Below are 140,527 nucleotides of genomic sequence, written 5' to 3' on the forward strand. Positions count from 1 at the left end.
TTAATTCACTACCTACTCTCCTTGCACCTAACACTCTTAAGAGAAGCGATTATTTACTTAATACTCCCTCCGTCACAAAAAACGTAAGCTAGTAAGGAATAAAATAATCTAGTACAACGAATATATGGATAATTGTACTAGATTATCCTATTTCATACAAGGTTGAGTATATTTTATAGAGGAAGTAAAAAAAATATTGTCATTGTCGTTGGACTACACTTATTTTCCCATTTCTATCTCCTCGAGTCTTATCACCTGAACCATTTTGTGATTTGTTGCTGCAAGCCTCATTATCGTTCGATAAGTTGTTTCACCATGGCAGAATGCGAACGACGGGGAAAAATATTTTCACTTACGCTTGGTTAAATATACATCGCCGAAAAAAAATCAATATATGGATGTATCAAATCTTTTGGTCCAAAGTAATGATATACAACAATCTGTGTATCTAAAAGTGTTACCTTACGACTTACGAAATAAACGTACTTGTAAACGCAACTCAACTGGTTAGCTTTCTCGTGGTAGAACGAAGTCCCCTTGATTCAAATCCTATACTTGACATGAGCATTTGCATTTACGGGTAATTATTATTTTAGCGATGAGTGATATATATAGGGATCAATGTGTACGTATCATGAGCGCTTAGCATTTATACTACGTTTTCACAGTGCATTTAGTGGAGGATGGAGCGTACCTGTCACCGTCTCATGTGTAATAGGCTAACAGCGACCAGAGGCCCTACTGACCTGTGGGCATTCGTCACTCGAGCCCACTTAACATTAACGAGCCACGCTTACGTTTCTTGGAGTATTTGCCTTTTTTGGGCCAACGCGAAAAAACACCGCAGAGCCAATCCCAGTGGCCGCTTCGCCTTCGGGCCCGACGTCGAGCAGAAGCAAACGAAAGTGTAGGAAGAATGGTCTCCTCCACTTCCGGAGGAGGAGCAGGCCTCCTCTCGCCGCCGGCGGTAGTGCTGGCGGTGGCAGTTGTGCTGTCGGCGGCGGCGGCGGCGGCACAGGCGCTGGCGGCGCCGTGCTACCTGCGCGTGTTCAGCTTCGGGGACTCGCTGGCGGACACGGGCAACGTCGCTTTCCTCTCCGGCAACGACCTCGCAGCTGTGGCCACCCTACGGCGAGACCTTCTTCCACCGCGCCACCGGCCGGTGCTCCGACGGCCGCCTCATCATCGACTTCATCGGTACGCCTCATCATCCATCCATCCTGCAGGCCTCGTCTGCATCGATTGATCGCTCGATCCGTTTGCTAATATGAGACGTGTAATTCGCGCGCGCGCGTGTGGGTACGCCGCGCCGCAGCTGAAGCAATGGGGCTGCCGTTCCTGCGGCCGTACTGGGGAGGGCAGACCGCGGAGGACTTCGCCAGCGGGGCCAACTTCGCGGTGGGCGGCGCCACGGCGCTCGGCCCGGACTTCTTCCGGGAGAGAGGGGTGCCCACGGACGACGGTGTCGTGCACCTCGAGATGGAGATGGGGTGGTTCCGCGATCTGCTCGACATGCTCTGCGCCGGCGACATGGACGGTATGTTTGAATCAACCAACACCTTTCGGCTTTCGGCTTTCGGCTTTCGCCTTGCACCACCAACCTTTGAGGCTTCGACAATGACGTTTGGAACGAGATCGTGGCAGTTCTCATTTTCTAAGCACTAGTCATAGCAGTTTGCTATTAGTTGGTGGGGCTTTATTGTCTAGAAAGGTGCGTGTCTAGAGATACCACAATCATTAACAATATCTATCTATCTATCTATCTATCTATCTATCTATTATCTATCTACCTATTATATTATTAAAGGATTAGAAAAAGGAGCCTCCACGTTCGCTCTCATGGCTTAGAAATTCTCGCATTAATCGGAGAAAAAGAAAAAAACAAAGTCCATATAGAAATACAATTTAGAAATAGTTGAAATTCGGAATTAAAAAATAAGGAATATTAGAAGAGGAGACTAGAGTACATATAGAAATACAATTAGAAAATAACTGAAATTCTGAATTAAAAATAAGGAATATTAGAAGTAGAGTATAGAGTCCATATAGAAATACAATTAGGAAATAATAGAAATTCAGAATTAAAAATAAGGAATATTAGAAGTAGAGTATAGAGTCCATATGGAAAATCAGAGTCCATATTAGAAATACAATTTAGAAATAGTTGAAATTCGAAATTAAAAAATAAAGAATATTAGAAGAGGAGACTAGAGTCCATATAGAAATACAATTAGAAAATAACTGAAATTCGGAATAAAAAAAAGGAATATTAGAAGTAGAGTATAGAGTACATATAGAAATACAATTAGGAAATAATAGAAATTCGGAATTAAAAATAAGGAATATTAGAAGTAGAGTATAGAGTCCATATAGAAATACAATTAAGAAAAAAAATTCAGAATTAAAAAATAAGGAATGTTAGAAGTAGAGAATAGAGTCCATATAGGAATTTAAAACTAACTAAAATTCAGAATAAACATAATAAAATTAAAAGTAGAGTTTAGAGTCCGTATAAAAATACAATTTCTAAATAACTAAAATTCAAAATTAAGAAAAATATGGGAAGAAGAGTTTAAATTAATATAGGAATACAATTTAGAAGTAACTGAAATTTGAAATTAAAATTAAAGAATACTGAAAGATGAATTTATATAGAAATACAATTTAGAAATAGCTGAAATTCGGAATTAAAAAATAAGGAATAATAGAAGAGGAGACTAGAGTCCATATAGAAATACAATTTAGAAATAGTTGAAATTCGGAATTAAAAAAATAAGGAATATTAGAAGAGTAGACTAGAATCCATATAAAAATACAATTAGGAAATAACTGAAATTTGGAATTAAAAATAAGGAATATTAGAAGTAGAGTATAGAGTCCATACGGAAATACAATTAGAAAATAATAGAAACTTGGAATTAAAAAATAAGGAATATTAGAAGTAGAGTATAGAGTCCATATAGAAATACAATTAAGAAAAAAAAAATAGAAATTAGGAATTAAAAATAAGGAATATTAGAAGTAGAGTATAGAGTCCATATAGGAATTTAAAACTAACTAAAATTTAGAATAAACATAATAAAATGAAAAGTAGTGTGTAGAGTCCGTATAAAAATACAATTTACAAATAACTAAAATTAGAAATTAAGAAAAACATGGGAAGAAGAGTTTAAAGTCAATATAGGAATACAATTTAGAAGTAACTGAAATTTGAAATTAAAAATTAAAGAATTTTGAAAGATGAATTTAGAATCCACATAGAAATACAATTAAAAATAATAAAAGTTCAGAATTAAAAAAATATATTAAAAGACAAGTCCAGAGTCCATATAGGAATATATATAATTTACAAATAACTAAAGTTTGATATTAAAAATAATTAATAACTAACACGTATATAAAATACAATATAAATATTACGCATGAGTAGTTTCGTAAAGTTATTGTAAAATTTAAAATTATATTGTCATTGTAATATATTTTAATAATATAGTGAGAAAATATATATGCTATTATATAAGAGAAAATATAATGGTACTAGCCGCGTAATCTGCGCGAGCCACCATGCTAGTTTGGAGTATACTACTACTGCTACTATACAATAATGCACACCATGCCACTGCCAAATATTTGGTCAACATGATATGATTTCCACGTGAATAATTGCTTAACCCTTGAATTGGTTGCATAGAATAAAATAAAAAAAATAAATATGCCAGGTCAATGATTGTGGGTTTGCTACAAATCTGTCTAGTTTATAATAGGATAATAAACGAACATGCTAGAAGTAGTAGGTGAAGATAGTTTAGTTTAACTACCATATAAAGCAGCAATTTTGATAGTTAAAGTTCCCTTTCAGCTATTACTAAACGATGTTTATGGCACAGGTTGCAAGGGCATGATGAATCAATCTCTCTTTTTGGTCGGAGAAATCGGAGGCAATGATTACAACTATCCTCTTATGAGCGGCGTGCCCATTGAAAAGATTCGCAGCTTCACTCCTAGTGTTATTGCCAAAATTTCTTCTACAATCACCGTGAGTAATGTGCCTGCATCTTTTTATATACCTTGAGCTCCTGTTTCACGAAGCAATATAATATTATATAGCTTGTAATGCAATAAAGTTGAGTTCGCAGGAATTGATCGGACTTGGAGCCAAGACACTAGTTGTTCCTGGTAACCTCCCAATTGGATGTATTCCAACATACCTCATGCAATTTGAGAGTGATAAGAAGGAAGATTATGAGCCAGAGATAGGTTGTCTTAGGTGGATGAATGAGTTCTCGCAATACCACAACAAACTTCTTATAGATGAATTGGAAAACTTGCGCAAGCTTCACCCCGATGTGGCCATCATCTATACTGATTACTATGGAGCTGCCATGGAAATTTTTCTTTCCCCTGAACAATTTGGTGAGTGCAGCTAGTTCATTACTGTTTGTAAGCTTTATACTATTAATTAATTCTAGTTTGTAGGTTACTACAAGAAATAAAATACTAGCTTTCTGTTGACCTGTTAAATTCGACTTCCATAGCATTTCTTGAACAAAGGAAATCTTTCTGTAAATATGCTTGTACCACAATCATAACATCTAATTAGGGTTTCTCTCCCTCCATATATTTACCAGGTTGGCTATTCTATTTTCATCATGTCATGGAATGCACTCCTCAACTACTTTCTACATTGATAAAGAACATTTTTTCTTGTTGGTAGCTTGTTTAACACTCCCAAACTGCGATTCAGGAATTGAGGATCCTTTGGTCGCTTGCTGTGGTGGAGGAGGACCTTATGGTGTATCTGCATCTGCAGGCTGTGGATATGGTGAATACAAAGTGTGTGATGACCCATCAAAGTATGCATCGTGGGATGGCTTTCATCCATCAGAAGCTGCATACAAGGGCATTGCAATTGGCCTGCTACAGGGCCCATACACTCAACCTCCAATCGCTAGCATCACCGATTCTTGTCTACAGATCATTGGCCTCGGTTCTTCTGCTGAACGCAAGGTCATCTATGACATGTAGTTCTGTAATTATATTTTGTTATTATTATACACAATATATGCAATTAAAATATGTAAGGACTGTGGTATTGTTCTCATTATAGAACTGTAGTACTATTATACACATCATGACTGTTACCAAGTGACCTGCTGGCTTTGTCATTTTTCTTCCTCTTTTTTTTTTGTCATGAGGTTTTTTTCATTGTTCTTTTTCTTCTTCTTAAACTTTTGAGATTTCTTTTTTCTTTGTTTCTTATACGCTTGTGGCGTAATGTTCTAACTTATTGTAGCACAAGGCTTAGTGGTTACTAGGAGATATGTACATTAATTCTTTGTTCACCTTGTCTGGATGGCTGGTGTCGTCGTTATGTCGCCTATTCCTTTTGCCTTTCTCGAGAATGTTTCATGCATACTCCCTCCGTCCCATAAAAAACCTAATTCTGAATTTGAATCTGTACTTATTCCCGTAAAAAATAAATCTGAATTAGATTTTGTATAGGACAGATGGAGTACTTCTGGGTTCTGGATCGTATGATCTCTACACTACTACAGAAAGCGTTTTTGCATACGGGCGGAATCGATCTTCACATGCGGTTGGCCGGCCCGCATGCGCGAAATGGTCTGCAAAGATCACCATTTGCGCATGCGGCCGTCGCAGCCGCATGCGAAGATTGATCTTCGCATGCGGTCACTTAAGACGGCCGCATGCGAAAATAGATCTTCGCATGCGGTCCATATAAGAAGCCGCATGCGAAGATATATTTTCCCATGCGGTCGACCTAAGAAGACCGCATGCGAAGATCTATTTTCGCATGCGGGCGTCTTAAGTAGACCGCATGCGAAATTCAATTTCCGAATAGCTAAAATAATATTTATTCTAGCATTTTGGTGATTCGTAATTAATATGAAATTATTGAGAGATTTATTATCGTATTTCGGAGTAGTAAGCATATAAGATAAGACAAGTGCCGCAGTAACAAACATGTAATACATAACCATTAATTCAATCGTAATTTACATACAAATATATAATACAAGTGGCACAGTTTTTTCATCATATGTATAAGTAGTGTACATGTTATTGCATATGTTCTTTCTCCCACTCTCTGAGAGGTTTAAATTTGTCGTCCATTGCGAGTTCACTCTGGTTGTCGTAGAAGAGACCTCTTGCGTTGCAGACATCGCGACGGATGAATCGGCAGAGGTCAGCGGCCACGTTCAAGATAGTAGTGTGGTTGAATCGTTGTGCAATATATGGGATTTCGGGGATCTGCACACAGAAAGGAAAATAAAACGGTACTCAGTGAGAAGTGTGTGCGAGATGGGTTTCTTTGTAGAGAAGAGTTCGATGACCTACTCGGTTACTGGTTGTTTTGTACCTCCCATTTACTCTGAGCATCTCGCACACGTAATAACCACACAAGTTGGTTCCTGGTGGTTGTTTGTAGCACTGCGATATAATTATGGGGACCGATCTCAGTAGATATATTTAGTATATATGTACTATTCGATAATTAGTTGTATTGGTATAAATTTGATAGTACCGGCCAGCCAGTCCTGACGGATAACTTCTTCTGGGATGGAATATGTACTGGTCCACCTCTTTTGCGGTAGTACTTGTGTGCTCTGTTTGAAGGAAACAATTGTTTTATTAGTAGTTAGAAGACTGGTGATCGACCTAAACAATTTATAGTAATGAAATGTTTATCACTTACAAATTCAAAATAGTGAGGAATTCCATAAATGTCTCCTTGTCATAGTGTGCGGGGTCCAATGATATGATCAATTGGTCTTTCGGATATACAAGGAATAATATGTAGTGGTCTCTACATATAAGATAGGCTTATTGGAGACAGAAAATTCCGAAGAAGATAAATTAATTAAACAAAAAGAAGAGAGAGCTTACGTGAACTGGTAGGGGACCATTAAGACATCTTTGTCGGCGTGCGCCAACATTGCTATTGCCAAGTATGTTGCTACTTCTAGCTTCTTCCTCTTGTGCAATGTCTTCACATATTCTTCCTTTTCTTCCGGGGTCTTGCCAACCAATTGCTCGCAGTCCTGTCTCAGCTCTACGGTGTGTTGTGTTTTGCATATTCTTGTTGGATCGACGTATCCAACCTTTGCTCCAGTTCTATCAGCTTCGTGGAATTGCATACTGTACAATGAATAAAGAAGAAATGAGATTTGGTTTATTTGTTTCGAATGAAACGTGCAACATGTAATAAAGAGTTTAGACTTACAGACAGAAAGCCGCAACGAGATTAACGTCCATTTTATCTAGCTTGTAGAGGGCGTAAAGGTCTTGGAAAGAGATAAAAAATATCCCATTAGGACCACTCATGAAAGTGCCTTCCGGGACGGCGACGCTTATGAAACCGAGACCTTTCCTAGATGCCTTCATATACCATTCGTGCATTACCCTCATTTCCCATGGTAGCTTGTTCATAAGATAAGTTGGCAAGAATGGCTTGCCATACTCATAAGTTTCAGGCACATCGGCAGATAACCAGGATTGCACTTCATCTTGGGCCGCTAGTACTGACTTCTGGGAGTCTGACAAGACGTGAGCAAGTTCTTTTCTCTTCTCAGAATTCCTGAAAGCTGAAAACATGAACTTCTCCTTGTCCTTGTCAATCTCCTTTGGGTCGTATGTCGATATCAACTTTGGAATTATACGACGAGGTTCCAAAGTATTAGACTTTGGTTCGGATGTAGTACCATCTGGTATGTGCACTTCTTCTACCAGAGCAGATTGGGGTGTAGGTGGAGAGGTTTGAACTGAGGGCGGAGCCGGGGGAGCATGCTGTTTAGTTGGGGAGGTGGGAGAGGCTTGAACTGGTTGCGGGGTCGGGAGAGGCGGTTGTTGAGAAGGGGAGGGTGGTGGTGTAGGTTGGCGAGGCGGTGACCTAAGCGGTGGTGGTGACGGCGGATGTCGAGGTGACGGTGGTTCAGGAGGCGACGGTGGTGCAGGAGCGGCAGCAGTCATTGCCTGCGATGAGGATGGGGTTGAAGATCCTGCTGCAAGAACGGCCGCGCTCAGGATTATGTCTCTGCGGTGCCACAAGATAAACTGATTCACTGCATCACCGAGAAGTTCAATCCCCTCAGGTGCAGGTATGTCTAGTTCCAAGGAAACGTGGTCGCTATGGACCTTGGCGACCTGTACCCTTGCGTAATCCTCAGGGATTGCCGTGTTGTGGAATTGACGTCCGGGTATCGCTAAACCCGTTGCAACCTCCTTAGTCTTTCCAGCGCGGCCGATTGGTACGACGAGACTGCACGGAGTTGGTCCAGTTATACTATCCACAGGGAAGGTACTTGTCTGCACTGAGCCTACACTGCTGGGTACATTAGTTGTTTGCTGTGCGGATTGTGTGGGTTGCTGGCTATCAGGGAATAACCTTGGAAATGCTGTCGGGTTTTCAGCTGCCAACGAGTAGAAGTGTTCCTTCACTTGCGCATAGATCTTGTCCGATAGTTGTTCTTTGTATTTGTCTCTCTTCTTATAACTTGGTGCGTCTTGTGGAAACCCGACCTTCCAACTTGTCTTTGAGGACAAACCCCTTACACGTCCAGAGTGTTCAGCCGTCCCCAACGCCGCAGTAAGCTGATCTCTCTCCCTCCGTGGGACGAACTGTCCTGATCTTTCTTTCTCGACTATCTGCTGCAAATTAGTAGTCACTTCTTCTATGTCTGGAGTCTCGAATAGTATGTCTCCCTCATCCGAGACTTGACCTGTGCTGCGCGCCCAAACCCAGTTCTTGCTACGTTCAACCATGGGGTCTACCAGCAGGGGCTTACCGGCCGCGGCAAATCTTTGCTCGATCTCCCGCCATTGATCGACGTGACCAGCGTATCCGCTCGACCCCAATCTATGGGGATATTTGTTCTTCTTCGCGAGCTCGGACATTTTTTTCCTCAAAGCCAATGCTTCAGCTGTTGTACGATCCGCAACAAACGTGTCCCAGTCAGCCTGCGATATATGTCCATAATCCGTAAACGGTGGGAGATTCTTCTGAACATAATCCCGATTTAGATCGGACTTCCACTGTCGCCATCGATCTCCCATCTTTTTAAGTGCGTAATCTCTCCCCCTGACCTCTGATCCAGGAGGGAACACAAAATACTTCTGCAACTCATTCCAGAGAAGTGTCTTGATGTTGTCGTCCACTGTTTCCCACAACTTGACATTAATGGGACAACGCGTCCTGACTAGAGTGCCACAGGCGTTGCTGAACTTGGACCGCACTATCGGTGGCTCGATGGGCTTCCCATCCTGATCGAGAGCAATCACGTTGTAAGTTTCCTTGGGTAATTTATTCTTGCTTCTCTCACCACGTCTTTTTTTCCCACTCCCGCCTGCACTTGTAGATGTCTCCGTACGTTCAGGTGCAGACGTAGCGGTGTCCATCTCAACTTCTTGCTCTGTCCTGTTCCTCCCGGCTTTACGTTTTGAGCGGCGTCGGACTACCATCTGCACAGAATAGGTAACTCTATACACCATTAGGTTCATGTCACATCATAGTTAGGGAATAATACATGGCTAACGATTTTCATCACTTACGGCCTGTTCGATAGGTATGTAGTCCGGATCATCATCGCGGGGGGCGACTTGTGTTATTTCCATTGGAAACGGGTCACTTGGTGTGCGCCACGTTTCTTCACTAGAAGCGCCTGGATGCTTATTGCTACCGGAATTTTGAGGAGCGTTACCTTCTTGAGGCGCTATTGGTGCGTTCGATGGAACCTTTTCGTTCGACATCTTCCAACTTGACGTAAAAAAATTTGACATAAGTCCCAATTTTACGTAAGTCCCAATTTAACGCAATTTCACATAAGTCTCAATTTGACATAAGTCCCAATTTAACATAAGTCCGAATTATACATAAATCTCAATTTAACATAAGTCCCAATTATACATAAATCTCAAATTAACATAGGTCCCAATTTAGCATAAGTCACAATTAAACAGAAATCTCCATTTGACATAGGTGCCAATTTAACATAAGTCACAATTATACATAAATCTCAGTTTAACAAAAATCACAATTATACATAAATCCCAATATAACATAAGTCTCAACTTAAACATAAGTCACATTTTAACATAGCTGCCAATTTAACAAAAGTCCCAATTATACATAAATCTCAATTTAACAAAGTCCCAATTATACATAAATCCCAATTTAACATAAGTCCCAATTTAAACATAAGTCCCAATTTAAACATAAATCTCCATTTAACAATCCACAATTAAACATTCTCAAAATTAAACAATCCACAATTGCACATATCACAATCCACGATGCACAATTAAACAATCCACAATCCACAATTGCACATTTCACATTTCTTTTTTTAAAAGTAAATGTTACCGAGCGACGGCGGGGACGACCTGGCGGCGGCGATGACCTGGCGGCGGCGATGGCAACGGCGAGGGGGGAGAGGTCCGTGCGGCGGCGACGGCGACCTGGCGGCGGCGACGGCGACGGCGAGGGGGGAGAGGTCCTGGCAGTGGCGTCAGCGACGGCGAGGGGCGGGGCGACTTCGGGGAGGAGCCGGCGGTAGCGGGGACGACTTGGCGGCGGGGACGACCTGGCGGCGGCGATGGCAACGGCGAGGGGGGAGAGTTCCGTGCGGTGGCGACGGCGACCTGCCGGCGGCGACGGCGACGGCGAGGGGGGAGAGGTCCTGGCGGCAGCGACGGCAACGGCGAGGGGGGAGAGGTCCTGGCGGCGGCGACGGCAACGGCGAGGGGGGAGAGGTCCTGACGGCGGCGGCGGCGGCGGCGTGGGGCGGGGCGACTTTGGGGAGGAGCCGGCGGTGGCGGGGACGACGGCGATGGCGACTTGGGAAATTTTGGCAGCCTGGCGGCTAGGGTTTCGCGGGAGCCGGGACTTAGAAAATTTTGGCTCCCCGCGCTCCCTATATATAGGCGCAGATCATCGCATGCGGGCGGCTTAAGGGACCGCATGGAAAAATATCTTTCCATGCGGTCGACATAATCCGGCCGCATGCGAAAAAGATCTTTCCATGCGGGCTGTTAAGCCGGCCGCATGCGAAAAAGATCTTTCCATGCGGGCTGTTAAGCCGGCCGCATGCGAAAAAGATCTTTCCATGCGGGCTGTTAAGCCAGCCGCATAGAAAGATCTTTTTACCAAAAAAACTCATATTTTTTTTCCTCTATAAGTAAACTGTCCATATATATTTTTTTCCCAATATTTCGCCACAATTATACATTCCAAATGTTTTTGGCACTAAGAAAACTCATGAAAATTGCTCAAAACTCGTAATCAAATGTTACATGCTAATGATTACAACATAAGGGGGACCTAAATTCATGCACGTACATTTGCTAATGATTACAACATAAGGGGGACCTAAATTCATGCACGTACATTTGGAATACAATGAGAACTAAAGGTTACGAAATAACTATGACTTAATAACCTTGGCAACACCATCTGCTCGAACGTACGACATATTTGCTTCATCGATTGTTCTCTCAACCTTCTTAATTCGCATAGGAAGATCAGTAAACAATGGTACATCGTCGAACTGGTTGTAATCATTGGGGTCTTCGATGTTGTCGATGCCGACGATCTGTTGCTTTCCGGATATGACAATAGTTTTTCTTTCATCTGAAGGGTCCTTCACATAAAACACCTGAGCCACACGTTCTGCTAAAACCCATGGATCATCCTTGTGGCCTGTTTTACTGTGATCGACTATCGTTAGCCCGTAGTCATCAACGGAAACCCCTATTGTGTCTTTAACCCATTCACAACGGAGCACAGGGATCTGGATGTTTAGGCCATAGTCCAGTTCCCATATTTCTTGAATGGTCCCATAATACGACCTCTTTTCTCCACTCGTGTCAATCGCTTCGACACGGATCCCACTGTTTTGTGAGGTGCTTTTCATGTCCTTCGTAGTCGTACTCAAGGTAAATCCATTGATGTCGTAACCTTGCCATGAATTGACAATACTTGAAGGCCCACATGCCAATCTTTGTAAAGTAAGTTCCTCCACAGAATCACCAACTGGCAGGTTTAGATCTTTCAACCACAGAGGAAAGCGACGCTTGTGCTCTCTTGATATCCAATCATTGGACCGCCCTGGGAAGCAGGCTTTGATTTCTTCTAGGTGTCGCTCAATGAATGGCTCAACGATAGCGAGCTGTTGAAGAACGCTGTTGTGTGCCGCGGACACCTTTTTGTAATCATTATCGAAGAACTGCTTCCTACCAACAGTACCCCTTCCAGACAATCTACCTTCATGTCGATGAACAGGAATGCCAATGGCATTAGCATCCTTTATGTAGTCCATACAACACTCGACTGCCTCTTCAGTTGTGTATCCCTCTATCATTGATCCTTCCGGGTGAGCGCGATTGCGTACATAGCCTTTGAGGATCGACATGTAACGCTCATAGGCCCACATCTGATGTAAGTATAATGGACCAAGTTCAATAATCTGAGGGACGATGTGAACGATCAAATGCTCCATCATATCTAAAAATGATGGTGGGAAATACATCTCAAGCTGGCATACAGTCTCGACGGCAAATGTCTGAAGCGGACCTAATTCCAAAGGATCAAATACTTTTTGCGAAATTCGATTGAAAAAGTAGCACAACTTTGTTATAACCACCTTTGTATGGACTGGTTTGACTGCCCTTATAGCAATTGGTAGGAACACTGTTAGCAACCTATGACAGTCATGCGCATTGTATCCCGAAATGGACAAATCCTTTATTGATACTAGCTTCCTGATGTTCGATGCGAAACCAGTAGGCACTCTAACCCCTTGTAAACATTTACAGAAGGCTTTTTTCTCATCAAGTGTCAACGAGTAACAAGCAGGAGGAATCTCGGTCTTCCCATTTGGCAGCAGTACTGGGTGAAGGTCATGCCGTATGGACAAATCTACAAGGTCGTTACGTGACTTCAATCCATCCTTCGTTTTACTCGGGATGTCCAGCAATGTGCCAACGGTGCTATCAAACACGTTCTTCTCGAGGTGCATAACATCAATTGCATGTCGAATCTCTAGGTCCTTCCAGTAATCTAAGTATTTAAAGAAAATTGAGTGCTTCTTGAAAGGCGACGCAGTACCGTTCTCACCATCAGCTTTCTTCCTCTTTACTGTCTTCTTCTTTCCCTTTCCATATACAACCTTAATCTTCTTTGTTATCTCATACACGTATGTACCACCTCTTGCTACTGGGGCAGTGTCATTCTCCACTGTATTATCGAACAATCTAGCCATCTTACGGTACCTATGTCTTTGTGGTAGGAACCGTCGATGTCGCATGTACACTGTCTTCAAAGACGACGTCAGGTATTTGTATGAAGTTTTCTCCAGACATATCAGACATCCAGTCTTCCCTTTAATCTGCCCAGATAATGAAAAGTTTGCAGGTAGGTCATTGATGGTAACGAATATGATTGCACGTAGATTGAAGTGCTCCCGCTTAAACTCATCCCATAGTCGTAACCCCTCTTTCCAAAGCTCCTCCATGTCCTCCATCAAAGGCTCAAGGAAAACATCTATGTCGATTCCAGGTTGGTTTGGACCTTGTATGAGGATAGTGAGTAGAATGTACTTTCGTTTCTGACATATCCATGTTGGAAGATTATACATTGTGAGAAGGACTGGCCATGTGCTGTGCGAGCTGCTTAAGTCACCAAACGGGTTCATTCCATCAGTGCTCAACGCAAACCTTACATTCCTAGGATCCTTAGCAAATTCTGGGTGTTTTGCATCAAATGTCTTCCACTGGCGAGCGTCGGCGGGATGTCGAATCATACCATCTATTTTCCGGCTCTCTTGATGCCATCTCATCAACTCAGCATCAGTCGGGTTTGAGTACAGACGCTTCAGGCGGTCCTTAATTGGTAGGTACCACATCACCATTGAAGGAATCTTCCCGCGCTTACCCTTATCAGAATCTGGATCGGTACACTCTGAATCTACGGGCCCATTTCCCGTTTTATACCGACTTGTGCCACACGTTGGGCAACATTCCAATTCCGCATATTCTTTACGGTATAATATGCAGTGATTCTTACAAGCATGAATCTTTTCTACACCAAGAGATAAAGGACATATGAGTTTCTTCGCTTGATACGTGTTCGATGGTACAAAGTTAGGCTTAGGAAGCAACACACGCAACAAACTCATCAGATCATTAAAACTTGTGTCCGACCATCCATGTTTAGCCTTCAATCTCAGAAGTTCAAGCACTGAACGCAAGACTGTGAAATCCTTATCATATCCCTTCGTTTCATCGTAAAGAAGATCCTTCGATGCCTTCTCTAATGCTTGCCAATTCTCCAATCCTCGTGACCTGCCCGCTAGCACCTCTGGTTCAACATGGCGTAGCATATCCTCTAAATCAAAACCACCATCGAAATCATCACTATCGGTGGAAACATCGACAATCATTCTTTCACGCGACATGTCTTCGATTATAAAATTCTCTGCCTCATTCATCTCGAAACTTAACTCTTCATCGTCATCTTCCGGATTGGCGAATTCCCCGTGATAGGTCCAAACCTTGTAGTTGGCGGTGAATCCGTACTCCATTATGTGACCCAATATTTCACCAGGATCTACCAACAATTTCTGATTCTTGCAATGACGGCACGGACAAAAGATCTTTGTCATATTCTCCCTCAAAGCATGCTCCTTAGCCTGATCAATAAATTTAGATGCTTCCTTAATAAATATCGGCTGCGTTCTCCGCATCTCATACATCCATGACGACCGATCCATCTAATTATATAAAGGCAAAAAAGTTACAGATAAAAAAATAGACCGCAGGTATTTCATACAAAAGTTTAAATGCATTTGTCTCCCAAAAAAAATACAACAATACATGTAACTAGTATGTACAATTGATTACATGCAAAATTTGCCCATCAAAACATATATTTTGAAGCTAGATTTTGCAAAAAATAGTTGGAACAAACCTTGTCAAAATATTAAAAAAACTCCACTTTCCACCAACGAAATATAACAAAAATGGAGCCAAATGAAGCAAGATAGAGAGTTCTTCACCTTTCGTATAGAGTTCAAGTAAAAATTTCGAGTTGAAAACCTCCCCCCCTAATTGGTGCTTGCTTTAGGAGAGAGAAAGCTTCGTTTTCAAATGGTCAAGCTCGGGCCTGGAGGAGCATATATGGCCGATCATCGCATGCGGTCCCTTAAGCCAGCCGCATGCGAAGATCCATTATCGCATGCGGCTGCTTAGGACAGCCGCATGCGATAATGGGCCTATTTTCGCATGCGGCTGTCTTAAGGAGCCGCATGCCCTAATACATGCGGCCCCTTAAGACGGCCGCATGCGAAAATAGACCTATTATCGCATGCGGCTGTCTTAACCAGCCGCATGCGATAATGGATCTTCGCATGCGGCTAATCAACCCGCCCCGGGGGGGCGGTTTTTGCAGGCGCCGCCACAAGCGGCCCGCATGGAACCTACCGACCCCCTCGTACAGAAAAACGATTTTTGTAGTAGTGCTAGTTATTGTTATAGGTTACACTATTTTGTATTTTTAATGGTACATTGAGAACCCACACCACACGCAAACATCACAACTCACAATTTGATCCTAAGGTAATGAATAACCAATTACACCAAACGGCAAACGCTAGAGCATGTTTTGCTAACTTGCATGCAGATAACTATTTAATCATGCACGCATGCAAATAACTAACTTCTATTTCTACTCTTATTTCTGCAACGTGCAATTGCCCCCGTACTATCGCAGTCATCCTAATTACGCCCCTAAACCATAAAACTGGACATCATTCACCCTCAACTTTCAACACCGGACAAATCACCCCCCTCGATCTAATGCAGAACTGTTTTGGTCTACGTGGCGTACACGTGGCAGTCCAGTCAGCATTCTATCTTAAAAAAATTGTGAGACCCACATGTCATACACTTCTTCCCATCTTCCCCTCTCTCTCTCCTCTCTCTCTCGGCAATTGGCATGACAGGGCGGACGACGCACACGGCGGTGCGACTGACGGTGGGCGGGGGCGGTCGGCGCGGATGGCGCGGACAGGCGGGCGGTGGCGGACGAGGCGGAGAGGCAGGCGGGCTGCGGCCGAGGCGCGGACGAGGCGAGCGGTGGCGGAGAGGCGGGAGGCGGCGGAGAGGCGGACGAGGCGGGCGAGGCGAGCAGCGGCGGACAGGCGGACGATGGTGGACGAGGCGGAGAGGCGGACGAGGCGGGCGAGGCGAGCGGCGGCAGAGAGGCGGGCGGCGGTGGAGAGGCGGACGAGGCGGGCGAGGCGAGCGCCGGCGGAGAGGCGGGCAACAGCGGACAGGCGGACGAGGCGGGCGAGGCAACCGCCTCTGCATCCCGTGCAGCTGCTGCTCCCTCCCGGAGGAGGAGTTCGTCGGCTCGCTCGCCACCGCCAGCTTCTTACTGGCTCGATCCGCATCGCCGGCGTCATCTTCGTAGCCCCGATTCACATCAAGGATGAGGATGCCTCTGCGTCCCGCACGATCGCCGCCTCCGTGTCCCTAACCGCCGCTGCTCCCTCCCGGACCTCCCCCGCACCCGCCCACATGCGCCGCGCCCGCAGCCGCCCCCGCCCCTATGCGCCGCGCCCGCAACCACCGCCGCAGTCGCCTCCGCTCGGCCGTCGCCGCAACGCCGCCGTCCGCCGCCCGCCGCCCGCCCCCGTGCGCCGCCGTCCGCCGTCCGCCGCCTGCCCCTCCGTGTCTCCCGTCGCTGCCGATCCGTGAGAGAGACAGATGAAGAGTGAGATAGAGTGAGAGAGGGGAAAGTGGAAGAGTATGACAGGCGGGTCCCACAATTTTTTATTAAAAAACACTGACTGGGATGCCACGTAGACCAAAACCACCGCGGATTGGGTCGAGGGGAGTAATTCGTCCGGTTTACATAGTTGGGGGTGAAGAATGTCCGGTTTTGTGGTTCAAGGGGGTAATTCGGACGACCGCGATAGTTCGGGGGGGTAATTCGTACTTTTTCCTATTATCTATGATGTGATGTATTTTGTTTTTAGAATTTATGATGTATTTGATCTGTGATGTGAATCTGTATTTGTGATGCTTTTTTTTAGTATTTGTGATGCTTTTTTTTTAGATTTTGCAACTCAATTAGGGAAAATCAATACGCAAGCGGCAAAAAAACAATGAAAAAAACTTTTTAGTTTGGGTTGGTGTTACTACCTGAAACAAAATATCCAAGATGGATCATTAGTCCCGATTCGGGTCCCAGTTTGCAATCCGATAGTAAGGAGAGTTGCAAACATAGACTAAAATTGAGTTCCAGCGGTGCTATAGGGTATGTATACTATTATTATAATTTAGCTCCATTGTTTTTCTTCCGTGTATAGTGAAAGGGTTAGGGGTTACAAGGAGACAACTATATTGTTTGGCCACATTGGCTGCGTGGCTGATGCGCCCGTGATGTCGTTCTCGTAGAGGCATTTCTTATCAGCGATATTGTATAAAGATCATGCAAATATGCAATCCAGGCGCTTTCTCTAATTTTGGGTGAGTTCCATGACTCTTATTTGTATCCACAATCATCACAAGTGCCATATAGCTTACATAAAAAAACCTGTCACACTGGTGGAGAAGTGATTTTTACTCCCAGTTCGTAACCCTATATAGTCCCGATTTTCCAACCGGGGCTACGAATCCGGAACTAAAGATCGCTATCTTTAGTCCCGGGTGAGATAACCGGGAGTAAAAATCGATTTTTAGTCCCGGTTGGTAACCGGGACTAAAGAGGCAGATCCAGTTGCTTTTTTATTATTTTCTTCTCTTTATTATTTTTAATATATTGATTTCACCCTAACCCTATCCCGTCCCCAAAATCCCAAAACAATCATCCTTAAATTGCCTTCAAATCCACAAATCGATCATCTCAAATACATCAAAAAATCTTAAAAAAATACATCATAACTTCTACAAAATTCAATCACATATTCACATCACACACAAATAAAATACATCACACAACAATCTCAGCTCAGATTCTCAAAAAAAAAAAAAAGAAAGAAAAAAAACTGCTAGGCGCCGCCTCGCCACGCCGGCCGGCCGGCCATCCGCGCCCTGCCGCCGCAGGCTGCCGCCTCAAAGGCCGCCGCCGGCGGCCACCGCCTCGCCGCGCGCTGCGTGCCGCGCCGCCCTCGCGCCGGCAGCCGCCGCCTCGCCGGGCGCCGTGCCGCCCTCCGCGCCCCACCGCCCTCGTGCCGGCCTGGCATCTCCTCGCCCCACCGCTGCTGTGTAGAGAGGAGAAGGAGAGGAATAGATAAGGTTGAGGAGAGAGTTAAAAGGAGAGGAGGAGATAAGGTTGAGGAGAGGAGGAGGGAGGAGTTAAAGGAGAGGAGGAGATACCTCGATTCGATCGCGTAGGCGTCTCCGATCTCCACGTCGATCTTTTTTCCTGGTTGGTGTTATCAACCGGGACTACAAATAGATCTTTAGTCCCGGTTGGTAACACCAACTGGTACTAAAGATTGGAAAGTACCCCTAGAGCTTTAAAACCGGGACTAAAAATGTTTTTAGTCTCGGTTTTTAATACAACCGGGATTATTGTGAAATTTGGTCGACCGACCAAAGATGGTTTCTCCACCAGTGTCAGTGTCAAACATTTACGGGATATTGTTTGAAGAAATTGAAATATCGAAAACACTTCAAGGGACTCATATTTTCGCTTATGCTTGTGCCAGCCAAATTTTGAATTTTCAATTTTAAATTTGGAGCTGATTTTGAGGTTTTTTTATCGAAGTTTATTTTTCAGCCTTTGATTTTAGATCGCTAAGAATACATATATAAAAGTTTTATTAACAAATTACTTTTCGTTTGCAAATATGCCATTTCGCTTATTCCACAAATAAACAATGGCTCCGCAAATATTAGATAATAAATAGCACAACCACCAGTATATATCAATCAGGTCAATTTAATTTGTTGCAACATCATTAATTCAGTACCTACTCTCCTTGCACCTAACATTCTAAGAGAAACGAAAATTTACGTAGTACAAAAATACTGTCATTGTCGTTGAACTACACTTATTTCCCGTTTATATCTCCTCGAGTCTTCATCGCCGGAATCATTTTGTGATTTGTTGCTGCAAGCCTCATTATATATCGTTCAATGAGCTGTTTCACCGTGGCAGAAAGCCAGAAACAGGAACGACGGGCAAAATTATTTTCACTTATGCATGGTTCAGTATACATCGCCGGAAAAAAAAATTCAGTATACGGAAGTATCAAATCATTGGGTCCAAAATAATGATCGACAATAATCTGTTTACAAATGGTGTGCTACCTTGCGAAGTGAGCTTAACTCAACTGGTTAGGTTTCTTATCATCACTGATGGAGAAAGGGGTTTTAGTCTTGGTTGGGAACCCCCTATACTCCCGGCTATACAACTGGTACCATGAATCGGGAGTAAAAATCTATTTTTAGTCCCGGTTTGTGTTATTAACTGGGACTAAAAGTGGAGCCAGGCTAGGTCCTAGGTCTGGTTGCTTTTTTTATTATTATTTTTCATTGTTTTTAACATTGAATATTGATTTCACTCCATCCCCAAATCGTGAAATCCCAAATCAATCATCACATCACAGAGCAAAAGGATATTTTCCAAATCCTCAAATCGATCATCTCCAAATACATCACAAATTCTTAAAAAAAATTACATCACAAGTTCTAAAAAATTCATCACAAATACATCATATATTCACGTCACACACAAATCAAATACATCTTAGATCCGAATCACAAATTCTCAAAAAAAAAAAACAATCTCAGAGGCGCTGCCCGCCTGCCGCGCCCGCCCGCCGCCGCACCCGCAGCTGCCGCGTCCGCCCGTCACTCCGCCCTCCACGCCCGCCTGCTGCCACGCCGGCCGGCCACCGCCCTCCACCCGCTCGCTCTCGTGCTGTCCGCCGACCTCAGCTCGCTCACTCTCACGCTCAATTGGGAATACGAAGGAGAGGATAAGGATAAGAGGAGGAATAGGAAAGAGAGGATAGGGATAAGAGAGAGGAATAGGAAGATGAGGAGTTCGGGGGATAAGTCATAGGGATTATATACTGTATATTGATTTTTAGTCAATTTTTATTCCCGGTTGGTGTGACCGTGTGACCAACCGAAACTAAAAATGCCTGGTCCTCTGACAGCCTCGGACAGAAAATGGTCCCGGTTGCTAATACCAACAGGGACTAAACATCACCTAGGGCCGATAAAATTTGAAACCGGGATAAAAAAATCATCTTTAACTATTGTGGTTTTTGCTCAACCCAATAAAGATGGTTTCTTCAGCAGTGGATGAAATAAATTCACTCGAGTTTAAACCCTATTTTTGATATAGGTGCTTGTATTTACGACTAATTATTATCTCAATGGAGAATGATGTATATGTTTAGAGGGACGAGTGTGTAAGTATCGTGAACGTCTACCGTCTACGTTAATTTATACTGCGTTTCACAGTGCATTTAGTGGAGGATGGAGCATACACCTGTCACCGTTCATTCATGTGTAACAGGCTAACAGCGACCAGAGGTCCACTGACCTGTGGGCACTCGTCATTCGAGCCCACTAACATTAACGAGCCACGTTTATTAGAGTATTTGCATTTTTTTTGGGCTTTTAACTATTTGCCACTTTTAGATTTGGCAAATAACTATTTGTCATCCCTATCTCAATGACATGTGAGTCTAAATATATCTATTACATATGGGTCCAGTGGTAAAAAATTAATTGCTACATCTAAATGTGGCAAATGGTTAAATATCTCGCATTTTTTGAGTATAAAACGTTAGGCCAACGCGAAAAACCACCGCAGAGCCAATCCCAGTGGCGGCTTCGCCTTCGTGCCCGACGACCACCTCGAGCAGAAGGAAACGAAAGTGTAGGAAGGATGGTCTCCTCTACTTCCGGAGGACTCTCGCCGCCGGCGGTTGTGCTGGCCGTGGCGGTTGTGCTGTCGGCGGCGGCGTCACGGGCGCTGGCGGCGCCGTGCTACCCGCGCGTGTTCTGCTTCGGGGACTCGCTTACAGACACCGGCAACATCGCTTTCCTCTACGGCAACGACTCCCGCCGGCCCTCGCTGTGGCCACCCTACGGCGAGACCTTCTTCCACCGCGCCACCGGCCGCTCCTCCAACGGCCGCCTCATCATCGACTTCATCGGTACGCCTCGTCATCCATCCAGGCCTCGTCTGCATATCGATTGATCGCTCGATCCATTGCTAATATGAGATGTGGAATAATTCGCGCGCGCGTGGTGTGCATGGGTACGCCTCGTCGCGCCGCGCCGCAGCTGAAGCGATGGGGCTGCCGTTCGTGCGGCCGTACTGGGGCGGGCAGACCGCGGGGAACTTCGCCAGCGGGGCCAACTTCGCGGTGGGCGGCGCCACGGCGCTCAGCCCGGACTTCTTCCGGGAGAGAGGGGTGCCCATGGACGACGACACCGTGCACCTCGACATGGAGATGGAGTGGTTCCGTGATCTGCTCGGCATGCTCTGCACCGGCGGCGACATGGACGGTATGTTTGAATCAAAAAACACCTCTCGCCTTGCACCCACCTTTGACAATGACGTTTTGAACGAGAGATCGTGGCAGTTCTCCTTTTCTAAGCACAAATCGTAGCGGTTGCTATTTAGTAGGTGGGGCTTTATTGTCTAGAAAGGTGCGTGCCTGGAGATATACCACAATCATTAACAATATTTTGAGTATACTAGTATATGATAATACACACCATGCCACTGCCAAATATTTGGTAAACATTATATGATTTCCACGTGATCAATTGTTTTACCCTTGAGTTGGTTGCATAGAACAAAATTGAAAAAAAAAACAAATATGTCAGGTCAATGATTCATGATTGTGTTGCTACAAATGAACAAAATCTGTCTAGTTTATAATAGGATAATAAACGGACATGCTGGAAGTAGTAGGTGAAGATAGTTTCTCTACCATATAAAGCAACAATTTTGATAGTTAAAGGTCCCTTTCAACTATTATTATCCATACATACGGATTCTAAACGATGTTTATCGCACAGGTTGCAAGGGCATGATGAATCAATCTCTTTTCTTGGTTGGAGAAATCGGAGGCAATGATTACAACCTTCCTCTTATGAGCGGCATGTCCATTGAAAAGATTCGCAACTTCACTCCTAGTGTCATTGCCAAAATTTCTTCCATAATCACCGTGAGTAATATGCCTATGTTGCATCATTTTATATACCTTCAGTTCCTGTTTCACAAAACAATACAATATTACAAAGCTTGTAATGAAACAAAGCTGAGTTCGTAGGAATTGATTGGACTTGGGGCCAAGACACTAGTTGTTCCCGGTAACATCCCAATTGGATGTATTCCAATGTACCTCATGCAATTTGAGAGTGATAAGAAGGAAGATTATGAGCCAAAGATAGGTTGCCTTAGGTGGATGAATGAGTTCTCGCAATACCACAACAAACTTCTTGTAGATGAATTGGAAAACTTGCGCAAGCTTCATCTTGATGTGACCATCATCTATGCCGATTACTATGGAGCTGCCATGGAAGTTTTCCTTTCCCCTGAACGATTTGGTCAGTGAAGCTATTTCATTACTGTTTGTAAGCTTTATACTATTAATTATAGTTTGTAGGTAACTACAAGAAAAAAAAAACTTTCTGTTGGCCTCTTAAATTTGACTTCTATGGCAATCTCGAACAAATGAAATCTTTTTGTAAATATGCTTGTACCACAATCACAACATCTAAATTGGGTTTCTCTCACTCCATATATTTACCAGGTTGGCTATTTTATTTTCATCATGTTATGGAATGCACTCCTGCACTACTTTCTATATTGATAAAGAACAACTTTTCTTGTCGGTAGCTTGTTTAACACTTCCTAATAAACTGCGGTTCAGGAATTGAGGATCCTTTGGTCGCTTGCTGTGGTGGAAGAGGACCTTATGGTGTATCTGCATCTGTACGCTGTGGATATGGCGAATACAAAGTGTGTGATGACCCAGCAAAATATGCATCGTGGGATGGCTTCCATCCATCAGAAGCTGCATACAAGGGCATTGCAATTGGCCTGCTACAGGGTTCATACACTCAACCTCCAATTGTTAGCATCACTAATTCTTGTCCGCAGATAATTGGCCTTGGTTCCTCTGTTGAACACAAGGCCATGTACGACTTGTAATTCTGTAATTATATTTTGTTATTATTATACACAATATGTGATTAAAATATGTAAAGGAATATTGTGGTATTGTTGTCTCATTATAGAACCACAGTACTGTTCTACATCACAACTGTTACTAAATGACATGTTGACTTTTTCATTTTTCTTCTCTCTTTTTTTTTTGTCATGAGGTTTTATTTATAGTTCTTTTTCGTCTTCCTAAACTTTTGAGATTTCTTTTTTCTTTGTTTCTTATAAGTATGTGGCGTAATGTTCTAACTTATATATTGTAGCACAAGGCTTAGTGGTTACTAGAAGATATGTAAATTAGTTCTTTGTTCACCTTGTCTAGATGGCTGTTGCCGCCGTGATGTCGCCTCTTCCTTCCTTTTGCCTTTCTCGGGAATGTTTCATGCATACTTCTGGGTTTTGGTTCGTGTGTTCTCTAGTTATTGTCATAGGCTACACTATTTTGCATTTCTAATGGTACATTTAGAACACAACTCACTATTCTCACTATTGATTTGTTGTCGATTTCAAAATTATTAAATGGTGAAAAACAATATAATTAAGACTCTCTCTTGATACTTAGTAATTCATAATTTCTAAATTAAATTAATAAAAAACTCCAAAAAATTATAATAAGGCTTTGGTGTGAATTAAAATTAGAATACAAAGAAAAACGTTATACTTACAAAATTAGTAACAATTTGCACGGGTTGTCGGCTAGTATTTGTTAATTTCGAATAGAGATTTTATAACAGAACATTTTTTTCTCCTTCAGCGTGAGTGGCTATAATTAGTACTGTCTTAGATCAGTTGTAGGATTTTTAGTTTGCTTTATGTTGAGTGAACCAAGTAATAAGTAGATGTAGTTTTTTTAAGCAAAGATCAGAATTTATTTCATCAATTGAAAAAACACCAATCATGTTGTGACAGCATTTTTGAAAACAAGAAATTGCTCACTACTCGCATACACAAATTTAGGCATCGGCCGGTTACTATACTTGTGTGGAAGCGATAATCGGAAGAGGTAACCGGCAGATGGCCACCGGTAAATAGAGTGCTGCATATTACATTCAAATCTTTACTTTAAAAACTGACCAAATCTTTCGTGTGCAAAAATATTAAGTTCCACGTTGTAGCGCCCGTTCCGTCGTGGCGCCTAGCGGGAAAACTATCTCTTAAAAAACCTATTTGCGAAATCTGTTTCTTTGCTTGTTGTCTAGTGTCCGTGCCATCTCAGATCTCAAATCCCCGATCTATCGTCGAGTTCAATCCCAAATCCAAATCCTTCCCAAATCAATTCCTCCGCAAAAGTCTATTTTGCCTCCCCCGGGTTCGATGGGCCGAATCTCTCTCGGCCCATCTCCCCCTCCCTCCCTGGCACTCTCTCTCTCTCTCTCTCCCTCCCTACCTCCGCTCTGCCCGCGCGCCGCGCGCGCGTGCGCGAGAGCCGCGCCGAGCGCCCCTCCCTCGCTCTGCCCGCGCGTGCGCGAGAGCCGCGTGGTCGCCGCCCGTGCCGCGCCTGCGCCGTCTGCGCCGCCCGGCCCCGCTGCCCTGCCGCGCAGCCGCTCGGCCCCGCGAGCCTGCCGCGCCTGCCCGAGCCGCGCCGCTCAAACCGCCGCGCCGCCCGTTGCTTCCCGCGCGCGCGTGCCGTGGTGGCCGACCGCCTGGTCGCTGCCGCCGTCAGCCTCTGCCGCGCCTGCCCGCGCCTGCCACCCGTGTTGTCGCGCCGCTCCAAACCGCCCCGCCATCATCGCCGTCGTCATCGCCTCGGCCCCGCCACTCCGCGCGCTAGCCTCCAAGGGGCGGAGGCAGAGCTCCTCCTCCCTCTGCCGCGTCGCCCCCGCTCCTTCCTCCTTTTCCCAAAGAGGCAAGGGACAAGCCCCCTTTTCTCTCCCTCTTTTCCCCTTTTTCCTCCCGCCGGCGTCATCCTCCTCCCTCCTCCCTGTCGCCGCTTTGGCCGCGACCGCCGAGCGCTAGCCCTCTCCTTTGACCGCCTTAGGTCGGTTCCCAAACCGACATTGCCATCCTATAAACCCAAGCTTCCCCCTTTCCTTTCCTCTCCCATTCGCCTCCACGCCATTGCCGCCGCCTCCCGTGCTCTGTTCGCCGTCGCCGTTCGTCGTTGCGCGTGTCGGAGGAGCCGGCACGAGCAAGGACGCGGAAGGGGACTCTGGGCGCGCCCTCTCCTTCCTCTTCCCCGGCCCGAGGCCGGAGAGATTACTCCCGCGCCGTCGGCCTCTCGTCACTGCGCCCACCCGCACGGTAGTGCATCTCCCCGTTCTCCCTCCTCGCTCCATCTCCTCCCCTTAGACTCGGGTAGTAGCACGAGTAGCCTCCCCGTAGCTAGCCGGCGCCGCCCCAACCGTTGCCGCCGCTCGCCGTGTGCTCGCCGCCATCGCCGCCCGAGCTCGGAAGCGCCGCTCGTCGCCGGCCTCGCTCGGCGCAGCTCCGCCCAATCCAACGCTAGCATCGGATTCCCATAGCCGCGTAGATGCTCTCGCCGCCGGGAATCGGCCCCTCGTGACCTCGTCGCCGTTTCCCCCTTCTCCCGCCGCCGGTTGCCGCCGCCGCAATTCGCCGCCGTCAAGCTCCCTCCGGCGAATCCGAGCCGTTGGCTCGTCTCCCCTCGTCCTGTGCAACCACTCGGTGTGCTCGCTTTCGCCTGTATCGCTGTGGTTCGCTCCGCCGCTCGCCGCTGTCGTCCGCCGTCCGTTCCGGCCGGCGTCGTCGTCTACCTCCCGCCGGCCCGCGTGGCAGCCACGTAGGCGCCACGTCGGCGCCAGCTCGGCCAAGACCGGGTTGAGCCGACCCCAGTCAGCCCCTCCCCGTGCGTGCGTTCCACCGCGAGCCGTGAGGCTGCGCGTGGGCCCGCCGCATCCACGTCCACCGCGAACCGCGCGCGTGCACCGCGTCCCTCCCCCGCCCGCGCGCGTGCGCCGCGTGCTCGCTCCGCACGGTGAACCGTGTCACCGACAAGCGGGTCCCACCAAGGACCACGCAAGGTGAGCCCGGTCCACCGGCTCTCTCTCTCCTTGCCTCCCGCGCGCGTGTGCCTTGGACCGCCTTGGGCCGGCTGGCCCATTTAGCTCGACCGAGCCGCCCCTTTTCTCTCGGGCCGCGCCCTAGCCGCCCGAGGAAAGTCTATTTTCCCTCCCTCTTTTCTTTTCTTTTTTTTTCTTTTCCAAAAAGGATTTAATTAAATCCTTTTCCTTTAGACCAAAAATCCAATAATCTTAGAAATTCAATATCTTCCCAACCATAAATCCGTTTGACTCCGTTCAACTTCCAAAATTCCTCAAATCTCGAGATCTATCTAATGGCACGCTTAGAGGTCATTAATAGGGCTTTATTTTCGCCGTTTGTTGAGTTTTCCCGTTTCGCGTGTAGTTTCGGAGCCCGAAGACCCGCAGTGCGAGGATTTCGAGGATCAAGCTCAAGATCTCGAGCAAGGCAAGCCACCTTTGAACATCTTGAGCCTATATTTGAACTTAATTATGTTGCTTGAAAAATATTATGCATTGATAGGATCGCACTTAATCTGTTTGTCCCGTCTGCAAGGCAGATTGGCGGACCTACCTAGTTTGTTGCATCTGATCCTTCCTTTGTTAATTGTTATACCATGTTCCCTTGTAACCATCTAGTTGCGCCTCGATATTCGTGCACTCTGTGCGAGTACCGACGGTCGCCTTCAAACTTAAAATCTGAGTAACTTCTTGGGTAAAACTTGGGTTTTACAAAAGACTTGGAAAACCCGACACCTGGGTCGGTGCTTGCGAACTAAATGAATTTCCAAAACCGCGGACCGGGGAATGTACTGGGTGTACGGTTTCCCGCTCTTGTACCTAAGGACCGTTTCCTTGGAATTTCATCCGAACATAAGACAAGTACGACCACATGGGTGGAATGGGACACCCCTGGCTGAGTAACTAGCTTATCAGGGGAGCCTTGATGCCGAGAGACATGTGGATTCGTCGGGGTGGTGTCGGGGAGGACCCCTGGGCTTCCTGGCACAGTATGGTCTGGGACCTAACCTGTTGTCGGTCTGGGACCCCTCTCGTCGGCATATGGTAAACCTGTGTCGGCTTTGGAAATGCCTTGTCATGAAAGCTTGGAGGTCTCCCGACGTGGCTGATCCCCACGGGCTGGGTGATCCGGGTTAGTAATGTCGTGTGGGTAAAGTGTACCCCCTCTGTAGAGGTTAACAAACTGTTCGAACAGCCGTGCCCACGGTCATGGGCGGATGTGAGGTGATTCCTAGCGTAGTTTTGTTTGACTACTGCTTGTGAAATTGCTGTTGTGGAAAGGGGTTCGATGTTTGAAAAATCTGCAGCTGATGGGATCAGCAGGCCCGGGTGGCCGTTTGAAAGTTGTTGGCCCGGGTGGCCGTTTGAAAGCTATTGGCCGGGTGCCAACCTTGAATCAATTCAAAAAGACTGATACATTGCACATACTCCGACCGGACGAGACGCACTGTCTCATCCGTGTCGTTTGAGAAGCACTCACTTAATTGTTTACAGAAAAGAGTTCAAATAAAATCACTTGCAAAAAAAAACAACAGCCCTTTTCTTTGAAGCCTGCGTTAAACACTTATTTCCCATGGCTTGCTGAGTACTTCCGTACTCACCCTTGCTCTATATAAATAATCTCCCCAGTTGCTGAAGAAGATGAAGCGGATCCTGCTGATGAGGAGTTCTTCCAGGAGCAAGCCGGCTACGATGAGTTTTAGGGTTTCGGCCTAGTTCCCAAGTCGCGCCTGTGTTGTTTGGTCCAAGTCCTGGCTTCCGCTTCCCTTTTGTAATGCAGTTGTGAGCTCGGGATCTGTCCGCAGCCCAACATGGCTGTACCTCTACTCTATAATAAAGAGACCTCTGTTGCTGTGATAATCTGTCTTCCTGTGATACCAGCACTGTTTCCTGGGACTGGTATCGATTAACAGGTTAATTTGGAGCGTCACGGGCTAGTTCCGATCGGTACTAGTTCGGGGCGTGACACACGTGTACTTCAAAATTCAAAGCGCGTGTTTCTTCGAAAAAAAGAAAACTTCAAAGAGTGTGTGTCTCAGGGTTTACGATTCCGACAGGCCCTTCCGTTTCGGGTACTGGCGGAATTTGGAATTTCGCGAAATCCGGTGGAAAACCAGTAAATTCCGAACAAATTTCATAAACCAAAATTTGAATACAAAATCCCTAAGTTGCCAACAAGTTCTCGAAAACCGGTCGGTTTTAGCGAAATTCCGATCGAAATCATCGAAATTTTGATCAGTAATTTGTAATAGAGGTAATTTGCTGAAATTCTTTTTTTTCATGATGTAAGTTTTAGTAGATACACACAATACATCATTTTTTTGAAAATTTATATCCTAATAAGTTCTATGGATATCATAATATTTGTAAGATTTTATTTTATTTTTTCTTTTTTTATCAATTTAAATTTAAATCTGAATAAAATTTCTCAAAATTTACTTTCGAGTCTGATCGGAACGTCGAAATTTTACGAAATCCGACCGGAATCATGAGCCCTGGTGTCTCTCTCAGCTTGTCCAGATACTTCCCCGCTTGTCCAGTGGAGGATGGAGGGTAGCTGTGCCTGTGACAACTGACAACTGACAACCAACAACCACAGGCCCCAGTGCCCCACTGCTCCTTGTACTCGGCCCCAGTTGACAGTGCCGCAGTGACAAGCCAAACAGCGACGAAAAAACAACTCCCCGAGCCGCTTGACCGACGCTTCGCCTTTATTTGCTGCTCCATCTCGAATTCTGGACTGGAGCAGAGAGAAAGAATGGCTTCCTCTACCTCCGGGAGAAGAGGAGAGCTGCGGCGGTGGTGCTGGCGGCCGTGGCTGTGCTGCTCTCGGCGTCACAGGCACTGGCGGCGCCGTGCTATCCGCGCGTGTTCAGCTTCGGGGACTCGCTTACAGACACCGGCAACATCGCTTTCCTCTACGGCAACGACTCCCGCCGGCCCACGCTGTGGCCACCCTACGGCGAGACCTTCTTCCACCGCGCCACCGGCCGCGCCTCCAACGGCCGCCTCATCATCGACTTCATTGGTACGCTACTCGCAACCAATCCAGCCCCTCCTCCCTGTATTTGCTTGATCCAACACAGGAGTACTACTAATTACTTGAGATTTGGAAATCGCGCGCGTTGCGCTGGCCGCAGCTGACGCGCTGGGGCTGCCATTCGTGCGGCCGTACTGGAGCGGGCGGACCGCGGGGGACTTCGCCCACGGGGCCAACTTCGCGGTGGGCGGCGCCACGGCGCTCAGCCCGGATTTCTACCGGGAGAGAGGCGTGCACGTGCGCGACACCGTGCACCTCGACATGGAGATGAACTGGTTCCGCGATCTGCTCGGCCTGCTCTGCCCAGACGATCTTGCCGGTATATATGTTCGTCTATTGAACTCTTTCTCCTTCCACGCACCTTGCCACCTCTGACGATGACGCTCCAAAGTAACAGTTTGGTAGGAGGTGAGGGTAGCTAGCAGTCGCGGTCTCCCGTATCCAAATCTTCTGTTGTACTATAGTGGCATCGATTCTATACACGGTAGTAATTCCAGTGAGGCTGTGAGGGTAAACGGTGACCTTACTTACTGTAGCAGCTGTTACTGCAGAAGAAGATCGCGATGTTTTGCTTTCGATCCAACGGTTAATGGAATGATGGATGCCTCTAATGCAAACACACTACACTTTGTAGGTTATCCGCATTTTATCCTCCACTGCCGATGATCCGTTTCCAGCAGCCGCCAGTAGGTGAGGCTTTAATGCCATGAAGGTGGTGGGAGAGACCAGAGACTATATTTTGGACTTTTTTTTTTGTTTAGGCCTTGTTTAGTTCCTAAATTTTTTTTCTCAAAAACATCACATCAAATATTTGTACACATACATGGTGTATTAAATATAGATAAAAATAAAAAACTAATTGCACAGTTTGCATGGAAATCACGAGATGAATCTTTTAAGACTAATTAGTCCATGATTAGCCATAAGTGCTATAGTACCCACATGTGCTAATGACGGATTAATTGGGCTTAATAAATTTGTCTCGCGGTTTCCAGGCGAGTTATGAAATTAGTTTTTTCATTTGTGTCCGAAAACCCCTTCCGATATCCGTTCAAACGTCCGATGTGACACCCAAAAATTTTCTTTTCGCGAACTAAAGCAGGTGTTAGGGGTTGGATGGTGGTGATATTGGGCACACTTCCAAGCTTAAGATTTCGCTCAGAGGTAAGTTTGAGCTAACTACTGCTATAAGCCCATATAAAAATAATGTTGAAGTAAATATATTTGCAGATATTAGTTATAAGGTTGTCTATACTTCTCTTCTTCTCTCTATCTATCCATTGCTAATGCTGGGTGGATCTTGCTCTATTTATGCCCATCGCCACCGGATCCTGCTGCACGTCACTAATTCTATGCACCTATTACTGACTAGATCCCACCGTCCATCACCAACACTATGGCAACACACTCTAGCTAGGAAGCAGATAGCGGCCAGAGGGGTGTGCATTCTGATGGTACGCCGCCTATTGTCCGCTCTAGCCCAGTCGTGTGGTTGCTGGTTGTGCGCCTCTCCCATCACACCTCCATCCGGGAAGCATAGTAAAAAAAAAACCCAGACCGGTGATCAACCCAGTGACCTCGTCGGTTCACTGGTTCACCGGTCGGACCGCCGGGTCAGCCGGTTCAGGTGCTGAACCGGATGTATATAGTTACTATATCTTTTTATTAGACAAGATGAGCTAGCTAGTAAAATGGTAAGGCTGACAAGTTCTCAACCCACATGTCATGGGTTCAAGTCACTTCCCAGTTTCCCACATATGTTTTATTTTGCATAAAATGTAAATGGGCCATAGAGTAAGATGATGGGCCTTACAAGGCCAGCTGAACTGACAATGAACCACTAGTTCTTACTAGCCCGGTTCACCGGTTTTCACCAAAACCTGCCCGGTTCACAGGGTTCTTACCGGTCAAATGCATGAGCGGTCTTTCTACTAGACCAAACCGGTGAGAGGCATGGTTCCGGTTTTTTATACTAAGCCGAGAAGTGAATGCCACTATACTGGATTGGTTATTCTATTCGTAAAAATAGGAAAGAGATAGGTTGGCGAACGCATGGGCAAAGGAGGCTTGTGCACCCCTTACGGCTGCATGACACATTTAACCACTGGCTAGTGCATCGGTTTGATAGATTGTGATGACTTACTGTTAATGGTACGGTGGTCTTGGGCTCATGTGTGCTTGAGCAAACAAATTCACTAATCCAAGGCAAGCGCGGAGCAGCCCCATGGCGTCATGTGTGTGTACGCTGCGGCCAACTAGTCCCAGGCAAGCAACACGGCAAAAAGCATATAACATTAAAGATAAAGTTGCATCAAAATATTTTTCATGATAATATATTGATACAGTCCCTACATTTCTTTACTTGTTAGGGTATTTACATTGTATCAGCATGTTGTATCACTATCTCTTATCATACGAAACATTAAATATATATATAGTTGCATCAAAATATTTTCCATGAAAATATAATAATGTCATTTTAACATATCAAATCTTAATATGTTTATATATATTAGTGACTTAAGATTTGATGGTTTGTACTGCACTCATTCTAGGACATAATCTATTTGAGAATGAAGAGAATTTCATAAATCCTAATAGAACAATTCATGGCACTAGATCATCCAGTGAGAGTTGTGGTTAAACCATCATCTACTATTAGTTCAAAAGTTCGGCATCAGTGCCGTGGATGGTAGAAACATTGTACCTCACTTTTTTTAGTTTACCTTCCTTAACTTTCCATGTTCATTTTCTGTTTAAGAAGTGGGAATATTGGATTGTCTGGAATAAAGTCGGAAAGATAAACTCTTATGTGTTGTGGTTACTTAGTCAAATGTGGTTACTTAGTTTATGGCACAACAATAAATTGTGCTTCCAAAGAGGAGAACTGCACCAACAAAAATATGGAAAGCAATTCATCATTACCAAGAAATAGTGGAATTTATTTATGGATTGAAGATTGGTGGCTTCTGGTTGTACTAAGGAATACTGTCCATTCCAACATCCGGGGGGATATTCGATGAGAACCCGTGAGAAAACTGGATGTAAACATTTTCTAAATTCATGAAGAAATGTTAATCTAAAATTTGTCTTTTTGTTAAGCATGAATACGTTCCCACCAAATCTACTTTTAATCGAAAATTTGTCTTTTTGTTCTCAAGAACTTGAGTTTGAACTTGAATATATTTCATGTATATACCTATCACTAGTATTTTTTTTCATTAATTTAGAAAACCTTTAGGTTCGGTTTTCACGGGTTTTTACTTATTTGATGGTTTTCATTGGATATTCCCCCCCAACATCCATACCATGACATATCAATTAATCATCGAGATACACAATAATTGATAGTGTATTTTCTTAAAATTAAATTCAATAAAGAGACATTTTCAGACATTTTGCTTATCTCCTCATTTTGCACTACAAATCTGAATGCATTGGTTTCTAAATAGACATACTCATGGGATGAAATCATAAATTATTAAGAGTATTTCATAAACGCACACCATGCCACTGCTAAATATATGGTTGGCATGATGTGATTGTCAAGTGAGAAATGGTTACACTCCTCAAAGGCCTACAAAAAAAAATCTGAAATCAATTAATATGCTAGTGGAAAGATTATGTTGCTACAAATCTGGTTTGTAACATGCTAAAAAAATGAATATGCAGATAGTGATGAACGTTTAACTACCATATAAAGCATCAATTTTGATACTTAAAGGCCCTTTTCAACAATACTACATATTTACATGCTAATTCTAACCATGTTTATATCACAGATTGCAACGACATGATGAATCAATCTCTGTTCTTAGTCGGAGAAATTGGTGGCAACGATTACAACCATCCTCTTATCTGTGGGGTATCCATTAGAAAGATTCGCAGCTTCACTCCGAGTGTCATTGCCGAAATTTCTTCCACAATCACTGTAAGTAATATGCCTATGGACATACATACATACATATATATAAGGTGCCTGGGCCTCAAGGTTTGAAATACACTAATTGGCTCAATTTTGTTGAATGTTTTCAACTTATGGTTTTTATATACCTAGATGCAAGAATTTGATTCATACCCATTACTAGCAATAACACAACTCAATTCAAGGATGGGAGACAACCTTTTTTTTTACATGGGAAAAAAACATCTTGTTATTTATACTTTATTGATGTCTTATTCTATATTTTATGGAATTCCTCTTTTGTAGCTGTGACACAACTTCTTATTTACTCCCTCCATCCCAAAAAAAGCCAACCTAGGAGGGGTTGTGACCCCTCGTAGTACAAGGAGTCTAGACAACCCTCTGTTCAGATTCTTTGTACTAGGAGGGGTTGGTTTTTTCCGGGACGGAGGGAGTATGTGTGAGAACTATAAATGTCTTGATCATATTTGTTGTAATATTTGTAAATGGATCAGAATGGTCCAAAGATAAGACTTTTTGGATTGTTAGAGATGGACTCACTTCACTCGTTTGTATAACTAGTCCTTTTTCACCATAACAAGCTAATGTATCACAACACGGAACAAGTGTATATGGCTATAATGCAATAGAGTTGAGTTTGTAGGAATTGATCAGGCTTGGAGCCAAGACGTTAGTTGTTCCTGGTAATCTCCCAATTGGATGTATTCCATACTATCTCATGATATTCAAGAGTGGTAAGAAGGAAGATTATGAGCCAGAGACAGGTTGCCTCAGGTGGATGAACGGGTTCTCGCAATACCACAACAAACTTCTTATGGATGAACTGGAAAATTTACGGAAGCTTCATCCTGATGTGGCCATCATCTATGCCGATTACTATGGAGCTGCTATGGGAATCTTCTTTTCCCCTGAACAATTTGGTGAGTTCTGTTAATTCATTACTGTATCTACACTGGTGGAGAAGTGCTTTTTGGTCCCGGTTTATAACCCCCCTTTAGTCCCGGTTGTCCAACCGGGACTACGAATCCGGGACTAAAGATCACTATCTTTAGTCCCGGGTGAAATAACCGGGACTAAAGATCGATCCTTAGTCTCGGTTGGTAACACCAACCGGGACTAAAGAGGGAATAACAGCAGTACAGGTGGTCCTCTTTCCTTTTTTTTTTCTTTTTTATTTTCTCTCAAATCAAGTGGGATGCATATCCCCAAATCCCAAATCAAAGTAACATCCCAAATCTACATCACAAATCTTTAAGTTACTTATACACATAAATCAAATACATCGCAAATCCTAAAAAAAATTACACAAATCAAATTACATCACAAGTTCTACAAAATTCATCGCAAATACATCACAAGTTCACATCGCACATAAATCAAATACATCACAGAATCATGCAATAAATCACAAATTCTAAAAAAAAAACCACAGAGGTGCCGCTCGGCCGGCCGCTGCCGCCTCCTATCCGCGCCAGCTAGCCACCGCCGCGCGGCGTTGCCTGCCGCCGCGCCGCCCTACGCGCTGCCGCCCGCTGCCGCGCTGGCCGCCGCACCGGCCGCCGCCCCACCGCACGGCCCTGCGCGCCGCCGCACCGGTCGCCGCCACGTCGGCCACGCCGCCCGCCGCCCGGCGCCCGGCCGGCCCTCGATCTCGCTCGATCCACAAAAAAAAGAGAGGAAGGAAGAAAGAGATAAGGCATGAGTTAGAGAGGAAGAAAGAAAGAGATAGAGTTTGTTGTGTGGACGAGAGAAGAGGATAAGTAATAGGGATTATATAGTACGCGTTGATTTTTATTCCCGGTTAGTAACAACAACTGGGACTAAAGTTAGATCTTTAGTCCCGGTTGGTGTTACAAACCGGGACTAAAGATCCTAGGCGCCTGACACGGTCTGACATATTACCAACTGGGACTAAAGATGATTTTTAGTCCCAGTTGGTAACACAAACCGGGAATAAAGATCATCTAGTCATGTTCTTCTTATAAACCGGGACAAAAAATCGTTTTTAGTCCCGGTTTTTAATAGAACCGGGACTATTGTAGATTTGGGTTGACCGATCAAAGATGGTTTCTCCACCAGTGCTACTCTGATTTCTTTTGTAAAGCTTAACACTATTAATTTTAGTATTTATTTTACACAAAAATACTCTATATATGTGTTCGCTTAAATTCGATTTCCTTACGGCTTCTCAAACAAATCGAAGCAAATCTTTTTGTATGCTCGTTTCATAGTCACAATAGCTAAATACGATTTCTCCCCCTTCATTTATTTGCCAGGTCCACTAGTTTATTTTCATCATGTCATGTAAGGTACCCCTACTCTACTTTCTATGTTGATAATGAATCGCTTGATGACAAATACTATATTTGTTCTTGCTTCAACTATTCGTAGTAGACAGCAAAGTGTCTAGAGGAGATGAGCTGAAAAGCAATAGGAAAAGATGTCATGATATTCAAGAGCTGAAAAGCAATAGGCATCTAAATTTGATTTCCCTAGTGCTTCTCAAACCAAAGCAAATCTTTATCTATGCTTTTATCTTAGCCACAACAGCTAAATAGGATTTCTGCTCCACAAATTTATTATCAAGTTGGCTACTTTATTTTTCAGCACCCATGTCATGCACTCCCATGCTAATTTCTGCATTGACAAATCACGGTTTTTGTTGTCGTTGATAGCTTAAATAAAAATTTTCTGATTGTGTTTCAGGAATTGAGAATCCTTTGGCAGCTTGCTGTGGTGGAGGAGGACCTTATGGTGTATCTGAAACTGCAAGATGTGGACATGGTGAATACAAGGTGTGCGATGACCCTCAACTGTATGGGTCATGGGATGACTATCATCCATCAGAAGCTGTGTTTAAGGCCATTGCAATTGGCCTGCTACGGGGTTCATACACACAAGCTCCACTCGCGTGCCCACAAATTACAGAGCTCGGTTCTTCTGTTGAATACAAGGTCCTCTATGATTTGTAGTTGTGACTATATTTTTGTTATTTTCATAGAGTGTATGTGTGGATAAAAGGTTCACGTGAAATTGTCAAAATAAGCTGGTATTGTGCTGAAATCGAGTTAAACTTAGGCCATCGATCTTGTAAAGGATTAGGTCTATGACTTCCACCTCAAGTGTGCCACCTCCATGAATCAAAGCACTTCATTTTTTTATATTTTCCATCGTAAGTTGTGTTTTATTTAGTTAATAATTTGACATGTACGGTTCATCTTGTCTTTAGTTCTCAATGGCTTAGTTGAAGACTAATCATTCATATATCCCAATAGTTTGTTTGTTTGATTATCTGGGTTGATGTAATCTAAATATATTCGACCATGTACCCATTCTCTATTCAACAATTTATCTTGTGTTTAATTCCCCATTCATAATATTTAGATTGCATTTATCTTGTTCTTGTAGTACTCGTTTGTTCAGGAATCCTAATCCATGCACGCGTGGCGGGGGGCGGGGGGGGGGGGGGGAGCGCGTGCAGTTTCCGACCGCGTGACAACAAGCTCGGGATAGGGTTAGGGTTTGGGATTCGGGATGGGTGAGGGAAGGTGGCACTGGGAGGGGGAAATTGGGATTAGCTTAGAGGGATTGCCTGGGAGGTGGCTAACCGGTGGTGGGTGGTGGACAAGGGAGGGCGGTGAGGTGGCGGCAGCATTGTCGAAACCGCGGAGTGGGCAGAAGGTGATGGGCCGGTGTTTGTGATGAGGACAAAGCTAGGTGAAGGAGAGGGGTAGGCCGACCAGGCAAGTCCACACCGGCGAGGCCGGGCGGCGCCGGTGGACGCAAAAGAGGAGAGGCACCGACGCAAAAGAGGAGAGGGATTGGAGCTGACCTGGCTATGGCATCGTCGGAAGAGGGTAGAAGGATTCCGCCGGAGGGATTGAGCGAGGCGCTTTGTTTCTTGCTGCACCGCTGCATGCTCAGGTTCTTCCATCGGAGGAGCTCGACAAAGGGCCATTGCTTGCTCGCTCACCGTTGGTGTCCGGTGTTGGTGGAGAGAGAACAAGGGGAGGGCAATGAGAGAGGAAGGGGGAAGCTAGCAGGGGCGCCGCACGCTTCAGGGGGCGCATGTGCGAATTAGGAGCTCCTCGTTTGTTTCCATTGGAAGAACATGTCAATCTACCATGCTTTTGATATAGCTTAATGTATTCCGCTCCACTACTAGCTAAAATAAGCAAAGTATAATTGCAATAATTAATGGTAGTTCTGTATTCCAAGTGTTGCTTCATCAGAACCAGGTGCATAAGCATCGATTTTCATATCTATTTTCATGTTTTTTCTTTGGGAAAATTGCAAAAAAAACACCCCAAAATACCCCCTTCTAATTCACCTAGGTTTTGATTTCACCCCCCTATAAGACGGTTTATTGCAAATACCCCCCTTTAATTCACCTAGGTTGTTCACATATTTTTTTTCTCTTTCTGCATGTGTTATACAACTTAGCGTATCTCCTCATCTACATGTTCGCAAACGCATATTCTATCTCAGTGACATGGTGTCACACCGAGCACACATCTTCTTTCTCAGCGACAGAGTGTTGCACCGAGCTCATCGTTCTCATCTTAAATCTACTGAATAAAAACCAGCCTGCACCGAACCTCAGGAGCCAAGTGCGAAGATTTGTGACTGCCATTGTCCAATGACATGCTTGGAGCCATCACTAGGAATGTCATTGTCATATCATATAGAGCATGACCAACATGAGTGACCACCACGGCTCCTCACTTGCTTGTATTCATGTGATGAGTGCATATGGGGTTTGTGGGCACAAGAATGGGCAGGCAACGACTATTGGGGGGATTTTCAAACAAAGGTGAATTATGAGAGAGGTATTTGCAACAAACCGTATTATAGGGGGAATCTCAAATTCATAGTGATATTTAAGGTGGTTTTGCAATTTGCCCTTTTTCTTTTGACATTTTGTAAACTATAGAACTAAGGATATGCATGTAGTGGTTAGTACTTTGAGTATTTTGATGAAAATATGTACATGTCATTATCATCAAGCTAATATACATATATACAAGTGTCAGAGTTTGGTACCCCGACAACGGTAAAGTGAACACTCCCTCTTTTGAAGATGATTCGGCTAGAGGGTGAGTTGAGCCCGAGCTCCTCTTAACAAGGAGATGAACACGATGGTTTATATAGGTATAGGCCGCACAGATGCGTAAAACCCTACTCCTGTGTTTGGGACTATGTGGTTTGTATGTGATTTCTTGCTTAGAGTGATGTGAACTAGGTTCTACTCCAGCTTTTTTCTTCCAACCCCTTTCTAAGTGGCACGGGTCCTCCTTTTATATCTATGGGGAGTCCATAGTGGCCGCTCTTTCCTAGGGAAGGAAGGTACTATGCTTAGTCTTGTCCTTGTCCCCCTATCACATTAGCCAAAATGTAATGATTACTGTCACTCGGACTCGTATGTGTGCCTCGAAGATGCTGAGCAGAGGGCCCGGGATAGCTAGAGAGTGCTTCTTGCGCCCAGAATTGCTAATTAGCGCGTACGTGCCATCAACTTAAGTCGCGCATTTTGGCCCATTGCTCCGCATGCGGCCCACGCCCTCACGCGCAGCCCATCAGTTTACTTTTTCCTTTTTTTTTTAGCCTCTAACCTCGCACGTGGCAATGGTCTTCCTTTTTCTTTTTCGTGTCACAAAGCTGCCGCACGTGCACAAGAACCGGGATAAAAACGTGATTAGCAGAACTGTTAGGTAATTAGATCTGATAATTACGGTCAATCAAGTTATACTTTCTTTTTTCACATAACATTGTTTTCCTTTTTTACTAAAGATTTGAAACCTATCAACTTGAATTTTAAAAACTTTCAACTACAATTTAAATTTTTATGTCAATTTGAAAACATTCAAGTCAGATTTTGAAAACTTCCAAGTCAGATTTTGAAAAGTTTTTAACTCAAATTTGAAAAATTTCAACTCGAAATTTGAATTTTTTTTGAAGTCAAATTTTGAAAAATTTCAACTTTTCATCTCAAATTTGAAAAACTTTAATCCCAAATTTGAAACTTTCAACCCAAATTTGAAAATTTTCAACCTAGATTTGAAAACTTTCAACTCAAATTTAAAAACTTTCAACTCAAAATTTTAAAACTTTCAACACAAAATTTGAAAACTTTCAAGTCAAGATTTAAAAACTTCAAGTCAAAATTAAAAACTTTCAATTCTACATTTGTCAAGAGGTATGCGAAATATTGAAAAAAAATCGGAAAGAAACGGCAAAAAAAAAGTGAAACGTGCCCAGAGGAGCCAAAATCCAAAAAAAAAAAGTGCGAACAAAAAAAAAATTCTGCGTCCGACCAATGGTGTCAAATCTGCATTGACGCGAACCGTGTCGACAAACACACGAAGGCCTAGGAGATCTGCTTAATTCCAGTGCAGGTACAAAATATTGATGAGATGTGGGCATGCTAGTCAGTTGGATCCTGCAACTAACAAGATATATAAATTGAACATCAAAGAGCCGATCGGCCAGCAAGCCAATATAGTAATTCCAGTCAATGTCGATACTAACCGATGTCGATAGGGTTTCGAGAAATCGGCTATATATCCAATATAGACTCTAATACTTGAGTAAATAATGATATAAACACAATCGACTGATAATACTATATAAAAAAATATAATCCAATAGAAACCAATCGGCCAATAACGATACGATAAAATAACTATTGATTAAAGCATACATCAGCTGGAGATACGATGTTCATAAATCCAAATGATTAGATAATCAATGAAACATTTATTGCGATTAGCTAAAACTAACTTATATGTAAAGCCGATGCAACGTCCAGATAACTTATCGGCTGAAACCACGATGAAACACTTATTGGCAATCAAAGATAGGTTAGCTTTTATGATTCTAAGCACGACTTAGTAGGTCAAACCCAATTGATGCAGAACTAATTATGAAAAGAAGCATAAATTCTAAACACCAACCATTTGACTAATTTTTAGGTGATAGATACCTTAGCCAATCTAGATCGACAAAACAATTTAGTCGATACCGGCTAAACCCTGAAAAAATTCGGCCGATACAGATAAATTGAATCATCGACATAGATTAACTAAGATATATAAAAAATAGGTATGCAAATATATCAACCGAACAAGAGAGATCCAAGAGGTCGAAGCGATACAGCCTTGAACAACACCCCTTCGTAGGAGATCAAAAGCCGATGCAGCCCCGCATCAGGTGCCAAGTTCTGCCGGTTGATAAGTAAAACCTCGAACAAGAGGGTGGCAATGTGCCAAAAGTAGTTGTATTGATTTGTGGAGATGGTTTATAAGGACTCCGGTGTATATATTTATACCCATGGGTAGATACTAGTCCTTATCCTTATTGGACACGATACAAACTTTCCTAAAGAAATAAAAGGAAAAACATTAAGTCCTTATTGAACAGATTCCTAATTAATAGATAAACTGCCAAGCCACATCCTCCTCGAACTCGGTCTCTTCTGGATAAGCTTCTTTTAAGTAATTAATTTCCCTAGCTGAACCCATCAAGAATCCGGCTACTGGCAACTGATAATGCCCATCGGCCGGTCCTGAACTCTGATGCCGATACTGACTCTAGGCCGATGATGACTTCGGGGCTTACCAAATTTTGACATTAACATCATCCTTGTGTTCTGGGAGCTTTGGTGTGAGCAAAATGTCAGAATCTTTAGGCACATAGCTACCATACCGGCTACAATTATCGCTAAGATCAAAAGGAGGCGTGAGCGTGGATCAAGGCGGTAGCCACACGAATCACAGAGATCATTCACCCTGGAGAATAGCTCTCTTGTGATAGACCCTGTATGTATTTCCGCGTTATGAATGTACTCCTCTCTATTAATACAAAAGTGAGAAAGCTTTTGCCTTTTTCCAAAAAGCAGTAAGAACAACAATGGTAAATAATCTTTGCATTTACGCCTGAGTATATTGGGCTATTATCATTATTCGGAAACAAAATTGAATCACTTTAAAACGTCATCTTTAACGTAATCGGCTACTCCTATCCTTGGAAGGGCTTGAAATACGAATTACTGCCGTTACCTTACCAGATTTAATGTTTCCTTTAAAAAAGCGTTGGTAAGTTAGAACCTAATTGGCACAACTTTGTCACTTCAATTATGCATGTTCATTCAAATGATGAAATGGCATATTTAGATAGAATCTTTATTAAAGTGGTCAATTTTCGGTTCATCCTATGTACTTAGCTCTAATCACTAATTGGCATGTTGAGAGTAACAAGATTATATAAAAACTAAAAATGCCCCTTAAAATTATTTTTTTAGGGATTAAAATTATGATTTTATATGGAATGGATTCAAAGGAGTAATTCTAACTAAGCATAATTTAGTATGAATGAATTAGAATGGTGACAATAAATCCATTTCTTTAAGAAAGAACGGGACTATTCATCATTTATTCTGTAAGTATCATTATGCTAAATTTCTTTAGAGAGTAGTACATATGTACACTCATGCCATAACCTGAGTCGATAATCATGCATATCTATCTATACCAATACTAATTGGCCATTTTTCAGGAGCTCTCACATTAATCAAAAAGTTCGGCATGTACTCTCTCCGTCCCAAAAAAAATTAACCTTGTACTAGGATGTGACACATCTCTCAAATTCATTGTAATAGGATGTGTCACATCCTATAACTAGGTTGTCTTTTTTTTTGACAGAGGGGGTACTGCTCAAGTCCAACTCCTAATTGAGTGCTGATTGTGAAATCCATGGATGATACACCCGGAGAAGTCGCAAGTCACGTTAATAATTATCTTTTCTTTTTTTTTAATTTTCTTTAAATATAGACCATGCATGCACCGGCACCGGGGGAATTATCTTTTTTTTTTCTTGCACAGATTTCTTCAGATCGATCTAATAATCCGGTCAACGTCAATTAGGCTACCTAATCTTATCTCCAATCGCCACACTTATTGATCGTCTATCTAATCCTAGGGTAGAGAGTACTCCGTATTAATTAACCAGACCAGACAATTGACATATGGGAATATCAGGCCAGAAGCGGAACAAGATGGACTCCACCATCTGCAACTCACTTGAACTATTTTTCGTTGATCAACATTGATTTTCGGTCAGAGACGACACCGATCAGAATATGCATATACAAACTACTATAAAACATCAAATAGATATCGGCACGATAGGTTCCAAAAATACTAAAACCGGCACCTATAGACCATTTTCCCACCTCCGTGGGTTGAAATCACAAAAAACCGACACCTTTATTTCTAAATAGGTGCTGGTTTTATTTCTAAAACCTGTGTCAGAGAAAGGTATCGGTTCATAGTAAAAAAACCAGCACCTTTAATTTATAATAGATATCAGTTTTTAAAAAACCGACATCGAAAAAAATCGAGCCGAGCTGACCGCTTATCCCGACGACTGCGTCGCCCTTATCCACCCGTGCTTCTCTCTCTCCCTCCCCCCACCCGCGAGCCCTGCCCACCCGCAAGCTCTGGCGGCGGTGCCCTCCCCACCTCTCTCTCTCTCTCTCAGCGGCCCGGCGGAGGTGGCGGCGGGGGCCTGGTGGCGCACCCTTCCCTCCACCAGATCCAGCGGGAGGGGAGACGGCGGCAGCCCGACGACACAGCGGCAACGCCCTCCCCACCTCTCTCTCTCTCTCACTTTCTCAGCGGCCCGACGGAGGTGGTGGCGGCCCAGTGGTGGCAGTGACGGCCCGGTGGCACGCCCTCCCCTCCACCAGATCTGACGACGGGAAGGGCGGTGGCGGCAGCCTAGCGACCCGGTGGCGACGTCCTCCCTCTGCCATTTCTAAAGGGAGGTAAAGGCGGCGGTGGTGCTGAAGGCAGCGACGCCCTCCTCCTTGTTAACATCCGACGACATTGGCGGTGGTGGAGAAGGCCGGCGCGGAGGGTGATGTGACCGCCTGCGACGCGAAGTGTTCTGTGTTGTTAATGTGTTCTTAGATGTGTTCTGTGATGTGTTCATGATGTTCTTGACATGTTCTTGAAGTTCTTGATGTGTTCGGCTTCATTCGAGCTGAGCCAGCTTTTTTTTTTCTCATTCATCTTTATAGGTGCCGGTTCTAAACCGCTGGCACCTATGTGGTTTCACATCTATACCACCTCCGTAGTGACAGTTGGAAAATCCGGCACCTATACCGGGTTCTCAACCGGCAACAATATCCTCTTCTTTAGTAGTGACACCATCATCACATCCTTGAGGGGTTGACATGATGATTGACAAGAAATGTTGCACATTTAATGTATCGTCTCATCTACAAATACACGTATATATGTAGCTTTTTTTTATATGCTGATCTCACTTTGCATAACTTACTGCTAATTTTACTGATTTAAGGATCCTGTTTTTACCATCGTTAATTCTGTAGGATCGAACACAAGCAATCAAGCCTACCAGAGGAGGGTGAATGGTAGGGAAAACCAAAAACCCAAAAACTTTTAGCGGAAATAAAAGTTACCCTCAAATCGATGGAAATCTCGACGTAGTCCTGTTGCTGCCGGTCGGATTGCTCACACGCTGCCAGTTGAACCACCTTGCTGCCGCCTGAACCCGACGAAACACAAATCAAAGAACGCTCAAAGTAGATGACAACTTTATTGCTTCTCTCTGTGTTTACAAAGTGCAACTACAGCATTCCTTACAAAAAATCTCGACTAAACTCGAAACCCTAACTAAACTATCAACTCAATTGCTCTCAAAGCGATACCGGAAAACCTCACGCTCCCTCTCTATTTATACCAAAAAACCCCCTACTCAAAGTAGGTGTAAAACTCCTATTCACAATAGGACTCAATCTCTCAATTTCCAAACCTTTTACAATTTACCAAAACTCGCACAGCCGCAGCCAACCGCATCGGACTCGATCTCCTGCGCTTGCTCCTGCTTGGGCCTATCGCATGTGGGCTGACGTGCTGCTGCTCCTGGACCGGCTCGGCCTCCAGCCAGCTGCCACCGAAGCCCACCGAGCCATCACACATGCATGGCACAACATGCATGCATCAATCACCATACATACATGCATATGCTACGACCAGCATACACACATATATGCATACACGACTGCTACAGTAACTCGAAGCACTGTAGCACCATATACTTCTCTCTAATTTCTTCCAATCTCCTTCGCGAACCCTGGCACTTGCACGCACACCTCGTGAAACCCGTTGCGAAGATCTCTCCCACACGGTGTCCATCCACCATGTGCCATCTCGTATCCAACTTCGTCACCCGGTATCCTTAACCGTCTGAACCTCAACTCCTCTATGAGTTTAGTCCCGATCCCCACCGTTGACCGAAGTTGACCTCTAAGAATCCGGACTCTAGTCACCTTCTCACATGGTATCCCGACCGCACTAGACCTTTGTTCCTCCCTGAATATAGTCCCGGCCCTCACCATTGACCAAGGCTGACCTCAAGTCACCTGCACACAATCAGACAAAACAACCGTTTCTGGACACAGATATCACAAGCTAACCCACATTAGTCACACGCACTCACACCAACATTTACATAAACTCTCAAACCAATTCTTTAATTAAATCATTTGTATAGCCAATTATTCATCACAAATATTAATCATGACAATGATTTTATAAATTCCATGTTCTCAATGAGAACGTACCATCATCCCTGTTTGTGTAGATAAGCAGAACTTAATGACAAGGTGATTATGGATTCATGGAAGGGTCAATGCATTGAGGTTAGCAAATCAAGTTTGATCACATCTCTATCCAGTAGTATTTTAATATATTTTTATTTGATTATATACACACCTACGCTTTTAATAAAATTTTAGTTATGTCAGAAATTAAGACTCTTTAGCGCCTCTTTGGCACAGCTTTAACTTCAGCTCCATCTCTTTTGGAGCTGGAGCTCAGCCAAACAGTTTCAGCTCCACCTAAAATAGAGGTGGAGTTGGGTTTAGGCAGCTCCACAACTCCACTCCAAACCAACTCCTGTAGCTGAATTTAGGAATTGGAGCTCTACTAAACATGCCCTTAATCATGAGTTAGGGCACACCTTGAATGTGTAAGTGTTGTGTGCGTGACTGCGTTTGTGCATTTGCATGTTCTATGTGATGAAAAAGTATATAGATATTAAAAAAAATTATATGAACATATATTGATAACACATGCAAATATGTGCCCAAAGCCATCAATAAGAAATTTTTATCGTCGATTTTATTTATTAGATTATATAAAAAGCTATAATTACTTGTGACTCCATGCCAATTATCAAACACAACTCACTATTCTCACTACTGATTTGTTGTTGAATTCAAAATTATTAAATGGTAGGAGACGTACCCGTCGACAGCGATGCACCTATGGTGACTTCGTCAATCTTCAGGATAGATTGCCGGCCCAGTCTTCAAAGATGCTTATAGGGGTAGGGTTTACGTGCGTACTTTCATAGGGGTGAGTGTGCGTGCATTGTGAGTATCTGTGTTGTACCGTGTAATTCTCAAAAAAAATATTAAATGGTGAAACAAAATATAGTTAAGACTCTCTGTTGATACTTAGTAATTCATAATTTCTAAATTAAATTAATAAAAAAAACTCCAAAAAGTACTATAATAAGGCTTTGGCGTGAATTAGAATTAGAATAAAAGAAAAACATAATACTTGTAAAATTAGTAACAATAGCCCATGCAACGCATGGGTTGTTGGCTAGTATTTGTTAATTTCGAATAGAGATTTTATAACAGACTTGAATAAACGTGTTTTCTCCTTAAGCGTGGGGTGGCTATAATTAGTAATGTCGCTATCCGCTCCATCGCATCCCCCACCCTTGACCGCCTCACTCCACCACGTGCACCTTCACTCCCTCCTCCAGTCCTCCGCTCTCTCCTCCCTCCCCTCCCCTTCCCTCCCATTCCATCCCCACCCCACCACTGGCCCCTACAACATCGTTGCAAGAATGGTAATGGGGCATAAGGTTGAGCTGCGGTGGCGGATTTGAGAGGCACGAGCGGTGACGGAAGCGTCGGGCGGCGAGCGGCGCCAAGCGGCCTGAGCGGTGATGGCACCGGTTGCAGATCGAGGGCGGCGCCAGCTGCGGATCGAGGACGGCACCGCCGCTCCTATCTCCCCGTCGGCTGCCTCACCGCTCTCCCCTCTCTCCTTCCAGATCTGGCATGCTTCTCCCTCTCCACCCTCACTCCATGGCTACACCCTCCCTCTCAACCATCCGTTGTAAAAAAAATAAAAAACGGGCTAGCGACGATGATGATGGAGGGGAGGTCGCGGCGGAGGAGAGGTCGCGGAACTCCGGATGGGGGTGGGGAGCGCGGTTGTTGTGATATAACGTGAGGAGAGAGATATGCTATATTTACCCTTTCTCTCTCCCGTTTTAGCGCATGCGCTAGTTTTGGATGACTGGATGGCGCATCCACTAGAAGTGGTTTTTTTCGCTCCTATGCGCCAAATTAGGGATGGAGGACCAGATAGAGGAGCTGTTGGGATGCTCTTAGTATCCTTGGTTGTTGGATTTTTAGTTTGCTTTATGTTGAGCGAACCAAGTAATAAGTAGCTGTAGTTTTTTAAGCAAAGATCAGGATTTATTTCATCAATTGAAAAAACACCAATCATGTTGTGACAGCATCTTTGAAAACAAGAAATTGCTCACTACTCGCATACACAAATTTAGGCATCAACCGGTTACTTGTGTGGAAGCGATATCGAAAGTGGTAACCGGCTGATTGCCACCGGTAAATAGAGTGCCGCATAATACCCAAATCTTTACTTTAAGAACTGACCAAATCTTTTGTGTGCAAAAATGTTAAATTCCACGTGTAGTTCAAAAATTCAAAGTGTGGGTTTCTTCGGAAAAAGAAAAAAGGAAAACTTCAAAGGGTGTGTGAGCCTCTCACCGTTCATTGTCCCGTGTCCACTTGTCCAGTGGATATGGACAGCAACTGTTCACAATGTGATGCTAATTTTATATTTATTAGGACCATAGAATGCAATAAAATATTAGTCAAAGTATGTTTTTAAAAACAGTGTACTACACAGCGACGCAACGGACCACTTGTCCACTGGAAATGGACAGCAACTGTTCACAATCTCGGCAAGTTATCATTTACTCCCTCCGTCCCAAAATATAATAAGTTTTAGCCCTCAGGATTTGTTCCAAAATATAACAACTTCTCTACCAATATTCTTTTCCCAACCGATCATAATCCTCCACCATTCACTTTTCCCATATACCTCCACTACTTATCCAATCACAATCTTTCACCACTCACTTCTACCTATTTTTTTAATAATTGTGTCCAATTCTAAAGTTTCTTATATTCTACGGATGGAGTATCAAAAAAGAGAAAAAAAAAGGCCTCTAGTAACACAACGACGCAACACCTTCCCTAGCCGCTTAAGTGCTTAACTGACGCTTCGCATTAATTATCGACTCGACTCACTCGAGAATGCGAGAATCTCGACTCGAGCAGACAGGAAGAATGGCTTCCTCCACCTCCGGGAGAAGAGGACGAGGACGACTCCTCTCGCCTGCGGCGGTTGTGCTGGCGGCCGTGGCTGTGCTGCTGTCGGCGTCACAGGCACTGGCGGCGCCGTGCTACCCGCGCGTGTTCAGCTTCGGGGACTCGCTAGCTGACACGGGCAACGGCCCTTTCCTCTACGGCAACGAGTCCCGCCGGCCACCGCTGTGGCCACCCTACGGCGAGACCTTCTTCCACCGCGCCACCGGCCGGGCCTCCAACGGCCGCCTCATCATCGACTTCATCGGTACGCTACTCGCAACCAATCCAGCCCCTCCACCTGTATTTGCTTAACCCAACATAGTACTAATCACTTGAGATTTGGAAATCGCGCGCGTGGCGCCGGCCTCAGCTGACGCGCTGGGGCTGCCGTTCCTGCGGCCGTACTGGGGCGGGCGGACCACGGGGGACTTCGCCAGCGGGGCCAACTTCGCGGTGGGCGGCGCCACGGCGCTCAGCCCGGACTTCTTCTGGGAGAGAGGCGTGCACGTGCGCGACACCGTGCACCTCGACATGGAGATGAACTGGTTCCGCGATCTGCTCGGCCTGCTCTGCCCAGACGATCTTGCCGGTATGTTCGTCTATTTGTTAGACTTAATCTTGTTATTTACTTTAGGGTGAATAGCTAATATGGTCCCTGAAGTTTCTCTTTAGGCTCAGTTTAGTTCTTGAAGTTTCAAATCGTCCAAACAAGTCCTCCAAATTAATTATTTGGGTTAATATAGTTCTTGGATCCAAAAAAGTGCCACGTGAGCATGCCAAGTCATCCTCACATGCAGCGGTATGAATGAAATGACCATTCTACCCTTATATACCACCTAGAAAAGAAAGAAAAAAAAGAAGATAAATGTTTTCACACGTGTATGTTCGTTTTAGAATTGTCACTTACGATTGTTGCTGGCCTGTTATTTTTTTCTGTTTGTGTTTTTTCTTTCTTTTTTATATGGTATATAAAGGTAGAATGGTCATTTCATTCATACCGCTACATGCGAGGATGACTTGGCATGCTTACGTGGCACTTTTTGTGGGTCTAAGGACTATATTAACCCAAATGATTAATTTGGATGACTTGTTTGGTCGATTTAAACTGAGCCCGAAGCGAAACTTCAAATACCATATTAGCTATTCACCTTTACTTTAGTGTGAGTTGTGATTAGTGTGTGCATGAGTTAGCTTGATCAAGAAAGTCCATGACCTGCATGAAGGTGCTTGCATGTCAAGTAGCTGCAGTAGTGGCGTGGATAGTGGATCAGTTAGCTCTGTTGCATGTGTGTGTTAGTGCTCTACACGCAAGGAGATATGACCTGCATGCATAGAGACGTGATTAGTGGGTGATTAAGTCACGGAGTGACTGACCGAGTGGTGCGGCCAGACGTGGCTAACCTGTGCGTTTGTGGTCTACTAGTAATTGTGCATGCACGTGCAACGCACGTCTCCACCAATTAATATATAATCCCAACACACACTATTTGTAATACAACAATGACAATTGTATGTGAATGAAATTTTCATCACATGAAACAAAAACAAAGGAACTATACATACATTTCAAACCCATGTATCATGCAAATAAGAACACAAAATCTCTATTGAAATAGTGGCAGCTCATTTATTTTATATTATCTAAGATAAACACAGCAATTTAAACAAAGCTTCTCCTACAAGTGACAGCTCATCTATTGTTTGTCAAGACAAAACCAAGTGCGGAATCCCGAATCTGCATCAATACACTATAGGCTGTGTTTGAGAAAGGGGAGATAGAGAAGATTGGGAAGATACGCAAAACGAGGTGAGCTATTAGTGCATAATTAATTGAGTATTAATTATTTTAAATTTCAAAAATGAACTAATATGATTTTTTAAAGCATCTTTCCTATAGAATTTTTTTTGCAAAAAACGCACCGTTTAATAGTTTGGAAAACATGCACGCGGAAAACGATGTGCAATCTATCTCCAATCTCCCCGAACGAACACTGCCTATGTATCCTACAAAGATCATTGAACATATATAGTCTAGCAATCTTATAGACCATCTAAACAAAATACGATAGTCTGGTCATGCTCCCTGGTCATCGAGCAAATAGGCAAGGTAAGCCTCTACATTAAATGGAGATAGAAGAATTTGAATACGACACTCTTCAAGCTAGCAAGCAAATTGCAATGATCATCTTAATGACTCCATCAAAAAAGAAGTTTTAGTAAACTCAATTGATGATACAGAGTCACTGTGGTATGTCAAATAAACTAATAATGAACTTTTATAAGCCTACTTCAGTTCACAATGGGAAGGCTATTTCATAAAACAACCTAGTAGATAACAGGTCATAAATAAAGGCTTACAATTTTCTATGTTTTATAACAACTGAACTGATGGAAAAAGAGCTAAAACATTGCAGTGGTATGAAAATTTTCAATCAACAGGATGTACAACATCAGTGCCAATAAAGGTTTTTGTATGTCTCCAGTCTTCACAAACTCTATTCCTCACGTTGATTGCTTAGATATATTCCTACGCAAGAAGTGCAAAAAATAGTAATAAGTAAATATATTTTTTTTTCTGTTCCAAAATAATCTTGTACCCAAATAAGAGGGTGGCACTGGAGAGTCTGATCATGTAAAACTCTGTTCACAAGAAATGGTGTTTCTCAATTTAAAAAAAGCACGTGCCCATTTGTTCCTACATACCTGGACATTGGCTGAATTTCCCTTTACCTTTTTTATAGTGGAAGAAGTGTTTTCTTGTTGTCATGATTGTTCACACTTCACACACATGTAACAAGGCACTTGTATTCCAGCATTTTTTTACTGCTGCTACAACAAATACATGTACCAACATTCCAGCATCTTGAAATAGAAGGCAATTACCTGGTTATACATTGCCCTGAACAACATGCAGTGCACTTGCATAAGATGAAATTATAGTACTGTATTTTAGTCCAAATTAAGAACATTCTAAAGGAAATAACACATACGGAAACACCTCAAACCTCCTCATAGCAGCAAGCTAGAAATAAATCAGGAGATGGCTTGCCAGTCTTCAGGTCTGGATCATCCCCCATGATAACATGGTACATCAGTGTAAACATCTCCTTGTGGTTCTGTGTCTTTAAGGAAAAATGATTCATAGATATAAAGAAATAATTAGACATGATTCTAGTTTGAAAAGTACATGGTTTACTGTGAAAAGATAGTACACAGGATTGAGGGCAAATATATTGTTTATTGAATAAATTACCCTGTTGCAACAGCCATTGGTACTCCATCCATTTCATCGCAAATAAATTTTAAGAAGAATAAATCTGACACATTCAGGTCCATTTCGTCAACCAAAGTAAGGAATAAGGGAAGCAAAATAAATGATTGGGGGTAGGTTTGACTTAATTTTAATCAGCGCGCATTATATCAACATATACATAACTAAAGAGTAAAACATTCATGTTAGCCAGGATAGGGAACTGCTGAATTGGTGCTGGATCACAATCACAACCAGGGAATTACTTTATAGCTTTGACCCAAATGAGGAGCAGCTTTCTTTGTGTTTTACCTGAAACTGAATGTATATTATTTCTTCATAGATAATATGCATTGATTGGAATGTAGGACAAAATGAGTCAAATTAAGGGAAGATTGATTTGTCGGAAGTTACCACCAAATCGGCAACATGTACGTTTGGCCTAATGCTGTTACATTAGTATAACCTTCTAAAATTATTACATGCAATGGAAGGAGATAATATAAAATTTGGATCGGGGACCAAGCATTCATGCATGTCAAGCTACCACTACTGTACTACTTAGCTGTGAATTCAATCAATGGACCAAGCATTCATGCATGTCAAGCTACCACTACTGTACTACTTAGCTGTGTAAATCTCTTATGCACTGGATGACCTAATTTACCTAAGCTAAATTGCTTCACTCTTTCCTCGATGTCACATTACATGGCATTCTCTAAATCAAACTTCCAGATGTTCAAGATTGAACCCAGCTTCACTCTTGCCTGATAGAACAAATATATTTTAACCTAAATTAAAATTAAGATTTACAGCACGCACAAGCTCACATAGATACATTCATACATTCCATGGAGTGCTGATGATGGAGATGGTCGTCAGGCAGACATGGATGGGCCTGGGGCAACGGCCTCGGCCGTGGGGCAGATAACGGCCTCTTGGTGGAACTGGCCAGATCTGCTTCACAGCGAAGGGCTCGGCGGTAGAGCGGCCAGCGAGCACCGTGATAGTGGTGTAGTGGAGGCCACGATGTGGGTATGTGGCCGAGTTCCATGGATTCCCCTCGCAAGACCGGACCAGCGCCGGCGTCGGTGGTGGCAAGGGAAGAGCGAGCGCGGTGGACGCAGTGGTGGTGTTGACGGGAGCTCAACAGTGTTGGAAGACCAGAAGAGCGAGCATGGCGTTGGGGAAGACCATGGCTCCGTCTTCGGCGGGGGCAGCGGTGGAATGTGGCGGCGGCGGCGGATGGGGACGACCTCGGCTCCAGCCGCAGTCGATGGGGAAGACCGGCTGGGGACGACCTCGGTGGCCAGCGGTGGAGTGCGCGGTGGCGGCGGTGGCGGCGGAAGGGGTTGTCCTCGGCTCCGGCCGCTGAGGAGCGGCAGATGGGGAAGAAGTAGGATCCGGCAGCGGCTGGAGAAGTCGGCTCCGGCGAGGATGCGGCGGTGCGGCGCGGTGCCAATACATGCGGGGAGGAGCGAGGAGGAGTAGCGAGCATACATGGCGAAAAGGCCCGAGGCCCGACGGCCCGGCCCACGACACAGTATTTTGGCTCGGCCCAAGCACGGCCTGGCCCGACGGGGGTCGAGCTCGTGCTGGCCCGGCCCGACAATCGTGTCGTGCCTAGGCCCCTCCACCGGCACGTTGGGCCGGCTCGGCACGGCACGGCACGATGGGCCGTAGGCTAGGCCCGATACATAAGCAATAGGGAGTAAAAATAAACATATTATATGCCACGGTCGAAAGCATAGGGACGTAAAATAGACTATTTTAGCTATATATAGGTCACATCCCAAAGAGAGGGAGGGACAATAGACTTATTTTAGCTATATATAGGTCACAACCCAAAGAAGAGGGAGGGAAAATAGACTTATTTAAAAAAAAGACACGATGGGCCACCCGTACCTTCGGCCAGCCCGGCATGGCCCGACTACTTGTGGGCCGTGCCTGGGCAGGAGGCGCAGCCCATGGGCTGGCACGGTCCGGCACGAAGTGCCGATTGGGCCGTGCCGGCCCGATGGCTGGTGGGCCGTGCCTGGGCCGGGCCGGGCCGGGTGGGCCTTTTGGCCATCTATAGTAGTGAGTCGCGTGGAGGTGGAGAGTAGCGTGTTGCGCGGAGATGCGTAGTCCTCACGCTTAGAGAGTAGTCTTCACGTGGTGACGTGGAGAAATCATGTGGTGGAGATATACCTAATTTGCGAATGGACGATAGGGTTTAACCTGATGATTTGGCATGTAGGATTGGAGAGGTGCTAACTTCTCCTTTTTATATTAGTATAGATTTAACCAATGTAATCAGCATTTGATTGGTGTGCCAAGGGTGAAATATAAGTGCATGTGTGGTGGTTCGCTGGTGTGCAGTGACAAAAATTTTCTAGTGTCTCTTCAGTGCATCTTCTTTGTGTGTGTCTTTCATCAAGTGAGAAAGAGAGAGGTGTGTGTGCAAGTGAGTGTTTGGGCCAACACTATTGACTCTTGAGCAGGTATAATAGAGGCCTATAAGCTGGCAATACAAGCATCCACGTCATACAAATCATAGGTATGTAACATCTGTTGGTACCATCTATCACTGACGTATACAAATTTGCAACCCATCAACGGACGATACTATTAAACTTGCTCTAATTCACAGCGCGGTGTGCTGTTATTTGGCCCGCGCCCTCCATGTATACGAGTAGGAGAGATTCGATTTGGTGCCACGTTTTTGGGTGGGCCCACAAAACTAAAGTCCGCATGACCCAAGTTAGGCCATTCACAGTGCTCCTGCATGGAGTGTGGACTCATCTAGCCATGTAGAACACTAGCTGTCGTGGAAGAAAAAGTAGGTGGGGCCCATAGTTTTAGTTTGCTTCTCATGTCTTACTTTTGCTACGAGAGCCTTGCCTGCAAGCATCTGCCGCATGGCCCACAGAGCTATGTGGAGGGAAGAAGGGGAAGCGGCGGCGCTGCGCGTCGTGATCATCGTCGCTGAGGGCCGTCGGGTTGTCGTTGTGGTCTTCATCGCCGAGGGCCGCCGGGGTCGCTGTCGCTGAAGGCCGTCGGGCCGCCAGCAGATCAGCCGCCAATTCCGCCACCCAAGTAGATCCAACGGTGATACTGCTTCTACAAGTAGATTGGCTGGCGAGAGGACGAAGCGGCCATTTGTTAACGCCAAAATTTAGTAAGATTCTTTAGTGGATTCAGTTAAGGAAAGAAGTCGATCAGCTGATGGGAACCTATGCAAAAGAAACCAAGTTCAAGGAGGAATAGTGAAGACCATGGCATGACAGTTTAATTCTATCTATTAATTAGGCAAGATTTAATAACTTCCCTTTTATCTTTAGGAAAGTGTGTTTAGTGTTTGATCAGGACTTGTCATTTTCCTTTTATTTTTAGGAAAGTGTGTTTAGTGTTCGATCAGGACTGTTAACAGCCTATAGGTATAAATATGTACACCCAAGGTCCCTATAAATTATCTCTCGATCAATACAACTTCGGCGCATCGCCACCCTTTTTATTTTTCATCTTTCTCGACGAGCTCTTGTTTCGAGTTGGGCTGCTTCAGCTTCGATCACCGATGAGGGGTAAGGCTTGTTATGGCTATTTGTATCGGCGAGGCTAGGGTCTCGACACTCTAATCTTGTCGTTGTAATACATATTTATCATATATCTCAGTTAATCAAAGTCGTTGTCTAGGCCATACCATTTCTAGGGTTTTGTTGGTATCAGTTAAATTGCTTCATCGATCTAGATTAGCTAAGGTATCTACCACCCTGAAAATCAGACAAAGGCTTGATTGTTTAGACTTTATGCTTCTTTTCATATTTAGTGTTGCATCAATGGGTTTGACCTACTAAGCTGTGCTTATAATCATAAAACTAACCTGCCTTTGATTGCCATTAAGGGTTTCATCGGGGTTTTAGCCGATAAGTTATTTAGACGTTGCATCGGCTTACAAGGATTACATACAAGTTGGTTTTAGCCGATTACAACAAAGGTTTCATTGATTATTTAATCTTGTGAATTTAACCTTCGTATCAAGCAATTATTCTATCATATCATTATTGACTGATTGGTTTCTATTGGATTATATTATTGTTCTATTACATTATCATCAGCTGATTATCTTTATATCATTATTTACTCAAGTGTCATGATTATCTTTATATTATTATTTACTCAAGTGTCAGAATCTACATTGGACATATAGCTGATTGCTCAAAACCCTATCGACATTTGCTGGTATCGTGTAACACCCTAAAAATTCGACGACAAAATCTAAACTCTAAAAATACGGATCTTCAAAAACTTTTTAAATAAAGTTGCATCATGCCAATTTTGTTCGATTATTTTATTGAATTTTGATTTCAGAGTTTATAAATCGCGAATAATGGATAATTAGTTAGGAATAAACCCTAAAAAGTAAATTGACTAAGTAAATAATTAAAGTACAATTTAAAATAATATTTAGTGAGTATAGAAATGAGTAAAATATTATTACGACTATATTTGTATCAATTAAATTGAAAAGTGTCGGAATAAGAATTAACTCTAATTAAATTCAAGGAAATTATATAAAAATAAAATATGGGTAAAATTAATCAAGGGTGGACCCATTGGTTGGAATAACACAAATATTGAGTGAACTTCATTGGTACAAAAATTAAGGTTTATAGAATCAATTTTAAATAAATAAATAGGCTTAAATCGGGTAAATGGAAAACGGCACTATTCATCGGCCGCCAGGTGTTCGACGAGGTCCCCTAGCCTAACCCTGCCCCGCTGCCGCGCCGTCGCCGCTCGCCCGTCACGTCGCCTTGCGCCCCACGCCATGTCACGCCCCAAACTAGTCCCGACCGGAACTAGCCCGTGACGCTCCAAATTAACCTGTTAATCGATACCAGTCCCAGGAAACAGTGCTGGTATCACAGGGAGATAGAATATCACAGCAACAGAGGTCTCTTTATTATAGAGTAGATGTACAGTCATGTTGGGCTGCGGACAGATCCCGAGCTCACAACTGCATTACAAAAGGAAAGCGGAAGCCAGGACTTGGACCAATCAACACAGGCGCGACTTGGGAACTAGGCCGAAACCCTAAAACTCATCGTAGCCGGCTTGCTCTTGGAAGAACTCCTCATCACCAGGATTCGCTTCATCTTCTTCAGCAACTGGGGGGGATTATTTATATAGAGCAAGGGTGAGTACGGGAGTACTCAGCAAGCCATGGGAAGTAAGTGTTTAATGCAGGCTTCAAGGAAAGGCTGGTGTTTTTGCAATTAATTTTATTTGAACTCTTTTCTGAAACAACTAAGTGAGTGCTTCTCAAACGACACGGATGAGACAGTGCGTCTCGTCTGGTCGGAGTATGTGCAATGTATCAGTCTTTAGAATTTAAACAAGGTTGGCACCCGGCCAACAGCTTTTTCAACGGCCACCCGGGCCAACAACTTTTCAAACGGCCACCCGGGCCAACAACTTTTCAAACGGCCATCCGGGCCTAGCTGATCCCATCAGCTGCAGATTTTTCAAACACCGAACCCCCTTTTCACACAGCAATTTCACAAGCAGTAGTCAAACTAAACTACGCTAGGAATCACCTCACATCCGCCCATGACCGTGGGCACGGCTGTTCGAACAGTTTGTTAACCTCTGCAGAGGGGGTACACTTTACCCACATGACATTACTAACCCGGATCACCCAGCCCGTGGGGATCAGCCACGTCGGGAGACCTCCAAGCTTTCATGACAAGGCATTTCCAAAGCCGACACAGGTTTACCATATGCCGACGAGAGGGGTCCCAGACCAACAACAGGTTAGGTCCCAGACCATACTGTGCCAGGAAGCCCAGGGGTCCTCCCCGACACCACCCCGGCGAATCCACATGTCTCTCGGCATCAAGGCTCCCCTGATAAGCTAGTTACTCAGCCAGGGGTGTCCCATTCCACCCATGTGGTCGTACTTGACTTATGTTTGGATGAAATTCCAAGGAATCGGTCCTTAAGTGCGAGAGCGGGAAACCGTACACCCGGTACGTTTCCCGGTCCGCGGTTTTGGAAATTCATTTAGTTCGCAAGCACCGACCCAGGTGTCGGGTTTTCCAAGTCTTTTGTAAAACTCCAGTTTTACCCAAGTTGTTACTCAGATTTTAAGTTTGAAGGCGACCGTCGATACTAGCACAGGGTGCACGAATATCGAGGCGCAACTGGATGGTTACAAGGGGACATGGTATAGCAATTAACAATGGAAGGATCAAATGCAACAAGTTAGGTAGGTCTGCCAATCTGCCTTGCAGACGGAACAACAGATTAAGTGCAATCCTATCAATGCATAATATTTTGCAAGCAATATAATTAGATTTCAAATATAGGCTCAAGATGTTCAAAGGTGGCTTGCCTTGCTCGAGATCTGGAGCTTGATCCTCGAAATCCTCGCACTGCGGGTCTTCGGACTCCGAAACTACACGCAAAACGGGACAACTCAACAAACGGTGAAAATAAAGCCCTATTAATGACCTCTAAGCGTGCCATTAGATAGATCTCGAGATTTGAGAAATTTTGGAATTTGAACGGAGTCAAACGGATTTACGGTTGGGAAGATATTGAATTTCTAAGATTATTGGATTTTTGGTCTAAAGGAAAAGGATTTAATTAAATCCTTTTTGGAAAAGAAAAGAAAAGAAAAAGGGAGAGGGAGGGAATATAGACTTCCCTCGGGCGGCTAGGGCGCGGCCCGAGAGAAAGGGCGGCTCGGCCGAGCTTAACGGGCCGGCCGGCCCAAGAAGGTGGCCCAAGGCGGCCCAAGACGCGCGCGCGCTGGAGGGAGGAGAGAGAGAGCCGGTGGACCGGGCTCACCATGCGCGGTCCCGGGTGGGACCCGCTTGTCAGCAGCTCGGCTCACCGTGCGGAGGGAGTACGCGGCTCATGCGCGCGGGCGGGGGAGGGACGAGGTGCGCGCGCGGTTCGCGGTGGACGCGGATGCGGCGGGCCCACGCGCAGCCTCACGGCTCGCGGTGGAACGCGCGCACGGGGAGGGACTGGCTGGGGTCGGCTCGACCCGGTCTAGGCTGAGCGGGCGCCGACGTGGCGCCTACGTGGCTGCCATGCGGGCCGGCGGGAGGTAGACGACGACCCGGCCGCGAATGGACGGCGGGCGGCGGCGGCGAGCGGCGGAGCGAACCACGGCGATACGGGCAAAAGCTAGCACACCGGGCGGTTGTTCGTGATGAGGGGAGACGAGCCAACGGCTCGGATTCGCCAGAGGGAGTTCGACGGCGGCGAATCGCGGCGGCGACAACCGGCGGGGAGGGAAGAGGGAAACGTCGACGAGGTCATGAGGGACCGATTCCCGGCGGTGAGAGCATCCACGCGACCACGGGAATCCGATGCTAGCGTCGGATTGGACGGAGCTACGCCGAGCGAGGCTGGCGACGTGCGGGTGCTACGGAGCTCGAGCGGCGACGGCGGCGAGCACGCGGCGAGCGACGGCAACGGTCGGGGCGGCGCCGGCTAGCTACGGGGAGTCTACTCGAGCTACTACCGAAAGCTAGGGGGGAGGAGATGGGGCGAGGAGGAAGAACGGAGGGAGGCATCACCGAGATGAGGAGGGGCGCTGTGACGAGAGGCCGACGGCGCGGGAGTAATCTCTCCGGTCTCGGGCCGGGGAAGAGGAAGGAGAGGGCGCGGCCGAAGTCCCCTTCCGCGTCCTTGCTCGTGCCGACTCCTTCGACGCGCGCAACAACGAACGGCGACGGCGAACAGAGCACGGGGACGGCAGCTATGGCGAGGAGGCGAAAACGAGGGAGATTGGAGGGGAAGGAGCTGGGGTTTAAAGGGGGCGGCAATGTCGGTTTGGGAACCGACTTAGGGCGGTCAGGGCGCGAGCTGGCGCTCGGCGGTCGCGGCCAAAGCGGCGACAGGGAGGATGACGCCGGCGGGGGAAAAAGGGGAAAAAGGAGGGGGAGAAAGGGGCTTGCCCTTTTGCCGATTCGGGAAAAAGGAGGAGGGGAGCGGGGGCGGCGCGGCAGAGGGAGGAGGGGCGCTGCCTCCGTCCCTTGGCGGCTTGCGCGCGGAGTGGCGGGGGCCGGGCGGTGACGACGGCGATGACGGCGGGCGGTTTAGAGCGGCGCGACGACACGGGCGACAGACGCGTGCAGAGGCTGATGGCGGCGGCGACCAGGCGGTCGGCCACTCGGCACGCGCGCGCGGCTTGCAACGGGCGGCGTCCGCGCGGGCGCGCGCACGCGAACACGGCGTGCGGGAAGCGGCAGCGAGGGAGCGAAGAGGGAGGACTTGGCTCAGCGCGGGCGGCTTACGCAGGCGCGGCAGAGCGAGGAGAAGGGAAGGGGGCGCTCGGCGCGGCTCTCGCGCACGCGCGCGCGGCGCGCGGGCGAGGCGGAGCGGAGCTGAGCGGGGGGAAAAGCGGAGCGCGCCGGGGAGGGGAGAGGGCGAGAGAGAGAGAGAGAAAGAGGGAGCGCCCGGGAGAGGGAGAGAGGGAGATGGGCCGAGCGAGATTCGGCCATCGACCCGGGGGAGGCAAAATAGACTTTTGCGGAGGAATTTGATTTGGAAGGATTTGGATTCGGATTTGAACTCGACGATAGATCGGGGATTGAGATCTTGAGATGGCACGGACACTAGACAATAAGCAAAGAAACAAATTTCGCAATTAGGGTTTTTAATAGATAATTTTTCCCGCTAAGCGCCACGACGGAACGGGCGCTACACGCCACCTGTAACATCCCGGCCTAGGGCTTAATAAGATTAATAGAATACTCATATCAACAAGTTGTAACTTCTTTTTCGGAAGCCAATCTCCAAAGAACTTCAGAGTTAAGCGTGCTTGGCCTGGAGCAATTTGGGATGGGTGACCGACCGGGAAGAATTCCCGGGTGCACACGAGTGAGGACAAAGTGTGCAGAAATAACATGTGTTGGTCTGTGAGGGCAGTCTATGACCTATGAAAGCTGCCAGATGTAAGTGGGCCCGGCCTGGGGGAGGCGGGACGTTACACCATCGCTGCCGCCCTGTCACCACCCGTCCCGTCGCGCGCGCGTCCCATCGCCCGCCGCTGCGCCGCGCACCGTCGCCGTCGCGCCGCGCGCGTCCCGTCGCCACGCGCGTCTTATCGCCGCCTCGCGCCCCGCGCTGCCGCGCCGCCGTCGCCTCACCCCCCTTCACCGCCCCCTCTCTCTCCTCTCTCACACCCTATAAAACCCCCAGCCCTTCTCTTCTCCCCCACACCCATTCCCCTCCATCACCTCCCTTTTTACCCCGCCGTAGTGCCGCCGCACCGCCGCCTTCGTGCTGCCGCGCCGCCATTCCCGTGCCGCCGCGCCGCCGTTCCCGTGCCCCCGCACCGCCGTTCTCGTGCGCCGTGCCGCCACTCCCGCGCCGCCGTGCGCCACCATCGCTGCCGCCGTCGTCGCCGCTGCCGCCGCCGGTGAGCCGCCCTCCGTTCCCCTCGCGTCCACCGCCGCCACCGCTCGGGTGGGAGAGAGAGCCGAGAGAGAGAGGGAGAGGAAAAGAGAGGCCGGCAGAGAGAGAGAAAAAGAAAGAGAGGAAAATAAAAAGAAAAAAAAAGAAAAGAAAAAGAAAGGGAGAAAAAGAAAAAGGAAATAAATAGGAAATTAGAGGGAGATTAGGGAAGTTTAGAAAATTTAAAATAATTGGAATTTTATAGGTTAATTATAGTCATAGAATTGCAAAATTTAATATAAATTATGGATTATTCTTGGCAATTTCTATAAGAAATCAATTCGCGGTAATAATTTAGATGTAGTTAATAACTAAACAAATAGATGAATTCTTATGGATTATTATAGATTATTTTTTTGGGTAATCCCTATAAGTAATCAATTCACGGTAGAAATTCGGATTTAATTCCTAGGGATTTTAGCCGTGTATTATATTTAATCATCTAGTCATAGACTAAATTAAATCATATAATATTTCTAGGATTTCGTCCGATATTTAGCTCGCGATAGAAATCTCTAACCTATTATATGGATATAATGCTCGGGTAGATTAAATTAAAAACTTATGACAACAAAACATTTATACCCGCAAAATAGTTTGAATCGAAATTGGGTTTGCCTTAGTTCGCGAATAATAAAGTTAAAATAAAGGAATCGACTTTCGCATTCGACTTTCATTTGGATTTATTTGGATTTTGTTTGAATTCTAATCGAATTCAAATTGTTCTTTCGCACATAATTATAGAGACCGAGGGAGCCACGGATCCGGGTGAAGGCCAAGACCCGCAAGACCTTGAGCAAGGCAAGTCATCACTATTCCTTGAACATGTTGATCCCAATTGCGAAATTGTTTTGTTTACAAATAAAATTGCATGCAATTATGAACATCCTACTTGTAATTATGCCATGCCTTGATTATTGTTTACTCCTTATTCCTTCGGAACCATGTTTACGTATGAGTCTCTAGTCAATTATGACAATTGCTTAGAAATGCTATTCTAGAATCATGCATACTCATATTTATCAAATGCTATATGCTTGGGCAATTACCTTTGGGAAGGTAGTTGAGATGCGGCATGTGGAGACATGAGCGCCACATTGCCATGATATTGATGACATGATTTGTGAAAGGAAAATAAAGTTAAACAACTGTTTTCGACTGGGGCGGCTGGAGGATTTGGGTGGTGTCCGGAAAAGGCTAGTGCCATCCCTGGTCAATTAAGGACCGAGCCATGAAGTTAAGCATGAAACGACCCCCCGTACAACCGCACTTCTCGTATGGGTATAGACCTAGCGGAGTAGATAGCTGAGCGGAGGCAGTATCCATGCGTAGTGGTCTTCTTTTAGGTGTGTGATGTGGCAAGCAGTCTGCTGGCGGATGCCCGGTTCGGATGACCAGGTGAATGGCGGATGCCCGTTCCGGATGGTCAGAGGCTGGCTTGGCAATACTACATGAGGATACCCATAAGAGAACAATCATGATGGACTGGGTTCAACGACAAGAAGCAACGTAGGAGTGTGTGTTTTTCCCTTCCCGGGAGCGCCAGAACTCCTCTCACTGCTAGAAACGTATGACGCCTAGAGTGCATGAGGATGTAAAGTTCATGGAGCGGGTACTGCCAATGCAAGGTTATCGAAAAGCTTTGCCGTGACGCGTCTCATGTGTTGGGATGAGGCTCATGTGTTGGGCAGTCGCGGAGTGCGGGTAAAGTGTACATCCACTGCAGTGTGAGTAAACTAAATCTATTCGAATAGCCGTGCTCGCGGTTAATGAGCACCGGGACATGTATTACACTTGGCTAGACTCTAAATTCTTTAACTTGAGTGGGATGGAATATTGCATGATAATTTTTATGCTGATGGAGCCACTTCCTGAGAGGCGGAAACGTGGACGTCCTCAGAAAATCATAACGACTCAATGGCGGGAAGCTATCCTTGGGATCATAATGGATGGTGGACAGAACCGTCATTGTTTAATATGAACAATGGTATTAAAACTTGATTAGTCTTTGCTAGGTCTTAGGCTTGTGAAAAGAATTACAAAACTTGCTTTGCGCAAATGAACCATAGCCATCCTTTGAAATCCTCTGTCATGTGCATCATTGCTGTGGTGGCTTGCTGAGTACGGTTGGTACTCACCCTTGCAAATATAAAATTTATCAGAAGCGGGAGATGAAGCTTCGGAGGATCCCTATGCCTACTACCAGGAGGGAGATGAAGACGAAGGCGCCCAGTAGGTCTTAGTACGGTCGTTGCCTGTGGCAATGGCATGCCGCTGCTTAAATTCTGCTGCCTTACCTATTTCTGCTTTTGGATGTATTCCGGACCGCTCGGTCCGATGATTTAAGACTATGCCTGCAGGCTTATGATGTAATAATTCGTACTAGACATTCGTGTATGTGTATTTGGTATTTCAGCTATGAATTCGTGTGTACCAGACTACTTGATCCAGGGAAATGGTACTGTTTACACGATTGATTCCTGTTATAAAAACGGGGGTCCACATATCGGCATCGGCTAGCATTGCTATATCGGCTTATTGGTCGATTGGCTCTTTGATCTTATATTTATACATCTTGTCAGTTACAAGATCAAACTGACTGTATGCTTGGATCTTATCAATATTTTGGACCTACACTAGAGCTAAGTAGATCTTCCAGGCCATTGTGTTCGTCGACTTAGTTCATGCCAACATAGATCTGGCACCATCGGCCGAGCGCGGATTTTTCGTCAACACCGTCCTCGTGGAGCACAAGGCACCATGAGCAGCCGCACTGTCCACGTTGTGGCTACAGACGAAGATATGGAACTCAAGCTCGATCTGCCGGTGCCCGCGCCATTGGAGCTCGATCCATGGCTTCCGAGCTCGATTTGCACCACCGGGGCTCGATCCACCGCCGCCGAAGCTCGATTCGCAGAAAGGAAGATGGCCTTGCCACCTTCGTCTCGGCCTGCCCTTTCTGTCTTCGTCTACTGGGCCGCCGGCGGGGAGGGGAGAGGGAAACAATGGTAGTGGAGAGGAGAGAAGCCAGCGAAGGGGAGAAGTGCCAGTGGAGTGTGGAGGAGAAGCGACGGTGGTGGAGAGGAGAGATGTTGTCACAGGGGAGAAGCGGTGGTGGACTGAGGAGGAGGAGCGGCGGTGGTGGATAAGGGAGGCGGCCACGGAGGGGAGAAGAGACGACGCCCGTGGAGCGAGGAGAAATGGCGACGCCCGTGGAGAAGGGGATCGGGTGAGAGAGAGGGGAGGAAGGGAGGAGAAAAAGGTATAGGGAGGTGCTGACATGTGGGTCCTGCAGTAGGTTAAGGGTATATATGTAATCCTTTTTATTGTTACAGGGTGTAAAATATAAAAGTTCTAATTGATTACTATTATAGGGACTGACATAAAAATAACTAGGGTCTAAAATAAAAAAACACCATTGTGACATCCATTGTGGGTGTGTGGCCTAAATAAGTGTTTTGCTTATGTGGCATCTAGGGCTCCTCAAATGAGGAAACCGCACTGTGAATGGCCTTAGGCACCCGGACTTCGGCGGGATCGAGGCTCGGTGGCGTGGGGAGAGAAGGTCACCGGCGCATTGCGGAGGCCGTGGCTTCGCTAGCTGCGCCGTTCCTCCCGGCGCGATTTCTCCCTCTATCCCCAAATCATCCTCGTGGTCGCCCTCACGAGCACGATACTCCCCCCTTCCCGCGATTGCCCTCGTCCTTCTGAGTCCGTGCCGCTACTTTTTTTGCCTCCCGCGCTCGGTTTCCATCGCTTTGTCTCACTCACGATGGCATCAAGTCCAGAACAGGTGTTGGGAGCAACAACAGGCACATCTGTGGCTCTCGCCATCATTGTGGACTGAGGTAAGTTGCGTCAAACCCTAACCCTAGCAATGTCACCTCACCCTCTCTGCGGAGATAGTAGCCCATGGCCAAGTCCTTTCGTACATGAAGCCACTAAGGAGCTGCATCATTGGCACTCTTGTCGGCGAAGTCCGCAGTCACACGGAGAGCACGAGAGGAGGATAGGAAGGGGATGAGTCGCGGGAGGAGGGATGGAGGCGAGGAATCGCGGAGAGATGGGGGTGACGAGTCGTGGGATAGAGGCGAGAAAATCCTAAGCAAAGGGTAGGACTGCCATTTCACTCCACCTGCAGTATTGGGCTACGAGGCCACGACGTGGGCTGAGTAGCATCCATGTGGTTCTCCAGATTTTATGGATCCAGTTTGAGGCCACATTGCACTGTGGATCATGTGTCCTTTGAAGTTCCTCAGCCTATTTGGTAGCCCTAGAAATAGCAAATTCAAGGATGTATTGCTAATCCCTAAAACCTCTCCTTTCACGCACCTTGCCACCTTTGATCATGACGCTATGAAGTAACAGTTTGTAGGAGGTGAGGGTAGCTAGCAGTCGCAGTCTCCCGGATCCAAATTTCTGTTGTACAGCGGCATCGATTCTACACGGTAGTAATTCCAGTGAGAGCAAGTTTAATAGTAGGCTATGAACCAACTATAAACTTACTTGGATGAGAGAGAATTTTAAAAATGAAGAGGTTTGACTCACATGAAAGAGCTAGCTATTCACATACTTCACAATTGATACATTAAATGCACAGGTGAGAGACAAAGAATAAAAACAAATAGAGATAACCTTATAGCTCATCTGCTATACATGTTAACTCTAATATGAGCTATAAGCTTATAGTTGGCTCTACTATTAAACTTGCACTGAGGCTGTGAGAGTAAACAGTGACCTTACTGTAGCGGTTGTTACTGCATAAGACGATCCCAGGGTTTTGATTTTGATTCAACAGTTAATGCAAACACACTACACACTGTAGCTTATCTGCATTCTGTCCTCGAGAGTGGATTTTAAACTCTCGAGGGGACATCCCCTCGTTGTTTGTATGTCACTTATATAGTCATGAAAAAAATTGAGAAGATGTATTAACATGTGATATATCACTCCACAAACATACAAGTTAAAATTCAACTTCTACATATCACAACAAAAATACAAATTTGACTATGAATATACGTTAGCTAGCTGTAGTTTATTTTTTTGGTTGCGAGATGTAGAAGTTGATTGAACTTGTATGTTTGTGGAGTGATATATCACATATTAATACATCTTTTTAATGTTTTTCATAACCATTTAAGTGACATACAAATAACGAGGGGACATCCCCTCGGGAGTTTAGAATAGTTTCCCTTTTATCCTCCACTGCCGACGATCCGTTTCCAGCAGCCGCCAATAGGTGAGGTTTTAATGCCATGAAGGTGGGAGAGACCACAGACTATTTTGGCCTTTTGTTTGGTTTAGGGGTTGGATGGTGATGATATTGGGCACACTTCCAAATTTAAGATTTCGCTCAGAGGAGTTTGAGCTAACTACTACTAGCTATAAACCCATATAATAATAATGTTGAAGTTAACATGTTTACATAGATTAGTTATAAGGTTGTCTCCACTTCTCTTCTCTCTCTCTCTCCCTCTTTCTCTCATTTATATATTTAATGCATTTATGCGTGTTTTGTTTGAGTTGGTTTTCGGATCTAGTTTAGAGAAGAGGACTTACCTAAGCACCTACCCGAGGGTAGTTTAGACTGGAGCGAGATTGTCCAGGCCATAAAGTAGAGATAAAAGGATTACCATAGGCTCATTCATCGAAAATTATATATACAGGAAAACAAAAACGAATTTCTACTTGAAGCATGTGTAAAGCTATTTCTTGCATTAGAGCTAATCCTTATTATTTTTCTTTGTCTCTTTCCTCTATATATATGCTTATAGCTGACTATAGTCTCCTATTAAATTTGCTCTTAGTAACTTTCTTCATCAGTATATTATCTTAAAATGCTTTTTCTAAACGTTTTTTTAACTTTGTAAACATTTAACTCATTTGTATGTGTCCTTGAATAATGGTGATAAATTTTAAATAAATGTCATAAACACTAAATTGTCCATCAAATTTATAACATTTAACTTCATATGGGCAATTGAGCACTTATTCAATTCTATCTATCCATGGCCCATGCTGGGTGGATCTTGCTTTCAGCATCAGTACGCACGTCTTTAGCATGGAGCCCATGCTGGCCTGTGGTAAGTACGATTATATCTTCCAGGGATTCCCGAGAACCGGTCCTTAATTGTCATGGGCACGACTTCCAAAATCATGCATGTATCCACAACCCACCATTAAAGCATATTTTAGTTTAATTAAACCATAACCATGGTGGTACATCATAATATAATTAAGGACTAAATTATAATGAATCCCATTGTGAGCTAATTGATCTAAGCATGGCTAAGCATCCCTAAACCAATCATCCAGTCAATTATAACCCAAGTTATCAATGGCATAAGGTATTCAACAGGCTGAGCATGATAGGCATCCATCCCACATGACATTCTAAAACAATGCAATTTAATGGAAAGCAGGGGATTTTATAAAACAAGTTCAACATGATTAATGTTGTATGTATGACTTGCCTTGCTCTTGAGCTGACGGAACCTCGCAACCACTACGAAATAAACTGGATCACCAGAACTGATGGAATCTAAATGACAAACAAAGCACACAAGAAATACAAGCACTAAGGCTACTGAAACAGCAAAAGAAACCAATTTTAGTGGATTCTATACATTTTAACAAATTCACTGCAACTTGAATAGGTTAAAACGGAGCTCGGATTATTTAGTTATGAATTTTACAATATGAGCTACGTTATTACTAATAACCGAAAAAACTTAATCATTTGTTACATATTATTGCCCGTATATAAAATAGATCAATGGAAATATATCTCCGGTAAGCAAGCCTCACGAATTAACAACTGAACGAGCCAATACTTCGTGACACGGGACCATCCAAACGGTCAACCGATCCGGCGAACGGAACCGGCGGCAAGTGGCTGCGGCTCGCGGCAGCAGCGCAGCAGCGGCGGCAGTAGCCGGCAAGCGGTAGCGGCGGGGACGGCTAGGGCGGCGGCGCTGGTGGCGGCTAGGGCTTAGGAAAATAAAATTGAATAGGAGAATAGGGGGGTGTTACAACTTATATAGGGGAGTGAAAATAGAGAGAGGTGGGGCCGGCTAGGAGGCGGCAACAGGGGGAGAGGGGGGAAACCGACTCGGGCAAGGGGAGGGGCGCGCGTGGCCGAGAGGGAGAGGAGGGGCACGGCCGAGAGGGAGAGGGGGAGGAAAAATAGGAATATGATTAGGACAATGACTTTCCCAAATAGGAAAAGAAATCCGGTGCCGTTTTAGGAAAAGAACGGAAACAGAACCGCGAACGGATTCGGACTCGGCTCGTTATGCAAAACTAAACCGTGGACGAAGAGGGGAGTGAATCAGGCACAATTCATGACCAAATGCGGGAGAGAAAATTTATTATTAATTCAAATCCTGTCAATTGAAATTAACAACATTAATTCCAGTGCTCTGAATATTCCGCTTTAAATCCTGTTAATGATTTTAGAGCAAAGAGAATTCGAAAAAAATTCTGCCTGACATTTTCGATTATTGAATACATTGTTAATTAAGATTTTCTCCTGGTTAGCCAAAGTAATTTCTATAGACAATTTATTGGTGAATTAGAAACTACGGAAAAGGGAAAACGCTAGGTGTGACATCTAGGCACCTATCATTGACTAGATCCCACTGCCCGTCACCAACACTGTGGAAGAACACTCTAGCTAGGAAGCAGATGTTAGCTTTGGCCCAAGAAAATCACAAACTCACGTAAGCAACAAACTCACGGGAGAACACACACGAGCAGCAAATTGGGTGGACACACACACAACAGATTCCGTCGGCGACACACGCCTTTGCTGACTTCTCTGATATTGCTGATCTACTAAAACTAACTGATGATTACACGGCTTATATAACCTCCCGTACATGCACATAGCTAACAGCCCGGCCGGGTCGCACGCACGACTACAAGCCACTCACTCATACAACGATCTGCGCATCTTACGCCAAGATTCGCTCCTCCGAGCTGACCGCGAGCCACGCCACAACGTGCTCCACTAATCCTGCATGCTCCTAACTAACTTGCCGCTAATCTTGTTATTCACCTAACCTGTTTAGTTGCTAGTTGTGCTGCAACACACGCAGCTGCCACTCACTAGCACTGACTGATTCTACATGCAAATATGGACTAACCACTACCTACGTGATGCACACATACACATCACTTACAAGATACATGAACATATCACGTTCCTCTCTACATGCAACTAATGCAAAACCCAAAGACATATGCAAGTCATGATTAGTTCCAACAGCAGATAGCAGCCAGAGGGGTGCGCATTCTGGCTGCATACCACCCATTGTTCTAGATCCGTCGTGTGGTTGCCGGCTGTGCGCGGTACGCCTCTCCCATCACAACTCCATCTGGGAAATGAATGCCAGATGGGAGAGGCTGGCGAACGGAATAGGGGCAGAGGAGGCTTGTGCAGCCCCTACGGCTGCATGACACATTTAACCCTTGGCTAGCGCAACGGTGCATCGCTCGATAGATTGTGATGCGTCATGGGTGTGTACGTTGTGGCCACCTAGTCCAAGGCAAGCAACGCGACAGAAAGCATACAAAACATTAAATAAATAGTCGCATCAAAATATTTTCCATGATAATATATTGATATACTCCATCCATTTCTTTACTTGTTAGGGTATTGACATGGTATCAGCATGTTGTATCACTATCTCTGATCATATGAAACATTAAATATATAGTTGCATCAAAATATTTTCCATGACAATATAATAATGTCATTTTCACATATCAAATTTTAATATGTTTATATATATTAATGAGCTAAGATTTGTAGGTTTGACTACACGCATTCTATCCTAATAGAACAATTCATGGCACTAGGTCATTCAGTGAGGGTTGTGTGGATATGGATAGTAGCAACATTCTATCTCACTTTTTTAGTTTACCTTCCTTAACTTTCCATGTTCATTGTCTGTTTGAGAAATGGGAATATTGGATTGTCTAGAATAAAGTCGGAGATCTAAACTCTTATGAATTGTGGTTACTTAGTTTATGGCACAACAATAAATTGTGCTTCCAAAGAGGAGAACTGCACCAACAAAAATATGGAAAGCAATTTATCATTACCAAGAAATAGTGGAATTTATTTATGAATTGATGATTGGTGGCTTCTGATTGCACTAAGGAAGACTGTCCATTTCAACATCCAGGGGGAATATTCGAAGATAACCCGTGAAAACTGGACATAAGCATTTTTTAATAGAGATAAGTATAAGCATGAAATACATTCCCACCAAATCTACTGTTTAATGTAAAATTTGTCTTTTGGTTCCCCCACATGAAGTTGAGTTTGGACATGAATATATTTCATGTTTATACATATCTCTAGTATTTTTTTCATTAATTTAGAAAACTTATAGGTTCGGTTTTCACGGGTTTTCATTTATTTGATGGTTTTCATTGGATATCCCCCCCCCCCCCAAAATCCCCCACACCCAAACATCCATACCATGATATATCAATTAATCATCATGATACACGATAACTGATAGTGTATTTTGTTAAAATTAAATTCAATAAAGAAACATTTTCAGACATTTTGCTTATCTCTTCATTTTGCACTACAAATCCGAATGCATTAGTTTATAAATAGACATACTCATGGGATGAAATCAGAAATTATTAAAATTATTTGATAAGCACACATCATGCCACTGCTAAATATTTGGTCAGCATGATGTGATTGTCATGCGAGAAATGGTTACACTCCTCGAAGGCCTACAAAAAAAATCTGAAAACAATTAATATGCGAGTGGAAAGATTATGTTGCTACAAATCTGGTTTGTAATATGCTTAAAAAATGAATATGCAGATATTGATGAATGTTTAACTACCATATAAAGCATCAATTTTGATACTTAAAGGCCCTTTTCAACAATACTACATATTTACATGCTAATTCTAACCATGTTTATTTCACAGATTGCAACGACATGATGAATCAATCTCTCTTCTTAGTCGGAGAAATTGGTGGCAATGATTACAACCATCCTCTTATGGGCGGGGTATCCATTAGAAAGATTCGCAGCTTCACTCCGAGTATCATTGCCAAAATTTCTTCCACAATCACTGTGAGTAATATGCCTATGGACATACATACATATATATAAGGTGTCTGGGCTTCAAGGTTTGAAATACACGAATTGGCTCCAATTTTTGAAAATTTTCAACTTCTTGTTTTTATATACCTAGATGCAAGAATTTGATTCAACCCATAATTAGCAGTAAAACAACTCAAATTCATGGATGGGAGAGAACCTTTTTAATTTTGACATGGGGAAAACATCTTGTTAGTCTATAATTTATTGATGTCTTATTCTATATTTTATGGAATTCCTTCTTTGTAGCTGTGACACATCTTCTTATTTATGTGAGAGCTATAAATGTCTTGATCATATTTGCTGTAATATTTGTAAATGGCTCAGAATGGTCTAAAGATAAGAATTTTTGGATTGTTAGAGATGGACTCACTTCACTCGTTTGTATAACTAGTCCTTTTTCACCATCACAAGCTCATGTATCACAACATGGAACAAGTGTATATGGCTAGTAATGCAATAGAGTTGAGTTTGTAGGAATTGATCGGGCTCGGAGCCAAGACGTTAGTTGTTCCTGGTAATCTCCCAATTGGATGTATTCCACATTATCTCATGATATTCAAGAGTGGTAAGAAGGAAGATTATGAGCCAGAGACAGGTTGCCTCAGGTGGATGAACTAGTTCTCGCAATACCACAACAGACTTCTTATGGATGAACTAGAAAATTTACGGAAGCTTCATCCTGATGTGGCCATCATCTATGCCGATTACTATGGAGCTGCTATGGAAATCTTCCTTTCCCCTGAACAATTTGGTGATTTTCGTTAATTCATTACTGTATCTACTCTGATTTCTTTTGTAAAGCTTAACATATTAATTTTAGTTTTTAGTTTACAAGAAAAATACTCTATATGTGTGTTCTCTTAAATTTGATTTCCTTATGTTGACAATGAATCGCTTGATGACAAACACTCTATATTTGTTCTTGCTTCAACTATTTGTAGTAGACAACAAAGTATCTAGAGGAGAGGAGCTGAAAAGCAATATATAGGCATCTAAATTTGATTTCCTTAGCACTTCTCAAACCAAAGCAAATCTTTATCTATATATGCCTGTATCTTAGTCACAGCAGCTAAATAGGATTTCTGCTCCACAAATTTATTACCAAGTTGGCTAGTTTATTTTTCAGCACCTCATGGCATGCGCTCCTATGCTAATTTTTGCATTGACAAATCACAGTTTTTTATTCTCGTTGATAGCTTGAATAAAAATTCTCTGATTGTGTTTCAGGAATTGAGAATCCTTTGGTAGCTTGCTGTGGTGGAGGAGGACCTTATGGTGTATCTGAAACTGCAAGATGTGGAAATGGTGAATACAAGGTGTGCGATGACCCACAACTGTATGGGTCATGGGATGGCTTTCATCCATCAGAAGCAGTCTATAAGGCCATTGCAACTGGCCTGATATGGGGTTCATACACACAACCTCCAATCGCTACCACCACCATTTCGTGCCTGCAAATTACAGAGCTCAGTTCTTCTGTTGAATACAAGGTCCTCTATGATTTGTAATTGTGTGACTATATTTTGTTATTTTCATAGAATGTATGTGCGGATAAAAGGTTCATGTGGAATCGTCGAAATAAGCTGGTATTGTGCTGAAATCGAGTTAAACTTATGCCATCGGGTCTTCTAACGGATTAGTTCTATGACTTCCATCTCAAGTGTGCCACCTCCCACCTCCATGAATCAAAGCACTTAATTTTTTTTCTATTTTCCTTCATAAGTTGTGTTTTGTTTAGTTAAATTTTTTCCATGTACTGTTCATCTTGTCTTTAGTTCTTGATGGCTTAGTCAAAGACTAATCATTTATATATCTCAGTAGTTCATTTGTTTGATTATCTAGGTTGATATAATCTAAATATATTCGACCATGTATCCATTATGTATTTAACAATTTCTTGTGTTTAATTCCCCATTCATAATATTTAGTTTGCATTTATCTTGTTCTCGTAGTATTCATTTGTTCAGGAATCCTAATCCGTGCATGCGCGGCAGGGGGAAGCGTGCGCGTTTTCTGACCATGCAACAATAAGCTCGGGGTAGGGTTAGGGTTAGGGATTCAGGGGGGTGGGTGAGGGAAGGTGGCACTGGGAGGGGGAAGTGGGGGATCGGCTTAGAGGGATGGCCTAGGAGGTGGTGAACCGGCGGTGGGTGGTGGACAAGGGTGGGCAATGAGGCGGCGGAGGTGTCGTCGAGACCGCGGAGTCAACTGCATGCGGTGGGCCGGTGTTTATGATGAGGGCAACGGGAGGTGAAGAGGAGGGATAGGCCGACAAGGGCGGGGCCACACCGGTGAGGCTGGGCAGCGGTGGGGGAAGCAAAAGAGGTGAGGGCTTGGAGCTGACCTGGATCTTGTGTCATCATAAGAGGACGAAAGGAATCCGTCGGAGGGACTAAGTGAGGCGCTTTGTTTCTTGCTGCACCGCTGCATGCTCCGTTTCTTCCATCGGAGGAGTTCACCAGAGTGCCATTGCTCGCTCGCTCTCTATTGGTGTCTGGTGTTGGTGGAGAGAAAGAACAAGGGGATGGGGAAGAAAGGGGACGGGGGAAGCAAGCGGGGGTGTTGGTGGAGAGAAAGAACAAGGGGGCACATTGCGAATTAGGAGCCCCTCGCTTGTTTCCATTGCAAGAAGATGTCAATCTAGTATGCTTGTGTTGACGTGAAAAAACACAAAGGCTTAGGAGATCTGCTTAGCTATAGTGCAGGTCCTAAATATTTATGAGATTCGAGGCGTGCTAGTCAGTTTGATCCTGCAACTGACAAGATGGATAAATTGATGATCAAAGAGTTGATCAGCCAATAAGCCGATTTAGCGGTACTAACCGATGTCGATAGGGTTTTGAACAATTGGTTATATATCCGATGTAGATTCTGACACTTGGATAAAGACAATGGAAGAACTTGAACTGACAATTCAATCAGCCGTTGATAATATGATGAAGTAGATGCCCAATAAACCAATCGGCTGATATTGATACATAATATTAAATGTAGACTCGATGGTTAATGCATACATCGGCTGAAAGTCTGATGCAAAGATAACTTATCTGCTAGCACTCCGATAAAACAATGCAAAGATCGGACCTAACCGAGATAGTTCTAGATTGCATCTGATCAATAAGCTAGATAAGCCCATAGACTATGCTAACATGATGGATATAACAAATCTATTTAAAACAACATTGTGATTGTAGAGATATATCGACGAAGACATAATATCAGACCTAATCGAGACAGTCCCAGCTAAACTAATTTGTCTATAAATACAATTTTGCAATTAAAGATAGAATTGAAATATCAGGTAGGCAAGTATACCAACTGAACCATAACAATCCAAGAGATCGAAACGATGTAGCCTTGAACAATGCCAATATAGCCGATACAATTGCCACTGCCAGGGTTGGTAGAACTTAGGACTTACCCTTTCGCGGGAGATCGAAGTGATGCAGCCCTGCACCAGGTGCCAAGTTCCTCTGGCCATAAAACCTCGAAAAAGAGGGTGGTGATGCGCCAAAAGTTGTATTGATCGAGAGATAGATTACAAGGGCCCCGGGTGTACATTTTTATACCCACGGATTGATACTAGTCCTGATCGGACTCGATACAAGTTTCCTAAAGATAAAAGGAAAATTACAAAATCTTGTCGAGTTAATATATAGAATTAAACTGCTATGCCGTGGTCTTCACGATTCCTCTTTGAACTCGGTCATTTCTAGATAAACTTCCATTGGTTGATCGACATCTTTTCTTAACTGAATCCACTAAATAACCTTACCAAAATTTGACTTTAAAAGCTTGTGATATAGCTCAATGTATTCCACTCCACTACTGGCTAAAATAAGAAAGTATAATTGCAATAATTAATGGTAGTTCTATATTCTGAGTGTTGCTTCATCACAATTTTGGTGCATAAGCATCAATTTTCATATCTATTTTCATGTTTTTCTTAGAGAAAATCGCAAAAGATACCTCAAATGCCAATCTGAGTTTGAGATTCTTCCCTATAAGACGGTTTGTTGCAAATACCCCCTTCTAATTCACCTAGGTTTGATATCCCCCCCACCTCACCCCAGTTGTCATTGCTCACGTGTTTTTTTTCTCTTTCTACATGTGTTATACAACTAAGCGTATATCCTCATGTACATGTCCCAAAACACATATTCTTTCTCAGTGGTAGGGTGTCTCACCAAGCACACATCTTCGTTCTCAACGACAGAGTGTTGCACCGAGCTCAACATTCTCATCTTAAATCTACTACATAAAAACCAACCTCCACCAAACCTCAGGAAGTAAGCGCGACAGCTCATCCTCTAGTGACCAAGATATCCAAGAGCGAAGATTTTGTAGGATCGTAAAGGGCCTTTCCTCCCCAAAAGCTAGCCATTGAGGTGAGGGGTTCCCCCACTTATATCTTAGGTCCTTTGCCCTTCCACAACTAATGTGGGACTATTCAACAATTTCCCCCTTCACACATTGGTGTCCCTCAACCCTTCACCGCCCCTTCACCGTTTCACCACGGTCCCTCAGGTATACGGGCCCCATAGGCACCCATGGTCTATCAGGCCTTCACACACTGTCCATCGGGCCAGAGATGTTAAACTAGCCAGGCTCTAATACCAATTATATAGGATCGTAAGGGGCCTTTCCCACCCCAAAAGCTAGCCATTGAGGTGAGGGGCTCCCCCACTTATATCTTAGGTCATTTGCCCTTCCACAACCAATGTGAGACTATTCAACAGATTTGTGATCGCCATTGTCCAATGACATGCTCAGTACCATCACTAGGAACGTCACAGTCATATCATATAGAGTCTGACCGACATGACTGACCACCACAGCTCCTCTCTTGCTAGAATTCACATGAGCACATGTGTGGTTTGTTGGAACAAGAATAGGCAAGTAACGGCTATTCGGGGGAATTTCATACAAAGGTGAATTAGGAGAGGGGGTATTTGTAACAAATCATCTTATAGGGGGAATCTCCAACTCAGATTGGCATTTAAGGTGCTTTTGCAATTTTCCCTTTTTCTTTTGACATTTTGTAAACTAGAACTAAGTGTGCATGTAGTTGTTAGTACTTTTAGTTTTTTATGAAAATATGTACATGTCATTAGCATCAAGCTAATATATTTATATACATGCAACAATGTATATATATTTGAGACACGTTATAAAAATAAATACGATTTTTGTCCTTCAATACAGAGATTTAATTAGTCTAACGCATAGAACTCCTCAATGATCAAACGGATGACATCACCTAGAAATTGACTCAGACACTACAAGGAAACAGACCATTAGTTACCAAGGTGGTTGGTGACAATAAGCTACAAGCTGGTTGCTATTGAGTTTTCGCTACCAATGAACCTTGGTCGCATCTTGGTGGCTACAACCCGGTTGCTAAATGTATTTTGTAACCAACGTGTGATCTCCTCGGTTGCTAAACATAATATAATTACTTACCAACCATAGTTGGTAACAATATGTAAAAGCAATAGTCACCAAGAAAATGTTGGTAACTATATATTTTTTAGAACCAAGTGGTACTTGGTAACTAAAAATATCTAATAACCAAGGTTGCTTGGTGACTATTTATAATTTGCCACCAAGTAATTGGCAACTAAAAGTATGTTGTGTCCAACCCTCCTTGGTAAGTACATACATCCTGCCACCTAGAACATTAATTACCTTGGTGACTAAAGGTTTGTTCACCCACTGCATAATTCAATTCAGACAGAGCAATTAATAGAAACTACAGTACTATGGCAATTTGATGTGCAATTCATATATGAATCAACTAGGTTACCATAGCATCAACTGCAGAATAGTGCTACAATAAACTCATCTCAAGCTTCACCTTAGAGTACATGCTTGACACGGTAACACATTAAAACTGATGTGCAGTCTTACAAGGAAATCATTATACCCAAAAGTCAACTTCTAAATGAGTAATCTATTTGAAGAAAAATATGAATCACTTCTATCTGAACAGAACTACGAATCACTATACCACAAAGTAAACAAAATTTCTGTAGTACTATGGTTGAGTTTATACAAGTCTCTTGGAGCATCGCAACCTGATGCTTGTTTTGAAACACCATGATGAGTATTGTCAAGATGATGTAATAGCCTAGGAGATTACGTTGCGGTGTTCCTGAAAAAAAGCTAATCTCAGGGAAATTAGAAAATGTCATGGACTGGATCACATATATAAAATGTTCGTATTCACTACTATGCTGATCTGGTCGATCCTCTAATCCTGTCTTCTTCAAAATTGTTAATGATGAACTTATTTCATAGGAACGAAGTTTCAATTTAGTTGCAACTTTAAGATGCATGGAGTATGGGAAATATTGCTAAAATTTAATTGAAAAAAATTCAAAACAGTGCTATGACTACAGTGGAGTTTTAATAGAAACAGGACATAAAAAGTCGATTGGAAAATTTATAGAATTCTAGCGTATACATTAGAGATTCAATTCAAACATGAATTTATAGAAGCAGTACTACATGCATGCTCAAGTTTCCATATGGTTTGGGCAATCAATTTCTAGTAGTAATACCTCCTAATCAAAGATCTTCAAAATCATGATCTCCTTGACATTCCATCCGAAACCAGTGAACCTATCAAATAAATTTAACAAAAGTTAATTGTCATTTCTATGTATTATAACACTATATTCTTCTTTTCTTTTAGAAGAAAAAAAAATGTTGCATACCGGATCCATCAATTGAAGTTGTGGTTGTGTGGGATGGTCCTGAGGCATCATTATCATCCATAGCAGGAGGTGGAATACCAGCAAGTTTGGACACGACACTGCGCAACCAATCAAGTTGCTTTTGTTGAGATTCAAGCTGATTTTGTTATACTGCAAGCTGGTTTTGTTGAACTGCCACAGTTTGTTCTGTAGAAGCCAATTCTTCTTCCATTTGTTGATAGGTGTTTGCTGAAGTTGATGAAGCTCTTCTATTAGGTTTCGGACCATGACCTCTCCCTCTAATATATCCATATGCCTTCCCAAGCACCTTCTCACAAATTTGTTGCTCTGTCAGCTGGATTGCACCTTCTTGCTCATTTTCATGCTGCATCTGTAACATTGTTTCCTTTATATAGAAAAAAATCAAAAGTTTTTGTTAGCACAAGAAGACACTTAACTATAGTGAAAATGACTCGTTAGAATGATACTTACATAGTTCTGTCTAGCATCTCTTGACGCCCATCCTTTGTCACTACAATAGCATTCCTTGTACAATGAGATTTGATCACAACTCTGCCAAGACATAATATTTACTTAAACAGATGCTTACGAAAAATAAATCATAAGGAAAATAGATGAAATTTAGCTTACTAATTCATGCTGAAGTGCCACAAATGGTTTGGTTCCCTTTTTATGAACATATGCCAGTTTCATCCGATTAGCTTTCCCTATAACTGATTTTTTCTGCATATGGCAAGAATAGCCAAAGGAACACATAGAAAATGCCTTAGTTAATATGAAGAAGAAATAAATTTAGCTAGTTGTTAAGAGGCATGCATTCAGATATAAGATAAAGCATGCAAAGAATCATATACCTGAAATTCTTCTGTTTCGAAATGATCACAAAGCCAAGTCCAATAACCAGGTCTGTCACGAAGGGGTTCATATGGACTGTTACGAGCACTGTCCCCACCACCAGACTTGAGATAATGAGTATAGCATCTATGGTGAAATGTTTTATAGCTTGACGAAAATAGTAGCTCCAGACAGCCTTTAACATGAGGTTCAGATAGATCTAAGTTGAATTTCATCTGCAAAAGATAGAATTCAGATGTTAGTATTTGCAAGATCACTCCAGAGAAGTCAAAGATATTACATAAAGGAATAAAAATAATAATATTATATACCTTCAGAAGCTCATACAAAGGTTCTTTGTCAGCCTCACTAAAATTGTTCCAACCAATGCGTTTGATAGGTGCATGGTACCTAGTAACAATCCCAATCTCCCTTGAAAGTAGTTCATGATTTTCTCCAATTGGCCTCCTCTCTACTGAAATATTCAAGTTCAGTGGGTGACCAGCTTTTTTGATCAGGCGCTCCAAACCTTTTGATTTATTCTTTCCGCGCACTTTCTTGGAGTTGGAAGTAGAAACATGCTGAGTTTGTGGGCAATTAGATGGTTGTGAGTTTCTTGGAGGCCGAACTTTCTGTCCAGGTGCCATATGCAGCTAACAATAAATAAATAAGTGAGCATAATCAAGTAATGGAGTAACAAATAAATAAATAAAAACAAACAAACTGCACAAACAATTGATAAGAGTAAGAAGTTTTGACAGCATTATTAGTTCATATATACCTAGAGCAATAATTAAAATATGTAACATAAGTTATATGAAGGAAAACATTCATTAATTTACTTACATACTTACTGATGTATAATAGAATCATAAGAAATCTAATTCTCAGTTTCTTCTTCACATTCACTTCGAGAAACAGGACCCTCCTTTAAAGATGCTATCTCTTTTGAATCACTAACAATTTCTAGAATCACATCATCGCGACTCAATGTATTAGCTTCAAAAGTATCATCCAGAACAATATCACCACCCTCTTCTTCTTGAAAGGCAATATCTTCATTAGCACCGATGTCTAAAGCACTTTCACTCCCAGCACTCCAAACCTCTGGATCAAATAGGTGCCGATGGTTAACCTTTTGCACTACTTGCCAATTCCCCTTCAATTTAGTATCAGGTACATAAAAGACCTGCTTAACTTGACTAGCCAATACATAATTGTCATCTGTGTACCACCTTTTGCTTATATTAATACTAACAAAGTCATTGTCAATGATCACTGGTTTGTTTCTCTCCAGATTGTACCAATCACACATAAACAATGCAACTTGCCGATCATTAGGATAATCCAAGACATATATGTCTGTGAGAGTACCATAGTATGTTATGATTTTCCCTTTATGTGGACCCTCAACGCATACTCCACTGTTTTGAGTTTTTCGACCTTCCTCCCGCTCCTTTGTTAAAAATCTAACTCCACCAATAATACATCCAGAGTATTTATGTACTTTTTTGTGTGGTCCAATTGCAAGGGCATATAAACAATCAGATACTTGGGATGAACCATCCTTGCGCAAATCTATAACCTAATTGCCAAAAATAATGCATGTTAGCTAATGCAAACAATGGACATATAGTTTATGTGAAGCCAAGTGTGAGCTTACTCTTTGGCGCAGCCATGTAGCAAACTCTTGTTGCAGTCTATTTGCTATATTTCCCACGCCTTGTGCCTCTAAAACGTCCTCATGCTCACTAAAATGTTGTTGCGACATGTGATATATTAGTACAAGTAACTATGTAACTATTTGTAACTATTACTGAAATATCATTTTATTTTACTTACTATAGGAACCCTTGCAGTTCTTCACAATTATTGAGCACGTACCAACACAGGGAATTATATTGATCTTGTGTTAGGATTACGTCATCCTTGTGACCAAAAGCACAGAATCTAGATAAAAATATTGAGTAGCGATCAGCGAATTGCCTCTCTCCATCATAGTTTCTCTCTTCCCTATTGAACCTTGTCTCAATTCCATTGAGATACATAGAGCAAAATGTTGAGCACTCCTTCATAATATAGGCTTCCGCGATTGAACCCTCTGGATGTGCCCTATTGCTCACCATGCCTTTCAAAGTACCAAGGAACCTACATACCAATAATATACACTTACTACAGTACAACGACAAAATTATAGAACAAAGAGAAGGATCCTAATCAACACATACCTTTCAATAAAAAACATCCATCTATACTGTACAGGTCCACCAAGTCTTGCTTGTTGTGGTAAATGGACTGCTAAGTGTACCACAATATCAAAAAATGCAGGTGGAAAAATCATTTCCAATTTTCACAACACAAATATTATTTGTTCTTCTAACTTTTCCAGCACATCAAGCTTCAATGACTTAGAGCATAGTTGACGAAAAAAGCTACCTAACTGTAATAGTGCATCACAAATGTCATTCTGCAAATACCCTCGAATTCCAATTGGAAGTATTCGCTGCAAAAGCAGATGGAAGTCATGTGTCTTCAACCCAGTTATTTTCCCCTCTTTATAGCTTAGACCTTTTGATATATTTGCACCAAAACCATCAGGAAAGCGGACAGATTCTATAAATTGAAAAAAATCTTGTCTCTCCTCTTGGGATAGTGTATAACAAGCAGGAGGCTTTATGACATTGCTGCCCCTTTGTTGCAAGTGTAGCTCTTTCCGGATGTTTATGTCTTGCAAGTCCATGCGAGCCTTAAGTGTGTCTTTAGTCTTACCATTTATGTTCAAAAGAGTTCCAAGCACGCTCTCACAAATATTTTTCTCAATATGCATGACATCTAGGTTGTGTGGCAACTTGAGTTCCTTCCAGTACGGCAACTCATACAAAATGCTGATCTTAGTAAAATTCTTTCCTGGGATGTCCCTTTCTGAGGTCTTTCTTTTCTTATTTCCATCATGCTTTCCATACTTGAAGCCTTGTAGATGATCTAATTTTTGTAGCATTGCAAAATTTTCATCTCCTGATAGCTGTCTTGGCCTCAATGATGTTTCATTCTTGCCATTAAAGTTCTTACTTCTTCGCCATCTATACTGAATAGGCAAGTATCTTCTATGACCCAAAAAACCAATCTTGCTTCTTAGCGAACACGAATCAGTCCAATCTAAACATATCGGGCAAGCCTTATAGCCCATTGCCACATACCCAGATAGTGAATCTAATGCACGAAGGTCACTAATAGTGCCTAGCACTACTGCTCGTAGATTGAAAGTATCTCCTACAAAGGCATCATATGTACTGACTCCAGTGTTAAAGAGTAGATTCAATTCTTCAATCAAGGGCCTCATGTACACATCAATATCCCTTCCAGGTGCTTTCTTCCCTGGAATCAGCAAGGGCATTAATATGAAGGGTTCCTTCATGCACTTCCATGGTGGCAGGTTGTATACAACTAATATAATAGGCCACACACTATAAGAGCTACTCAAAGTTCCAAATGGGTTGAACCCATCTGTAGCAAGTCCAAAGCGCAAATGGCGAGGATCGTGCGCAAGCCATTGGTATTTTCCATCCAAATCCTTCCAAGCTTCGCCATCAGCTGGATGTCTCAAGACATTTTCCTCAATTACACGCTTATCACGATGATATCTTAAGTCTGAGGCTATGTCCTTGTTCATAAATAGTCTCTGTAACCTAGGGATCAAAGGAAAATATCGCAAAACTTTGTGAGGTACACGTTTCTTTCCCTTGTGAATTTTCCATCTTGATTCATTACAAACAGGGCACTTATCATAGTCTTCAAGTTCCTTCCAGAACAATACACAATCATTGATGCATGCATGTATGCTTTCATAGCCCAGCCCTAGATCTCTTAACATCTTTTTTGCTTCATAATATGAGGCTGGAAGTGTGTCACCTGTTGGCAAAGCTTCTTTCAATAATTTGAGTAGCATCTCAAATGATTTGTTAGTCCAATGGTTTAAATCTTTTAAGTGGACTAACTTCAACAAGAAGGATAACAGTGAATGACCTCTGCATCCTGGGTACAACTCTCTTTGTGCATTTCTTAGCAAGTTATCAAAACGGACTGCCTCTTGATTAGATTAGAGGACATTATCTCCATTATTACCACTTTGGTTCTCCTGCTCTGCAACCCCAATTGTGGCCCTATGGATATCACCTAATAGATCTTGAATAGTATCAAATCCATCAAACTCATCCCCATTATCTTCATCCTCTAAAAGTTCATCGTCCTGATCATAATTGTTGGCCACTTCTCCATGGAATACCCATTTTGTATATGATAATTGTATACCATACAACACCAAATGTGTTCGAGCATCATTGGCACCCATCTGACTTATATTCAAACACCTTTCGCATGGGAAAAATATAAAACTGTTCTCTCCATTGTGTTCACAAGCAAATTCAATAAATGCGTTTACCCCAGCAATATACTCCCTAGAGAACCTATCGGGCAATCTCATCCAACTCTTGTCCATATTCTAATCCTCTGCATAAATGCAAGTTTCCTTAGAATTAATCACCAATGTGGTAATGCAAGTATTACAGATTATTTAATCTAAAACTATTTAATCTCCTCACAAATGGCAATAAAACTTCTAAAGCCATGGCACTCACAAACCAACATGCTAACCCAATGTCATGGAAATCAATTCATTTCTAAAACCCTAAAATTCGAAATACTGTGTGCTAATCAAATTAGTGCAGTCAACCAGATTTGTAAGTCACACTCATGTTATACTCATGTTATAGCAGATCAAATCTCACACAAAAACCATTGAATAATAGTGCATACAAACATTCATTTGGGTTATAGATCAGGTTCAAGGCACATCCAGTTAAACAAATTGTTTGTGTGCAAACATAGAATATCAGGAGAATTTAACCACTTACCTTGAATCAAAGTGGAGACTCCTCCTGCTGCCTGCAATGAATCAACTGCTTGCCCCGACGACGTTGTAGCTAAACCACCAGCGATCCCTCGGGCGCTGCCATCGCAGAGACCACCGATTCCTGGGCGCTAGCACAGGGGCCGCGAAGGACTCCTCCACCGAGCGCCGGCGGCGGCGGCGGCGTCGTCGCCGCAAAACTCCGTCGACGGTGCCGCCGCCGGCCGCAGATCTCGCCTCGCCGCCGCCGCCGCCGCCGCAGGAGACCTTTCCCTTGCCTCTCGATTTGTTTCTGGATGGGGATCGGGAGGAAGTGTGTTTTGCACTCCAGTACTCCACATATTCAAATATCAGGTACATGCCTTGGTTGCTATATGTTGTCACGTGACTAGTGACCAAGTACTGGCCAGTAACTTGGTAACTGTAGAGGTAATTGGTATTGTTTAACTCAAGTAACGTGCTGACAGCTACAGAAACCAAGGTATTAGCATGTTGGTTACTATTGATTAATATCTAGGCACCAAACTTCTTGGTAACTAAATATACGGTAGCTAATTGTATGTTTTCTTGTAGTGAGAACGGTGTCTACTCAACCAAATTAGCATACATTACAATTCATTGGGGCAGCGGGCTCGATCTTCAACCAGACAATCTCAAAATGTTGGGTGCCACTAAGTGCGCGCAAGTTCTTTTCTTGGCTCATAATCCAAAACAGAGTCTGGATAATAGACAGGCTCCAAAAGAGAGACAGGACAAACCAACACAATTGCCCAATGTGCCGAGCTTCTACAGAATCGGTCCTACACCTCCTAGCCAACTGCAGACTGTCGAGAAGGATATGGACAAAACTTCAAAGATGGATAAATATCGACCTCCAAATAAATGAGTGGGCAAACTGCGCCAATGTAGAAGAATGGTGGTACAAACTGTCACGTATACCCCATGTGCCGAGAAAGACACTAAAATTGGTGATCATCCTTGTGGCCTCGAAGCTTTGGTGCGAGCGAAATACCAGGATCTTTATACACATAGCTACCACAATGGCTACAATTATCACCAAGATCAAAGAGAATGCGCGAGCGTGGATCAAGGCGGGAGGCACATGAATCATAGAGATCATCCCCTCGAAGAATAGCCCTATTCTAGTTCTTTTGCGGGTCTATTGTTTGTGATAGACCCTGTATATATTTCCGTGCTGTGAATTTACTCCTCTATAATCTATTACTAGTACAAAAGTGAGAAAAGCTTTTGCCTTTTTCAAAAAGAAAAAAACAGATATTAGTTCTTATGATTTGTGAACAATATGTACAAATGCAGTAAGAACAGGGACGGTAAATAATCTTTGCATTTATGAGTATATTGGGCTATTATCATTATTCGGAAACAAAATTGAATCACTTTAAAACGTTCCATATTTAACGTGCTACTTCTATCCTTGGAAGGGCTTGAAATATGAATTGCTGCCGTTACCTTACCAGGAGATTTAATTTGGTGCCACAATCGGGTTCCGACGCCACCAGGCCGATCTTGGAAAGCATTGACACATTTTGATCCGCGTTCGATCACACGGAGGTTTATAAAAGGGGGTCTGCATATGCAAGCAATGCAGAACGATCGCGACAAGTATATATCTCTCTCTAGCAATCATCTCGATCTGTACATTCTTGGCGATGGAGAGCTTGATCAGGCGCCATGGGGGGCGCCGTGCCGTTTCCCCGTCATCGTCGGCGGCGGCGGCATCGTTCATCCTCCTCCTCTGCGCCGTCGTCCTTCTCAACACTCACGTGGCGCTGTGCGGCTGCTACAAGCGCATCTTCAGCTTCGGTGACTCCATCATCGACACCGGCAACTTCGTGTACCTTACCGGCAACGGCCCGTCCCAGTTCAAGGAGCTCCCCTATGGCATGACCTACTTCAACCGCCCCTCCGGCCGCATCTGCGACGGCCGCGTCCTCGTCGACTTCTACGGTGAGTTGCATCTGCAGATGTAGCATGTATATAATTTTATATACACGTGCCATTTCTTGATTTCGCGCGTGGCAATCTATATTTGCTCGTGTGTGTGTTTCAGCGCAAGCGCTCAACCTGTCGCTGCTACCACCGAGCATACCGGAGGAGGGGTCAGGGCAGTTCGAGAACGGCGCCAACTTCGCCGTGCTGGCGTCGACGGCGCTGGGGCCGGACTACTTCAAGACCAAGTACAACTTCAGCCTGCCCGTGCCTTACTGCCTCGACAACCAGCTCGCCTCGTTCAAGAAAGTGCTCGGTCGGATAGCTCCTGGAGTCGGTAAACAATCAATCACGCGAACACGTTGTTAATTTGATCGATTAACGTGCATGCGTGCAGTGCATGGAAGAGCGTGTTCAGATCATGTCGGATATATATATAAATCTTTGTCTCTGTTTCAGATGCCACCAAGAGCCTGCTAGGCGAGTCGCTGATCGTGATGGGCGAGATCGGCGGCAACGACTACAACTTCTGGTTCACCGCGCGGCAGCCACGCGAGACGGCGAGGCAGTACCTCCCCGACGTCATCGGCCGCATCGGCGCCGCCGTCCAGGAGGTGATCAACCTCGGCGCGAAGACCGTGCTGGTCCCGGGCAACTTCCCGTTCGGGTGCGCCCCGGAGTACCTCCAGGGCTTCCAGAGCAGCAACACCTCCGACTACGACGCCACCGGGTGCATCGCGTGGTTCAACGACTTCTCAAGGCAGCACAACCAGGCGCTGGTGCAGGAGGTCGCCCGCCTCAGGTCGCAGAACCCCGGCGTGAGGCTCATCTACGCCGACTACTACGGCGCCGCCTTGGAGTTCTTCAAGAACCCCAAGAACTACGGTGAGCACGCCATAAATCCTATATATTGTGTTCGATATATATGATGCTTCATTGCTTTGTTTGACTAATAATGTTTTATCGATCCGTTCTTGGTTTTGGAAGGTATCGGTGACCCTCTGCTGGAGTGCTGCGGCGGCGACGGCCCGTACCACACCGGCATGACGTGCAACAAGACAGCCAAGGTTTGGGGGTCCCCGGCCAACTTCGCCAGCTGGGACGGCGTCCACATGACGGAGAAGGCCTACAGCATCATCGCCGACGGGGTGTTGAGCAAGCGTTACGCCGACGCTCCGTTGCTCTGCTAGAGGATTTAGCTGGAATTCGTGCGTGGCTTTAATTCTGGGATAGAGATTCTTGGGAACTCTTACGCATATATATTTGTATCAACCAGTGAACTAGTAATGCAAATAACAATAATCTGATTACGCAACGCACGCATTCCTTCCTCCGGAGTCCGGAGTATAACATTTGGTAAGCGTAAACCCGTAGCAAGATATACTGCTTATGTAAGATATGACCACACATTTATTTTTCTAAATGTCGTCTATCTCATTCGGTTTGGTCTTTGACCCAAATAGTTTCAAACCTACATCCATCCTATAGTGTTTCACATATGTTCGGGACGGGAGTTTGGCTTTTGTGTTTATCTAAAGTTTTGAGACCTTTACTCCTAATATGAGCTGTTGCTATATGTTGATCGGTATGGTTATGTAGGAATGGTGTAGCTTTTAAAGATTGATTCTCCTTTGCAGGTTAATCTGGCTTCGTTTTTGGGCTACTTCATAAGCCAAGTTTACGGAATTTAATTGCTTTTACTACATGTTAGCAATTGGAAAGTGGCCAAGAAGTTTTTTACCTACGAGCGTGGGTGGCGACCTAATCTACGAATTGATAACCCTTAATTCTTCATGTTTAATTCTTTCAAAACAAGTGTGGGTATGGTGTGCGTTTAGGTTATGTGCTGAGTATCTGTTTAGGCTATGTGCATTTTAGGTATGTAGAGGCTACGAATGTTTTTAGCATGGTTGTATCATCTTGAATAAAAACTTATGTTATCTAAAAGAAAAATCATTAATATTTTAATTGATCAAGTCAAGGAGAGTAGGACCGACGAGTAATGTAGATGAGGCTAGCTATCGAGCTCTTGAGTTTGTGAGTGACAAAATGCTCGGTTCCTTACATGGTAGACCGGGGCCCATATAAGAATACCTACTTGTTGAATTTCCCGCGCAATTGCATGGGACTAATCGAATTTTCCCCATAATTGCAGGAGGGATATTGAAATAGAATTATATTTGCTAAATAAATCTTCTCATTTTCCGAGTTAACGCTTAATATTTAGGTCTTAGCTAGGAGAGTGTTAAGAATTAGGGTAACCAATAGTTTCAAAGGTACCAACCCTATGATGGAAAATTTTCTTCTTTTGGTAGAACTCTAAGGCCCCCTTTGAATCACAGGAATGAAAAAACGGGGGAATGGGAAAAACATAGGATTCTGATAGGAATACAAGTGTAAAACAGAGGATTGCAAAACACAGGAAAAACATAGAAATGACCGTTTGATTGAGCCGCAGGAAAAACACAGGAATTTGAGGAGAGAGAAAGACTCGAAGGATTCTTAACATGAGGTAGAACCTCATGTTAAATTTCCTTCAAAATTTGCATGGGAAGAGGCATTCCATAGGAATTTTATAGGATTCCATAGGATTCATTCCTTTGATTCAAAGGGCTATATAGGAAAAATTCCTATAGAAATTAAATCCTTTAAAATTCCTATGAATTTCCTTTGAATCAAAGGGGGCCTAAAAAGAATAAAGATTTTTAAACACACGGGCATAGGAAAAAAATGTAGGATTCAAACGCCTCGACATCTCAAATCCTATGGATTGGGAAGCACAGAAAAACTAAATGAATGATTATTTGGATAAAACGTAGGAAAAACACAGGAATTAAAACAGAGATATAGACATACAAAGGTTTTTTTTTCCAGGAGATTGATCCTCATGTAGGAAATCCTCCAAAATTTCCATGATTGAGACAATCCTAAGGAATTTCAAAAGATTTGAAAGAGCCATTCCCTTGTTCTAAATGACCATATAGGATAGATGTCTTTCCATAGGAATTCAATCCTTGAAAATTCCTCCAGAATTGCTTTGATTTAAAGGCCCAAATTTAGATATGGTTTTATACAATTATATTTGTAAAACTAGAAGAAAGAGTTGTATCTCAAATACAATTATGAGAAAAGAAAATTATCTTGAATCAACATTTATACGATCCATTGATGCTACAGCTACAATGTGGCGTCACTATGGGTATACACATATCTTTAGAATACTATATCTACACGGCTTCCCATCAATCTGCATTTGACCACAGGGAAGGAACTGTCCAAAATACTTTAAGAAGCACTTTAATAGTATTCGGATGTATTGCATATGTTGTGATATGGTACCATAATAATACCATAATTGGACTACATCTCCATTTATAACAGGGGATTCGAATGAGCCATTTAAAATGCAGGCGATAAATTGAAGCCAACAACATTGTGTCCATTGTCTTCGATCCCTCTGTCGATCTCTGCTGTTCCAGCCTAGAGGCAGAGCAGCAGCAGCCGTTGTCAGATATGGGAAGTTTCAGTCACCAGAAACATTCCATTTCCGTATACCTCGTCCTCGTGTCCGCCGTCCTGCTGCTGAACTCAACCCTGGGTTTGTGTGGCTGCTACAAGCGCATCTTTAGCTTCGGCGACTCCATCATCGACAGCGGCAACTTCGTCCACATCGCCGGCGACCATCCGTGTCCGTTCAAGGAACCACCGTTTGGCATGACCTACTTCAAGCACCCCAGCGGCCGCATCTCTGATGGCCGTGTCGTTATTGATTTCTACGGTGAGTTCATAGGCCCATCAACTCCTCCCTGACTGTTCCAAAATTTATTTTCCCATGTATGGTCAAAATTGATTTTTCTTTTGTTTACAGTCAGGGCGGATCACACAGCTAGGATAGCCAATATTTTCGTAATTCAACAACATTGAAAATCATTTGTCCATGTTTTTGTCCAGGTTTTTGAAAATTTCTAGATCCGTTATTGTTTACATAGATAGTACCCTCTTTAATCATGAAAATATATCATTTTGATTTTTTTTAATTATCAAACCTACATGCATAATTTGTATATTTTCAATAAAAGATTATTTGATGGAAAAAATTAAAAGCTTGACTTTATGTTTAGTAACTGAAGAGAATATACAGTAGAGCACCATTAATTCGAGTAGTAGTGCACATACCCAATACAGTAGTACATTTTTTAGATGATGATACTGTGTGTAGTACATGTTTTTTTTTTTTTTGACATGCCCACCATGTGCTTGCGTATATATGTTGCAGCGCAAGCACTCCAGCTTCCGTTTGTACCACCGAGTTTGCCCGAGAAGGACAGGGGGCAGTTCCCGCACGGCGCCAACTTCGCCGTGTTGGCCTCCACGGCGCTGCCGCCGGAGTACTTCAGAAGGCGGAACCACACCGTGCCGATGCCCTTCTCCCTCGCCACGCAGCTGGAGTGGTTCAAGCAAACGCTGCAGCGGATCGCTCCCGGGGACGGTAAGTAGTACGTGGTACTTGTAAAATTAACAACCAAAAAAAAAAAAAACCGTGTGCACGGGCAACAGTGCACACTGCACATACACAGCTGATCAATTTGTCCGTTTCAAGTTTCTAAAATGTTGCTCCTGAGTCCTGATTTTAAATTTCAGCTGCTAGGAGAGCACTGCTCGGTGAGTCTCTTATCTTGATGGGTGAGATCGGCGGCAACGACTACAACTTTTGGTTCTTAGATCATAAACCTCGCGAGGTTGCTTACCAGTTCATCCCGGATGTCGTCGCCAGCATCAGCTCCACTGTCCAGGTCGGCACAAACCATCATATCCTGATCGAACCATTGCATATGTACATGAAAAACATGAACCATCCCACTGACGTAGCATGCACCATGTACATATACAATCGCATACACGCAGGAGCTCATCGGTCTGGGCGCGAGGACGATCATGATCCCGGGGAACTTCCCGACCGGGTGCGTGCCGGCGTACCTGAGCGCCTACCGGAGCGGCAACCCGGCGGACTACGACGAGTTCCGTTGCCTCCGGTGGTTCAACGCCTTCTCCGCCGCGCACAACCAGGCGCTGCTCAACGAGGTCAGCCGGCTCAAGGCGCAGCACCCGGGCGTCAGGCTCATCTACGCCGACTACTTCGGCGCCGCCCTGCAACTCTTCCGTAATCCACGCAGATTCGGTGAGCTGCCGCTTGTTTCGATCGCATCGCATCGTTAAAAACCGCAAGATGCGTACGCACGCCACACCACAGTACTGATATATGGAATATCGATCTGTTTGCGATTGGCGTGCGTGCAGGTATCAATGATCCTCTGCTCGCGTGCTGCGGCGGCCATGGCCCGTACCACACCGGCGCGACGTGCGACAGGACGGCGACAGTCTGGGGTGATCCGGGCAGTTTCGCCAACTGGGACGGTGTCCATATGACGGAGAAGGCGTACCATGTCATCGCCGACGGGGTGCTCAACGGGCCGTTCGCGGATCCTCCGTTGCTGCATAGTTGCTAGAATTGTGCTATGGCTGTTCCAGAATCCAGCTGACTACTGTAGCTGAGATCTCCGGAGATCTTTTGCTGGTTTTATTGATGAATTTGAAATGGAGGAAATTATTTCAGTTTACTTAGATGATTTCGAGGAGAAATAAGTTCAAGTAATGTCATGCTCGATGCTATTATCGCTTTTTTTTTAAAGAAAAATAGTACAAACGTAAGCGCTCACAATGCGTGCACATTCACCATGACGAATACAAACGCACAGCCCTAACCCTATAAGCATCTCCGAAAAATTGGACCGACATGTATTGAGAATGACGAAGTCAACTCAGGCATCTGCTTTGAAAGACTAGGATGACATATCTTGAGAATGACTAAGTCGTTATAGGTGTATCACTGATGACAGGTACTTCTCCTACCACCAAAAGAAAAAAGCTGTAAATACGAACACCCATGTCAAATCTAGAATTTGAATCCGAGTATGGTGGTTCTACCGTAAGAAACCTAACCACCAGTTGAGCTATTCTCACTTTGGTATTATCTCTTGATTTCAAGCGTTGATGCTGCACTTTACACACAAAATGACAAAGAAATGGTGATCTAAGGTCCCGTTTAAGTTGTTAACTATGAACACGCAAAATGAGAAAACTATTAATGCATGATTAATTAATTTTTAATTATTTTAAACTTTTAAAGAATTTGTATATGATATTTTAAAGAAACTTCTATAAAAATAGTTTTACACGAAATACAATGTCTAAAAAGCGTGTTAAAAAACCAAGATAGAATTTGTATCTTCATCACCAAAATAATGGGGCCTACAGATTGATCAGACCCTTCAATTAAGCCCACGATGGGCCTACTCCTTCGAAGAGCCCATTATGGGCCTACACAACTAAGCCCATTAAAATTAAGCAGGGCCGAGACCCATCGTACACGCAAAACCGAACGAGAAAGCTTTGAAACCGTGCGACCCTGAAGCCCGCGGCCACGATGCCCCCGCCGTGGCCGCCGGCCGCGCCGCCGCCGGCCTGCGCGCGCTCGCTCGCTGACCTCCTCGTCGCGCTCTCCGCCGCCCGCGCGCTCCCCAAGGGGCAGCAGCTCCACGGGCATCTCCTCAAGGCAGGCCACCTCCCCGCCACCGCCTCCTCCCACGCGCCCATCGCCCACCACCTCCTCACCTTCTACGCCCGCTGCGCGCTCCCCGGCGACTCCCTCTGCGCCTTCCTCGACCTCCCCGCGCCGCCATCCCCGGCCGCGTGGTCCTCCCTCATATCCTCCTTCTCACAGAACGGCCTCCCCGCCGCCGCGTTCGACGCCTTCCGCCGCATGCTCGCGGCCGGCGTCCCCGCCACCGACCGCAACATTCCCTCCGCCGCCAAGGCGGTCGCAGCCGCGGAAGACTCCTCGCGCCCGCCTCTTGCCCCGCACGCGCTCCATGGACTCTCCGCCAAGACACCGTTCGCCGGCGACGTGTTTGTCGGGTCGTCGGTGCTTGACATGTATGCCAAGTGCGGGCACCTTGCCGACGCCCGCCGGCTATTCGATGAAATGCCGAAGCGGAATGTCGTCTCCTGGTCTGCTCTCATATGTGGGTACGCTGATGCTGGGATGCATTCCGCGGCGATGGAGATCTTCCGCTTAGCACTTGAGGAGGCAGTGCCGGTTAATGACTTCACAGTTTCGTGCATTCTTCGCGTGTGTGCTGCAGCAACACTCTTTGAGCTTGGTGCTCAGGTGCACGCCCGATCTATAAAGACAGCTCTAAATGCATCACCGTTTGTGGGTAGCTCGCTTGTTTCTCTTTACTCAAAATGTGGCCTTGTGGAGTGTGCATACCAGGTGTTTGGTGAAGCACCTGAGAGAAACCTTGGAATTTGGAATGCGGGGCTCAATGCATCTGCTCAGCATGGTCATACTACTGCAGCATTTCAACGGTTTATGGATATGCAAAATGCTGGATTTCGTCCCAACTCCATCACGTTCCTGTCTTTGATCACTGCTTGTAGCCATGCTGGTCTTGTTGATGAGGGAAAGAGATATTTTTCCCTCATGAAAGAGTACAGAATTGAGCCGCAGGCTGAGCATTATGCTGCAATGGTTGACCTACTTGGCCGTGTAGGACGTATAAGTGAAGCACTAGGCCTTATTGAGTCAATGCCCATGGAGCCACCTGAGTATGTCTGGGGTGCACTCCTTATGGCATGTCGCATGTTTAAGGATGCTGACGCTGCAGCAATTGCTGCAAAGAGGTTGTTTGAGACAGGGTCACGAAGCTCTGGTGCACATATGCTCTTGTCAAGCACGTATGCAGCTGCAGGAAGGCATATGGATGCAGCACTTGCGAGGAAAGCAATGCGTGATGCAGGTGTACGTAAAGAGACTGGACTAAGCTGGCTGGAAGCTGCAGGGGAGGTACATACCTTTGTGTCAAATTGCAGGAGACATCCAAGAAGCAACGAAATTTACAATGTGCTGGAGAAAGTTGGTGAGAAGATGGAGGCAGCTGGTTATGTAGCAGATACAAGTGCAGTGGTTAAGGATGTGGACAAGGATGAGAAGCAGGCAACAATGAGGTATCATAGTGAAAGGCTAGCAATAGGTTTGGGGCTTCTGATTGTTCCAGAAGGTGTACCAATACGAGTTATGAAGAACCTACGAGTTTGTGATGATTGCCACAATGCAGTTAAGTATCTCAGTAAGTGTACAGGAAGGATTGTAATTCTCAGGGATAACCGTCGGTTTCACCGGTTTGAGGATGGGGTATGCTCTTGTGGGGATTTCTGGTGATATATCTTCTGATGTACCTCATTCTCATTCATCATGTTTTTCTGGTCAGGCATTTTAGATTATATTTCTTCAGGAAATAGATCTTTACAGGTTCAGTGGCTGGTATGAAACACAAATCTATTGCCATGCTGTTTTGGCACAGAAAAAAACATGCCATAACCTTCAAGCTGAAACAGCTGGACTCAGCCATGGTTCTATAAATAAAACAGGACATCGGTCATGATATGTTAGGCTCAGTTTAATAATCTGAATAACAGTTTCACTGCACGATAGTTGAGACTGTTCTGATGCTTCGTTGTGCATAGAAGAATGATTGATGTATCAGGAGAAGCTACATACAAGTTTCCATACACCAGTTTGAGAGTCACCATAATACATCAGCATGGTACAGTTCAGTCCGTTACACTATAATCATATAAACTTTTCTTTTATAATGTCTGTCATTCTATAGTATTATCAATTATAATTGTATTATTTCTTTGGTACTAAGTCATAACTTTTCTTTTATAATGTCTGTCATTCTATAGTATTATCAATTATAATTGTATTATTTCTTTGGTACTAAGTCATCTACTTTGAGAAAGATAAACTTCTATATCTTAAATAGAACAGCAAAACTCAGTTTAGATCAAAATGAAAAATTATTGTGGCCCTGTTTGGATATTAGCTAAACAATGCAATGTGAACTGAAAGTAGCATTAGCTTTATTTTTCAGGCACTGGTACATCTGTTGAAATTTGTTAGGCCAAGACTTAAAGGTAGCTGCTAAATGTATTAAAATATTGTACTTTGGAAGTGATAGGTAGAGATCTGAGCTTTATTTGTGGCTTTACCTTGTTGCACGTAGGACCTTGACCAGCTAGGCAGCTAGACCCATATTCAGAAAGGTGCAATGGAGTGGCTGCTAAGCTCATATTGGTTTTCCTTGCCTAATTCTGGTGATGAGTGTTGCAAAATACTCCTTTACAAATGTGCCTTTCCTGGATGATGTTGCCAATAACAGTGAAAAATGGTGGTTACATACATCATAACTCTGTAGATGGCTCTTCACAAACAGAACTTTTGGCTGTATGGTCATGGTCTATATTATTCTATTAAGGATATAGTCAAGATTACGATTATACATATGGTTAGTAATCATTGGAACTAAAGGTTTTAATATGAAATGCTTTGGTTAGTAAACATGGTACTAATGGATGCTTCTATTGGAGAATACTTCAAATACCAAACAGTACGCGTATAAACTTCTGCCATTTATTGGAGAAAAATCTTCTACAGAAGATGCTGCTCATTTCTGGTTGCAACTGGTGAACCCCACCCCCTCTCTTCAGAGGCACACAAAGATTTGGTGTGCTGGGTAGTGTCAGGTGGCATTTCTTTATGAATATGATGGAGTTCTCCACTTCTCCTTTAGGCCTTATTTGATCCGTGCAAGTTTCTTCATGCTTTGAAATCCAGGATGGATGGTTGCCAAGTTGGGCGGTTGATTGGTAGGGAAGAGAATGACAGGGAGCTCATCTTCTACATGCTTATGGAACTGCAGATTTGATGGAGAGGATAGCAACCTAGAATCATACACACACACACACACACACACACACATATATACCCAGACGCCCAGTGGAATATGAAGTTGCAAGCTTTTGTGGCTTGTAAGTACCAAGCATCACAGACCAACCATATACGGCAAAGATGAGCTCCCTAAGAGGGCTTGGAAATATCGCCAGAAGATGGAGAGAGCTCAATGGTGTGAGTTACTGGAAGGGGTTACTTGATCCTCTTGACGTTGATCTCCGCAATAACATCATCAACTATGGTGAGCTTTCTCAGGCAGCCTACACGGGGTTAAACAGAGAGAGAAGATCAAGGTACGCTGGGTCTTGCCTCTTCAGTCGCAAGGACTTCCTCAGCAGGGTGGATGTATCAAACCCAAATCTGTATGTCATTACAAAGTTCATATATGCAATGTGTACTGTCAGTTTGCCTGATGCATTCATGATAAAGTCATGGTCGAAGGCTGCATGGAGCAAGCAGTCAAATTGGATGGGGTTTGTTGCGGTGGCCACAGATGAAGGTAAAGAAGTGCTTGGGAGACGGGATGTGGTGGTGGCATGGCGTGGAACAATACGGATGGTAGAATGGATGGATGACCTTGATATTTCCTTGGTACCTGCTTCAGAAATAGTACGGCCAGGCAGTGCTGATGACCCTTGTGTGCATGGGGGGTGGCTGTCTGTGTACACGAGTGCCGATCCAGAATCTCAGTACAATAAGCAGAGTGCAAGATATCAGGTAATTCATGTCATTCTTGATTTAACCATTAGTATATCAACGAAAAAGCCAATATTTATTGTCTTATCTTCTGAAGCAAACGTTGTCAATTTTTGTCCAAGTTATACCTTAGTATATTTAAGTATCTAAAGTAGAGTATAGTAGATCGATAGTTACGCTTGAAGGATAGGAGTTGTTTCATTTGAAGTGAAGGAAAGAAAAGGATGTATACCAGATAGCTTATGCTATGGATCAGGGTATTGCTTATTTGCTTATACTTCACTGAAATAACATAGTACACGTGCAAATGTTGTAGAATCGCTGTGCTTGTTATTTATATGCCCTGCTGTTGCACATAGTTGTATGGTAAATGTTGGTGCAACATAAAACTAATGAAAAGCAATAAAACTGATTTAAGAAGCAACACTTGATATAATCTTTCCTGTTTCCCTATTATCCATTGTAGAGAACCAACGTAAGGACTCCTTTTTTCACCAATCGGCCATCATGTATCTCTGTTCCACCTTACTGCACTAATGAAGCATCATGATGGTTTCAAGTGGGAGATTATTCCGTTATGATTCTCCCAAAGCTTAATCCACATAAAGACAATCATCGCACAACACTAGTGCATTGCAAGGGAAGGAAGCTTGGATTACTGGGTCTATGATATTAATGATTACTAGATGTTAAATAGCATTGTCTGTGCATGGAAAGGAATTTTGATCGATCAAACTAACATATTTGTATCAGGTCTTGAATGAGATCAAACGGCTCCAGGATATGTACGAGCATGAGGAGACTAGCATCACCATAACAGGCCACAGCCTTGGGGCTGCACTTGCCACCATCAATGCCACTGACATTGTCTCCAATGGTTACAACAAGAGCTGTCCAGTGTCTGCCTTCGTCTTCGGTAGCCCAAGAGTGGGCAACCCTGATTTTCAGAAAGCGTTCGACAGTGCTCCAGATTTGAGATTGCTCCGCATTCGAAACTCTCCTGATGTGGTTCCAAACTGGCCAAAACTAGGATACAGCGATGCTGGCACAGAGCTGATGATCGATACAGGGAAGTCACCATACCTGAAGGCCCCTGGGAATCCCCTAACGTGGCATGACATGGAGTGCTACATGCATGGGGTTGCCGGGACGCAGGGGAGCAACGGAGGGTTCAAGCTGGAGATTGATCGAGACATTGCTTTGGTTAACAAACACGAAGACGCACTGAAGAATGAGTATGCAATTCCATCGTCTTGGTGGGTGGTGCAGAACAAAGGTATGGTGAAAGGCACGGATGGTCGGTGGCATTTGGCCGACCATGAGGATGATGACTGATGCACCCAGGCATCTCCTCTTGATGCCTGATTCAACCGACAGCTCAAAACTAAGACTCTGAAAACAGGGGATACTTTCATGTGTTCGTTATTGCTCGACAATGAAGTAATGCATATGTTTGGAATCATTTTGTTTTTAACATTTTTCAGTTCATTGTGTTTTACTTAATGTTATCTGTAATAAGTTATCAAAATTGCCCGCTGAAAAATGAATTATCAGAATTGTTAAGTTGTGACGTTTCTGACAAGCAAAGCAAGTGAAGGCAGTCTTGGTATATCATTGTGAAGATGTAGTTGGAAAATAGCACCTGAGGTTGGATAGAATCAGATGCACTGAGTAATTTGCTTTAAAATGTGTTGACTCCATAATTGTGCTTGATGATCTTCTCGAACATTTCAGGGGGAAGGAACCAGATTTGAGTTATTCGTCTACGAGTACTTTATGTTCAAATCATTGTAGAAGCACATCTCTCCTGCAGTTCTTAAATCTAACGAATCTTAAGAGGCTACTAAATACACTTTCCATATGCAACTTATATTTAAATGGTTCTTTTTCATATTAGCGCAGAAAAGGGCACATCCATCTCTTAAAATAGATGAAAAGCATGCCAAAAAATTAATCGCAAATTATGAGCCACCAAACCCACTGACTCAATGACCCAATAAAGTGCCCGGTCCAGTTGGCACCGTCCCAATCACTCCCTTTCTCCATATCTGAGATCTCATTCTCATCCTGGCAGTCGGGAACTCGGGATCGATGGTCAATGGATCACCGGCGATCTACACCTCTCCTCGCCAGCGGCTGCCGCCGGTTCGTTCACTTTGACGGGCCACCACCAAGTCGCCTCCTCAGATTGTAGGCGGCGCCAAGGAAGGTTCCAAATCAAAGGTGATAACCTTTTTCTTGTTTCTTCCTGTGTTGGGTAATTCGGTTTAGGTACAATAATCTGCCATTTTTTTATTTGTTATTTACAAGACTAGTATGCTTCATCTGCATGATATATCCAAAACCAGTGCTTTTAATCATATTTATTTGTAAATTAAAAAAGGCAAGGAAAATGAATCGCATGAAACAAAAGAATAATTGCCATAGGTAACCTACCAGAAATAATATCATCCCCCTCTGAAAAATGTAAGCATTATCTTGCATAATGCTCCTAGTTTTAGCCTTATCTGAAGAATAATGGACCATGAATACATGTTAAATCGATTCCAGCTGCCAGCATAATCACATTTATATTCTGCCAACTTTTTTCAGGCCAATATACGCATAAGCCTAAAAAAACAGTTGTACACAAACATTTTTTCTCTAGGTCCCACGAAAAATTTCATAGATGTTTCAGAGCAACTGATACAAATATCTAGCATCTTGGGGAACTACCTCCATTCCAAAATATAATCATTTCTATGTTTTTTTTCTAAATGTGCGTATTGAAAAATGCATAAAAATGATTACTATATTTGAGAATGCACCATGTCAACTTAACTTTGTCGGAACAAAATTCTAACAGTTTGACAGGATAGCACCAAGAGCAGAGCTCTCAGATCGATCAGAAAGGTACCCTGGCGACGATGTTCTCCTGCGACATGGCGAGCCGGTGGAGGGAGCTGCACGGCAGCGGCCACTGGGACGGCCTGCTCGACCCGCTGGACGTCGACCTCCGCCGCTGCCTCATCACCTACGGCGAGATGATCATGGCCACGTACGAGGCGTTCATCGGCGAGCACCGTTCCCCGAACGCCGGCATGTGCAGGTACCGCCACGCCGACCTGTTCCGGCGCGTCGACGTGTCCCATCCGGGCTGGTACGCGGCCACCCGGTACATCTACGCCACAGCCAACGCCGACGTGCACGGCAAGGTGCTGCTCCGGCCGCTGTGCCGGGAGGGACGCGCCACGGAGTGCAACTGGATGGGGTACGTCGCCGTGGCCACGGACGAGGGCGCCGCCGCGCTCGGGCGGCGCGACATCGTGGTGGCGTGGCGCGGCACGCAGCGCGCGCTGGAGTGGGTGGCCGACCTCAAGCTCGCGCCCGCATCGGCGGCCGGGATCCTCGGCCCGGAGGGCGCCGACGGGACCGACCCGTCGGTGCACCGCGGCTACCTGTCGCTGTACACCTCGGAGGACCAATGCTCGGAGCTGAACAAGCAGAGCGCCAGGATGCAGGTGTGCGCGCCCCGCCCTGCTCCCTCCTTGACACTCTTGTGGTTGTACGGTACCAGTACTACTTCCTCCGTTTCACGATGTAAGTCATTTTATCATTTTGCATATTCATAATAATGTTAATGATTCTAGATAAATATATATGTCTCGATTCATTGACATCAATATGAATGTGGGAAATACTAAAATGACTTACATTGTGAAACGGAGGGAGTAGTATTTTGCATGTAGTTGACTTAGTAGAACTATAATCTTCGACAGTTGACAGTTTTCCCTAGTAAATTATGTTGGCATATCTGATTAGTACACAGCCACCTTACGTGAAGACAATTAGTATATGCTGGTAGAAATATCATCCAAACTAAATTCATTTAGTACTGGTTGACACTCGGAGTGCTGCCATATTTTCCACGGACGTGGAAGGGTGCAGAGCCCATCATCACTCTTAGATGTACTTTTAAGGCACTCACACCAAAATAACGTTACATGTATACTCCATCCGTTCAAAAAAAAAACCTAAATTTATTAATGATAGAATATCACCTGATACAACGAATTTGGGTTGTATTAGATAATATCTCATCTAAGTTAGGTTTCTTTTTACTTAAGGAGTAGACACTAATAGGAAAGTGAGAAAAGAAAACGGTCCTTTCGCTGCTTTTCATGTTCATTCCATCCTACTCCCTCCGTCCTATAATATAAGAGATTTTGGGTGGATGTGATACATCCTAGTAGAATCTGGACAGACCGTGACACATCCACCCATCACAGTTTACAACTTTAGGTTACATATTTAGGTTTCTTTGTTTCAGAAAAGGTTAATTTGAGTCAGGCCCTCGTTTGAAGCAAGCAGAGTTTTTTTTTTTTTTTTTTTTTTTGAACTCCAGAGTCCAGAAGGTTTTCATTCATGTTTAGGTCATAGAGTGGATTGCCGTTAAACATCATTTTTCGAAATTAAGAGAAGAGAAAGATTGCAACACATCTTCATAACCCTTGTCACAAGGCAAATACAGTGTCAGTTAAGGAGGGCACATGTATTGAAAAGGAGATTAGTGAAGGGACAGACTGAAGTTGAAAGGTGGTGCTGGCTTGCTGCAACGTGGAAGTGGAAGGCCAGCGACAGGTGTCGAGAGAGGCTGCACTGCAGTCAGAGTTGTTGGAAGAAAAGAACGTTCATTTACATTGATGGTTTCTTGAACAGCTGGGCGAGTTTCTTTTGACATCACATGGACCATCATTTTGTCATTTTAAACGATTTTTTCATTGCTAAATCCAACTTAGAATAAAAAGTTGGGATTTGATCCTATGCGACAAACTTTGAAAAAAGTAAGTTACCGTGCGAGTAGGCACTTACAAAATTCGGGTTTGCTTCCCCAGCAGGATATACTCTATGCCAAAAAAATATATATATTTTTCAAGGTTTGAATTTAGCAAAATTTGTTCAAATTCAGTCAAACTATATTCCTTTTTTTTTCCTGTTGGCCTTCAAATTCAGTCAAATTTTGAACCCTGCAGGTATTGACAGAGATAGCGAGGCTGATGGACAAATACAAGGACGAGGAGACCAGCATCACCGTCATCGGCCACAGCCTGGGCGCCACCCTGGCCACCCTGAACGCCGCCGACATCGCCGCCAACTCGTACAACACGTCCAGCCTCAGCCCGTCCGGCGAGACCCGCGCCCCGGTCACCGCCGTGGTGTTCGGCAGCCCGCGCACGGGCGACCGCGGCTTCCGCGACGCCTTCCACCGGCTCCGGGACCTCCGGATGCTCCGCGTCCGCAACCGGCCGGACCGCATCCCGCACTACCCGCCGGTGGGCTACGCCGACGTCGGCGTGGAGCTGCTGATCGACACGCGGCTGTCGCCGTTCCTCAGGCGCCACGGCAGCGAGTCGCAGTCGCACGACCTCGAGTGCCACCTGCACGGCGTCGCCGGGTGGCACGGCGACCACCGCGGGTTCGAGCTGGTGGTCGACCGGGACGTGGCGCTGGTGAACAAGTTCGACGACTGCCTGGCGGACGAGTACCCCGTGCCCGTGCGATGGAAGGTGCACCACAACAAGAGCATGGTGAAGGGTCCCGACGGGAGGTGGGTGTTGCAAGACCACGAGCCTGATGACGACGACGACGACGACGACGACGATTGATCGTAGGTTTCGATATGTACCATCGCCATGGGGCGTGACAACTTTTGTCTTCTCTATCTTGATTTCTTCTGATAATAGTGGTTTTGGTGGTTTTTGTTAGTTGTGTCATAGATTAAACTTCCATAAGTACAATATATTAGCTACAAATTTAATCTCACGATTCTTTGTGGCTCCAATTCATAAGACACTAACGCATCGTACTCCTAGGACCTTACAATCTTACAACGTGTTTATGCCATGTGCTAATGTGCAATATTCGCAAAGGCTAAAGACTCAGAGCGTGCAGAGTTTAGGCTGCATTCGGTTGCATGGGTTCCCAACCCCTCTCCCTCATTTTTCACGCGCACGCTTTTTAAACTGCTAAACGGTGTGTTTTTATAAAAAAGTTTCTATATGAAAGTTGCTTAAAAAATCATGCTGGTCCATTTTTTTTAAGAAAAATAGTTAAAACTTAATTAATCATGTGTTAAGCGCTGATTTGTTTTGCGTGCCGGAACAAATACAGCCTAGTGCAGGCACAAAAGCTTGCTATGGTTATCGTCGTCTTGTGGGTCACATTTATCTGGGGCTTTTAACTATTTGCCACTCTTACGAGTGGTGCTTAACGATTTGCCACTAGGCCCACATGCCATGGACACATGAGGGCCCACATGTCATTGACAGGGTGTGACAAATCGTTAATTGTCATGTCATATGAGTGGCAAATAGTTAAATTTCCCCATTTATCTCTATCAACGATTGGAAAGAGAAATATATATTGTTCCCTCCGTTCAAAAATTAGTTTTGTATTACTTTGGACTTCTCAAAGTCAATAAGACATAACTCTGACCACTTTGCCCATAAATATTTGGCGTTAAAAATAGGATTTAATCAAACCTTGGAAACTTTGGCCATCAATTTTTACAAGAATAAGTTTATAAAATCTAAGTTCAGGCTATTATGACATTATTTTTCAAGGCAAATCTATACATAACATTTTTTTAAGAAAAAAAAGACATTTTAGAAATTATGGATGGTCAATTTTCACAAATTTGACCAAATAATCAAATATTATCATAAATGTTTATGTCTGGACAGAATAATTCTTTTGCATGAATGCGATACTACGAAAGTTTTTGTTATAACAAAGTTGGCCATGTCATTTTCATATGCCTAAAACCTATATTCCAAACGATAATCATAGTTGAAATTAAATTATGTTACAAATTCTAAAACATCACTTGCTGTAATTGGAGTAAGCATTTAATACAATAATTAAGCACCAAACTCTATAAATAGTGTGAGCTATATATATATATGAAGAAAAAGATCCTTAACTCTTCTTCTACCCCTAATTAATTGTACGTTTTACGCGGATCTAGAAGAAGAAAGAACTACCAATAAATCCCTTATATTATATTACATGTAGCCTTATATGTACTATCTTAAATGATATTAGTGGTGGTGGTGATTTTGCCACCCTCACCTATCTAACAAGTGGGGGCCACCACCTGTAATGTGGGTCCATCGTTGTTGACCAACATCTATTTGGTTTATATATACTATAGATTTAGTTCTAATCAATTCATCTAATATAATTAGAGCCTACTATAACACACGGGTATTTTGCTAATCTACTGAAAAATAGTCAACTTTGGAGGATTCCACCCTCCAATGAAGAGGCCCTTTGAGTAACACTAGCCTTGTTGATCATGTTGACCCTATTCATGAATGTGTGGTTTCTTTTAAAGACATGTGAGATTCCGAGGAGCATTAGCTTTTCCTTTTTTGTGTGATAGGGAATTTTAAATCGATTGGGTAATTGTTATCTCTCGAGGGGATATCTCCTTGTTTCTTACTTCCTTTATTTCAGGTTATAAGATGTTTTGACTTTGGTTAAAGTCAAACTGCGTTAAATTTGACTAAGTTTATAGACAAATATAGAAATATTTACATTACCAAATTAGTTTTATTATTATAATAAATTTATCTTTGGTCAAGAATATTACTATTTTTTCTATAAACTTAGTCAAACTTGAAGCAGTTTGACTTTGACCAAAGTCAAAACATCTTGTAACCTGAAACACGGAGGGAGTACATGCCATCTGAATAGTCTTAAAAATATAAAACAAATAACAATATTGATTAATATGAAACATATCACTCCACAAATATACACGTTAAAATTCAACTTATACAAATTGTAACAAATATAACTGTGAATGTACATTAACTATTTTTAATTGAATTTGGTCTTGCATGTTTGTGAAATGATATATTTCATGTCAATCGATGTTGATATTTTTTTATGTCTATATAGGTAACATGCAAAAAACGAGGGGATGTCCCTAAAGGAATAAAAATTCATCTCCAATCGATTGTACATATGTTCATGCCCAAAGTTCATTTTTTTTCAACTAAATTTTGAGCTTAGCGAATTGAGTGTTACTCTATGGAGTTTTTCACTAATTAGTTAGTTAGTGAACATATATTTGTCAACAAATATTCGTAAGTTTATAATTTGTTGACAACAACTTCTTAATACGAAATGTAGCACTTGCTCAACTCTAGGTACCTGTGCAACTCGTACAGTACGTAGTATTAGGCCTATCCACCTATGGAAACCTTACTAATTCAGCTGTTGATCGGATTCAACCGTGCAAACAGAAAAGAAAGCGAACTATGGCTAAGCTCCAGGAGATCTGTGCTCTCAAGCACAGAATCTAAATATACGTTTCACTGAAAACGACACCCGCACATGCCGTTCCACCCAGGGAGATGAACAAAATGACAATTTGGAACACCTGCCAATTTCGTTAGCACAATAGAACCCGATAAATGCTTGGCTACCAGGGCCACTCTTTTCGTTACCATTTGCATGGCCTGATAACCAGAAACAAAATAGAAAGGGCTAGGAAAAAAGAGAGAATCCAAATGCAATGAACCCCAAAAGGACAAGAAATCTGTATCATACTATCTGGCTGGGCTGCTGCTCAACGCTGTCCTTCTCAGTCGCACATACGAACAACACAGGGGTCTATTCATGCAAGCGCAACGGCATTGAACTACTGTGACTTCAGGTTAAGCTCATGGCTTGTTCGTGTTGAAAGGAGTCGGTTAAAAGGAGCCAAGGATGTGTCTGGTACTGCATGCGCGGCGTACAGGAAGTTGAGAATAAAGCGGAAGGTGTGTTTATTCAGTTAGTTCAGCGTTTGCCCTGTATTTATGTTGGCATGCCACGGCTAGGTGCTGTCTACTTCCGTGTTGATTGTGTCCTTGGCACCTTGCAATTCCATCCCCCTGTCACGCTACAAAACCTCAATAATGGCGTGTGGAGCTCTCTTCAACAAGAAATACCGGTTGCTGCTGTTGCTGCCCTGCACTCCCATGTTCTTTTCATTTCCCTCCCTACTGTCTCTGGTTCTCTGCTCCTCCACTTCAGAGCAGCACACCGGCTGCTAGCTAGCCAAAGCCACTGGATCGAACAGTCAACAGTGTGCTAGCTGCTGCCTCCTTGGTGGTGTGTGTACTTCTCCCATGTCGCTCATGCGAGGCGGTTTCGGTTTCTCCCCGGCGGTTGCGGCGCTGTACTGCGCTGCTCTCGTGGTGGCCGGCGGCCTCGGGAGCCGGCCGGTGCTCGGCTGCTACTCGCGCATCTTCAGCTTCGGCGACTCGCTGACGGACACCGGCAACTACGTCCGACTGACGGCCGGCAGGAAGCCCAGCAGCCCCTACGGCGCGCCGCCGTACGGGAGGACCTTCTTCGGCCGCCCCACCGGCCGGGCCAGCGACGGCCGCCTCGTCATTGACTTCATCGGTGAGCGAACCGAGCTGCCCTCCGTCTGGTTTCAGCATGCATTCCCCTGCTCCGACGTGTCGATCTGTCCGTGTTCCCACCATCTCTGCGTTGCTTTTGCATTGTGCAGCGTACATCCCTCTGTTTTCCTGCCAACTACTACGTACTGTGCGTCTGTGCATTGTGCAACCTGCATGCATGCTCTGTTTGGAGGATTTTTTTTTGGAGGGGCCTCAAACACGTACTCGGTGGCCTCTTGTTCAGTTGTCCGTCAATAACATCCAAACTTATTATTGTCCTGAAAGACGGGTAACATGCGAGGCGAGTGGTGTGAGCATTAGAACGCCGACAATAGCTCATTCTCCCTCCTGTCAAAAAAAAAACATAAGAGTATCATTTTTTATATAGGTAGGTTATATGTATGAAAATTATATATGTAAATTTGACTCAAAAGGTCCTTTCATAATACTATTATACTACCTCCGTCTCAAAAGACTTTATTACTTGCTAAAATAAAATCTTTTTGAGTGGAGGCAGTAATTTTTATCTGCTATGGTCAAACTTGAAAGTTTATGTTAAGAGATTTGCTCCGGTCCAACAAAAAGTATCTCGAGGTACCGGTACCTCACGGTACCAAATCGTTTCCGATCGTTGAATCTAGCTGGGCTAGATATGCATTGTTAGATCCAACGATCGGAAATGATTTGGTACCGTGAGGTACCGGTACCTTGAGGTATTTTTTGTTGGACCGAAACAAATCTCTTATGTTAAATACCATGCTTATATATAAAAAAATGGACAAGTTTGGTGACTAGTGAGGAAATATTTTTGCTGCAATAATCGTCATTTACTAACATTTTATACTTTGCTTTTCGTTTACAAGCTCAAGCTCTTAGTCACTGATGATTGCACTGGAATTCATGCCGGTGTACGCTAACTTAATTTGTCCTGGCCCCAAGCAGCTGTAGTATTAGTGACAAGTATGTACTACAGTGTTTTGCACTTTAATTAGGTCTAGCGGCGACCATGGTCCACCAAAACTCCAAAACTGTGCGTGCATGTTTAGCAGAGTAGATGCTGATTAATTTGTGTACAATTAATTTAGAAGTAGCCCCTTCACCAAAAAGTGACAGTAGTTAGCCAAGTACCAGGTGCTGATCTCGCCGAATTCATGTCAAGATCAGCCACTGCACGAAGATGTCAGCTTTGACTCATCGCACGGTGCTGCTTTTCAAGTTGCAACTTGCAGATGCCCCGTCGCTTGCCAAGACATTCTTTCTTCCCTAAAGGGCACCACAAATTAAACCGGAATCGCTTATTAATTTCGATCATGTAGTGAAATATTTTGAGCTGTTTCTTGAGCCTTGTTAACTTTGCTTCGGTAATTTGTTTATTATGCGTTCTGTCCAAACTTCTCTAGATACGGGAGTATGTACTACTCCCTCCGTCTTAAAATATAATCATTTTTAATATAGTGACAAGTCAAACATTTTAAATTTTAACTATTAATAACAAAAAAAAAGATCAATCATATAAAATTGATGTTACTAGATTTAGTATTAAACAAACTATTATAATATGTAACACTTTTTATTTAAAATATCTTACTTTTATATATATTATTGATCAAAATAGCATCTCAGAGACCATAGTACGGTTCAAAAATGTTTATATTTTGGGACGGATGGAGTACGTACTACTGGCCGTCAGTTAAAAAAAAAAAACTACTGTGGTAGCAGTGCTAATGTAAGTCCTTGCTGTTCGTTGCAGCGCAAGAGTTCGGGCTGGCCAACGTGACGGCCATTCAGGTGGGTGCCGGGCCGGCCGACTTCCCGCACGGCGCCAACTTCGCCATCATCTCCTCCACAGCGAACAACGCCTCCTTCTTCGCCCGCAAGGGCCTGGACATCACCCCCTTCTCCCTCGACACCCAGATGTTCTGGTTCCGCACCCACCTGCAGCAGCTCACGCAGCAGCTGAACGGTGAGTACGCCATGCATGGCCGGCCTTCTCCATCAGCTACGCGCGTCGTTGACACGCCAGCTGATGCATTACATGTTACTGGTTGATTCGTAGGCGGCGGTGGCGGCGGCGGCAGCATCCTGAGCGACGCGCTGGTGTCGCTGGGCGAGATCGGCGGGAACGACTACAACTTCGCGTTCAACAAGGGGGTGCCGCGCGAGACGGTGCGCGCGTTCGTGCCGGCGGTGGTGGACAAGCTGGCGGCGGCCGTGGAGGAGCTGATCGGGATGGGGGCGAGGGCGTTCGTGGTGCCCGGGAACCTGCCGTTCGGGTGCGCGCCGCTGTACCTCAACCGGTTCAGGGGCGCCGCCGCCAGCGAGTACGACGCCCGGACGGGGTGCCTGGCCTGGTTCAACAAGTTCGCCGAGTTCCACAACCGGGTTCTCACCGCGCGGCTCGACGACCTCCGCCGGCTGCACCCGGACGTCACCATCGTGTACGCCGACTGGTACGGCGCCATGACGAGCATCTTCCAGGCCCCAGGAAAACTAGGTGAGTGCGTACGTACGCGTCAGCTCTCTCTCTCTCTCTCTCTCCTTATTTTGGCATTGTGTCGTGTCTTGTCTTGTGTGCTGCAACGGCGACGTTGCACCCGTCGGCGTTCCTCCTCTCTGTTGGTTTGTGTGGTGATATATGCATACACGTGACAAACGAGCGAGGCGAGTACTGCACAAAGCTTAGCAGTTATGTATGGCCCGATAAGCAGCATCCACCGCTGCCATGCAGGGGCCCTCCTAATTCATACTTGCGCTAAGGTTCACGTACGAACAGAGGGGTAGAGCCGTAGAGGTCAAGCGAACATGGAATTCAGCGGTGTCCGGTTCGGACGCGTCTGGCTCATACGCAATTATGCATCCAAATTCCAAGGTAAGCTGTAGGCACTTGGGCTGAAACACTTATTTCGGTCCCTATTGGGCTGGGAAGATTTTAATAGGAATAAGTCCATTTTGACTCCCTTAAAAATGACCCGAATCTAATTCGTGACCCTCAACCGTAAAACCAGGTAAGATGACTTCTGAACTATTCAAACCAGTGCAATTTGACTCCCTAAGCAATTTTAGAGGGCGGTTTTGCTGATGTGGCGCTGACATGGTGCTGTTGACCTGGTCTTTGTCCACGTGGCGCTTATGTGGCATTAGAATTAAAAAAAATATTTATAGGACCCATCTATCATTCATAAAAAAATATTGTGGGGGCCCACATGTCATCATCTATCTTTCTCTTCTTCCTTCTCCCTGAGATTTCTCTGCCTTCTCTCTCTCCCCATTTCTCTTCACTTTCTCTCGACGCAGTGGGCGGATAGGGGCACCGTCACGCCGGGGAGGGCGAGGGCTTCATGGATCCCCGTGGCGGCGGCGGCGGGGGCGTGGGACATCGATGTCGATGGTGGAGGCATCGAGCGGGTTGAGCGGTGGCTCCGGCGGCGTGCGGCGACCCCGTTGGCGTTGGAGAGCGAGGGGGTGTCAGAGGTGTCTCGCGACGCGGTCGGCGTGGGGAGGGGCGCCGGCGCGTCGATCTGTCTGGAGCCGGTCGGCGGTGGGGCGTCATGGACCCCCGTGGCGGCGACGGCGAGCGTGGGACGTCGACGGTGGAGGCATCGAGCAGGTTGAGCGGTGGCTCCGGCGGCGTGCGGCGACCCCGTTGGCGCTGGAGGAGGGGCGCCGGCATGTCGATCTGTCTGGAGCTGGTCGCTTGGAGGGGCGTCGGCGGCGTGCACCGCCAAGGTCGAGGGCGGCGGCGTCATGGACCCCGGCGACAGCGGCGTCATGGCCTCTCCTGTCCTCACGCCTCTTCTTCCTCCTCCTTCCTTCTCTCATTCTTTCCCCCTCTCCTTTCTACCACTGTGGCGACGGCGGCGGTAGCAGCGAGAGGCTGTTGGGAGGAAGAATGGAGGGGGGGGCGTATGGGCCGCTCGACTACCTCACGATGGAGGCCGCTCCCGTGGAAGCCACTCGACGCTGCTGCGATGGAAGCCGCCGCTCGACTGCGCTGCCGCCCTATTGTCGCTTGCCCGCCGCCTCCGGTCCAGCTCCTGCCCCCTGCAAACCAGCAAAGGGGAGAGAAAGAGAAAGAAAGAGGATGACATGTTAGTGGGTCCCACAATATGTGTGAATGGCAAATTGGGCCCACATGTTTTTTTTAATTCTAATGCCACGTATGCGCCACGTGGGACGAAGAACAGATCAATATCGCCATGTCAGCAAAACCACCCTCCAAAACCGCTGAGAGAGTTAAATTACACTGGTTTTAATAGTTCGAGGAGTCATCTTATACGGTTTTGTGGTTGAGGGTCAGATTATATTCGGGTCATATTTAAGGGAGTCAAAGTGGACTTATTCCATTTTAATACTAGGCCATAGCTCATGGTCAGTCACAGGCCTGAAAAATGAGTTTCATAACTAGGCTGGGCCTGTTTCCAGGCCTAACAGTATACCCATTTGAAGCCCAGCTCATCTATTCCTCGGTGTTATTCTTTCTGATCTTCCTTAACCAATACACACACATCGACACGCTGTGTTATATGCAGGATTCACAAACGCGCTGGGGTCTTGCTGCGGGAACCAGAGCGTGCCGTGCGGCAAGGCAGGGTGCACCGTGTGCGAGGACCCATCGACGTACGTCTCGTGGGACGGGACGCACCCAACGGAGGCGGTGTACAAGCTAATCGCCGACGGGGTGCTCCACGGCCCGCACGCCTCCCCTGTCCCTCTCGCCAAGACCTGCCCGCCCACCTGACCAAACCGCTCCTCCTCCACCGGTAGAAAGAAGATCGATCCATCCATTCTTTGTGCTATGGTTTTATTACTTGCTCATGGAAACATTGTAGTACATTGTGTAGGTGAAGTTCAATTACAGGATTCGTGTAGAGAAAGAGCTAGTACAAAGTTTGCATGCTATGATCCATGATTCAATGGACGAATTGCAAATTGCATGCGTTTGGAGAAACACTTTTTTACTGATCCCTGAAGAAGTGTATGGCTCCTTTTAAGTTATTCTTCCCAAACAGACATGATTTAGCGTGAGACGTCGTTGCTACAGGCTACGGCTCGTTGAGGAGTTCCGTTTCTCCTTGTGATCACAGTGTTTTCGTGAGCGATTTTCCGCTCCTTAATCCATGTATGTACATACCATCACGATTCATTCCAGACCTTTTGTATTTCTATTTTCTTTGTTCGCACGTATTTCTCTCTTTCTCAATGCATCGGGGAGGACAACTAGAGATCGTCAACACATTTTATAAGGACTTGGTCGCTCGATACACATGCACATTTAGTTCCTCCCGGTAAGTTCGTCGTCGACTCGTCGTCGGATCGTCGCCCGGAGCCATAATGCAAACGCTCGACAAGCCGACGATGGCGTCGGAGCTGAGGGCGATGGCATGGACGGTGCTGCTCGTCCCGGCGTGCGCGTGGTACGCGCGCTCGGCCTGCCGCCGCCTACGGCCAGGACTGCCCCGCCTCGCCGCGCTCGCCCCGACGTTCCCCGTCTTCGTCTACCTGCCGTGCCTGTTCAACTCCCTCCACTTCCGCCTCTTCAGCACCTTCTTCCACACCTGGCTCGCCATCAACAAGCTCGTCCTCCTCGCGCTCGGCATCGGCCCGCTACACCCGTCCCTCCCCCTCGTCCCGTTCGTCCTCTGCGCCAGCCTCCCCATCAAGCTCCGCCTCAGCCAGCAGCCGCCCGCCGCCAAGCGTTCTCCTTCGTCGCCGCCGCCACCGCCCCTCGCTGACTTCCTCCGTCCCTGCGCCCGGAGCTTTTTCTTCCTCAGCTGCCTCTTCGTGGCGTACCCGCACACGGGCTGGCTACCCGTGTACGCCGTCCACTTCCTATACTGCGTCCAGGTCTTCCTCACGCTCGACCTCGTCCTCTCCTCCGTCGCGCTCGCCTCGGCGACCGTCCTGGACGCCGGCCTGGAGAGGCAGTTCAGCACGCCGCTCGCCGTCGCGTCGCTGAACGACTTCTGGGGGCGGCAGTGGAACCTGATGGCGGTGGACCTCCTCCGGGCGTCGGCGTACGAGCCCGTGCGCGCGCGGTGGGGCCGCGACGCCGGCGTGCTGGCGGCGTTCCTCATGTCGGGCCTGCTCCACGAGCTCCTCTACCTGTACCTGACGCTGCGGCGGCCCAGGGGGGAGATGGTGCTCTTCTTCATGCTCCACGGCGTGTCCCAGATCGCCGAGCGCTGGGCCAGGGCGGCCGGGCTGTGGCGGCCGCCCAAGGTGGCGGCGTACCTCCTCGTCAGCGCCTTCATGGTCGTCACCATATCGGAGCTCTTCTTCGGGCCGTTCATGAGGGCCGGGGCCGACGTGCGGCTGATGGAGGAGGCCGCGGCGATGCTGCAGTTGATCATGGGCGTCTCGAGGCGTCTGCTCCGACCGTTTGGGGTGGTTTCGAGCCTCTAATCATCTACGGGCCGGTGTTATGTACTCTGTGTACGTGCCACTGTGCCATCTGGGCCTATATATGTTCGAGTGTTAATTTGTGGCGCTGGATGCAGAATGACGAAAGTTTCGTTCTCAGTTGAGTACCACCAAGATGTTGTCATGTAACATAATAAGAACTCATTCCCTTTGCATGATAATTCTGCCCATATGTCAGTTTGTATTGTAGAGCACACTATTGCTTGCAACATCAGTACATTTTTATTCTTTGTTCCAAAACTTGAACATTTCTCTTCATTCGAGAGGGATTCTAATCTCCCTGGTTAACGTTCACTCGTTTACATGTTAACTAAATTGTTATATTTTTTTAAAAAAAATGACAATATAAATCAATGTGTAATAGATTTAAATTTGATATATGCAAATTTAAATTCGACTTCTACAAGTTATAACAAAAATAACAAATTTAACTGTAAATATACGTATAATAGTAGCGTTAAATTTGTTATTTTTGTTACGACTTATATAAAAGTCAAATTTAAAGTCATGTATTACATATTAATTTATCTTTATTTTCTAAAAGAATCTTATAACCATCTGGGCGATATATAATAAACGAGTCAACATTCATCCCGATGCTTAAGAAAATGTTTCCCCTCTCCATCGGTTCAAGTGTTCAATAGAGGAGTTGTGTCATAGCAGCGGCCGCAGGCTCCTCCAACTCCATCTCAGGTTCTCAACACATAGTTAGAACATGGGAAACTATTCTGAACTCTAGAGTAAACATCCCCTCGTTATCTGCATATTGCCTAAATGGTTATGAAAAAAATTAAAAAAATAATCAAGAAGATATATAAATATGTGATAAATTACTCCACAAATATGTAAGGTCAAATTCAAATTCTACTAGTTGCAACGAAAAAAACAAATTTCATTGTGCAATATGTGATAAATCACTCCACAAACATGTAAGGTCAAATTCAACTTCTACAAGTTGCAACGAAAAAAACAAATTTCATTGTGAATATACGTTAACCAGTCATAGTTTAATTTGTTTATTTTGTTGCAACTTGTAGAAGTTGAATTTTAACTAATATGTTTGTGAAGTGATCTATGTATTAATCTATCTAGTTGAATGTTTTACATTTTTTTCATAACAATTCAGGTGACATGCAAATAACGAGATGATGTCCTTTGAGAGTTTAAAATCCACCCCCGTCAGAACATTTTGTTTGGAAAAGCCTGGTCGATACATGGCATGGCCCACGTTCCCTTTGCAACCCGTCACCTAATTAGAACATCTTGTTTGAAAAGGAAAAAAGTTCACTTATCTACCTTGTTTTAGTTGCAGAATTAAACTAACTAACACGTTTAAACTCTAAATTTAGAACTTACACTAGAGCTAAGAAAAATTCCTGATCTTCGTGTGTTGGGCAGATTTTGAGCCAACACCGTTGTCCCCCTGCTTGAGCTGGCAGTGGTGAACCCGCTATGCGATGTAGAGCAGCGGCAGCGCCCAACATCCAGCTCCGTTGCTACCGATGAGTGTGCCGCCCACTAGTAAAACCGGATTTAATTCATATCCCTATCCGTAAAATCAAGTATAATGACTCCTCCAACCGGTAAACCAATGAAAAAGACTCCCAAGGCAATATCTAGGGAAGTATTCGCTAACATGATAACTACGTGGCATCTCAATCACTAAATAAAATAAAACATAAACATAATTCCACATATCAAGCATCGTCCTTTCTTCTTCTCTCCTATGTTTTAGTTCCCTCTTTTTTCCCAACCACGTCAGCAGTGCGGCACACGCTCACGATCAAGGTTATTAGTACCGGGATCTAAGATAGTATCGTTTTGCTGAAAATAGTATCTTATCGTAGGATCATATCGTAGTATCGGGATACTATGGGATTTTCTTTTTTAAAAGTTTAATTAATATTTGTATTAATTGCATATAGTCATTCTATATCAAAAAAAATATGCTAATAATATGTCATGCAAATAGAGACAACATTTATCAAGAGAAACCAAACCATATTAGTTTTGATATATTTAACTGATTTTTATATAAACTTGTGCATATATATTTACTTTATTTTCAAACCATCATATTTTAAATAATATTCTGTAGGATCATAAGGTTGGTAGAATCGGGTTACTACCTAAGATTTTGTAGAATCGTGTGGTATGAATAGTAAGATCAAGATACTATTAAAATTAGGATACTAGGTGGGATCAGTATCGTTTCAATTTGGTAGTATCATACTACGATACAGATCAAGATACTGATAAACTTGCTCACGACTTCACGAGCCCACCTGCTACACCGCCGCCTTCTCCTCCTCCTCCGGCATGGCCGCATGGGTAGGGGCGGTGGTGGCGCCGGCTGCGACGACGATGTCCGCTCTCGCGGCAGCCCCACCCCTTCTCTTCTAGGCCATGTCCTCTCTTTCGGTGTGCTAGCTTGCTCGCCTCCGGTGGAGCCATGTCGCCGCATCCAAGGGCGTCCCGGCCAAATCGGGTCCCCGTGCGAAATATTAAAATGGGCCCTAGTAGCCTAGTAAATTTTTATAGTAAAATTAAAAACGGGCGTGGCGATTAGCCGATCATCAGCGATGAAGTAGAAGCGGAGGCCGGAGGGAACTGGGGAGAGGAGACGAAGCGGCTGCGGCATCGGAACTTCGGCGATACGCGACGACGCGGACACCTGGACGGGAGTACGATGGAAGATGGATCGATTCACCTTCTGCAGCGTTTTGGGCCATGTGTTTGCTACTATTTGAACTGCAAATTAACAAAAATAAAGCCTCTAATATTATTATATATAGGGCATACTTAATATTTTAGGGGCCCTTAAAATTTGGGGGCCCTGTTCGGTCGCACGGCCCGCACTGGCCCCCGGGACGCCCCTGCCGCATCTCGGATCGGGCACAGCCTCAGCCAGCGGGTCCAGGTGGGGAGCTTTGAGCCTTTGAGTGTCCTCCCCTTTGTTCGCATTTTCGTCACCACGCCTGAACCACAAAAAAGAATCGAGTTAATCCATAAAATCCCAAACGTACTAGAGTAGGCAGGTACAAATATTTGGCGAGACAGGTTTGAATGTTAACCCAGATTAATCAAGTACTGAATTACCAATATTTGTCTTTCAGTTTCAGATCAATTCCCTTTTGTAGTCGTCTGATTCTGAAACTCGTAATAGAGTTTTTTTTTAATGAACTCATAATGGAAGCCTTGATGGTTTCAGTTACTCGTGGCTTGCACAGAAGATCATTTCTGCAACGGATGGATGAATGAACAAACAATTCTGCCTGGCAAGACGAGTACCTCGGGTGGAATCCGATGATCCGATCCATGCGTGACCGGCAAAACCACCGGCAAAACCAGTCCGTGTTCTACAGTACTCCGGCGTCACCGCACTATGTCCTCCCGCCATCCAGAGCACGGAATCAGAAAAAATGGAGGAAAAACTAACCGGGAGACACGAGGACACGGAATCGGCTGGCGCGTAAGCCGCGACATCCTGCGGAGCCGAGTTGGGAGAATGGAGAGAAGGGAGGGAGAGACATGGAGAGTAGAGCATCCTAGCAGATGCACTGTCCCATCATTCATCGAGAAAAGCGCACGCGGAGAGAAAATCGCGCTCCAGCAAATACGCCATCATTGCCTCCAAATTTAGCGCGTCCGTCATCCGGGAGAGAGAAACGTTAAATTTAGAGTTTTTCTCTCCTCATGCCATATTACAACCACTTGCGTCCGGACCGAGCTCCCGCCTCTAGCCGGATCAGTGGCGTGCAGGGTGGAGTAGTGAAGGTGAAGACTGGAAAGGTAGAAGCATACCAAAGAACGAGATGTAGATGATAGAGCGAGGCCTGAGCCCACCACTAGTGCCGCCCACAACTTCATCGCCCCGCTGTTGGTGCCGACCACAGCTTCCTCACCCCCGCCGCTTCTCCACCCACGTCGCCCCGGCATTGGCTCCGACCACCGCTTCCTTGCCCCGTTGCCCAGCCGCCGGCAACGACTGCTTCCTCGCCCCGCTGACAGTTGCTTCCTCGCCCCCACCGTCTGTCGTGCTGCCTCGACCGCACGTCCGCACCTTCTCTGCCCTATCACCCGCGCGGTGCTGTCGCCCGCGACTTCTCCCCTCGTGTCTGCTCCCGCGCTCACATCCGCTCCGCCCGTAGCACCTTTGGCCCGTCCCTCCTCTGCCGTCGGCCCTTTGCCCCTTACCTTCCCCTCATCCTTCCCCTTTTCTCTCATGACACTCTCTCGTTCTCTCCTCTCAATAGGTGCAGATAAAGAAAAGAGAGAAGATAAATATGTTTGAACATAAAAATGAGATTAGAGTATTAGTTGTTTCCTAGATTTGATAGATCCGTAATACAATAAATTTGGACTTTTCAGGATGTTTGTAAATATATACATTATAAAGAAAACAATACAAATGTATGGATAGTTGAAAGATATTACTAAAACATAGGTGGATATGATATAGAGGATGTAATATACATGATTTGTTAGAGTGAAGAAAAATATAGAGTGGAAATTTTTTTGGATGACCATCCAAATAGGGATATAGAGAATCAAATTTGGATGAGCTGCTAGGGATACTCTTAGCTGGGGATGGTGGTGTTGGTACTCCTCCCTTTCCGTAGTAAGGGGAAGGGGGAGAGAGGTAGTATGGCGGAGAAAGGAAGAAGGGGAGAGAATGAGATGATATGTGGATTTCATTGAACATAATTAACATTATGCATGATTCAACATTTCTTTTATCATAGTCAACCTGTCATGCCAGTCAATACCACCATCAATATTACCCTAGAGTCATTTTGTAACAGCTTAAGCAGTTGTGGGAGTCGTTATACATGGGTTTTTTTTTTTTTTTACAGTTAGGGATATAACTCAAATTCGACCTGTACTGAGGGAGTCCTAATGGACTTTTTCCATTTGGTGAAGCCTACCTCTCGATCTCGGATTTCCCGGGCCGGCCTGCCCAGCCGCGACGCTCCCCACGGTCCAAACCCAGTAGTCCCCACCCACCGACCATCCGATGGGCGACGTTCCATGGACCTCACACGTTCTCCATAAATTCAAACCGGCTGGTTGCGATCGCAGGTCAGGAATCGATCAGAAGTTCAGGGCACCCGTAACGTCGTGCACCTACGCAGTAGGACAAGAGTGTTGACTCTTGATGAGCGCGCAGTGATACAGTTCACACATACGAGTTCGCTAGACGTGCTCTGTGTAGTGTGTGTAGTGTGTAGTCGCCTCACACCGTCACACGGTCACATGTCTAGTGTACTGGAAGCTGTCCCCTGTTCAGCTGGCCCACCCTAACATCTAGTGGCATGCATGTGTGACATGATACTGCAAAAATATGCTCCTCACGTGAAGCTAGCTAGGTCCTGTTTCTTTTTTTCCTAATGCACAAATTGATTGCACGTCAATATATTAAAAGAAGTAGAGTTTAATTATACACCGCAATCAGCTAAAGGGACATTATCGGGATAAGGAGTAAAGGAAACTGAAAAAAGGAGAAGGAAAAAACTGAGCTAAAACTGGGTGCGAGGGAGGAGAGAGACGGAGCCCCACTACACTTCCAATAGATCCACAAAAGACGCAATGCCATCAGACCATCGGTGGCCTTCATGTAAAATGGACTCCAGAACCACCAAAACCTACGAGAGAGAGTAATCGAACACCCTGAAGTTTTGCTCCTTCCATAGCTACCGGGAGACGAGGAGAACTAAGGAATCGAAGCCCTTCTAACAATGCTTATGCATGCAAGCCCTAGAAGGGTGTGTTTGGATGCCTCTTTTCCTAACCCCTCTCCCTCGATTTTCGCGCCCACGCTTTTCAAACTGCTAAACGGTGTGTTTTTTGCGAAAAAATTCTATACGAAAGTTGCTTAAAAAATCAAATTAATCCATTTTTTTTAAAAAAATAGCTAATACTTAATTAATCACACGCCAATGGATCGTTCCATTTTCCGTGCAGGAGGGATTAGTTCCCATCCGTGAAACCTGAACACAGCCTAAGTCGGCCACCAAACTTGAAGAGAGGAACCACGAGCCGGAGTAAGGTCATGCCAGCTAGGTGCAGACAGAATTCGGTGCCAGACCTGATGAGCGAACACACAGTCAAGGAGGATGTGATTCGCCATTTTGAGTTCTTGGACACAAAACGGACAAGGCGAGTGGTTGTCAATACCACGCTTCTCCAGGAGATCGCCTATCCAACAACACTGCTGGAACGCAAGCCAGATGAAAAGGTTGTGTTTAGTAGGGCCTTTAGCCCACCCAAGCAGATCGGCACGCAAATAAAGGATTGCTACCCAAGAAAGCAAGCTTGGTAGGCCGAGTGAGCCGAGTAACGCTGGTTGCTTATCCAACGCCAGACAGGACGGTCCTCCGTGCCCGGAGAGAACTAGACAAGAAGCATCGCATCCCAGACCATCAGGTGTTGGGAGAGGACATACATTGTGAGAGCGCCGCGGATGTCCCTTACCCAAGAATTATTGATAAGGGTAGAAGCAACTGAACGCAAGGGCACGGTGAAGTGAAGGTCCCGCACTAAGGAGGCCACCGAGCGACCCTCAATCTACTTATATGTCCAAAAGAGAGTCGACGCGCCATCACCTGGCACGAAGAAGGTGGACGCCATAAACATGTCGGACGTGCCGTCAACTAGGTCATGTTTGTAACAGATTATTTACTTGATATGCACTACAAATTAAAATCTTAAAAAAGGTAGATTTTACAAAACTATATATTTAAAATGTAGTATCACAAAACTACATATTTACTACAGATTTAAAATGGCGTGTAAAATAATAATATTAAGGAGCAAATTTTATAAAAAAAAAATACAGGTTTAGTGCCAATTTATCACAACACTATAATGTTTGTAGCTCCAACAAAATGGTAGTGATAAGGATTTAAACTATAGAATCTAATGTTTTGTGATGACTTCAATATTAAATATCTAGTTTTGTGATACTTGATATTAAATATGTATTTTATGATAAATTTACTGTTAAATATGTATTTTTTATACAACACCTTAAACCTATAATTTTACGTACAATAGTTTGGTTAGATTATGTGTAGTTTTGTGAGAAATTTTATTTAAAAATGAAATTGTTATATACCATATAATAAGTGGTATAAAAATGCAGTAAAAATATTTTTTTAGGAATGTTGTATTTTGTAGATCTTAAATGTTCAAGTATGTTAAATTATACTCCATGCTTTAGTGAGCTATATATATAATCTTTCTAGTTTTCATTGGACGATGCCATTGACTTTGACTATACTCCGTATATCTTATCAAGAAAATTATGTAATTACCATTTGTTTTGATGTTATTTGTTTTATTATTAAACGTGTATAATTTTAGCATGAGTTATATTTTTCATATGTATGTTCAAAAGACAATGACGTGATACATTAAAAACCTAGAGGTAGTATTTTACCCTGTTTTCGTTAAAAAAAAAGCCATGTAAGTATTACTTTTTAATTGTGACTTGTTGTATCATTTAAGATATTTTTTAAAATAATAGATAGAAATTCGGACTATCTATCACAGCCAAACGTTAAAAGAAAAAAAGACTAAACTTCAAACTCTTGCTAACCTTACGCGCGCAGCAACATCCATCGTCATTTAAGATACTTTACATGTCTAACGTAAAAGGACTCAATGACAAATCCATAAGCCTTACGAAATTCCTAATGAAAGCGTGCTCACGAGTGTAATTTTGACTTGTGACCGTGAGAATTCAAATTTAGTAAATATATTTATGCATATAGGAATAGGAGTACACTATCACCACCGGTCCACCACGAGCAACACTATAGCAATACTTGCGGTGCATGCTAGTGAGTAGTGACGAAGAATTTACTGTGTGACGTCAACAAGCTTACATGTGGCAATACATGCAAAAAAAAACATGACATCCTTTGCCTGCAAAATTCATCCGCATATTCCGAGGAAGGCCCGTGGCTCTCACTTTGAGACATGTAATTCTCTGTACGCTCAAAATTTATTGCAACGATTCGTCAGGTTCTTCCCTTAAAATTAAGCGCATTAATCATTCGTTTGTTTTGCTTGCATGGAGTTTTGGATTAACACTCTTCTTCCATGGTCTTTTCTAGATAAGGCTCTCTAATGTAGTGATATACTACTTCTTAATAACTATTGCTTATTTTTAGATATATAATCATTGATCTTAATTATTGAGTGTCAGTAGTACATATTCCTTTCTTGATTCTGTCCCGTCGCCCCACAAGTTTATATCTTTCCTCCATCTCTTGGTTCAAAGGCCGGTCTTTCCCTGCACGTTCAGGCAGTGTGGGATCCATAGTAACTTGTACCCATCCATCCCGTGAGGCCGTGATCCAGCTCTTGTTTCTCCTTTCTTTCAGTTGCATGTACACAAAGTTGCACAAATGTGTTGCTTTCTGCTGGTCTCTGTACTGCTAGCCACCACTCTCACCGACGTAGCCAGTGCACAGAGATGGAGGCAGACGAGCGGCGGCGGCAAGGACAGGTGGGACGGCCTCCTCGACCCACTCGACGCCGACCTCCGGCGCGACATCATCCGCTACGGCGAGCTGGCGCAGGCGACGTCGGACGCGCTCATCGGCGACCCGGCGTCGCCGTTCGCCGGCGCGTCGCGGTACGCGCCCGACGCGTTCCTCCGCAAGGTGCGGGCGTCCGACCCGGACGCGTACCGCGTCACGAGGTTCGTCTACGCGACGTCGAGCGTCCGCCTCCCCGACGCGTTCATGCCGAGGCCCGCGCCGTCGGCGGGCGCGGCGTGGAGCGGGGAGTCCAACTGGATGGGGTACGTGGCCGTGGCCGCCGACGGCGTCGCCGCGAAGGCCGGGAGGCGGGACATCGTGGTGGCGTGGCGCGGGACGAAGCGCGCGGTGGAGTGGGCCAACGACCTGGACATCACGCTGGTGCCGGCGGACGGCGTCGTCGGTCCGGGCCCGGGCTGGACGCAGCCGTCGGTGCACAGGGGGTTCCTGTCCGTCTACACGTCCAAGAGTTTCTCGTCGCCGTTCAACAAACTTAGCGCGCGAGAGCAGGTATAATTAGTTGCGACTCCCTCGCATTTACGCCCTTAATTAATCTAGACTTGGCCAATACAGTATATCATTTTCTTAAAAAATAATTAATAAAACAGTATAGTACTATACTGTTTCATTATTTTTTTATAGAAAAAATGTGATACTGTTTTGGCCGTGCTACTTTACGCTCGCCACTGTGGCCCAATCATTCACATATTTGCACAAGGATTATAGTTCACGGTTTGGACTTTCGTTTCCTCCAACATAAGGTGTCTCCAGTACAGACAGAGCTATTAAAAGAAGGCATAGAAAATTGAAGAGTGCAAGAGACAGTTTCACACTCATTCTGGGGAACTGACGAATAATTTCGTTCACACATTAGTCTGGAGGAACTAACCAATAATTTGACATCTCATCTGAACTGCACATGTTGTTCTTGATAGGGAATGCTGTTTTTCTCTAGAGTAGGACCGCCCTCGGATATTGTTTGGAGCATCTAATAACCTCCATAGAAAACAAAGTAGCAAAATTTCGGTAACTTTAACCTGTACAATATGGAATGAACTATAATGGTCATTGCCATGGGATTCTCCATAAGGTTTTCAAATCAAAGTGTACTACTACCTCCGTCCCAAAATAAGTGCAGCCATAAGTTTCCGCGCTCAACTTTAATCGTCCGTCTTATTTAAAATTTTTTTATAATTAGCATTTTTGTTGCTATGAGATGATAAAACATGAATAGTACTTTACTCGTGACTTATGTTTTTAATTTTTTTTAAAAAAATTTCAAATAAGACGAACGGTCAAAGTTGGACGCGGAAAACCATGGCTGAACTTATTTTGGGACGGAGGAAGTAATAATAAAAAATCCAGATAGAACATGTGTCCAAGACATAATTGTGCGTTGAATCTTTTAAAAAGAGAAGTTGAGGGACATGGTAACTTCCAGATTTTTTACGTCTTGTCTTGCTCCAGAGAATCTGTTGCGTTTGAACATACGAAGACAGTGGACTTGTACATATTTTCCAGATTTTCTGTACATAAATTGCTTTTTTTTTCAAAATGCATTTGTAGCAATTCGATGAGGCTCATGTAGTCATGCATACAAATGCAATTTCAGAATATCCTTTGCATTTATTATTTAAGATCTTTCAGTTAGAGAAAATAAACTGGTTGAGGGGGTAAAAGGCTCATTTGTTCATGGAAATATCTTGTACATCTATCAACAATTTTTCTCTCAAAAATTATCAAATGTAAATACATTATAATTATAATATAATTACATTTAGTTTATATGAAAGTATAATATAACTTGTATGTAACTTTCAAAAAGATCCAGGGGAGGTCTCAGAGGAGCAAATCTAATGATACAAAATTATGTGAAACTTACATATAAATTATACTGTAGTTAAAATGTAATCACAGTATATTTATATTTAATAATTTTTGGAGGAAAAATGTCGATAGTTCGATATATGTGTAGCAAAATCGCTCAGTCGGAGGTGGGATGTGATCATGTGGAGTCCAACATCCCTTACTTACGACAGCCCAAAACATAGCTATATATGTACACTTCCAAGTCCAAATCAAGCAGAAAAGCCCTTTTTTTTTTCTTTTTTTGCGGGGACGAAAAGCCCAAATTAACCTTCTAGCAATTTCATTTTTTTTAGGAAGAGGTACTCTTCGATCGAAAGAGACGGAATATATTTAGAGCTAGTACGATTGCTTCAAATTCTGATTGGAACAACAAATTCGATGCTATTTTCTGAAAAAAAATTGCAACAAAATTTATGCAGGTGCTAGCTGAAATAACTAGACTTCTGCGCGCGTACAAGAACGAGAACTGCAGCATCACCATAACGGGCCACAGCCTGGGCGCCGCGCTCTCCACGCTCAACGCCATCGACATCGTCGCCAACGGCTACAACGTCCGCGGCTCGTCCCGCGTCCCGGTCCCCGTCACGGCAATCGCCCTCGCCAGCCCGCGCGTCGGCGACGATCAGTTCAAGAGGGCCTTCGACTCGACGTCCAACCTGAGCCTGCTCCGCGTCCGCAACGCGCCGGACATCGTGCCGACCATCCTGCCGTCGGCCTTCTTCAAGGACGTCGGCGCGGAGCTGCTCGTGGACACGCGCCGGTCGCCGTACCTGAAGAACCCGGCGGGCCCGGCCCAGTGGCACAACCTCGAGTGCTACCTGCACGCCGTCGCGGGCACGCAGGGCGCCGGCGACGGCGCGGGGTTCAGCCTTGTGGTGGACCGTGACCTGGCGCTGGTGAACAAGGAAGTGGACGCGCTCAGGGACGAGTACCAGGTGCCGGCGGCGTGGTGGGTGGAGAAGAACAAGGGCATGGTGCAGAACGCGAGCGGGCGCTGGGTCTTGCAAGATCACGAGGAGGGCAACCTTGCAATGTGATGGATTTGGGGAATTTTGTGGAATCCAATAAACTGATGGGTTTATTGCTTGGATGGAAGTTTTCCAAGAAAAACATGAATAGTAAGGGCCGTGGAAATGCAGATATAAATTATGTATGTACGTCTGAAAATTCTGAGTTGTAACTGAAAATTCTTACGGCCCCTTTGAAACGTATGATTATCAAAACACGGGAATAGAAAAAACGTAAAAATAGTATGACACATTTATTGGATTCCTACGGGATTGAACACGCATAAAAGCTTCAACACTATTGTTTGATAGTTACATGGAAAAAACATAGGAAATTAAGACACGGGAAGAAGAAAACATGAGGTATGACCCCATGCTATTTTTCTCTAGAATTCCTCTACAATAGTCCATTCCTTAGAAATTTTAGAGAAATTGGTAGAAATCAATACTTTATTTTAAAGGATTATTCCCATAGGGTATAAATCCTTTAGAATTCATGTTTTTCCTTTGTTTTAAAAGGGACCCAACTCCCCGGAAGAGGGGGATGGGAGTTTGGTAGTGGTGGTGGTGGTGGTGGTGTGTGTGTGAATATGTGAGAAGAGGGGAATATGTTTTAATCCTGGCGTGCGCTTTGCTAACAAGTACTCCATTTTATATTATAAGTCGTTTGACTTTTTTCTTAGTCAAAATTCTTTAAGCTCGACTAAGTTTATAGAGAAATATATTAATATTTTTAATACAAAATAAAAATATTTTCATAATATATTCAATCTAAATTTAATGAAACTAATTTAGTGTTATAAATGTTGCTAATTTTTTCTATAAACTTAATCAAACCTAAAGAATTTTAACTAAGAAAAAGTTATTTGACTTATAATATAAAACGGATGGAGTAACAGTTTTGCCAAATTGGCATGCCACGTGTGCATTGTGCCGCCTAAACCGCTCGGAATAATGCTCGGGGATTATTTGCCCAATTTAAATAGCTGGGAGTGCAAAACGATACTCAAGTTCAAAGGTAATTCAGTCAACCTCAATGCTTTAGGGGTAATGTAGACTATTCTGTATTTCTTAGCTATTCTCACTTTCATATATATACTCCTGTGTAGGCACTGAATCTTATGTTGTTACTTTTCCCCTCTAATAATACATATCTTCATGCTGGACATCTATAAAATTGAGGGTCAAAAAGATATATACAAAGTTTTTCATATTTATTCCCTACAGAATTGAGTGCGTTTTGGTGCCACTAAGAGGTCCGCGACCATTTATCAGTCAAAAGGGTTGGGCTAAAAGTGGCGTTCTGCTTCATTCATCATTGGGCCCAAAATGGACTATGAAGTATTTACCCACCGACTTACAACCCATCAATGCACACGTGTTTCCATAGAGGAAAAAGTGCACCGAAGGTCCCTCAACTTGTCATCGAGTTACAAAATCGTCCTTGAACCACAAAACCAGATATAATACATCCCTCAACTTATAAAACCAGTATAATCCTGAACGGTTTTGACTCCGGTTTTGTCTGATGTGACAGCTGACTCAGAGTGGGACCCACGTGGGTCCCACATGTCAGCCACTTCTTCCCCTCCCCTCTCCACGGCGGCTGCAGAGAGCAGATGGGCGTTGCGGGCGCGGGCAGCGGCCGGCGAGGGAGGAGCTGCCACCGGCGGCGGCGGCGGCGGCTCTCCGCCGGCCGACCTCCAGCTGTTGCATCTGCTCATCACCAGTCCGCGGCGAGACGACGACGCCGCCCGACGCACTATGGTCCCGGAGCAAACACCCGCACGCGGAGCCCGACGCCGCTGACATGCCGCCGCCCACGACCGCAAACCGCCCGCAGCAGCGCGGCCCTCCGCCCCTCGTCTGCCTCTTTCGCTGGCGCCGGCGGCGCTCTGCGTCTTGCAGAGCCTCTCGGCGATGGTGTGCCCCATGTGCATTGACAGGTGACGAGCAGCCTCGTCGCGGCGACGTCGAGCGCTTCCGTTCGGGAGCTCCACGATGGAGTGGCCCCGGTGGTTCTCCCTGACGACCGAGACCACGGCGGCGAGCGAATTGGTGTGCGCGGTGAGCGCGACAGGACACGGATGATGCTGAGGTTGAGCTTGTCAGGAATGAAGCACTTGAGCATGTGGATGAAGTCGTAGATGGATTACTTGGACGTGAGGACGTGGCCTTCTTTGTTCACCACGGTGGTATCCGGATCAATGCTAGACTCGACGACGTTGGCGAGGACGGCGGCGGCCATGGCCTTGTAAGGGAGCGCCTCGTCGTCTACCTTTCGGATGTAGAGCTCCTCCACCATGACCGGGACGACCTCGACGAGCGTCTTGCTGTTGGGGCGGTGTGAGAAAAGTTCGATGAGCGTCACCGGGGAGCTCGCTGCGGAGGATGAAGACGACGCCGACGCCGTACGCGAACGATAGCGAGGTCGCGGCCCGCCTCGCTCGTATCGCGTACGGCGTCGGCGTCGTCTTTATTCTCATCCTCGCGTCGTCGCCCGCTCCGCCCACCGCTCACCTACTCTGCCGGCCGGCCGGCCGCTCCCCGCGCCGTCGCCGCTCCTCCAGCTGGCCACTCCGCGCCCGCATCGTGCCCTCTCCGGCGATCTGCTTGGAGGGGAGGGGAGAGAGGCTGAGAGGGGATAGAGAAAAGTGGGGAAGAAAACTAGGTTTCGTTGACATGGGGCCCACATGGGTCCCATACCGACTCAGCAGCCACATAGGATAAAACTGAGATCAAAACCGCCGAAGGACCTATTGTGACTGGTTTTGTGTAGTTGAGGGACCCCGCATATCTGGTTTTGTGGTTGGAGGACGATTTTGTATCCCGATAATAAGTTGAGGGACCTTCGGTGTACTTTTTCCTTCCATAGATGCACTCTGCTAGCCAAATGTTTGAGCCTTTTCTTGTTTTTTCTTAATCCGGTGCAACTGTATAATACACGCAAACAATCAATGGCAGTCGAGTGCCGAATTGGATAGATTCGTAAGAGCTTTAAGAATAAAGTGGCTATGATAACAGTACGAAAAGCTCTGAAAAAGATTTGGATGGATCTCCACAACCCTATCAATTTGAGATAGATCCATAATCCGTTTCTGGGACTCCACCTAGATCCATGGTAGGCAGTTAAAGGACCTAGCACCGCTATTGTACGTAATCTCCCGGAGAAAAAAATAGGACCCTAAAGTAGAACATCGAGATCGAAGAGCACGTAGATCCAAGACCTTAACCTCCCAAACGGTGGTGACATGACCATAGAGCTCATCGACTAGCTTGTTACTATTTGGAGCACAGTGCAAGAAATACAACTCACTGATGACCAAGCAGATGAAATTACATGAAAGCTCAAAAAACCATAAAGAGTACATGTTGGGATTTGCCTACAGAGCGTAGGTTCCTTGGTTCAACTAACTACGAAATAATCTTTTGGAAAACCTTAGACCCAAAGAAATACAAACTCTTTGCATAGCATTTTGTGATAAATATAGTGTGGACAACACATAGAGTGGCAACTCGAGGTTGGCCAAACTACTGTTTTTATCCTCCATGCTAGCACACCATCACTAGTACAGATCCTTCTATCTGTGACGGGCTCTAATATGCTTAGAAATAGCGGGCCGTCATAAGGAAGTCATCTCAATTGGGCCGAAAAGTGCCCGATTGAGATATGGTCGCACAGACATATTAGATGGGCATAAAACTTAAGCTCGTCACGGATGACACCTATCAGTGACGGGCCGTAGTGTAAGCCCGATTGAGATAACATTCCATATCTCAAACGGGCCTAAAGTTGTGGCCCGTCACAAATGACCATCATCTGTGATGGGCACCAACTTTAGGTCCGATTGAGATAACATTCCATATCTCAAACGAGCCTCAAGTTCTGGCCCGTCACAGATGACCATCATCCGTGACGTGCACCAACTTGAGGCCCGTTTAAGATAACAACTAGGCCCGTCAAAGATGACTCATCAGTGATGGGCTATATACTTAATCTCTATCGGGCATTAACTAAAGCTCGTCACCGATGACTATTTTTCCATTTTTCATATGAAATGTTTATATTTGTAAGTTGACTATAGCAAAATAATTGTCACGCCCCAAACTAGCCCCGAACGGGACTAGCCCGTGACGCTCCAAATTAACCTGTTAATCGATACCAGTCCCAGGAAACAGTGCTGGTATCATAGGAAGACAGAATATCACAGCCACAAAGGTCTCTTTATTACAGAGTAGGAGTACAGCCATGTTGGGCTGCGGACAGGTCCCGAGCTCACAACTGCATTACAAAAGAGAAAACGGAAGCCAAGACTTGGGCCAAACATCACAGGCGCGACTTGGGAACTAGGCCGAAACCCTAAAACTCATCGTAGCCGACTTGCTCCTGGAAGAACTCCTCGTCAGCGGGATCCTCATCATCTTCTTCAGCGACTGGGGGGGGAATTATTTATATAGAACAAGGGTGAGTACGGGAGTACTCAGCAAGCCATGGGAATTAAGTGTTTAATGCAGGCTTCAAAGGAAAGGCTGTTGTTTTTGCAATTGATTTTATTTAAACTCCTTTTTGAACAACTAAGTGTGTGCTTCTCAAACGACACGGATGGGACAGTGCGTCTCGTCCGGTCGGAGTATGTGCAATGTATCAATCTTTGAATTGATTCAAGGTTGGCACCTGGCCAACAACCTTAAAACGGCCACCCGGGCCTGGCTGATCCCATCAGCCGCAGATTTACCAAACATCGAACCCATTCCACAACAGCAAATTCACAAAGCAGTAGTTAAACAAAACTACGCTAGGAATCACCTCACATCCGCCCATGACCGTGGGTACGGCTGTTTGAACAGTTTAATAACCTCTGCAGAGGGGGTACACTTTACCCACACGACGTTACTAGCCTTGGTCACCCAGCCCGTGCAAAACAGCCATGTTTGGTGACTTTGGGGCTTTCACGACAAGGCATTTCGAAAGCCGACACAGGGTTACCATATGCCAACGAGACGGGTCCCAGACCAACAACAGGTTAGGTCCCAGACCATACTGTGCCAGGAAGCCCGGGGGTTCTCCCCGACACCACCCCGTTGAATCCACATGTCTCTTTGCATCAAGGCTCCCCTTATTAGCAATTTACTCAGCCAGGGGTGTCCCATTTCACCCATGTGGTCGCACATGTCTTATGTTCGGATGAAATTCCAAGGAAACGGTCCTTAAGTGCAAGAGCGGGAAACCGTACTCCCGGTACGTCCCTCGGCCTGCGATTTTGGAAATTCATTTAGTTCGCAAGCACCGACCCAGGTGTCGGGTTTTCCAAGTCTTTTGTAAAACCCAAATTTTACCCATCGTTGGATGTTTTATATTTGAGGGGAGGTGTTCCGATGCGCGTGCCCGAAGGCCCGTACATCGAAGCACCACAGTCGACGAGGGAAGGTTAAGTGTTCAATAATTCAAGGAGGGTAATTGCAGCAATTAGGATTGGGGGCCGACGGGCTATCTCGCAAGCTGCGGCCGAATTACTCGTGTTAATCCTATTCATGCAATATTTGTGGAAAAGAAATAATTAGATTTAAATTATAGGTGCAAGATGATCAAAGGTGACTTGCCTTGCTCGAGATCTTGAGCTTGATCCTCGTAATCCTCGCACTGCGGGTCTTCGGGCTCTGAAACTACAGGCGAAACGGGACAACTCAACAAACGGCGAAAATAAGCTTTATTATTGACCTCTAGGCGTGCCATTAGATAGATCTTGAGATTTGAGGAATTTTGGAAGTTGGACAGAGTCAAACGGACTTACGGTTGGGAAGATATTGAATTTCTAAGATTATTGGATTTTTGGTCTAAAGGAAAAGGATCTATTTAAATCGTTTTGAAAAAGAAAAGAAAGAGGGAGGGGAATTAGACTTCGCGGGCGGCTTGAGCGCGGCCCGAGAGGTGTTGGCGCGGCCCGGCCTTGCCATTGGGCCGGCCGGCCTGAGGGACGGCCCAAGGGGGCTCGCGGGGAGGGGAGGAGAGAGGGAGCCGGTGGGCCGGGTCCACCTTGCGTGGTCCCGGGTGGGACCCGCTTGTCGGTGGCTCGGCTCACCGTGAGCGAGGTGCCTTGGTTTAATAGGAGGCGATGTCGGTTTGGGAACTGACCTAGGGTGGTCAAGGGAGCGAGCTAGCACTCGGCGGTCGCGGCCAAATCGGCGACAGGGGGGGTGACGCCGGCGATGGGAGGAAAAAGAAGAAAGGAAGAGGGAAAGGGGGCTTGCCTCCTTGCTTCTTTGGGAAAAGAAGGAGGGAGAGAGAGCGACGCGGCAGAGGGAGGAGGGGCTCTGCCTCCGTCCCTTGGAAGCTAGCGCGCGGTGGTGGCGAGGCCAGGTTGATGACGACGGCGATGACGGCGGACCGGTTTGGAGCGGAACGGCGACACGGGCGGCAGACGCAGGGCAGGCGCGGCAGGTGCTGACGACGGCGGCGACTGGCCGGTCGGCCACCACGGTGTGCGCGCGCGGGAAGCAACGGGCGGCGCGGCGATTTGGGCGGCGTCGGCGGGAAGCGGTAGCGAGGGCGGAGGGCACTCGGCTCGCGCGGCTCACGCGCACGCGCGCGCGGCGCATGGGCAGAGCGAGGGATAGAAAGAAGGAGAGAGAGAGAGGGGGAGGGAGAGAGAGAGATGGGCCGAGAGGGATTCGGCCCATCGAACCTAAGGGAGGCAAAATAGACTTTTGCGGAGGAATTGAATTTGGAAGGAAAATTGAGATTAGGGTTTGGATTTGACGATGGATCGGGGATTCGAGATCCGGAATGGCACGGAGACTGACTGCAAGCGAAAAAACAATTTTCGCAATTAGGGTTTTTAGAATTTAAATTTTCCCGCTAGGCGCCACGACGGAACGGGCGCTACAATAATTAAGTGTAGTATAATAATTCATTTTATGAGTCAAAATAATTTTATGGGTAGTAAATGATTTCAAATGGAAAAAATATCAACAACAAAGTTGTATAACTTATCAAGATGTACAAATTTTAGTTTGGTCATTTTTCAATATAATATTTTTTTGAACAGTTTGAATTTGAATTTAAAAATATGACAACTTTAAACAACATTTTCAAATACTAAATGATTTCAATTGAAAAAGTCATTACCAACAAGGTTGAATAACTCATCAAGATCTAAAACTTTTTTTTTGTTATTTCTTCATCCGACGAAATGTTAGTAATATTATTCACAAATTTTACATATATGTGTTATAGTTTATAGAACATGATAAGAGATATGTCAATTTTATGAACAATGTTACTATCATTTTGTCGTATGAAGAAATGACCAAAATAAATGTTTTAGATCTTGATGAGTTATTCAACTTTGTTGTTGATGACTTTTTCAGTTGATGAGTTATTCCGTCACGGTACGATCCTTTTGCTTAAGTGCCCGGAACTCACGCTTCTTCAAAGCAACAACACCTGCAGGTATGTGTGTCTTCTTGAATGCTTCCGTGAACTCCGCCTAAGTGATTGGTTGTCCTTCTGCTCTGTTCATCCGGAAATGATCCCACCATTCTGATGCAGGTCCTTGCAACTGATGTGAAGCGAAAACAACTTTCTCCTGATCCGTGCACTGGAGCAATTCCAACTTCTTCTCAACAGCGTGCAACCAATCACCTGCTTCCACTGGGTTGGTAGTGCTAGAAAAGGTAGGTGGCCTCACACGAAGAAAATCAGTTAACTTGTTCTGCGGCGATGGAGCATTGTTGTTCCCTTGGTTGAGCTGGTTCTGCATCTGCTGTATCATCATGTTCATTAACTGAGTCTGTTGAGCCAGAACTTGAGCAAGAGTTGGGTTCCCTTCATTGTTATTGTTTCCACTTCCATTAGCACGAGTGTTCACCATCTGTTGCAGATTAGAGAAGATAGGAGGAGAGGGGTTACACTAAAGACAAGACCTTAACCAGGTTAACACTGATCTGATGTGTGTAGACCAATATATTGTTCAAGTTGATTAAGCAAGCAACCTAGTATAGTTACACACTCATCACTGAACTACTCCAATGATGGAAATGCAACCATACCTACACACAAGCAAACAACAAACGTTCTATCCTACTAACTATTCTTCAAAGTCACTTTGGTGGTTTAGGTTCTAAGGTAGGATCCAAACTTCATTCCATCTTGACCACTTGGCACTTCAGATCGACCATCACCTTCTTATTTATCGATCCACTTGACTTAACCTCCATAAGTTGACCACATCAGCATTTTCTAGTTTCAACAACTAGTTTCAGAACTACTCAAGTTGAAAGAGAGAGGGGAGTAGACAATGAAACAATTTGCAAAGAATTCTAGATAAGGAAGAAAGGAGAAATTTTCACAAATCATGTTTTCGGAAAATTAGTCCTTAAGGTTTGACCATTTGGCTTATCCTACAGTCAAGATGGCTCTGATACCAACTTGTCACGCCCGGAAATTCACTAGTAATTTCCGAACTTATTTGTGCATAAAATCCTCGTCCAGGAATCAGCCGAGGTACACAAACTGACAATTTAATATACAGATTCATCAAATTAACTAAAACGATAAATACTTACTTAAGAGGCACTAAGTCCTCACCAAGAAGAAAACTGCAGCGGAAAATAAAATCTAGCGAAGCTCCAGCTCCACTCCCACAGGCAGCTCAACTGGGGTATAAGCCAAACGTCTTCTCCTTCGCAACTTGTCTTCAACTGAGGTTGATTGATTATTGCAAGGTGAGCATATGACATACTCAGCAAGCCACACAGCAAATATGCAAGTGCACAAGGATACCAAAGGATGGCATAATATAGGCTCATTTGCAAAAGCAGCATTTAGCAAAACATTTAAGAGAAGTAAAACAGTGGAGTAATTAATCAGAAATTTTAATCAACACTGAACAGCACACCCATGCTGCACAGGCCCAACCATTCTGAACAACCATACCCGGCTGAACAGATCTAACTCCAAACCAGGAGCTAAGCAAATTATTACCAGTTATAACATCTATAATTATGGTGAGAGGTGTGAGACTAATCACGAAAAACATTGCTCAACTCGCCCATAACCGCGGGCACGGCTATTCGAATAGTTTTACTCTGGCCAGAGGTGTACCACTGTACCCACAAGACACAGCCCCACATCATGTCACCATGTGCCTCAGTACCACCACGGTACCTCGGAAAGGGGCTGTGACAGTACCCCTTGCATAACACAATCCACCGCAGCGCACCATTCCTGGATCATAATCACCCCCTTATAAAACAAGGCATGGACTCCCCAGCGACCCCCATGGGCTTATCTCCGCCACTTCTCAGTCTGGTGCCCCGCAATGAACCATGCTATACAAAAGATAAAGCCGTTGCCCACGCTGGCTTGTGGTTGGCACGGTTAATGTTTCACAACAGTAGCTCGCGAACCGGTCCTTAATTGTCATGAGCACGACTCTCAAAACCATGTGCTCACAACCCACCATTATCAAGTTTTAGTTGGCAAGTAATTAATTAACCAATCACGATTGACCATCGTGAGCTACCATTAAATATAACCATAAGTGATAGTGAAACATTAGTTATCCCAAATGTGTGCTAATGTTTCTAAGCATGGCTAAGCAATCATATCTAATATCTAGTTGAACCAATATATATAAAGCTCAACTAGTCCAATTATAATCACCCAAGGTATCAAGGAATAAAGTAATCAAGAACAAAAGGGCCATAACAAAGAATAGGTTAATTTCACCCAATGACATTCGAAAATAAATGCACAGTTGAAATAAATAGAGAATTTAAATATAGGATCAACATGCTCAAAGGATTGTGTTTAGGATCTGTGTGACTTGCCTTGCAATAATCGGTCTTCAATTAATCTTCTTGAATACTTCCGGCGCACTCGCGAACCTTCGCAACGACGGAAACGACAAGCTATCACGCAAAACGAGGAAAAAGACTAATAAAAACCAAATAAACAATACATAAAAAGTAAACAAACATGTAGATCATAATTTTAGATGAATTATGAGACTTGAACGGCCTCATTCTGACTTCAAATGAATTTATTAAGAATTTTACAAGATTAAATCTATTTAAAGCCCATTTAAAAAGAATTAAATAAATTTAATTCAATTTATGGACAATTTTAATATGTAGATCTTTATTTTACACAACTTTTGCAACTTGAACCACATTAAACTGAGTTAAGATGAATTAGATATGAATTTTTAAAGATTAAATCGGATTAAAACCTTTAAACTGATTTTAATTGAATTATGACGCAATAATGAATTATTTTTGAAAAGGAAAAGAAGGATTATTGCGTCAGCGGCTAGGGTTTCGGTGGACCGGGCGCACGGGCGACGGTTCACGCGAACGGACGGCCGAGATCGAACCAATCCAAAACGGACGGCCGAGATCGATCGGGTCCACGGCGGCTCACGGCGGACGACTCCGATGACGTCAGCGATGACGTCACCACCGGCGGCGGTGGCTCGGCGGCTCGGGCTCGCATGCTCGCCGGCGAACGACGGCGCGGCGACGCGAACGGAGAGCACCAGGACGTAGAGCGCGACGCGGCGAACTCACCGGTGACCAAAGAAGCGGCGGAGAAGCAACGGACGGCGACGGCGACGAGGAGGAAGCGGCGGAAACCTTCGGGTTGACGACGGCGATGAAGCTCCGGCGGTCTCCGGCGACGGCGAAGGGGCGGACGAGGACGGCGACGACCTTGCGAACCCGACGGCGGTCTTCCCGAGCGACGGCGACGGCTGAAACGACGGCGGCGCACGGCTGGAGCGGCGGCGGCGACGGCGAAGCTAGGGCACACGGCGCTAGAGCTCTTCCGACGACGAGAGGCGAAGGCGAGGGTGGCGACGGGTAGAGGAGAGCTCGGGGGTCCTTAAATAGGTGCAAGGAGGCGGCGGCGAAGGCCCACGGCGGCGGAGACGGCGAAGGAAAGCTCGGCTTGGAGAGAGGAAAACCGATCCGATTCGAACTCGAATCCATCGATTTCCAAACCGATTTAGGCGAAGCTTCCAAAGAAGAAAAGGTAGAGGAGATCCCGAGGATCATTTTCCCTCAAACGATTCGGCCGGATAAGGAAAGACGCGGCCGAATTTGGAAGGAGACGGCGGCGGCTTGCGCTAGGGTTTCGGGCGGCGGCGGCGACGCGAGGAAGACGGATCCGACAAGCGGGGCCCACCTGACAGCGGCTGAGAGAGAGAGGAGAGCGGCGGCTCGGCGGACTGGGCCAGCTGGGCCGAGGGAAAGAGAGAAGAGAGGTTTTGGGCCGGCTTTCGGCCCAAAGCCAAAAGAAGACTTTTTAAAACCTTTTTCAATTAAATTATTTCTTAAATGCAATTCCATTTATTAAAAATACTTCCTTAGCTCAAATAAATCCCAGAAAAATCTAGGAATTATAGAATTAAGCAAAGTATTTAATGAAATTTTATCTGGCCCCTTTTTATATTGAGATTTAGCAAATTAAAATTAGATCTTCTCTTTTAGGCTTTTAAAAATCATTTCTAATAATTCCTTTTAAACAACAATTTATAAGTTAAGGATTTTTAAACAAGAAAAGCTCTTAATAATTATACTTAGATCATTAATGATCAAATAATTACTGAACTGTTCTTTGTATTATTAAGAGTTGAGCTCTGAAAAATCCGAGAAAATTTCAGAGAGTTGACTTAACCATGGAGAATTTAATAAAAATTAAATCCATCCATGCTTTATATTTAGGAAATTTTATTTCCCACATTTTACTTCACTTGTAAATTAAAGAACATTTAACAAAAATTCTATTATTAATTTATTAAATAATTTATAAATCCTGAAACAAAAAATCAGGATGTGACAGTGACCGACCGGGAAGTTTGTATTTCCCGCGTGGGTGCACACGAGTGAGGGCTAGCCAAAAAATAAAATTTATTTATTTATGGATTATACTCATCTGTGATGGGCATTAACTTAGGCTATAGTTAATGCCCCACCCGAGTGGGGGCTAGCCAAAAAATAAAATTTATTTATTTTTAGATTATACTCATCTGTGACGGGCATTAACTTAGGCTATAGTTAATGCCCGTCACAGATGACAGGCATAAAAGTTTGAATTTCCCGCGTGGGAGCAATTTCGGGATGGGTGACCGACCGGGAAGTTTGAATTTCCCGCGTGGGTGCACACGAGTGAGGGCTAGCCAAAAAATAAAATTTATTTATTTTTGGATTATACTCATCTGTGACGGGCATTAACTTAGGCTATAGTTAATGCCTGTCACAGATGACTCATCTGTGACGGGCTATAGTTTGACTGGTCGTCTGGGTCAAAACTATCGGTGACGGGCTTTACTTAGAGCCCGATTGAGATAGATTCATCCGTGACCGCCGTTTGCCCGATTGAGATAACTCTTCACATTAGTGACTTCTAGCCTGTGACGGACGCCATGCCCGATTGAGATGGGGCTTACCGCCCAATTGAGATGAGGGTATCCGTTCTAGTGCATAAAAACAACTTACCACCATCTTGTGGAATGCATATACATAAGGAGAATATGGAGCACACTATCAACCTAGATAGCTCAGGAACTTAGGTTGCGCTCTTTTTTGATGGTTCTTTCTGGCTAAATTAGTTGTACGTAAAACAAGAAACATGATTAATTGAGTGTTAATTATTTAAAGAGTAAAGTGCATAGGCGGTCCTTAAACTTGTAGGGTTGTGTTATCTATGTCACCCAAACTCTCAAAATATAGATATAGGTCCCAAAACTGGTTAAAGTGTATCATTTAAGTCCCAAATCGACACAACCCCTCTAGAATCCTTTGTGGCGCTGATGTGGCATGCCACATGGACGTGACTTGTCCTTTTCCTTTTTTTCTTCTTTTCTTTTTTTGTTTTCTTCTCATTTTTTTCCTTTCATCTGCTCGGGTCACATAGAAAGGAGAAGAAAGGAAAAAAGAGAAGAAGGAGAAGAAAAGGAGAAAAAGGAAAATTTTTAAATGGATCCATTTGTCAATCAAAATGATGTTACGTTATATACGTGTGGCATGCCACATCAATGCCACGTAGGATCCTTAAAGGGTTGTGGCGATTTGGGACCTAGATGACACGCTATGATAAGTTATGGGACTTGAATATGTATTTTTAAAGTTTAGGGACTTAGATGATACACTCCTATGAGTTTAAGGACCGTCTATATACTTTACTCTTATTTAAAAAAGAAGAATGGATCTGTTTGATTTTTAAAGAACCTTTTCTATGGAAAATTTTCACACATAACATATTGTTTTGTAGTTTGAAAAATGTGTTAACAGAAAATAGGAAGTAGCTATGCTCAATTAGCTATTTAGAACACACCCTTAGATCGGATAGGTAGCCTGTGTCTACGTAGGTACATGCTTGATGGACAGTGCTAGCAACCGCCATAGGTCTATCAAAGAAAGGAGCATGCTCGCTCATTCTCCTGACGACATGGAAGGTGTGTGGAAGGAAAGGAACCAAAGAGTTTTCCAGCATAAAGAGCTCCACATATGTTTGCCAGCATAAAGAACTACGTGTAACTCATTATCTACTCTGGTAGCAAAAATCAAAGGAGGAAGCCAACACATGGGCTTTAGCATGAGCGAAACGCCTCACAGAGCTTATCCTTTAGTTTTAAGTTTTTTAAGTTCTCGTTTTTACCTCTAGAAACTTTTTACTCTGTTTCAATTAATGAAATTGGCATAGCTGGTTCATTAAAAAAAAGAAAAATTCTGAATTACCCCCTGAACTATAAGGATAGCACGAATTACACCCATAAACCGCAAAATCAGACATCCTTCACTCTCAACTTTTCATACCGGACGAATTAACCCCCCTAACTCTCTATGAAGCGGTTTTATCCTACATAGCGTACACGTGGCAGTCCAATTAGCATAAAAAATTAAAAGATGATGGGGCCAGCATGTCAGTTCTTTTTTTTATTTTTTTTAAAATAATTGTTTGAATCCACAAAACAGAACTGACATATACGTCCCACTGATTTCAATTTTTTTGTGCTGACTGGATTGCAATGCAAGCACCATATAGGACCAAAACCGCTCTAGATCGAGTCCGAGGGTTGGGGGGGGGGGTTAATTCGTTCAGTATGAAAAGTAGAGAGTGAAGGATGTTTTATTTTGTGGTTGAGGGCCTAATTCGTATTGTTCTTTGTAGTATAGGAATGTAATTCGGATTTTTTTTCCCTATAAAAAATATATAAGGCATTTAAGGCATACAGGATGGGCTGTATAAATTGAGCCAGTTGGTTTCTGTTTCAAAAGGAATTTAAATTTTGGGCCGTTGGGCCTTCGGCTCAGCAAGTCCTATTTGACCGCCCGGCGTTCGTCTCTGTCCCCTTCCTTCTCAGTTTCTCCTGTCATCCCGCCGGCGTCAGATACGACAAGATAACCAATAAACCAGAGTACAAATCTTAATAAGTTCTCCAACTATGGTCTCTGATTTTCGTACGCTTACTTTTCCAGGCTAAATAATGGACACGGCCACACGGCACCAGTTTGAACGTCGTACCATCCCTGTGCACAATAATGTATTACTAACAAGCACCACCCGATACGGAAATCTGGTGGAGCGGACAGCCGGACACATTAGCATTAGAATCGGTGGCTACCGGCTGCCTGATGACCTGATTCGTTCGGACCGATCTTGCTCAAGTTTGGCTACCTTACCAAAACTTTGTTCCCCTTCCCATAGTTTCGATTCTACATTCGTCATGGTCTCCAACAAGTATGTGTGCTGCATAGCAGAAGATCATTTGCTTCCGGGTTACGTGCCTGTTTGTTTTGGGTATTACTAATTAAGGTCGTCACGTACCGATATTCTAGAGGGAAAGGAATGATTGGCGGCATTGGCACTCCTAGTACACGCCAGCTTAATTAGGATTGTCATTTGTCAATCCGATGGAAGAGCATGCATCAGTATCGCGTGATGTGAAATGCAGCTGTTCTCCGTGGTGAAATGCATTGAGTGAAAGTTTCCAGAAAAGATCCTCTGTTCCGTCCTTTTTTTTTTAATAATGAAATAGTCATCCCGGCCTTTGCTCAAAGAGAGCTACAGCCCATCTATTATATAATTAAAGGAATAGAAAAAGGAGCCTCCACGTTCGCTCTCATGGCCTAGAAATTCTCACATTAATCGGAGAAAAAGAAAAAGCAGAGTCCATATAGAAATACAATTTAGAAATAGCTGAAATTCGGAATTAAAAAATAAGGAATATTAGAAGAGGGGACTAGAGTCCATATAGAAATACAATTTACAAATAGCTGAAATTCGGAATTAAAAAATAAGGAATATTAGAAGAGGAGACTAGAGTCCATATAGAAATACAATTAGAAAATACCTGAAATTCGGAATTAAAAATAAGAAATATTAGAAGAGGAGACTAGAGTCCATATAGAAATACAATTTAGAAAGAAATTCGGAATTAAATATATAATTAAAGGAATAGAAGAAGGAACCTCCAAGTTCGCTCTCATGGCCTAGAAATTCTCACATTAATCGGAGAAAAAGAAAAGACAGAGTCCATATAGAAATACAATTTAAAAATAGCTGAAATTCGGAATTAAAAAATAAGGAATATTAGAAGATGAGACTAGAGTCCATATAGAAATACAATTTAGAAATAGTTGAAATTCAGAATTAAAAAAAGGAATATTAGAAGAGGAACCTAGAGTCTATATAGAAATACAATTAGGAAATAACTGAAATTCGGAATTAAAAAAAGGAATATTAGAAGAGGAGACTAGAGTTCATGTAGAAATACAATTAGGAAATAACTGAAATTCGGAATTAAAAATAAGGAATATTAGAAGTAGAGTATAGAGTACATATAGAAATACAATTAGGAAATAATATAAATTCGGAATTAAAAATAAGGAATATTAGAAGTAGAGTATAGAGTCTATATAGAAATACAATTTAGAAAAAAATATAGAAATTCGGAATTAAAAAAATAAGGAATATTAGAAGTAGAGTATAGAGTCCATATAGGAATTTAAAACTAACTAAAATTTGGAATAAACATAATAAAATTAAAAGTAGAGTTTAGAGTCTGTATAAAAATACAATTTACAAATAACTAAAATTCAAAATTAAGAAAAACATGGGAAGAAGAATTTAAGGTCAATATAGGAATACAAATATTGGAATATAATTTAGAAGCAACTGAAATTCGAAATTAAAAATTAAAGAATATTGAAAGATGAGTTTAGAGTCCACATAGAAATACAATTAGAAATAATAAAAATTCATAAATAAAAATAAATAATATTGGAAGAAGAGCATAGACTCTATATAAAAATACAATTTACAGAAAATTCGGAATTAAAAAAAGAAATATTAAAAGACGAGTCTAGAGTCCATATAGGAATATATATAATTTACAAATAACTAAAATTTGATATTAAAAATAATTAATAACTAACACGTATATAAAATATAATATAAATATTACACATTAGTAGTTTTGTAAAGTTATTGCAAAATTTAAAATTATGTTGTCATTTTAATATATTTGAATAATATAATGAGAAAACATATATGCTATTATATGAGAGAAAATATAATGATGCTAGCCGCGCAGATTGCGCGGGCCACTATGCTTGTTATTATAATCTAGCACTCTAAAACAAGTGTAGTTCAGAAATGATAGAAGAAATGACCACACAAAGGTAAATTTAACCAAAACAAGATCAGGAAAACACATTATTGAAGTCTATTTGTGAATCTCCATCCATAATTGGTAAAAAGCTGCATAACCGTTGTCTCAAGCTTACGACATACAGCTTTTAAAAGCTCACCGTCTTCATTACACCTTTGTAGTTGTACCCAAAACCGGAGTCAATAGGTTGCCCTGAAAATTACCTGCATATCCGTCCTCAGGTACGGGAACACAAGATGTGCATCTGCTCACCAGTAGCCCAGGCCAACGTGCCAATTTTGTCCATCATATTTCGGCTGAGCTGAGATAGAGCATGTATTGTAGCGTGGAGCTGGCACGCAGCCAATGCACGTACGTTGTGTATATATGGCCACATTGGTACCACTGCGTTGACGACGGATCTGAGATGCATATTGATTGGGCCTTTTGTGGTCTTCTCCTGCACAACGCCCTCGCCCAGGGCAATGAATTCCAGTCTTGTCCTTTTCACTTGTCCTTTTGTCTCAAAGTCACGACTCACTCGCTCTGCACTGGTAGAACTAACTGTAAGTCTGTAACACACCAATTGTTTCGGGCCCAAGCTAGAGCAACAACCAAACAAGCTTTACTAACATCCTCCAGCATCTATATTTTTTTAATAAAAAAACAACTTTTAGCAATAAATCTGAATAAACATTATTCTAGATACATCTTCGGAAGTTTTTTTTTAAAAAAAAAACTGGGGGAGTATGACTGTGAGCCTGTGACATTCTTCTCTTGAAACGACAGCTCTAAACTGTCTAGTGACAATTATCTATTGCTTAATTAAGTTGAGAAAGCAAAACTCAAGGAGGAACCGCGTATGGGTCCACAGGCAGGGCGACTGCATGCTCTACTTTTATCTAGACACTTCATAATTAATGTGCAGCCTTGATTAGGGTAGGACAAAAAAAGCTCATAGCATGGCTCTATATAGAGCTAAATTTATCTCAACTTGTATTTTTGTAACAAGCTCATTAGAAATAACAAACCAGGTAGAACTGGCTCACCAGCTAAATGAGCCAAAGCCAGCAGCGGGAAG

General features: G+C 44.3%; 13 protein-coding genes and 2 long non-coding RNA genes across 33 annotated transcripts; 12 read left to right on the forward strand and 3 right to left on the reverse strand.

The window, feature by feature from the left end:
• Nucleotides 1–792: 792 nt before the first annotated feature.
• LOC9266391 (GDSL esterase/lipase At1g28600-like) lies at nt 793–5,368 on the forward strand. The gene is given in 6 exon segments (XM_015787177.3): nt 793–1,107; nt 1,109–1,197; nt 1,316–1,537; nt 3,888–4,036; nt 4,137–4,413; nt 4,745–5,368. Coding segments are annotated over 6 exon segments (1,209 nt in total). The 5' UTR covers nt 793–916; the 3' UTR covers nt 5,026–5,368.
• A 15,467-nt stretch (nt 5,369–20,835) lies between these two features.
• Nucleotides 20,836–23,354, forward strand: LOC4326253 (GDSL esterase/lipase At1g28600). The gene is made up of 5 exons (XM_015772461.3): nt 20,836–21,200; nt 21,331–21,555; nt 22,075–22,223; nt 22,329–22,605; nt 22,932–23,354. Exons 1-5 carry the CDS (start codon nt 20,930–20,932, stop codon nt 23,210–23,212), a joined length of 1,203 nt encoding a protein of 400 aa, XP_015627947.1. The 5' UTR covers nt 20,836–20,929; the 3' UTR covers nt 23,213–23,354.
• A 5,614-nt stretch (nt 23,355–28,968) lies between these two features.
• LOC4326254 (GDSL esterase/lipase At1g28600) lies at nt 28,969–36,361 on the forward strand. The gene is made up of 5 exons (XM_015783356.3): nt 28,969–29,254; nt 29,367–29,585; nt 33,049–33,197; nt 33,835–34,111; nt 35,898–36,361. The coding sequence occupies exons 2-5, from the start codon at nt 29,528–29,530 to the stop codon at nt 36,161–36,163; spliced, it is 750 nt and encodes a 249-aa protein (XP_015638842.2). The 5' UTR covers nt 28,969–29,254; nt 29,367–29,527; the 3' UTR covers nt 36,164–36,361.
• Nucleotides 36,362–47,304: 10,943 nt separating this feature from the next.
• Nucleotides 47,305–72,164, forward strand: LOC4326256 (GDSL esterase/lipase At1g28600-like). Of its 4 annotated transcripts, XM_066311924.1 has the most exons (6): nt 47,549–47,959; nt 48,065–48,283; nt 61,145–61,201; nt 70,367–70,515; nt 71,020–71,296; nt 71,773–72,164. In XM_066311924.1, the coding sequence occupies exons 1-5, from the start codon at nt 47,641–47,643 to the stop codon at nt 71,161–71,163; spliced, it is 888 nt and encodes a 295-aa protein (XP_066168021.1). In that variant the 5' UTR covers nt 47,549–47,640; the 3' UTR covers nt 71,164–71,296; nt 71,773–72,164. The 4 variants fall into 4 exon arrangements, with proteins under 4 accessions (XP_066168026.1, XP_066168022.1, XP_066168021.1 ...); XM_066311925.1 differs by lacking the exon at nt 61,145–61,201 and having other exon boundaries at nt 47,546–47,959; XM_066311928.1 differs by lacking the exon at nt 71,020–71,296 and having other exon boundaries at nt 47,555–47,959.
• On the reverse strand, nt 50,425–51,216 carry LOC136357136 (uncharacterized). The gene is made up of 3 exons (XR_010742235.1): nt 50,948–51,216; nt 50,685–50,816; nt 50,425–50,593 (listed from the first exon to the last, which is right to left on the reverse strand). It is a non-coding gene; the product is annotated as an uncharacterized lncRNA (long non-coding RNA).
• LOC136357138 (uncharacterized) lies at nt 51,477–51,925 on the reverse strand. The gene is made up of 2 exons (XR_010742240.1): nt 51,791–51,925; nt 51,477–51,711 (listed from the first exon to the last, which is right to left on the reverse strand). It is a non-coding gene; the product is annotated as an uncharacterized lncRNA (long non-coding RNA).
• Nucleotides 72,165–76,334: 4,170 nt separating the features above from the next.
• Nucleotides 76,335–83,321, reverse strand: LOC4326258 (uncharacterized). 11 transcript variants are annotated; one of them, XM_015765702.3, is made up of 12 exons: nt 83,009–83,321; nt 80,327–82,604; nt 79,941–80,246; nt 79,762–79,849; nt 78,953–79,683; nt 78,431–78,751; nt 78,119–78,334; nt 77,895–77,987; nt 77,736–77,816; nt 77,265–77,649; nt 77,109–77,169; nt 76,335–76,699 (listed from the first exon to the last, which is right to left on the reverse strand). In XM_015765702.3, the coding sequence occupies exons 2-5, from the start codon at nt 80,437–80,439 to the stop codon at nt 78,979–78,981; spliced, it is 1,212 nt and encodes a 403-aa protein (XP_015621188.2). In that variant the 5' UTR covers nt 80,440–82,604; nt 83,009–83,321; the 3' UTR covers nt 76,335–76,699; nt 77,109–77,169; nt 77,265–77,649; nt 77,736–77,816; nt 77,895–77,987; nt 78,119–78,334; nt 78,431–78,751; nt 78,953–78,978. The 11 variants fall into 6 exon arrangements, 10 of the variants coding, with proteins under 10 accessions (XP_015621188.2, XP_066160128.1, XP_015621186.2 ...); XM_015765700.3 differs by having other exon boundaries at nt 76,335–76,710; XM_066304020.1 differs by having other exon boundaries at nt 78,949–79,683.
• Nucleotides 83,322–84,615: 1,294 nt separating this feature from the next.
• Nucleotides 84,616–86,264, forward strand: LOC4326260 (GDSL esterase/lipase At1g28600). Its single transcript, XM_015783366.3, has 4 exons — nt 84,616–84,972; nt 85,076–85,291; nt 85,414–85,839; nt 85,942–86,264. Exons 1-4 carry the CDS (start codon nt 84,675–84,677, stop codon nt 86,142–86,144), a joined length of 1,143 nt encoding a protein of 380 aa, XP_015638852.1. The 5' UTR covers nt 84,616–84,674; the 3' UTR covers nt 86,145–86,264.
• Nucleotides 86,265–88,353: 2,089 nt separating this feature from the next.
• LOC4325365 (GDSL esterase/lipase At1g28600) lies at nt 88,354–90,572 on the forward strand. Its single transcript, XM_015790350.3, has 5 exons — nt 88,354–88,732; nt 89,231–89,443; nt 89,596–89,747; nt 89,860–90,133; nt 90,253–90,572. The coding sequence occupies exons 1-5, from the start codon at nt 88,468–88,470 to the stop codon at nt 90,459–90,461; spliced, it is 1,113 nt and encodes a 370-aa protein (XP_015645836.1). The 5' UTR covers nt 88,354–88,467; the 3' UTR covers nt 90,462–90,572.
• Nucleotides 90,573–91,379: 807 nt separating this feature from the next.
• LOC136351162 (putative pentatricopeptide repeat-containing protein At5g52630) lies at nt 91,380–93,796 on the forward strand. Its single transcript, XM_066306363.1, has one exon. The coding sequence runs from the start codon at nt 91,439–91,441 to the stop codon at nt 93,233–93,235; it is 1,797 nt and encodes a 598-aa protein (XP_066162460.1). The 5' UTR covers nt 91,380–91,438; the 3' UTR covers nt 93,236–93,796.
• LOC4325366 (phospholipase A1-II 1) lies at nt 93,480–97,115 on the forward strand. 2 transcript variants are annotated; one of them, XM_066306366.1, is made up of 4 exons: nt 93,480–93,620; nt 94,083–94,602; nt 94,694–95,527; nt 96,260–97,115. In XM_066306366.1, exons 3-4 carry the CDS (start codon nt 94,928–94,930, stop codon nt 96,839–96,841), a joined length of 1,182 nt encoding a protein of 393 aa, XP_066162463.1. In that variant the 5' UTR covers nt 93,480–93,620; nt 94,083–94,602; nt 94,694–94,927; the 3' UTR covers nt 96,842–97,115. The 2 variants fall into 2 exon arrangements, with proteins under 2 accessions (XP_066162463.1, XP_015623449.2); XM_015767963.3 differs by having other exon boundaries at nt 93,484–93,620; nt 94,514–94,602.
• A 223-nt stretch (nt 97,116–97,338) lies between these two features.
• LOC4325367 (phospholipase A1-II 2) lies at nt 97,339–101,334 on the forward strand. Of its 5 annotated transcripts, none has more exons than NM_001409431.1 (3): nt 97,339–97,729; nt 98,352–99,085; nt 100,519–101,334. In NM_001409431.1, the coding sequence occupies exons 2-3, from the start codon at nt 98,413–98,415 to the stop codon at nt 101,118–101,120; spliced, it is 1,275 nt and encodes a 424-aa protein (NP_001396360.1). In that variant the 5' UTR covers nt 97,339–97,729; nt 98,352–98,412; the 3' UTR covers nt 101,121–101,334. The 5 variants fall into 5 exon arrangements, with proteins under 5 accessions (NP_001396360.1, NP_001396362.1, NP_001396361.1 ...); NM_001409433.1 differs by having other exon boundaries at nt 98,352–99,006; NM_001409432.1 differs by having other exon boundaries at nt 98,360–99,085.
• A 3,067-nt stretch (nt 101,335–104,401) lies between these two features.
• LOC9272417 (GDSL esterase/lipase At1g28600) lies at nt 104,402–110,109 on the forward strand. The gene is made up of 4 exons (XM_015783385.3): nt 104,402–104,947; nt 106,697–106,909; nt 107,003–107,440; nt 109,476–110,109. Exons 1-4 carry the CDS (start codon nt 104,668–104,670, stop codon nt 109,682–109,684), a joined length of 1,140 nt encoding a protein of 379 aa, XP_015638871.1. The 5' UTR covers nt 104,402–104,667; the 3' UTR covers nt 109,685–110,109.
• A 48-nt stretch (nt 110,110–110,157) lies between these two features.
• LOC4325370 (acyl-CoA--sterol O-acyltransferase 1) lies at nt 110,158–111,606 on the forward strand. Its single transcript, XM_015791595.3, has one exon. It carries the CDS (start codon nt 110,278–110,280, stop codon nt 111,346–111,348), a length of 1,071 nt encoding a protein of 356 aa, XP_015647081.1. The 5' UTR covers nt 110,158–110,277; the 3' UTR covers nt 111,349–111,606.
• Nucleotides 111,607–119,616: 8,010 nt separating this feature from the next.
• On the forward strand, nt 119,617–123,044 carry LOC4325371 (phospholipase A1-II 3-like). The gene is made up of 2 exons (NM_001409434.1): nt 119,617–120,425; nt 122,204–123,044. Exons 1-2 carry the CDS (start codon nt 119,781–119,783, stop codon nt 122,819–122,821), a joined length of 1,263 nt encoding a protein of 420 aa, NP_001396363.1. The 5' UTR covers nt 119,617–119,780; the 3' UTR covers nt 122,822–123,044.
• Nucleotides 123,045–140,527: the final 17,483 nt, after the last annotated feature.

Source organism: Oryza sativa, chromosome 1 (genome assembly GCF_034140825.1).
Source record: "Oryza sativa Japonica Group chromosome 1, ASM3414082v1".
NCBI classification, from domain to species: Eukaryota; Viridiplantae; Streptophyta; class Magnoliopsida; order Poales; family Poaceae; genus Oryza; species Oryza sativa.

What these genes read in the sequence shown, in the direction of transcription:
- LOC4325370 (XM_015791595.3), top strand. Translation starts at nt 110,278, where the DNA reads ATGCAAACGCTCGACAAGCCGACGATGGCGTCGGAGCTGAGGGCGATG.
- LOC4325371 (NM_001409434.1), top strand. Translation starts at nt 119,781, where the DNA reads ATGTGTTGCTTTCTGCTGGTCTCTGTACTGCTAGCCACCACTCTCACC. An exon ending in AACTTAGCGCGCGAGAGCAG is followed by an intron (nt 120,426 to 122,203) that starts GTATAATTAGTT and finishes AAATTTATGCAG; the next exon opens with GTGCTAGCTGAAATAACTAG.
- LOC4325366 (XM_066306366.1), top strand. Translation starts at nt 94,928, where the DNA reads ATGAGCTCCCTAAGAGGGCTTGGAAATATCGCCAGAAGATGGAGAGAG. An exon ending in AGCAGAGTGCAAGATATCAG is followed by an intron (nt 95,528 to 96,259) that starts GTAATTCATGTC and finishes TATTTGTATCAG; the next exon opens with GTCTTGAATGAGATCAAACG.
- LOC4326258 (XM_015765702.3), bottom strand. Translation starts at nt 80,439, where the DNA reads ATGATTTTTCCACCTGCATTTTTTGATATTGTGGTACACTTAGCAGTC. An exon ending in TGGATGTTTTTTATTGAAAG is followed by an intron (nt 80,247 to 80,326) that starts GTATGTGTTGAT and finishes ATTGGTATGTAG; the next exon opens with GTTCCTTGGTACTTTGAAAG. An exon ending in GAACTGCAAGGGTTCCTATA is followed by an intron (nt 79,850 to 79,940) that starts GTAAGTAAAATA and finishes ACAACATTTTAG; the next exon opens with TGAGCATGAGGACGTTTTAG.
- LOC4326253 (XM_015772461.3), top strand. Translation starts at nt 20,930, where the DNA reads ATGGTCTCCTCTACTTCCGGAGGACTCTCGCCGCCGGCGGTTGTGCTG. An exon ending in CCTCATCATCGACTTCATCG is followed by an intron (nt 21,201 to 21,330) that starts GTACGCCTCGTC and finishes GCCGCGCCGCAG; the next exon opens with CTGAAGCGATGGGGCTGCCG. An exon ending in CACCGGCGGCGACATGGACG is followed by an intron (nt 21,556 to 22,074) that starts GTATGTTTGAAT and finishes TTTATCGCACAG; the next exon opens with GTTGCAAGGGCATGATGAAT.
- LOC4326260 (XM_015783366.3), top strand. Translation starts at nt 84,675, where the DNA reads ATGGAGAGCTTGATCAGGCGCCATGGGGGGCGCCGTGCCGTTTCCCCG. An exon ending in TCGGATAGCTCCTGGAGTCG is followed by an intron (nt 85,292 to 85,413) that starts GTAAACAATCAA and finishes TCTCTGTTTCAG; the next exon opens with ATGCCACCAAGAGCCTGCTA. An exon ending in CAAGAACCCCAAGAACTACG is followed by an intron (nt 85,840 to 85,941) that starts GTGAGCACGCCA and finishes TGGTTTTGGAAG; the next exon opens with GTATCGGTGACCCTCTGCTG.
- LOC4325367 (NM_001409431.1), top strand. Translation starts at nt 98,413, where the DNA reads ATGTTCTCCTGCGACATGGCGAGCCGGTGGAGGGAGCTGCACGGCAGC. An exon ending in TACTTCCTCCGTTTCACGAT is followed by an intron (nt 99,086 to 100,518) that starts GTAAGTCATTTT and finishes TGAACCCTGCAG; the next exon opens with GTATTGACAGAGATAGCGAG.
- LOC136351162 (XM_066306363.1), top strand. Translation starts at nt 91,439, where the DNA reads ATGCCCCCGCCGTGGCCGCCGGCCGCGCCGCCGCCGGCCTGCGCGCGC.
- LOC4325365 (XM_015790350.3), top strand. Translation starts at nt 88,468, where the DNA reads ATGGGAAGTTTCAGTCACCAGAAACATTCCATTTCCGTATACCTCGTC. An exon ending in GCATCAGCTCCACTGTCCAG is followed by an intron (nt 89,748 to 89,859) that starts GTCGGCACAAAC and finishes GCATACACGCAG; the next exon opens with GAGCTCATCGGTCTGGGCGC. An exon ending in CCGTAATCCACGCAGATTCG is followed by an intron (nt 90,134 to 90,252) that starts GTGAGCTGCCGC and finishes GCGTGCGTGCAG; the next exon opens with GTATCAATGATCCTCTGCTC.
- LOC9272417 (XM_015783385.3), top strand. Translation starts at nt 104,668, where the DNA reads ATGTCGCTCATGCGAGGCGGTTTCGGTTTCTCCCCGGCGGTTGCGGCG. An exon ending in CCTCGTCATTGACTTCATCG is followed by an intron (nt 104,948 to 106,696) that starts GTGAGCGAACCG and finishes TGTTCGTTGCAG; the next exon opens with CGCAAGAGTTCGGGCTGGCC. An exon ending in CCAGGCCCCAGGAAAACTAG is followed by an intron (nt 107,441 to 109,475) that starts GTGAGTGCGTAC and finishes TGTTATATGCAG; the next exon opens with GATTCACAAACGCGCTGGGG.
- LOC4326256 (XM_066311924.1), top strand. Translation starts at nt 47,641, where the DNA reads ATGCGAGAATCTCGACTCGAGCAGACAGGAAGAATGGCTTCCTCCACC. An exon ending in CCCGCAAGACCTTGAGCAAG is followed by an intron (nt 61,202 to 70,366) that starts GCAAGTCATCAC and finishes TTTATTTCACAG; the next exon opens with ATTGCAACGACATGATGAAT. An exon ending in AAATTTCTTCCACAATCACT is followed by an intron (nt 70,516 to 71,019) that starts GTGAGTAATATG and finishes TTGAGTTTGTAG; the next exon opens with GAATTGATCGGGCTCGGAGC.
- LOC4326254 (XM_015783356.3), top strand. Translation starts at nt 29,528, where the DNA reads ATGGAGATGAACTGGTTCCGCGATCTGCTCGGCCTGCTCTGCCCAGAC. An exon ending in CTGCCCAGACGATCTTGCCG is followed by an intron (nt 29,586 to 33,048) that starts GTATATATGTTC and finishes TTTATATCACAG; the next exon opens with ATTGCAACGACATGATGAAT. An exon ending in CTTTTCCCCTGAACAATTTG is followed by an intron (nt 34,112 to 35,897) that starts GTGAGTTCTGTT and finishes ATTGTGTTTCAG; the next exon opens with GAATTGAGAATCCTTTGGCA.